General features: G+C 40.6%; 3 protein-coding genes and 1 non-coding gene across 20 annotated transcripts in view; 2 read left to right on the top strand and 2 right to left on the bottom strand.

Moving 5' to 3' along the window:
• The window catches only part of DPY19L4 (dpy-19 like 4), a 67,784-nt gene extending 61,244 nt beyond the window's left edge, over positions 1-6,540 (top strand). For 11 of the 12 annotated variants that reach the window (XM_078352671.1, XM_035276487.3, XM_078352670.1 and 8 more), the window contains 2 exons: positions 561-719; positions 2,639-6,540. In XM_078352671.1, the coding sequence (XP_078208797.1) occupies positions 561-719; positions 2,639-2,803 (324 nt within the window). In that variant the 3' untranslated portion in view covers positions 2,804-6,540. The remainder of the gene's footprint in view (positions 1-560; positions 720-2,638) is intronic. The other variant, XM_035276490.3, reaches the window with a different exon arrangement.
• A 28,725-nt stretch (positions 6,541-35,265) lies between these two features.
• INTS8 (integrator complex subunit 8) lies at positions 35,266-92,360 on the top strand. Of its 3 annotated transcripts, XM_035277156.3 has the most exons (27): positions 35,266-35,540; positions 36,839-37,013; positions 38,807-38,947; positions 39,266-39,337; positions 40,824-40,875; positions 43,479-43,661; positions 47,615-47,722; positions 49,556-49,711; positions 52,709-52,809; positions 53,574-53,715; positions 60,737-60,807; positions 61,185-61,360; positions 62,487-62,620; positions 64,792-64,902; positions 67,769-67,970; positions 73,571-73,692; positions 78,597-78,781; positions 79,225-79,258; positions 80,168-80,224; positions 80,308-80,369; positions 83,909-84,027; positions 85,119-85,222; positions 86,278-86,328; positions 87,802-87,875; positions 87,953-88,017; positions 88,169-88,212; positions 92,160-92,360. In XM_035277156.3, exons 1-27 carry the CDS (start codon positions 35,411-35,413, stop codon positions 92,274-92,276), a joined length of 2,988 nt encoding a protein of 995 aa, XP_035133047.1. In that variant the 5' UTR covers positions 35,266-35,410; the 3' UTR covers positions 92,277-92,360. The 3 variants fall into 3 exon arrangements, with proteins under 3 accessions (XP_035133047.1, XP_078208792.1, XP_078208793.1); XM_078352666.1 differs by lacking the exons at positions 47,615-47,722; positions 49,556-49,711 and having other exon boundaries at positions 35,266-36,185; XM_078352667.1 differs by lacking the exons at positions 36,839-37,013; positions 47,615-47,722; positions 49,556-49,711.
• CCNE2 (cyclin E2) lies at positions 92,266-108,229 on the bottom strand. 4 transcript variants are annotated; one of them, XM_035277159.3, is made up of 12 exons: positions 108,073-108,229; positions 106,187-106,226; positions 106,002-106,098; positions 105,870-105,923; positions 104,777-104,928; positions 101,931-102,066; positions 99,474-99,620; positions 97,062-97,157; positions 96,685-96,819; positions 94,787-94,898; positions 94,142-94,299; positions 92,266-93,742 (listed from the first exon to the last, which is right to left on the bottom strand). In XM_035277159.3, the coding sequence occupies exons 2-12, from the start codon at positions 106,198-106,200 to the stop codon at positions 93,629-93,631; spliced, it is 1,215 nt and encodes a 404-aa protein (XP_035133050.1). In that variant the 5' UTR covers positions 106,201-106,226; positions 108,073-108,229; the 3' UTR covers positions 92,266-93,628. The 4 variants fall into 4 exon arrangements, with proteins under 4 accessions (XP_035133050.1, XP_035133051.1, XP_035133049.1 ...); XM_035277160.3 differs by having other exon boundaries at positions 106,002-106,095; XM_035277158.3 differs by lacking the exon at positions 108,073-108,229 and adding an exon at positions 107,140-107,236.
• Positions 108,230-117,851: 9,622 nt separating this feature from the next.
• Positions 117,852-117,954, bottom strand: LOC118148713 (small nucleolar RNA U13). The gene has a single exon (XR_004735629.1). It is a non-coding gene; the product is annotated as a small nucleolar RNA U13 (small nucleolar RNA).
• Between the last annotated feature and the right edge of the window lie 15,700 nt (positions 117,955-133,654).

Below are 133,654 nucleotides of genomic sequence, written 5' to 3'. Positions count from 1 at the left end.
TGAAATGATGAAATGAGGGAGATACTTCCTCTTGGTGTATTAGCCTTCTGTGTGCCACAGAATGTTGAGGGTGGGTATTCCTAGCATGTCAGTGGACATGGGAACTGAAGGCACTAGATAGGCAGCAACGGTGACAGGTAGGAGGCAGCTACTGGGTGTTCTGCAAATAGATTGGAATCTTACTCATTCCAGATTTCAAATCTTAGTATTTTCAGGCCAAATTGTATATGATACTTGGGCCTAATATTTGAGATTTTATTATTTTTTTGAAGGATAACAAGAGTTGATCCAATATTAACATTTCAGAAAAACTGAGAAGCCTTATTATCTAATAAGATCCAGAGCTTATTATCTAAGAAGTTCAGCAGAATTATAGTAAAAAGCAACAAAGAATCAAGACATGAGTTTTGATAAATATATATGTGAATATTTATATTTATAAAATATCTTTATTCTTCATAATACTCAGTACTGAGAATATAGTATATGCTTGATGTATAGTTTCAATTTACAGAAGTTTTAAATGTCCTTTAAAATTTATTTTAATTATATTATTTCAGATCTACCAAATCTATTCAAAGCGATCTGCTGAGGATATTTATAAAATACTGACATCTTACAAAGCTAATTACCTAATTGTAGAGGATGCTATCTGCAATGAGGTGGGAACCATGAGAGGCTGTAGGGTTAAAGATTTATTAGACATTGCAAATGGCCATGTAAGTAACCATTTGGAAAAAATTTTTTTTAGAAAAATTAGTTTATTTAAACTTGTAATCTTTAAACTTTATTTTTGGAACTTAACTAAGAATATAATTGAATTATGTAATAATGGGGAGAGCTTATTAAAAGTAGTTTGAAGTATTTTTTCAACATACAAAAGAAAAGCTGGGCATTTTTGCAAAAAAAAAAATAATAATAATATCAATACCTGAATTCCTTATTCATTGCTTGTACTTATGCAGGTTTCAACATTCATAAAAGATGGCATCATTTGATTTGATGATGATTTTATTTTGTTATAATAATCTAAAGAGCAACTGGTTATCTTGTTATATTCTTATGTTTGGAATTTTTAAAAATTTGATTCATGTCTATCTAGAAAAATTGCATACTGAATTAACACAGATCCTATTATCCACAAAAAACATGGGTCTTAAGAGCCATGTTAGTTGTTAGGACTTGGCTGTATCTTAATTTCTGCATTGATTTCAGCTATTTTACCAAGCTGGTGTGTGTGCGTGTGTTCCCTCGCCCCTGGCCATGGCCTTCCAGTGAAGGCAGTTTGTATATCTGAGACTTAGTGTTGGCTGGAATGAATTCTTGACTCCTGAGAAAGCTGGGGGTGAGGGATCATAGGAAAAGTTTAGTAAGTCATTGTAAGTGGTAATGTATATACTATTCAGTTTGCAGCCAAGATTTTTTCTATCTTTTCCTAAATAATCATAGCTCTTTATCTTATCCAAGATCAGTTTGGAGGTAAGAAATTAGTTTTTGTGATTTCCACTTTTCTTTTCTTCATGACCCCTTAATCTTGTAATAAACTTACTCTGTTTTATGTTGCATGCATTTTGAATTTCACTGTTGGTTCTTAGTGGCTGTGATCTTTGGTTTGTTGTTGACAAAATGGAATTGTTTGAAGCCTTGGTACAGTTTCAGTAATTGCTACTGTATTACTATCTGCTGTCTGGAGCCTTTCTGTTCTGCTCTGGCTACCCACCTTTCTGCTCTGTTTTGAGGATCAGCTCACTTCTCCTTTTACGTCATGCTTGGCATGGATTTAAGCTAATCTATCCTTTTAAAGTTGGCTATTTGGCATCTTTCATAGGCGTTAAAATATTACCTTTTTTTTTGAGATGGAGTTTCGCGCTTGTTACCCAGGCTGGAGTGCAATGGCACAATCTCGGCTCACGGCAACCTCCGCCTCCTGGGTTCAGGCAGTTCTCCTGCCTTAGCCTCCTGAGTAGCTGGGATTACAGGCATGCACCACCATGCCTAGCTAATTTTTTGTATATTTTTTAGTAGAGACAGGGTTTCACCATGTTGACCAGGATGGTCTTGATCTCTTGACCTTGTGATGCACCCGCCTTGGCCTCCCAAAGTGCTGGGATTACGGGCTTGAGCCACCGCGCCCGGCCCTATTTTTTTTTTTTATAACAACTCCTTCAAGCTAACTAAGCTATCTTAGTGAACGTCATTTGGTAAAAGTGTAAAGGTCTGCAAAAAGTCGCAAAAGTTTCCTTGCTTACTCAATAATTTATGAGTCAATTCTACTACATAAGACAGGAGTTTGAATATATTTGGGCATATAATATGTCCATTTCTCAGCCTTGGTAGGTTTCATGATAAGGTTCTTCACAGCAGTGAAAATGGATTATGGAAACATTGTGTTCTAAATTTTAGGATTAAATCTTTTAAAAAAACATTTGATACTGATTTCTCAATGTCAATGGGAAGTTCAGGAGTATAGTGGGCATGGTGACTCACTTATGAAGAGGCTTCTATTTGCTAACAGTGAGATGTTGTATAGATCAATCTTTATAAATAATGTGTTTTCATATAAATACAGTCATTTCTACATTGCATTTCTGCTATGTTTGATAAACTTTTTAATATTATGTTTTATATCTTTTAATAGATGGTTTGTGAAGAAGGTGACAAGCTAACCTACTCAAAATATGGGCGATTTTGTCATGAAGTCAAAATTAACTATTCTCCATATGTGAATTATTTCACTAGAGTATACTGGAATAGATCCTACTTTGTATATAAAATCAACACTGTGATATCCTTCCAGTCTTGAAAAATAACAGAGCCTTTATTTCAAAGACTACCTGAAGTAAAATGCAGTTTTCTTCTACCTAGTCGGTGTCTTTGCAGATCAGAGTATGGACATTTGAAATATTGCTGCTGCTTTCCCCATTCTGCTGTTAACTGGATCCAGAGTTCTGTGGGAAACAGAAGATCAAGCATTACTGTCCTTTGATTAAATGTGGTGTCTACCACTCTGCGGTATTCCAGACAGGCGTCTTCCTTGCTGCTACATGCTCTTTAACACTTCTACTGATTGCAACATTTTCCCCATAAAATCTTCATTCTATGATAATACTGATCTTGAATTTGAATATATTCAAGGTTAGAATAGATTTCTCAAACATAACATTTAATAAATACTTAATGTGGTATCATTATTTAGTAGAAGGAAGGAATTATTCCTACCTTCAAGCAAGTTTTGAAGGTGTTTTATGATGTATAACAACTGAAGTTTTACAATAAAACTAATTTAAATGTTAGCTGAAGATATGTGGCATTTAAATTAAGATATAAATTATATAAAGGAAAGTGATTTTCAAGGATATACATAAAGATATATCTAGAATTTTCATGATACTGTTATCATCTGCTGCTTATATAAGTGAGCACTTTCTTAGTAATACATAATGCATGATGTTATTGCATTTTTAAATGATAGTAAGTGATTAGTTTTCTCACTTATGCCTATTAATTTGATATCAATTTTAATCATGATAAAACAATAACTGTTACCTATAATGTATTTTTTTAAATGGACATTTAAAAGAATGTTGTTCAGGTTTTTAAAAAAAAAAATACTGATAGGGGATATACAGTCTGTTCACATGTTTTCTACTGAAGTACTAAGTAAAACATTTAATCTTTATCAGAATAAAAATATGTGTTCTGAAATGAGCAACAATTTCTGGAGATACATGCAGTTGCTATTAAACATGCTTCTGCATACAGATATATTATAAAACACAAGCAGTGTTATTTATGAAACTGTAATGCAGTCTTCAACATCAAGAAAAAATTATTATAATAAAATTTACAACACAGTGTCACAGTCTAAATGCTATGTTCCTCTAAGTATTTTCATATTTTTAATCATTTATTAAGATAAACTTTTAAAAAGTTAATTTGTCCTTATGACGAGATTCAGGATAGATGTAACCTATAGATGTGTCATTTTAATAAGGTGGGATACATGTTTAGTTTTTCCTTTTACTCCTGTTCAGTGAACAGATTTTCATAATTCTCACTTATTAGAGTGCTGCAAAACTTGCATTTTCGGTACTCTAAATTACTACATTAGAAGGGAGCATTTCCCCATTGTCTTTATTTTCTGTTATGTTGTAAAAGTACACTACATTAGAAAAGAGCATTTTTCCATTGTCTTTATTTTCTGTTATACATATGTTGTAAAAGTACATGCATTCTTAGGCTCTCAGATGCTTTGCTCTTTTGGAGCTTAAGAATTGTTTGATGATGATATCATATATCTGATAGATTAGTTTCAGTGGTTCTCATTTCACTCTTATACCTAATTTTTTTTCTTTTTTTTTTTAACCTAAATTTTTAACTATATTAAGATAGTTGTAGGTAGTGTACTTCAGGTTGACTGTGTACATCTGAGTAGTGAGTCACCAGTATTTTGCTTCAAGACTTCTGAAAATATTACCATAGTTACCTAAGCACACAGTGAATAGTTACATGGTAGTACTCGTGATTAGAGCATGTAAAACAATGTACTTTAAAAGTCATCTTCCGTATTTTGAAGGGGAAATAGAACCCCCTACTTTTTATGTAGTGTGAAATATTTACTTGAATTTTTGTTGATTTATATCATGACCACCTGTGCTGAATTAGGTTAAGTGCTTGTGTTTTATTTGACATATTAGTAAGTTGCTTTTGCTTCTTTCTGTCAACTTATTTCTTAAATAAAATTGATCTGGAAAAATTGTTAATGGGATGTTTTAAATAATGAATTTTTCATCTAGCATCATTTGAAAAGAAAAAGTAAGCTTTATTATGGAAATGATAATATTGAATATGACAGATGAGTTTATTTGCTTCTGGGATTTTTTTTTTTTTTTTTGAGACGGAGTCTCTTTCTGTCACCAGGTTGGAGTGCAGTGGCGTGATCTCAGCTCACTGCAACCTCCACAACCTCCACCTCCCAGTTTCAAACCAATCTCCTGCCTCAGCCTCCCAAGTAGCTGGGACTATAGGTGCCCGCCACCATGCCTGGCTAATTTTTGCATTTTTAGTAGAGACAGGGTTTTACCATGTTGACCAGGATGGTCTCCATCTCCTGACCTTGTGATCCACTCGCATTGGCCTCCCAAAGTGCTAGGATTACAGGTGTGAGCCACCACGCCCGGCCTATTTGCTTCTGTTTTAACTGCAGTTACAACAGTAGTACTAGACAACTTTAAGTGGGAAGCATTTAATTTGTTTCTTCACTTATTTGTAGAGTGAACAAATGATTCACAATTCTACAAGTAATTCCACTTCGGTAACTTAACAGTTCTTAGGTTTGACAATTAAGATCTACTATGCGAGGAGAAGAGTTTTTGGATTTTGGGTGGAAGGAATTTCTTGAAGAAATAAAAACTGTTCTTGGTATTGCAAACCCACTGATATAAGTACCTGAACTTATTTCTAAGTTTACTTTTTATTTTCAAAAAATTATTATATGTTTCCTCATTTTCCATAAGAAAATTTTAGTAATGTTTTCTCATCAAAAAGCACAGAAAAGTAATAAGCAAATCTTTGATAAAAGTAGCAATGGGATTTCTAGCCTCCTAAATTAATTTAGCCTCCCAAATGCCATACAAACAATCTAACATAAAATTTACCTTGAATAAGATCTATGATATTGATTCTGAGCTGCTTTGTATTTTTTCTAACTTTGGCATCTGTACCTTGGTGTTTTCTGTTAGACTGGTAGATTTTAGAACCTAAGGAGTATGCATTGTACTTCCAATGCTAACTTTTTTCTTCATTACTTTCTGTGTATATAGACGGTATTTTTTTGGTAGAACATTAACCCAGATTGCTAATAGCTTCATGTTATGGCATTCTTCTACACAGTCCAGACTGATTTAAGGAAAAGCAGAAATGGAAGTCCAGATGTGTTATAAATTGAGACTGAAAAACATGCTTTAAAAAACAGATTTAATTCCTTGAAGAGCACTGTGAATAGGCATTGTATTGTTTTGTGTCTCAGAAATCAGTTGTTTTGAGCTCCTATTTTGAACTGTTAAAAAAATTTTGTGCTTTTTGTGGATAAAAGTAGTGCCTCTTTTTATACAACTGACAGGGTTTTTAAAAATATGTAAGTTCTTTTTTGGTAAATTTATTTTAAATGCTTTAATATTTATAGGGTATATGTTATTAATTAATCTGTATATTTTAAAACTTTTTGTAAAGCCAATAACTACTTCCTGATTTACATCTCAGTATATTCTCCTTTTATTTGCTCAATTAAAAAAAATATGTAGTCTCTATTGTTGCTATTTACTAATCATTTTAGATGCCAACATGTATCAAAATTATAGGTACAAAAAGTTGCAAGTAAAATTCAGCAATTTCCTATTTGTTTTTTAATGTGTAGGAATAACACTTTAAATAAACTTAGGTGTGAAAATTGTAAAGGAACATATATGACCACTGTTTTCTGTACATTAACGTCTAAACATTATACTTGTTTTTCATAATAAAAGACATTTTGGAACCAAATTTGCTGAGTTTAGCATAAAAGCATCTTTTAATTATTTCTAAGTTTCCTAAAACGTGCAGCATCTTAATCTTGGCATTTCTAATCCTATGTGTTGTTCTGTAAGAGGTACACTGGACTTCTAACCACTACCTGTATTTAGTAGAATAATGGTATCACAAAGGAACAAGAATTCCAGACTTATAGTTTGATGTCTCATAAACAACCCTTTCATATTTTGAGTGAGTGGCTTTGTATAGCTATTTAATAGAGATGAGTACAGTTGGTTGTATATATACTATCCTCCGAGTCTTATCTGTGACAGTGTGTGTTTAGATTAAATATGTTCCTCCTGTAACTAAAGTTGCATCTTTGCAAAGGATGAAAGTTCATTTCAGCAGAGACAAATTCTTTAAAAGATTTGGGTTATAAACTAACACTTCAAATTTTGTAATAATCAGTATACTTTTATCAAGAATGAAATTATTTCATGCTTAATTACCCTCTTTACTTTGTTTCCATAACAAATTATTTTCAGAATTTTAAGTTTTATTTTATTTATTCATGAGCTTTATTGGCAACACCTTTACTGAGATATAATTCATATACCACAGAGTTCCACTTAAAATGTGTAATTCAGCCAGGGGTGGTGGCTCAGGCCTGTAATCCCAACACTTTGGGAGGCTAAAGTGGACAGATTGCTTGAGCCCAGGAGTTTAAACCAGCCCCGGCAACAGGGAGAAACTCCCATTTCTACAAAAAAATTGGACATGGTGGCCCACACCTGTAGTCCCAGCTCTGTGGGAGGTTAAGGCAGGAGGATCATTTGAGTCAGGGAGGTGGAGGTTGCAGTGATCACATCACTACACTCCAGCTTGGATGACAGAGGGAGACCCTGACTCAAAAACTAAATAGAAATAAAATATACAATTCAAAAATGGTAAGACATTTTTATTACTCAAACCTCTGGCTGTCAACCCCAACCACTCTGTCCTCCCCAGCCCTAGGCAACCACTACTAATCTACTTTCTGTCTCTACATTTGGACATTTCATTTAAATTGAATCATACAATATGCTTCTTTCACCTGGCATCTTTTTAAGGTTTATCCATGTTGTTTCTTATATCATTCGTTCCCTTTTAATGCCAGATAATATTCCATTGTCTGTATATACCACATTTTATTTATCCATTCATTAGTTGATAGACATTTGTGTTCTACTTTGTAGTTATTATGAATAATCTGATAGGATTATCTGTATACAAGTTTTTGTGGGGGCATATGTTCATTTCTCTTGGGTATATATCTAGGAGTTAAATTGCTGGGTCATATGGTAACTGTGGTTAACTTTAACCACCAGACTGGTTTCCAAAGTGGCTGCACCATTTTACAGTTCCCCTCAACAAGGAATGAGGATTCTGATTTCTCCACATCCTTGCCAATAATTATTATTTTCTTGATTATAGCTATCCCAGTGAATGCAGCTGTTTCTCACTGTAGTTTTAATTTGCATTTCCATCATAGCTAATTATGTTGAGCACCTTTTCATGTACTTATTGGCCATCTGTATATCTTCTTTGGAGCAATGTCTCTTTATTTTCTTTGGCCATTTTTAAGTTGGGCTGTGTTTTTATTGAGCTGTTAAGTGTAAGGCCAAATATATGATATGGAAATACTTCCTTCCATTCAGTGGGTTCTCTTAACTTTTTCAATAGTGTCCTTAAAGCACAAATGCTTTTAGTCTTGGTTGCATTAATTCATTCACTTTTTTTTTTTTTTTGAGACAGGGTGTTGCTCTGTCACCAAGTGAGTGCAGTGGCACAATCACAGCTGACTGCAGTCTCCACCTCCCAGGCACTTCATTCACACTTAATGTTTTTGATGTAATTGGCTTTATACTTGCTTTTTTACTTTTTTTCTAATTTTTTTTTTTTAGTGGTTACTCTAAGGGCTTATCATATAATTTTTTTGTTTGTTTGCTTGTTTTGAGATAGGATATTGCTCTGTTGCCCAGGCTGGAGTGCAGTGGCGTGATCACGGCTCACTTGCAGCTCTTACTTCCCAGGCTTAATCCATCCTCCTCCCTCAGCCTCCCAAGTAGCTGGGATTACAGGAAGGCACCACCACACCCACCTAATTTTTGTATTTTTTGTAGAGATGGGGTTTCTCCATGCTGCCCAGGCTGGTCTCAAATTCCTGGGCTCCAGTGATCTGCCTGCCACTGCCTCCCAAAGTGCTGGAATTACCAGTGTGAGCCACTGTACCCAGCTATCATACTAAGCAGATTTATACTAACTTAATTCCAGTGACATAAAGAAGCATTAGTCCTAAAAAGCTCTTCCCTCTTCGATACTATTATTTTTATATGTATTACATGTATATGTGTTATAAACCCTACAATAAATATACTTATTACTTTAATTATGTCGAGAGAACAAAAGAAAAGTATATAGTATTTATATAGTCTATATAAACTATAAAAGTATATATAGTATTTACCATGTTTAGTTCTTTTTATTCCCATGGATTCAAGATACAATCTGGTGTCATTGTCTTACTCCAATACAGCTTTGCTTTCAACTTATCTCCTTTGTGCTGTTATGTCAAATATGTATTATATGTATCTATAAGTTCAACAATATAATTATATACAGATTATTTAGGTTATTTTTAAAAATCAGTTCAGAGAAGAAATATGTGTCTAAATTATCTTTTATAATTAAATAATTACTTTTACCAATACTGTTTGTTTTTTTAAATGAATTCTATTCATTGTCTGGGCTCACTTGTTTTCAGCCACAAGAACTTCTTTTAGTAATTTTTTTCTCTTTATTTATTTATTTATATTATTTTAGTAATTTTTAAAAGGTGAACTGTTAGCAATGAATTTCCTCCATGTTTGTTTATTTGGGAATGTCTTTATTTTGCCTTTTTAAAAAGATCTGTTTTCGGTTTACAGAAAAATTGAACAAAACATACAGAAAATTTCCATACACTCCTCCTCTCCTCCCCCTATACACACACAGTTTCCTCTAGCTCAACACCTTGCATTGGCGTGGCACATTTGTTACAATTCAGGCAAATTGATAAATGAAAGACCGTAGCTTACATACGGTTCACTCTTTGTGGTATACTGTTCTGTGGGTTTTGACAAATACATAATGGCACATGTCCACCATCACAGCATCAGAGACTAAGCAGTTTTACTGCCCTGCAAATCCTGTGTGTTCTCCTGATTCATCTCTCCCTGCCTTCCCCGGAATCCCTGGCAACTACTGACCTTCTTACTGTCTCTATGGTTTTGCCTTTTCAGAATGTCAGCTATTAGGAATCATGCAGTATGCAGCCTTTTCAGATTGGCTTCTTTCACTAGCAATATGCATTTCAGGCCCCTCCACGTCTTTTCCTGGCTTGCTGGCTCATTTCTTGTTACTGCTGAATAACATTCCATTATATGGGTATGTGGATGTTTATTTATTCAGGGACATCATGGTTGCTTCCAAGTTTAGCAACTGTGAATAAAGCTGCCATAAATACATGCAGGGTTTTTGTGGACATAAGTTTTCTACCCATTTGGGTAACTACCAAGCAGTGCAATTGCTGCATGGTATGGTAATTTAATAAGAAACTGCCAAGCTCTCCTCCAAAATGGCTGCACCATCTTGCATTCCCGCCAGCAATGACTGAAAGTTCTGTTGCTTCATATCCTTGTCCGCATTTGGTGATGTCAGTTTTGAATTTTAGACATTCTAATGTGTGTAGTGATATCTCATTGTGACTTTAATTGACAATTGCCTAATGACATGATGTTGAGCATATTTTTGTATGCTTATTTGCTCTGTATATCTTCCTTGGTGAGGTATCTGTTTTGTTATTTTCTTATTGTTGAGTTTCACAAGTTCTTTATATATTTTGGATATAAAGTCCTTTCTCAGATATGTGTTTTCTAAGTATTCTTTCCCAATTTGTTGCTGTTTTGTTTGTTTTTTAAAGAGACAGGGTCTCCCTTTCTTTAGGTCTCACTCAGAGGCACTGATATTTGCATACTTGTTTCTGATTTTATGGGGTTATGGGGGCAGATGCAAATGAATTTTGCAACAGAAAGTTTGGTTGCACACTACACATACAAGTGGAGCAAGGCATCCCTGTCCCAGTTCTGCTGGGCTCTGCCTCTGAGGGGTTGGGAACTCTCAGCTCTTGGGTGGGCCATCGTTGCGACCCTCTCCCAGCCTCTCTTGGTTGAGTGGTCTTCTTCAAGACCAACTCTATTGTACCTAAAACTGCAGGAGCGATGGGGTTTGCGGGAAGCAAATATATGATTACCTTAAATTAGCATTCTTAAAGTTTTATGAACCTTGGCCGTGCCCCTTACCATGGGTAAGGAAAATATATTACTTTTTCTCCCCTACATTTCTTGTCATTGATGCCTTGTCCATCTCTCTCCTGACCAGCCTGTGGGCTGAGTTGGCTTTCAGGTGGTGTAGGGGTCTCCACACAGCCCTGTAGCCACAGACTTCAGACCTGTCACCAAAGGAATGTTGAGGCCAGGTACAGGCTTGCGCCTGTAATCCCAGAACTTTGGGAGGCTAAGACAGGTGGATCATTTGAGGTCAGGAGTTGGAGAGCAGCCTGGGCAACATGTCAAAACCTCATCTCTACTAAAAATACAAAAATTAGCCAGGCATGGTGCCACACATGTGTAATCTCAGCTACTCGGAAGGCTGAGGCAGGAGAATCACTTGAACCCAGGAGGCGGGGGTTGCAATGAGCAAAGATCATGCCACCGCACTCCAGCCTGGACAACAGAGTAAGACTTCATCTCAAAAAAATAAATAGATAAATAAAAAAAGAAGAAGTGCCTTGCTACAAAACACAGCTCTTGAACAAAAACGTTCCACCCAGGGGCCCTCATTTTATCTGAAACCTAAGGTTACCCTCAAGGCTAATGCTTCTCAAGGATGGTGCAGGGAGGAAACTAGGGCACCAAGCTGGAGGGAGGGAGCCCAAGACATGGGTCCTTGGAGCTTCTTTGGCACTGAGAGTGGTGCAGAGGGTGGGCTCTGGCGACACTGGGCTGCGGGGCATCCAGGGGCTGCCTGCTGGCCATCTGAAGTGGGTCTTGGGTAGGTATGGGCACTTAAACTCTTCTGGAGCAAAGGTGCCAAGAAGTGGCAAATGTCGTGTCTTCCAAACACTTGGCCCTGCCTGTGGGTTTCAGCGTTGGAAAGCATGGAACATGAAGAAAGATGTTTTGGGAGCTGAGAACTGATTTATAAAAGGACTACTGCTGCTAGAGGAAAACAAAAAGTTCTGCTCTCCCATGAAAAATGACTCTGAAGACTGGAATCGAGAAATGTATAAATGCCAAGGCCACACCCATGGCCAGGCACATGCGTCAAAGGCTGGAAGGTCTTTTTCAGGACAACAGCAAAGTCAGAGGGGAAAGTGTGTTTTTCCTGTTCCTTATTGACTGTGCACCAGCTGTGTCCCTAGATGCCGGGACTCTGAGGAGTGAAAGACTGCAAGTAACTGGGTTTGGAGCTCATGATCTAAGGGGAGGTGACAGAGAAGAGGAATACAAAACCAATGATACAAATAAAAATGTGAGTAAAAACCATCATTAACCCATTTATGCTGGAGGTTGCAATTTTTTAAATTTTTGCAATCAGACCTTGGCAGTGACCTTGAGCAGTAGGATATAAATAACTCCCACGTGCTTAGCATTCCAGTAATGGAGCCCTAGGCATAAATGGGTTAATGTAATGGAGTAAATGCAGGATTCTATGTAAGTGTAATAAGGGGACGTGAATGGCCAGGTGCAATGGCTCATACCTGTAAACCCAGCACTTTGGGAGGCCAAGGTGGGTGGAACACCTGAGGTCAGGGGTCGAGAACAGCCTGGCTAACAAAGCGAAAGCGTCTCTACTAAAAATACAAAAATTAATCAGGCATGGTGGCAGGCGCCTGTAATAGCTACTCAGGAGGCTGAGGCAGGAGAATTGCTTGAACCAGGGGACAGTGAGCCAAGATCCCACCATTACACTCTAGCCTGGCTGACAGAGTGAGACTCCATCTCAAAAAAAAAAAAAAAAAAAAAAAGGTTGAGGGTGGGGGGGATATGACTTTGGACTTTGGGATAAGAAAGAGTCCCTGAGGAAGGAGCTCTGGGGCTGAGATCTGAAGGATGAGCAGGAGTTTCTGAGAAGGGAGCTTCCTCTATTTCTGGTGCATTTTTTGCTGCTCTGGCCTTTAAAATACAGTTGTCATCTGCAGCCAAACAGCACGTTGACTTACAGCTGATGCTGGTATTTGTAAATGATCATGACTTTTCTGGCGTGGGAAAGAGGGGTTGTAGTGCCACTGCACTCTCCCTGAATGCTCTGCAGCCAGAGTTGAGCCCTGACACAACTGTGGTCTGAGAATTTGCATGTTTTGTTCTGGGATGGGTGTACTGAAAAGAAGTGTTCCTTTTCAGGAGGTTGAGGCTGCAGTGAGCTGTCATCGCACCACTGCAAGTTAAAATAAGCTATTGATAGAGTTAAAACGTAAATACAAAGCAGAAGTTCAGTTTCTTCCTCTTCTCTGTTACTGGAGGTGATGGATCCTTATGCTAAGCCGCCGCCATAATGTTGGAATTAGACTACTGGGGCATGTGCTTATCAGAGGTAACCTGATCACCATTTTCAGATAAGGACTTGAAGGCTGGATTTTAATAGTTCTGTGAAGGGCAACAGGTGAATTAGCACAGGAATGGGAGTCACTACAGCTTCCAAAAAGTGATAGAAGAAAAGTACAGAGCTTTTTCTCCTCACCGCATGAGAGAACCTATTCTAAGAGCCATGTTTCTCCTGTGTATATTTCTACCTTCCCAGTGCTACATGATGTGTATGAACAGATTTATTAATCAGGACCTTTGGTTGCAAGTGACAAAAAATCGGCTCAAATTATCTTGAAAAGAAAAGGAATTTACCTGCTTTTGCAATGGGAATTCTGAATTGTTGATGGGTGCAGGAAGGGATAAATCCGGAGGTTCACTCTGTGAGTGCTACCATGACTCTTTCTGCCTCCCTCCACCTCTCAGTTCGCTACCTTCACCTAGCGTCATGGTTAGCAGGCATTCTGCACACCACAGCAAAGTGTCTGCTGGCAGCTCCAATTTCCAGAAAAGGGGAACATCTCTCATAATGGCCCCAGTAAAAGTACAGTGCTTTGCCAGGCCCAGGTTATGTGCCTTCCCCTACACCACTTGTCAGAAAAAAGAAGACTGAGTCTATAAACGGGAAGTCACTGGGTAGTTCTTTCCAGACTTCTGGATTTTGCAGATCCTTATATTTCTAAAATATATGTACTTGGGGGACTGACATTAGGTTACCAACTTTTTGTCTATTTTTTTAAGAGGTGGGATCTTTTTCCATCTCCCAGGCTGCAGTGGTACATTCAGCCACAAACGACTGGGCTTAAACAATCCTCCTGTCTCAATCTCTAGGGTAGCTGAGACTACAGGCATGCACCACTTTTTTAGAGATGGCGGCGGGGTGGGTGGGGGCGGGTCTCACTATGTCACCCAGCCTGTTCTCAAACTCCTGGCCCCAAGTGATCGCCCACTTCAGCCTCCCAGTTAGCCAGGATTACAGGCTCCAGCACTGTGCCCAGCCTTTTTCTTTTGGTACGTGAGGACACTAGAAAGGTAACCATCATTTATTAAAAACAACAGTATCTTTCTTTCTTTTTTGTGTTTTTTTGAGATTGATTTTCGCTCTTGTTGCCCAGGCTCGAGTGCAATGGCAAAATCTCGGCTCACCACAACCTCCACCTCCTGGGTTCATGCGCTTCTCCTGCCTCAGCTTCCTGAGTAGCTGGGATTACAGGCACTTGCAAGTACGCCTGGCTAATTTTGTGTTTTTAGTAGAGACAGGGTTTCATCATGTTGGTCAGGCTGGTTTCGAACTCCTGACCTCAGATGATGCACCCACCTCAGCCTCCCAAAGTGCTGGGATTGCAGCCGCGAGCCACCTCACCTGGCCCAAATGCCATTTTCTAAGAAAAAGACATTTTAACTCAGAAAACATAAAAATATATAAGTTCAGAATAAACAAATTGTATTTTGTCTGTATAGTGGAATACCACTCAATAAAAAAGAATAAACTATTGATAACTACATGAATGAATCTCAAAATAATTGTGCTATGTGACAAAAACCAAAGTGTACATACAGTATAATTTTATTTATACAAAGTTCTAGGAAGTGTAAACTCACCTATTGTGATATACAGCAGATCAGTGGTTGCCTGGAGATGAAGTGTGGAGGTTGAAGAGGGGCAGGATGGAGATGTCGCTGGGGGAGAGACAGGATGTGGGCATCCCTCCAACCAGAGCCTCTCAGTCACACCCCAAGCCCCAGTGCCATCTCCCTTGCTTCAGCTGGCAGGGTCCCAGCCAGGGCCTGCTTCATGGATATGAGACCCGTGCAGCCACACAGGGCCCCATGCTCAGAAGGGCCATTTTCTACAGCATATCCTAGAGTAATATGCCAGGATTACAGCGGTTGCTCACCACTGTAATTCCAGCATATATATATATAGTGCATATATATAAAGTACATTCACATTGCTGTGGAAGAAATATTTTTTTTTGAGATGGGGTCTTGATCCGTCACCCAGGCTAGAATGCAGTGGCATGATTAGAGCTCACTGTAACCCCTAACTCCTGGACTCCAGAAATCCTCCCACCTCAGCCTTGTGAGTAACTAGGACAACAGACACACAACACCATAACCAACTAAAGGAAATACAATTTTCAAAGTAGCAGAAACCTTTATTTTTTATTTTTTGAGACGGAGTTTCGCTCTTGTTACCCAGGATGGAGTGCAATGGCACAATCTCGGCTCACCGCCACCTCCGCCTCCTGGGTTCAGGCAATTCTCCTGCCTCAGCCTCCTGAGTAGCTGGGACTACAGGCACGCGCCACCATGCCCAGCTAATTTTTTGTATTTTTAGTAGAGATGGGGTTTCACCATGTTGACCAGGATGGTCTCATCTCTTGAGCTCGTTATCCACCCACCTCAGCCTCCCAAAGTGCTGGGATTACAGGCTTGAGCCACTGCGCCCGGCCCCAGAAGCCTTTATTTTATATGACCATAAACATTTGAACACCAGATTTAAGCAATAAACACATAATAAAAATATACTTCCGTTTTCATTTTTAGCCACTGTTAGTAATGAGGAGAGACAGTAGAAAAGAAATCTGAGTCAAAAAATAAAATGGGCCAGGCGTGATGACTCATGCCTATGATCCCAGCACTTTAGGAGACCGGGGAAGGCGGATCACTGAGACTCGCCTGGCCAACATGGTGAAACCCCGTCTCTACTAAAAATACAAACATTAGCCAGCGTGGTGGCAGGCACCTGTAATCCCAGATACTCTGACGGCTGAAGTAGGAGAATTGTTAGACCCAGGAGGTGGAGGTTGCAGTGAGCCAAGATTGCGCCACTTGCACAAGGTCAGTAGTTCAAGACCAGCCTGGCCAACATATCAAAACCCCATCTCTACTAAAAATACAAACATTAGCCAGCTGTGGTGGCACATGCTTGTAATCCCAGCTACTCACGAGGCTGAGGCTGGAGAACCACTTGAACCCAGGAGGCAGAGGTTGCAGTGAGCTGAGACTGAGCCATTGCACTCCAGCCTGGGTGACAAAGTGAGACTCTGTCTTAAAAACACAGAATTAGCTGGGCGTGGTGGCAGACACCTGTAGTCCCAGCTACTCCAGAGGCTGAGGTAGAAGAATTGCTTGAACCCGGGAGGTAGAGGTTTCAGTGAGCTAAGATCGCACCACTGCACACCAGCCTGGGCAACAGAACGAGACTCTGTCTCAAAATAAATTAATTAAAATAAAATAAAAAATAAAATTAGACTCAACACTGGCTCTGTACTTTGGCTGCACAATGGAATCCCGGGAAATTAAAACAAAAATACTGATAGCCACGTTCCACTTGTTGAGATTCTGACTTAATTGGTTTTGGGTGTGGCTGAGCCAGCTGAGCTGTAAAAGCTCCCCAGGTGATTCTAACGTGCACTAAACATGAGCATGCATCAGGAACCACCTGGAGGGCTTGATACACCTCAGCGGGTTGGACTTCGACCCCAGAATTTCTGATTCAGTTCAGCTGAGGTAGTATCTGAAAATGTGCATTTCTAGCAGGTTCTCCGATAACGCTGATGCTGCTGGTTCAGGAACAATACTTTGAGAACCAGTGGATTGGAGTGAGGCCAGTCAACTATTCTTTCTACCCACCAGCTCCTATCTTTCAAACCAACCTTCTGCCAAGTAACAGGTGTGAAGCAGGTTCGCCGTGGGCCAGTGTCAATCCCAGGGGAAAACTCTAACCATCTCACCCACTGCACAAGGTGTTACACCAGTTTCTATCACATGCAAGAGTCTGAGAAGACAGAACACATGCACACAGCTTCCATGCAGTAGGTCTATTTCTGACATAGCGCCCAGGATAACAGAAGTTCAGGAAGACTGCCAGGGTGGATAAAGTCTTGTCTGCACGTGCCTGACTTTGACAACAGCTGGGGGACCTGGGAAGCCGTCTGCCCTGGATTTTATGCCCCAGGCGCATGTGATCACTCGGCTAGCATATTGTAGGACATTCTGCTCTAAAGAACAGGAGCAGAGTCTGGGCTGTTTATCCAGTTCCTCCTTATCTCAAGTTGTTGTATGTCTCGAACACTATTTTTGGTTTTGTTTTCTTTTCACTCTGGCTTGTTTTAATCAAAGCATTTTTAGAAGCTGGGTGGGGGAGGAAGTGAACCTTGTAAACATTTCTCACACATTTGTTATTTTACAAGGGCAAATAAATATATGTTCCTTTAATTTAAAAAGTGAACTTAGTGAACAATTCCTAACTTTTCCTACACTTTCCCTCCCCAGTAAAAGCAAACAATTAAGGAACATGCATAATCAGTAGAGCTTTTAATTGCCATTGGTATGAGTATTTAAATTTCTTTTATGTCCAGCCTAGGTGAGCCCTGTTTTTGTCTTACTAACACACATTTGTAATGGTCTTCTCTCATTTGGATGTAGATTTAGAGGCCCTCTTAGCCGCTCTTACCAACCTTATTCAAATTCATCCATTGGAAACACTTGCAAGAAACACAATAAAGTAGAAAAGTCTCAGCTGTTACTCAGGAGGCTGAGACAGGAGAATTGCCTGAACCCAGGAGGCAGACGTTGCAGTGAGCCAAGATCGCATCACTGCACTCCAGCCTGGGCGATGAAGCGAGACACTCTCTCAATAAGAAAAGAAAAGTCTCAGCTGTACAAACCTACAATAAAGTGCAGTTACACAGAGAAACCCCGTGGCTCATTGATACCAAGAGCCAATACCAGTAGTCTCCATGGATGACCACCACTCCACAGATTTTTTTTTTGAGAGGCAGTCTTGCTCTGTTGCCCAGACTAGAGTGCAGTGGCATGATCTTGGCTCACTGCAACCTCCGCCTCCTGGATTCAGCAATTCTCCTGCCTCAGCCTCCTGAGTACCTGAGATTATAGGTGTGTGCCAGCATGTCCTGCTAATTTTTGTATTTTTAGTAGAGACGGGGTTTCACCATGTTGGCCAGGCTAGTCTCCATCTCCTAACCTTGTGATCTGCCTGCCTCAGCTTCCCAGTCTTGGGATTATAGGTGTGAGCCACTGTGTGCGACCTCTTTTTTTTTTTTAAGGGACAAGATCCTGCTCTGTCACCCAGGCTAGAGTGCAGTGGTGCATCAAGGCTCAGTGCAGCCTCAAACTCCTAGGCTTAAGCAACCTACTTGCCTCAGCCTCCCACATAGCTGAGACTGCAGGTGCACACCACTATGCCCAGCTAATTTTTTATTTTTTCTAGAGATAGGGGTCTCACAATATCACCCAGGCTGGTCTGAAACTCCGGGGCTCAAGTGATCCTCTTGCCTCAGCCTCCCAAAATTCTGGGATTACAGGCGTGTGAGCCACTGAGCCCAACCTGGTTATTACTGAGAAGTATAAGCAAGAAAGAAGAAAGAACTGGGTTAGTCCAAGGCCATCCAGAGAACTGTCCTGCAGCAGGTAATTCTCCTTTCATTTAGTTGTATAATATCTACCAAGGCAGAGTACATTCAGTTTGGAAAAGCTGTGTTGGCCAGGCAAGGTGGCTCATGCTTCGAATCCCAGTACTTTGGGAGGCCAAGGTGGGAGGATCACTTGAGGTCATGAGTTCGAGACCAGCCTGGCCAACATGGTGAAACCCCATCTCTACTAAAAATCTAAAATTTAGACGGGCGTGGTGCTGGGTGCCTGTAATCCCAGCTACTTGAGAGGCTGAGGCATGAGAATTGCTTGAATCCGGGAGATGGAGGTTTCAGTGAGCCGAGATTGTGCCATTACACTTCAACCTGGGCAACAAGGGCAAAACTTTGTCTCCAAAAAAAAAAAAAAAATCACCTCTTTAGGCATGGCAGTGGTGTGTGCCTGTAGTCCCAGCTACTCAGGTGGCTGAGTTACGAGAGTTGCTTGAACCCAAGAGGCAGAGTTTGCAGTGATCAGAGATCGTGCCACTGCACTCCAGCCTTGGTGACAGAGCAAGACTCTATCTCAAATAATAATAATAATAATAACCTCTTTAGAATAAGTTCCTAGAAATGGAATGATGAGGCAAAAAAGAGTATGTCTTTTAAGGTTTTAATTCATATTTTCAAATTGTGCATAAATAGATATACAGTATATCTGCAGTATTAAATTATCTTGGAGGAGGCCATTACAGAAAGAATGTCTAAAAAGTCGCCTTGAGGGGAAGAAGAAGAAGACAAGCTTGCAAGTCTGAATTCTGCACCCTTCCACGAACCAGTTTTCACCTCGTTGGGGATGATCTTGTTCCCTTTGAGAACAAGGGAATGGTCTAGACAACCAGGGTATCTCAGTCTTTTTCACTTTGTCGATTTAGGGAGAAGGTAGCACTGTTGGCATATTACAGAGACCCAAGCACACCCTGGGCAATGCTGCTGGATTACACTCCACTCTCTAGGTAACACAGCTTTAAATCCCTTCATTTCTTTTGAAAGGCTGTATATGAGACATAAACCACCCTTGGCCATGGTTGACTTTACCAACCACCAAGGAAATGTCTTTCTTTTTCTATGGTGAAATCATAAATTCTGTGATAAATTTTTCCTTGATCGAAGTTAAGCATTCTAATAAATTCTAGTACATATTAATGGGAATGTCATTGTTGTAATATTGACACCATTGAATTGAGTTTATTACATCAGCACTAAGATGCTGAAATCCTATGGCAGCAATACAATGAGCAAGGGAGAGTAAGAAAGCTGACCTCTTGAAAGCAGGGAAGCCTTCGTGGTCCTCAGGCAATGCCATTCTGTGGTTGAGAAGCCTTGCCCAGGGTGCACTGCGGGATGCAGCACTGTACTGCAAGTGCCTTGCAGACATGGACAACTGAGATACTACAGGGAAAAGCATCCTCATGGACGGGAGATGTACGTCCCACACCCAGAACGGGCAGCAATGAGGTGCGCTAAAGTTTTAGGGATTACAATGAATAGAACCATCATGGGCAGGAAAAGGAAATAAACCTCAAGGAATCTGAGGACGAGAAATACAGGGTAGGCACAGCACTGCTGAAAATCTCACTAATTCTGTGCCCAGAAATAGGCCTGAAATGGGCACGAAAAACATCTTCAGACAGCTAGCTCCTCTCCTCACTCTCATGGGAGCTAAATTGGTTTCTTCTCTTTGCTTCTCCACATGTGGGCTCCGTTTTCTCTGTAGAGCCACTTCCTCTGCTTATCATTGGCTACTTCCAGCCCCTAGTCCTTGTGATCTTCCGGGACCAGTGCCCCCCACAAGCTGGCCTTAGTCTCTGGGCCTTTACTTCATGTGATCAAGACTGCTGGCCAGCCAATGGGCTCCCTGCCTTTGGGTCAGGGGACGGTCCCCACCTCTCCCTTGGGAGTCAGCAACCTCTGAACTGCCGGAGTATGGCAGGGTAACCAGCTTCTATTCTCTGCACAGATGGAGACAGCAAAAGAGCAAGTCTTTCTTCCTAGTTAGAGCCAAGAGCTGAGCTCCTTACATATTGGCAGAAGGGGTGTGGCCTTTGGTTACAGTCGGTGCTGCAGGGTCCGAGTGATTCCAACAACTGGGCTTTTAGTTTCTCAGGATAGTCTGGAGACTCTTACCTTAATCCCTGCATTTTGCTCTCATAGTATAGGTTGCATGTGTAGCTAAATGGAAGAACTCTGCCCCTGAACAGTAAGAATTTGGAGTGTGCCATGGCTGGGGGCAGATGGGACACTGCAGCCAATTGCCACCCCTTGACCTGCCACATCATGCCCTGTGACAGTCCTTGTTGCTGCACAAACTTGTGGAGAAAGCAATGTGTGCAGGACATCCTCTTCCTTCTCTGCAGCCTTGCCTCCAGACCAGCTGGTATGGCTCCCAAAGAAGTATAAAAAGGACTTGTGTCAGTTTCTGGTAATTTCTAAATCAACACATTGGGTTACTGTTTTTCTTTCTTTTGTTTAAGATGGAGTCTTGCTCTGTCACCCAGGCTGGGGTGCAGTGGTGCAGTCTCGGCTCACTGCAACCTCTGCCTCCTGGGTTCAAGCAATTCTCCTGCCTTAGCCTCCTGAGTAGCTGGAATTACAGGCATTCGGCACCACACCTGGCTAATTTTTGTATTTTTAGTAGAGACAGGGTTTCACCATGTTGTCCAGGACTCCAACTCTTGACCTCAGTGATCCGCTCTCCTTGGCCTCCCAAAGTGCTGGAATTACAGGCATGAGCCAGTGTGCCTCAAGTACCACACACTTTTAAACAATCAGCTCTTGAGAGCACTCACTCAGTATTGCAAGGACGGCACCAAGAATGATGGCGCTAAACCATTCATGAGAAATCCACCCCCATAATCCAATCACCTCCCACCAGGCCCCATCTCCAACACTGGGGATTACAATCCAATGTGAGATTTAGAAGGGACAACTTCCAAAATACAGCAATCGCTGTACAGAAGGTTATAAAGGAAGGCGGCAGGCGGTTGCCAGATGAAAGCAGAATGACCTCTGCTCTGGCTATATCATGGCAATAAGGACACGCCTGTTCCTATCATTAGGTAAATAAGGCCTACATTCAGTTATCCATTCAGCGAGGTGTTGTAAGGACAGCACAAAGACAGATGTATAGACATGGACACCGCTTGGAAGAGCTTGTAGGGGTAAAGCAAAACTTCCGCTTCATCCTCTGAAGGTTCGCTGAAAATAAACTAACAGAAGGCAGGTAGATAGAAGAAAAGGCATATAAGTTTATTAGATCATAGCTTTTTGTGACATGAGAGCCTTCAGAATGAAGACCCAAAGAAACCGAGGAACCTGTCCATTGTATGCTTAGGTTCAACAAAGTATGAACAGCCATGTAGAGATGTAATTGAACAAAAAAGGTATGACTAACGGTAATAGACTGAGTGGGGACACTCAGAGGCCCAGCAAGGCCTCTCTGTCTAGATTCTTCTTGGCCTCTCAGTGCAGCATTCCTTCCTTCTGGGGATGGGGCAGGACCCTTTCTGAAATGGGGTCTTATGACCTGTAATCAAACAAAATAGATGGGCACTTTGGGAGGCTGAGGTGCACAGACCACCTGAGGTCAGGAGTGCAAGACAAGCCTGGCCAACATGGTGAAAACCCATCTTTACTAAAAATGCAAAAATTATCCAAGCATGGTGGTACATGCCTATAGTCTCAGCTACTAGGGAGACTGAGGCAGGAGAGTCACTTGAACCTGGAAGGTGGAGGTTGCAGTGAACTGAAATTGCACCACTGCACTCCAGCCTGGGTGACAGAGTGAGACCCTGTCTCAAAAAAACCACAAGCAAACAAATCAAACAAAAAACCCCCAAAACCAAGGTAGCTCAGAGAATTTTTGATGGCCAGTTTTTACACAGAAGAGTGGGTGGGGGTTGAAGTTAAAGTAACATTATTAGGTTTGATGACTGGCTCCAGGGAAAAGGCGATTCTGGTTTCTATGGAGAGCCTTAGGGGAGAATGACGGTCCAGAGTCAGGAAGGCAGAAGAGGGTCAGCAAGAAACTTGTGTCTCTGGGGCCTTCATTTTGGGTTCTCACTTTCTGAGCCCCAACAACTTTAAGTTCCTTGCTGGTTATAAAACCTAGAACATAGCAGTGAGTCATAAATCTCTTAAGAACAGGTTAACAATGCTTTAGGTTAGATAAAGCAAAGATTAAGTAAAGGTTTGTAGATCTGGTTCATACAGAAGCATTTGCATGCATGTGAAACGCAGGTGCTTTGTGCTCAATAAAATATTTATTCGTTTAGCAAATATTTACTGGATGCCTGCTATGTACTAGAGGCTGTGCTAGGTAAACGATATAACCACCATCCTGCTCTCCCCCACGCCCACCTCCAAGATCTTGGCGTCTACCAGGGAAGTGAGACTGTTCAATAGGTAGCTGCAAGGAGGTGAGATGACAGCTATGACAGGGATGCACAGCTCCGTGGCCACATACAACAGGGAGCCTACCTGCCCAGAGGGGTGGTGAAGACCGCAGAGAAAAGTCAAGGTTGATAGGACCTGACTTATTACCTACCTCTTGAAAGATCTGTTTTTGGAAGTCCCTAAGAAGATATAATTCAGTTAGGTGTCGCAGCATAGCTGGTACAAAGAATTAGTTACTTCCAATCACGGACCTCATGTCATATTCCTTCTTCCATACTGGAAAGTAGAAGGAAGAGGTGATTCCAGCTAGCCTGCACTACTTGTAGAGATGGACACTATCCCCAATGGCCACAAGATGGCTGCTGTAAAAAAGGGCTTGAAGCAGTGGTTCATTCTCCCTTGCTCTTCTGCCTTTCTGCTATGTGAGGACATAGCAGTCCTCCTCTCTGTAGGACGCAGCAACAAGCTGACAGCTTAGAACCAGAGGCCAAACTTTGATCTTGGACTTCACAGCCTCCAGAAATGTGAGAAGTAAATTGCTGTTCTTAGAAATTACCCAGTCTCAGGTATTTCATTATAGCAGCACAAAATGGACTAAGACAGTTGGCCCTACCCAGTATACAAGGAAGTGGGGAGCTGTCGTGGAGAGAGGGCAAGAGGAAGTATGGTAAAATATTAACAACTGAGACATTTAGGTGAAGGGGATATGAGAGTTCTTTACACCATTCTTAAATTTTTTTCATGTATTTACAACTATTTTTGAAAACAAACAAAAAACCCCAGCTGGGCACAGTGGCTCTCGCCTGTAATCCCAGCACTTTGGGAGGCCGAGGAGGGTGGATCACCTGAGGTCAGGAGTTTGATGATAGCCTAGCAAACATGGTGAAACCTCATCTCTACTGAAAATACAAAAAGTAGTCGGGCGTGGTGGTTAGTCCCAGCTACTTGAGAGGCTGAGGCAGGAGAATTGCTTGAACCTGGGGAGGCGGAGGTTGTACTGAGCTGAGATCATGCCACTGCACTCCAGCCTGGGCAACAGAGCAAGACTCTGTCTTAAAACAATAGTAAATAAATAAACAAACAGCACACAAATTTGATGGACTTTTATTATCATTGCACTGAATCTGTAGGTAAATTGGAGAATACAGTAATGAGACTCCCTCTCTAGGAGCAGAATTTTTCTCTCCATTTATTTAGATCCTTCATGTTTTTTAATGACACTTTTATTATTTTCTTTCTTTCTTTTTTTGAGATGGAGTCTTGCTCTGTCACCCAGGCTGCAGTGCAGTGGCATCACGGGTCTTCCACATGCGATCTTGCCCTCATGATCAAATCACTTCCTAAAGGCACCTCCTCCTAACCTTGGGGGTTAGTTTTCAACACATGAATTTGGGGGGAACACAAACATTCAGACCATAGCAGTGGTTCAATTTAATGAAGTTCAAATCAGGGACCAAAGCCTGCTTCTAACATTTATTCTCCGGGAGACTTTGAGGAAGCTACTTGTTCTGTTGTTAGATAAGGAGTCTCATTACTGTATTCTCCAATTTATCTACAGATAATAAAAGTCCCGTCAAATTTGTGTGCTGTTTGTTTATTGATTGATTTTTGTGTGTCTCTGTGACTGGCTTGTTTCACTTAATGTCATGTCATCAAAGTTCATCTCTGTTGTAAGATGACAGGATTTTCTTCTTTTTCAAGGCTGAAAAATATTTCATTGTAAATACAAGGGGTCTTCAAAAATTTCATGAAACATACATATTGTGAAAAAACCATGCATGGATTCCAATTTTTTTGTGTGTGCCAAAACCATTGTGCCCCTAGATCAGCTGCAAACAAGAGCAGAGCCTTCCTTTTTTTTTTTTTTTGCCCTGAGACAGGGTCTTGCTCTGTCACCCAGGCTATAGTATAGTGGCATAATCTCAGCTCACTGCAACTTTGGCATCCTGGGTTCAAGCGATTCTCCTGCCTCAGCCTCCTGAGTAGCTAGGATTACAGGTGCCCGCCACCACACCTTGCTAATTTTTTTGTATTTTTAGTAGAGGTGGGGGTTTCACCATGTTGGCCAGACTGATCTCAAATGCCTGACCACCTCTCCCTCCCAAATGCTGGGATTACAGGTGTGAGCCACCACACCTGGCCTATTTGTTTTTTAAATAGTTGTAAATCCACAGAAAAAACTTAAGAACAATAACTTCTCTGATCCTCAGCTTCATCAGCTGTAAGGTGGCCTCATAATGCCTACTTTCTAGGATGCTGAAAGATCAAATGAGGAAATGAGGATATAAAGGAACTAATTTGGTTTATGGTATATAACAAATGTTCCATAATAGTTTGTTTTTATAAGCTCATAGAATTTTTCATGGGTTTTGAGGAGGGACTTTAAAAACATCAATAGCCGGGTGCAGTGGCTCAAGCCTGTAATCCCAGCACTTTGGGAGGCCGAGACAGGTGGATCACGAGGTCAAGAGATCGAGACCATCCGGGTCAAAATGGTGAAACCCTGTCTTTACTAAAAATGCAAAAAATTAGCTGGGCATGGTGGCACGTGCCTGTAATCCCAGCTACTCAGGAGGCTGAGGCAGGAGAATTGCCTGAACCCAGGAGGCGGAGGTTGCTGTGAACCGAGATCGCGCCATTGTACTCCAGCCTGGGTAACAAGAGCGAAACTCCATCTCAAAAAAAAAAAAAAAAAAAAATCAATATATGGCTGGGCACAGTGCCTTATGCCTGTAATCCTGGCACTTTGGGAGGCCAAGGTGGGAGGATCACTTGAGCCCAGGAGCTCCAGAACAGCTTGGGCAACAAAGCAAGACCCTGTGTCTGCAAAAAATAAATACATTAACTGGGATGATGGTATTCATCTGTGTTCCCAGCTACTCAGGAGGCTGAGGCAGAATGATCACTTGAATCCAGGATGTCAAGGATGCAGTGAGCTAAATGCCACAGCACTCCAGCCTGGGCAACAGAGAGAGACCATCTCAAAAAACACAGGCCAGGCATGGTGGCTCACGCCTGTAATCCCAGCACTTTGGGAGGCCCAGGCGGGTGGATCACTTGAGGTCAGGAGTTCAAGATCAGTCTGGCCAACATAGTGAAACCCCATCTCTACTAAAAATACAAAAATTAGCCAGGCATGTGGTAGGCACCTGTAATCCCAGCTACTACAGAGGCTGAGGCAGGAGAATTGATTGAACTGGGGAGGCAGAGGTTACAGTGAGCAGAGATTGTACCACTGTACTGCAGCCTGGGTGACAGAGCAAGACTCCATCTCAAAAAAAAAAAAAAAAAACACAGATAAAGTTGAAGTACCTGTGACCCTCTCCTCACCTCTACTCCCTCCCCCATTCACCTCTTCCCTCCCCTTCCCTAACCCGCCCCTGTTCTATCCTCCTTCCTCCTCTCTCAGAGCCAAACACAGAGGATTTTGATGTGCATGCTTCAATAAAATAGTTTCTCAAACTTTTAAGTCTCAGGACCCCTTTACACTGAAACATTGTTAAGCACCCCAAAGAGTCTTTGTTTATAATATTTACCACATTAGTTTTTAAAATAATTTTTTTTTTTTGAGACAGAGTTTCACTGTTGTTACCCAGACTGGAGTGCAATGGCACGATCTTGGCTCACTGCAACCTCTGCCTTCTGGGTTCAAGCAATTCTCCTGCCTCAGCCTCCGGAGTAGCTGGGACTACAGGCGCACACCACCATGCCCAGCTAATTTTTGTATTTTTAGTAGAAACGGGGTTTCACCTCGTTGACCAGGATGGTCTCGATCTCTTGACCTCGTGATCCACTCCCCTTGGCTTCCCAAAGTGCTGGGATTATAGGCATGAGCCACTGCGCCCGGCCAGTTTTTAAAATAATTAAAACGACACAAAAATCATATAAAAATAAAAACAATTCTATTCCATATTGACAAATACAATTTTATACAAAACAATTACTTTCATTTTAAAAATTAGAAGAGTGGCATTGCTCACGTAGATTAGTTTAAAAAAGAAGTATTTTAAATCTTTTCAGATAATTGTGGATTTTCTTCTTTGATATTATACCACAACCTGAGAAAGTGGTGGTTTCTTAAAGATTAGTTTCAATTTGAAATCTGAAATCATCAGTTAACTTTTCAAATTCCATTCCATTACAATCTACCAATCGATCTTAAAAAATTTTTTTTTTGAGGCGGTGTCTTGCTCTGTCACCGAGGCTCAATCTCGGCTCACTGCAACTTTGCCTCCTGGGTTCAAGCAAGGAGGGTTCGTGCCTCAGCCTTCCTGAGTAGCTGAAATTACAGGCACCCACCATCACGCCTTGGCTAATTTTTGTACTTTTAGTAGAGATGGGGTTTCACCATATTGGCCAGGCTGGTCTCAAACTCCTGACCTCAGGTGATCTGCCTGCCTCGGCCTCCCAAAGTGCTGGGATTACAGGTGTGAGCCACCGCACCTGGCCAATTCAAATCCTTTACTCACTGTTATATTGTTGGGTTGCAAGAGTTCTTTCCATATTCTGGATGTAAGTCCCTTATCAGACATGATTTGCACATATTTTCTCCCAGTCTGTGGGTTGTCATTCCACTTTCCTGATGGTATCTTCCCAAGTGTATTACTTTTTAAATAGAAATTGTAAATATTTTATTTGTCTCTGTTGTTTCTGAAAGCCTAAGACATAGCAACTTGAAGAAGCCTTGGCTTTTGGACATTCTGGGACACCTTTCAAGAACACTCAGCCCACAGCAGGATTGCCACACACTGACAGGGAAAGGCGTGTCACTCCAGACCTGGGCAAGAAGCTTGGCCAGAGCTAGGATTCTAGACTTCACAGAATATATGTTTTGCATTAGAGCAGAAGAAGCTGGTAATTTTCAGGGTCTTCTGACAGACACCCTGCAGACATACTGCTCAGAGGTGAGGTAGGAGGTGAAACGCAACTCTGGAGGCAGGGTTTGGACACTGGACCAAATTGAGGACTCGCTAAAACAGGGATGGGGTGGCAGCAGCTTTCCATAAGACGTGCTTAACAGTGTGCTATGTCCACGAATGTTCATTGCAGCATGTTTACAATAGCAAAGACTTGGAACCAATCCAAATGCCCATCGATGATAGACTGGACAGGGAAAATGTGGCACATATACACCATGGAATACTATGCAGCCATAAAAAACGATGAGTTTGTGTCCTTTGTAGGGACATGGATGAACCTGGAAACCATCATTCTCAGCAAACTGACATAAGAACAGAAAATTAAACACCACATGTTCTCACTCATAGGCAGGTATTGAACAATGAGAACACATGGACACAGGGATGGGAGCACTACACACTCTGGTGTGTTGGGGGAAAATAGGGAAGGGACAGCGGGGGGTGGGGAGTTGGGAAGAGATAGCATGGGGAGAAATGCCAGATATAGGTGATGGGGAGGAAGGCAGCAAATCACACTGCCACATGTGTAGGTATGCAACAATCTTGCATGTTCTTCACATGTACCCCAAAACCTAAATGCAATTAAAAAAAAAAAAAGAAGAAAAAGAAAAAGAAGGCCGGGTGTGGTGGCTCACGCCTGTAATCCAAGCACTTTGGAGGCCAAGGTGGGTGGATCACCTGAGGTCAGGAGTTCAAGACCAGCCTGACCAACATGGTGAAACCCAGTCTTAAAAAAAAAAAAAAGAGTTAAGCAGCCTCTTCCAAGACCTGGATTTTCCCTGTTCTAGTCCTGGTCGCCTTCGAAGGCTACTTCTTTCAAGACAGAATTTCAACCTTTTCCTTTCTCTTTGCCTCTTAACTGTTAAGATTCTCAAATATATAATCTTTAAAAAAAAAAAAGCTGTGCCATGTCAGTCTATCATTGCCATGGCAACACCTGGGCATTGCCACCCCATCCCATGGTAATAAATGACCCGATGACCCAGAAGTTACTACCCTTTTCCTAGAAATTTCTGCCTAAACTTCCCCTTAGTCTTCATGCAATTACAAGTAGGTATAAATATGCCTGTAGAAGTGCCCTGCTCTGCAGGGGCAGTCACAGAGCTGGAACACTGCCACTTCAATAATGCTCTTCTCTTCTACCACTGGCTCACTCTTGAATTCTTTCCTGGACAAAGCAAATAACTCTCTGGGGCTAAGCTCCAATTTGGGGCTCACCTGCCCTGCATCAGAGGGACAAGAGTCCCTGGCTGGAAGCTTGAGGTCATGAGAGTCCTCCAATGTTGATGAAGTCTTACACTATGACTCCCTCTAAGAGAGGATCTCTAAGTTTGATTTAAAAACCTTCAGGATCTCTGTAAACCTTCACGTATTTAAGTGCGCACTGAGAAACGGGGAGTTCAGTGCTGTAACGCTTTGGTTTTTTTTTAACCTATAGCACTTTTATGGTAGGGCATTTTTTGAGTCTAAATAAAGCCCCTAGGGACTTACTGAAACTGTTTAACGTTGTTATTGTATTAGATGGTAGTAAAATAATGAACTCTTTCTCAATTAAAACACTTTCATTTTATATATGTAATATAAATATAAAAATGTCACGTTAATCTGCCATGATTTCTTTTTTCCCCCTATTTTTAATTTTTTTCTTTTTGTGAGACAGGGTCTTACTCTGTTGCCTAGGCTGGAATGCATGGCACAATCACAGCTCACTGCAACCTCAATCTCTCAGGCTTAGGTGATCCTCCCACCTCAGCCTCCTGAGTAGCTGGGACCATAGGTGTACGTCAACAAATCCAGCTAATTAAAAAAAAAAAAAATGTGGGCTGGACATAGTGGCACATGCCTGTAATCCCAGCACTTTGGGAGGCCAAGGCAGGTGAATCGCCTGAGGTCTGGAGTTCGAGATCAGCCTGACCAACATGGAGAAACCCTGTCTCTACTAAAAATACAAAATTAGCTGGGTGTGGTGGTGCATGTCTGTAATCCCAGCTACTCAGGAGGCTAAGGCAGAAGAATCACTTGAACCCGGGAGGCAGAGGTTGCCATGAGCTGAGATCGTGCCGTTGCACTCCAGCCTGTGCAACAAGAGCAAAACTCTGTCTCAAAACAAAATAAAACAAAAAAACGTTTAGTAGATATGAGGTCTCACTATGTTGCCTAGGGAGGCCCTGAAGTCCTGGGCTCCAGCAATCCTCCTACCTCGGCTCTCAAAGTGCTGGAATTACAGGCACGAGCCACCATGCCCAGCTTGTGCTGATTTCTTAAACCTTAGTGATATACAAAATTATTACAGTCTTTGGAACATATTTCTTTCATATGGATAGCTATGAATTTTACGTAACTTGACATTTGTTATTGACTCTGTAATTTCTCCTGCTTGTTACTAGTGGACAGATTTTTTAAAGTTTTTGTATTTAAACCACTTCATCATGATATTACATTAGCAGTTAAGCAAGATGATCGTTTGTTATTGGTTAATTAATATAACAAAGAAACTCCCCTAGCTGAGATTTGTCTGGCCACAGTTTGGTTTGCTCCAGTTTTAACTCTCATTTTGTTATTAAACCTCTATCTAAAGGCTTGGGGAGGAAGGCCTGCACAATTGTTGCATGTGGTCCTTCTTTCTCCTTCCTTCCCTCCCTCCCTCTTTTCTCTCTCTTTCTCTTCCTCCCTTCCTTCCTTCCCTCCCTCCCTCCTTTCTCTCTTTTCCCTCCCTCCCTCCTTTTCCTTCCTTCCCTCCTTCCTTTCCTTTTTTCTCTTTCTTTCTTTTTTTCTGGCAGAGTCTTACTCTGTCACTCAGCCTAGAGTACAGTGGTATGATCTCAGCTCATTGCAACCTCCACCTCCTGGGTTCAAGCGATTCTCCTCCCTCAGCCTCCCAGGTAGCTGAGATTACAGGTGCACACCACAACAACCAGCTAACTTTTTGTATTTTTAGTAGAGACAGGGTTTCACTATGTTGGCCAGGCTGGTCTCAAACTCCTGGCCTCAAGTGTTCTGCCTGCCTCAGCCTCCCAAAATGTCCTTCAGTGGAGGGAATTTGTAGAGACAAGTTGAAGACACTGTTCACTGGAAAAGAAGATTCATGGGCATAGGCAAAATGTCATAACCAAGGACACGAGGAAAGAGGACAATGGGTCCATAGAGAAGGAAGGCCTATCTCAGAGAAAATGCAAGCCAGAAGATGGGAACCTTTCACCAACCATTGGCTAAACTAAAATCCCTCCCAGGCCCAGGTGCTTCCTTTCTTCTTCTTCTGGTAAAAGACAGACCGCTTCAATCAATAGCCAGCATCCTGGCTTCATAGATGATCTCCTCACACTTCTGTGTCTTCAACTTTTTCCCTCTACTGATCTCTACCATCGATATCTGTACATGGTCAGACTGTTCCTACTAAACAAGAAAAATAAGAAAATGAAGGATAAGATCTCCTTGAACCCCACCTCCACTAACACACTGCAATCCATTCTCCATACAGGAGTCAGAGTGATGGATTTCAAAGGTCAGTCTCATCATGTCATTCCCTCCTGCAAGCCTTCCGGGGCTTCCTGTTCATAGAATAAAATTCCAAATCCTAACTATGATGTATAACTCCGCAGAATCAGTCCCTCTCCCTCATCCTCTCCTCTTTGTTCTCCCTGGCTCTCTGGACTTCAGTGCGCCTGCCCCCTATCTTTTTCTGGAACCTGCCAAAACCTTTTCATTTTTACTCTTTTCCAAACAGTTTGCCATGTGCCGTCATAAACTTGGGGAAAAAAAAAAAAAAAGACAAGGCCAAAATCTTAACCTTATCTAAGGCTTATTTTGTCTTAGATAACTTAGCCTTGGTGAGATATGGCAGCTCACATCTGTAATTCCAGCACTATGGGAGGCTAAGGTGGGATGACTGCTTGAGGCCAGGAATTTGAGACCAGCCTGGGCAACATAGCAAGACCCCATCTCTGCAAAAAATTAAAACATTTAGCCAACTCTTGTGGCACCTACCTATAATCTCCACTAATTGGGGGGCTGAGAAAGGAGGATTGATTGAGCCCAGGAGTTCAAGACTGCAAAAAAAACCCAAACCAAATCAAATCAAACCAAACCAATATAAAAACTTAGCCTCTACTGATCTGTCCATTCTTTTCCCATGACATTCTGTTCCTTCCTTTCCATGGCCTGGCTGTATCAGAATTATTTTGATTTCCCTAACATGCCAGGCTTTTTCCTTCCTCAGGCCTCTATATGAATGCTGCGAATTCTGCTTGAATGCTTTCCCTACACACAGTGCTGCCTCAGCGGCTTCTGTCCTGTTTACCCGAGGTAACGTCTATTTATTTTTCAGATTTCTGCTTAATAGTCTGAAACTCACCACTTACATTTTCCTTCACTCCCCAAACTAGGTTACTCCTCGGTAAATACAACATCCTACGCTTCCTCTTTGTTAGGATTTAGCAATTTCAAAAATTGAAAAAAAGAAAGAAAAAAAGATTTAGCAATTTCAGGATTCACTTTTTAAAAAATATACAGATGGCAGTCTCACTGTGTTGCCCAGGCTGGTCTTGAACTCCTGGGCTCCTTCCATTCCCCTGCCCCTCCTCAAGATTCCAAAGTGCTAAGATTATAGGCATGAGCCACTGCACCTGGCCAGGATTCACATTTAATGACTGGCTTTCCCAATTACATTGTGAGCTCTGTGTGAACACTGTGAGCAGACACAGAGGCCATATCTGCTGTCTTGTTTACCATTGCCTCCTTAGCATCTCGAATGCTGCCTGGTCCAAAGTAGTCACTTTAAACATTTGTTGATTAATGGGTTCTTCTGATACCCAGTATGTAAAACAGATAAGCTATGGCTGAATAGAGGGTGCTCAACCCAAAGCTCTGTATGCACAAGACCCTGCGCGCGCATGTGAGCGCCTACACACACACACACACACACACACACACACTCACACAGACACACACACACACACTCACACAGACACAGACACAGACACACACACACACACACACACACACACACAGCTTCCGTCCTCCCCCCCACCAAGAAACTCTTCTGGCTCTGAAGGACACAGTTTAGCAATCATGAGTTAGACGAATACAATCATGAGGGCCTACATTTAAAAATAACAAGAGGCAGATTCGATATTTTTTGTGGTAGATGTGGCATGTTTTATTCACCAATTAGGCATAAAAAGCAATGGGAGAATGGGCAGCTCCCATGTTTCTAACTCCAGAGACAGGGACCTCCACTCTTCTGAGTTCATTAGACCAGAATGAAAGAGATGGGAAGAGGTAGCTCAGAGCCAAGGAAAGGGATTGCACAGGAGGAGAACAAAGCAATTGTTGCCATTGAAGCATTCTGTTTACTTTTACTTGTGAAGGAACTATTTTCATTATTTTTCCTAAAACTATGTTCAAACTTTCCTCCTTCATTTTGGTCAAGATTATAAGGCATAGATCATATCTGTTCTATCCAATGTTGGCAGCAGCCTGAGTACAGTGGAATGATCACCAGAAGCCCTGGCTCACCTTAGGGAAATGACATTCTGGAATCCTTAGTTCTCATTGGTTAAAAGGTATATAAAGGACTGTGAGAGAATATCAGAATTATGAACAGTAGTCTCTTACCTAGGGGGAGACATTCCAATACTCCTAATGGATGCCTGAAACCAAGGATGGTACCTAGCTCTGTATATTTTTCCCCATATATATGTACCTATGATAACATTTAATTTATAAATTAGTCACAGTAAGAGATTAACAATAATAACCAATAATAAAACAGAACGATTATAACCCTATGTCAGCATCACTGCTCTTGTGTTTTGGGGCCATTATGAAGTAAAATAAGAGTTACTTGAACACAAGCACTATGATACCTTGATTATAAAGCTGATAACAGAGGATACTAAGTGACTAACAGCAGGTAGTACAGACAGCGTTGATACACTGGATACAAGGATGACTCATGATCCTCAACTGATGGAAGGGTGGGAGATTCCATCATACTATTGACAACAGCACACAATTTAAAACTCCTAAGTTGTTGATTTCTAGAATTTCCCATTTAATATTTTCCAATCTCGTTTGACTGTGGGTAGCTGAAACTCTGAGACGCAAAACTGTAGATAAGGGGGGACTACTGTGTATGAAAATGATTTGCACATCTAAAAGCACTATATGATATTAGCTAACATTTATCAATGTTTCAAGGCGTCAGGACCTGTTTAGGAAGCTTACCTGGCTGGTGGCTCATGCCTGTAATCCCAGCATTTTGGGAGGTCGAAGCAGGTGGATCAACTGAGGTCAGGAGTTTGAGAACAGCCTGACCAACATGGCGAAGACCCCTCTCTACTGAAAACACAAAAATTAGCCAGGCGTGGTGGTGCATGTCTGTAATCCCAGCTACTTGGGAGACTGAGGCAGGAGAATCGCTTGAACCCGAGAGGCAGAGGTTATGGTGAGCCGAGATCCGGTCATTGCACTTCAGCCTGGGTGACTTTTTTTTTTTTTTTTTTTTTTTTAACTTCGTCTGGAAGCAGCAGCAGTAGCTGCTTACCTGTATTATCTCGTTTACCTGCGTTATCCTTTAGCTCTGCTTCAATTCTTTGATGAACCCTAAAATTAGGCATTATTATCTCTGCTTTACAAATGTGGAAACTAAGATTCAGAGAGGTTAAATAGCCTATCCAAAGTATTAGAAGATGAACTCTAGGGCTTGCACTCTTAATCAGGTCACGATCTGTGAATGTCCCTTTTTTCAGTTTTAATGGTTTGTTAATGAAAAATACAAGAACATCACAGAACGGAGGTAAATGTAAGATGGGGTTAACAACGTCTTTGGGGAGGACACCAAAAGGATTAACTAGGTTCTATGTATCGGAAGCTAGCCCTGAGAAGCAGGAGCAAGGCTGGATCTCACTGCATGCAGCCATCGTCCTGGAAGCGGGCGGGACGCTCGTGCCCCCTGCAGGACAGCGGGAGCATCTGCGGAGAGGACCCAGGTGCTAGGAAATCTCAGAAATGGGAACCGGGAAATCGAAAGCACCGGAGATAAACTTTGCCTGGGTCACAACTAGAACCCATCGCATTCGCCTTTACGAAAATATTGAGGCCCGTTGCAACACTAGATGAGGTTGTCTCATTTTTTCTCTGGAGAACTATCAGGAAACAGGGAACGACCACCACCCGCGACCCGGCTTCACGCGTTGCCGTCTCCTATGGCAACCGGGAGGAGGCGTTGTTCGAAGGTTAGTCACGCCCCTTTCTTTTCCAACCCTAACAACGATTGGTCCGAAGGCGCGGCGGTGGCACGAGGAGGCAGATCCAGGTTAGCTGCTCCGGCTAGCCCGCGCCGCCATTTTGGGTTGTGTGAATTTCCGGGGCGTTCGGAGCGTGGCCTCTCTCCCTCCTGGTTCCGCTGACCGCAGGCCCCGGCCCACAACCAAGTGTCAGGTTGGAGCCGGGAAGCGGTCCTGGTGGTAGCGGCGGCGGGGGCAGGATGAGCGCGGAGGCGGCGGACCGGGAGGCGGCCACCTCCAGCCGGCCCTGCACCCCGCCGCAGACCTGCTGGTTTGAGTTCCTGCTGGAGGAGTCACTCTTGGAGAAACATCTGCGCAAGCCCTGCCCGGGTGAGCGCGGCGTCTGCACCTGGGGAGCGGGACGCCGCCACCGGCGCTGTCCGCCCGGCCTCCCTCCCTTACCCCGGCCTTCTCGGCCACCGAAGCTGCGGCCTGGGAGGCGCGCAAGGGAGCCCAGCTCCGGCGGGGCCCTTCGCTTGCCTAAAATATGCCCGGGTGGAGGGTCAAAGAAAAGCTGGAAACAAAGGCTCTCCCACGCCTGGAGGGGCGGGCTTGGCGTTGTCATCCCAAACCCTTCGGTCCTTTTTACGATTTACCTTTTTACTGTCGGGGTTTTGAGCCTGCGAGGCGGGTCCTGTGGTTGCTTGGGTCGGGGAGGCTGACCGGACCCCTCCTTCACTGAACCCCAAGCGGAATAAATTCAGGGAAATGGGGAGAATCAGCTGTTGGATGCTGTTTCTGACGCTAGTTATTAGGTTCTTAGACATTTTGTTTTTCAATGAAGGAATTTTATTGACTCTTAATTATTCCAAAGTTGGGTTGTAAATAAAAAAATATTTTAAAGCAGGAACTGCTGCTCTTTTGCAAGATGGTTTTTTTATACTGATGATAATGATTAATAGCCCAGTTAAATGGTTGTGATTAGGGAAGGAGGAAGACTCCAGGCATTCTCAAAAAAGGTATTGGCACGAAAAGGTAAGTTCCTCGGATAGCATTTTGCTAAATTCAAATCTATATATGGCTTATTCAGTCTCATAGACTGGCGTTAACTGATAGAGACCACTGTGTAAGTAGTTAGCGTACTTAGGCAGTTGTGCCAGCTGTATAATGCCCTAATTCATTCCTTTTGAAAGATACTTGTTGAGCGCTTACAGCGTGCTATGCACTGTGCTTAATTTTTCACATCTGTTACCTCCTTTAATTCAATCTTCATAATGATTGTGTGAAGTAGATAATATCCTCTCTTTTGCGTTGGAGGAAGCAGGTGCAGAGGTAACTTGTTGGAGGTCCCTCTAATTAAGTGTCAAAATAGTAGTTCTAATGCTTGTATCTCATTCTTCTAATTGGCAGTGGTTATTTGCAGAACCAGAAATCTGTAACTATCATGTGCTACCCTGTGAGGTGCTTTTGCTTGCTTCCACACTGATCTGTTACCCTTCCTCCTTACCACTCTTCCTGATCTTCCTCTTTAACTCCCAAGCACACTTTTTACATATGGTATTACTTAGTTATTATAACAGCACAGCTGTTTGTACTCCTTCTGGGGCAAAAAAAAAAAAAAAAAAAAAATCCTTTTGTATCTTCATAATTAAAACAAATTTAAGAATTTATATTCTTTTGAATCCTAGATCCTGCACCAGTTCAACTTATAGTTCAGTTTTTGGAACAGGCTTCCAAACCTTCAGTTAATGAACAAAACCAAGTTCAACCTCCGCCTGATAACAAGAGAAATCGTATTTTAAAACTACTTGCTCTTAAAGTTGCTGCATATTTGAAGTGGGACTTAGACATATTAGAGAAAAGGTACATAAGATTTCAGTGAAATTTCATTTGAAGTACTATTTAAATATCTTAGTTTAGGGCCGGGCGTGTTGGCTGTAATCCCAGCACTTTGGGAGGCCGAGGCGGGTGGATCACGAGGTCAAGAGATCGAGACCATCCTGGACAACAAGGTGAAACCCCGTCTCTACTAAAAATACAAAGAATTAGCTGGGAGGTGGCGCATGCTTGTAATCCCAGCTACTCAGGAGGCTGAGGTTGCGGTGAGCCGAGATCGTGCCATTGCACTCCAGCCTGGGTAACAAGAGTGAACACTCCGTCTCAAAAAAAAAAATTTCTCAATTGACTTACGTATCTGAAGACAATGAATAAAAATTAATGATAGATGTTGTGTAGTATTATGGATGATTTGTTATTGAATAATTGAATTAATTTTACTGTTCATAAATCACTATCTCCTGTTAAAGCAGCTGATCTAGAATCAGTGCTTATTTGCTTAAAAATACTTTCAACACTGTGGTTAGAAAATGATTTATTTTCATCCCCTTCTCATCACAATTAAATGCCCTATAGGAAGTTGGGAAAAATTCAGAAAATAGGAAGTAATTGGGGAGGGGAGAGGTTTGGTTTTTTAAAAACATTTTCATGTAATTTTTGTTCTTTCCATAGGCTTAAAATTGTGATCATACCCTATGAACATTTCCCCTTTTTAATTTTTTGGAGAAGATTCTGTTGTATGGATAATTTGTTAACTGTTCCTTAATTGACAGTAAATTAGTTGATTTCTAATTTTTCACTATTATAAATCACAGGGCCTTAAATATCTTTGCTCATAAAATTATCTGTATTTTGAGTTGTATCCTTAGGATACTTAAATTGCTGGATCATGTGGTATAAACATTTTTAAGACAGATACATATTGCCAGTTGCATTCCAAAAGAGTTTATACTCTAACCAGTAGTATTCAAAAACCCCTCTTTTTAACCACATTCTTCAGCATTAAATATTAGAATTTTTAAAATGTATTTTTAATTTGAGGGGGGAACCCATGTGTGATAGACTGAAGAGACATCAACAGATAGCAGTGAATACAAAGAAGTATGGCATGTGTGAGGCAGCTGGCAAATTGAACACCGTTAGGCTGTTTGACAGCAAGTCTAAATTTTTTAGATGTGAAAATATCGTGATTGTGTTAAGAGTGAATTTTGAGATATATTTTGAAATATTTATGGACAGAATGATTTGGGAAGTGGGTAAGAGCAGAGATGAAATAAGATTGGCCATCAGATGATAATTGCTAAATGATGATTACATAGGGGTTCATTATATTTTGTCTACTTTTTTTTTGAGACGGAGTTTTGATCTTGTTGCCCAGGCTGGAGTGCAATGGCACGATCCTTGCTCACCACAACCTTTGCCTCCCAGGTTCAAGCGATTCTCCTGCCTCAGCCTCCTGAGTAGCTGGGATTACAGGTGTGTGTCACCACACCCGGCTAAGTTTCGTATTTTTAGTAGAGATGGGGTTTCTCCATATTGGTCAGGTTGGTCTTGAACTCCCAACATCAGGTGATCCGCCCACCTTGGCCTCCCAAATTGCTGGGATTATAGGTGTGAGCCACCACACCTGGCAATATTCTGCCTACTTTGATAAGTTTTTTCATAATAAAAAGTTCTTAACATTTTTCCTATTTGATTGGTAAACCCAAAGATGTGGTTCCTTGACAATGTAGCTATTTTCAGTGAGCATTTGGAATTGTGTGTATTTTGTGTTTCTTTTGCAGTTAACATGCAAACATGTACGTTTTGCTTCTTTTAAGTTTGTCTGTTCCAGTGTTGAATATGCTACTAAATGAACTACTCTGTATCAGTAAAGTTCCTCCTGGGACGAAGCATGTAGACATGGATCTGGCCACTTTACCTCCAACCACTGCCATGGCTATACTTCTCTACAATAGATGGTAAATGTTTTCATAAACCCAGAAGGTGTTGGGCAACCTCTGTTTTATTGCACTGTGGCTTTTAGGGGTATGCTTTTAATGGACCCGTTCTGCTGCAGAGATTTCTCAGATCTTGGGAACTATGAGTCTGATGGTGGAGAAAATTTGTGAGTGCATAGATGAAAAGCAGTCTAATAAAAATGTGGATGACTTATGAAGGATTTACCACGTGCCGTTTAATGCTTCAGTTAATTTTTACAAACCCGAGGAGCACTTGAAGAAATAATTGAAATGACATTTATAATGTATTAAATTTTCTTTTTCCTATCTTTTCTTCAGGGCAATTAGGACTATTGTTCAAAGTAGTTTTCCAGTCAAACAGGCAAAACCTGGACCCCCTCAATTAAGTGTGTAAGTTGGCAGCTGTGACCCTTCCTGGCACTTTCTTCATTAGAGTTTTAAAAATGTTTGCAAGTTTTTAATAACCTGTTATAAGAAGTAGAATAAGAATAGGAGGGCAGAAGGCCTATGTGAAGGTTTGTTTGAAGGAGTTAGAGGGACTATAGGCTCAGGTAGTGTGCTAGATACAGAGCTCTGAGAAGGGAAGCACTTTGGGAATTGTGCCATTTATCCGAAAGCATTAAGTTTTTGTTTCATTTTGTTTTTTGAGATGGAGACTCGCTCTGTCGCCCAGGCTGGAGTTCATTGGTACGATCTCAGCTCACTGCAGTCTCTGCCTCCTGGGTTCAAGTGATTCTCCCATCTCAGGCTCCTGAGTAGCTGGGAGTGCAGGTGTTCGCCACCATGTCCAGCTCATTTTTGTATTTTTTTGTAGAGATGGGGTTTTGCCATGTAGGCCAGGCTCGTGTTGAACTCCTGATCTCAGGTGATGCACCTCCCTTGGCCTCCCAAGGTGCTGGGATTACAGGTGTGAGCCATGGCACCCAGCCTGATTTTTTTTTGTTTAATTAAATTGTCTTGAAGAAGATACATTTCTATGTGGGGAAATTAATATAGGTAAATATTAGAGCACAATTATAATAGCTGATTGGAGGTTTTCTTTTTAAAAATTAAAAATTAAATTTTTATTTTTGAGACGAAATCTCTTTTGCCTAAGCTGGAATGCAGTGGCATGATCTCAGCCCACTGCAGCCTCCACCTCCTGGGTTCAAGTGATTCTCCTGCCTCAGACTCCTGAGTAGCTGGGACTACAGGCACGCGCCACCATGCCTGGCTAATTTTTTTGTATTTTTTTTAGTAGAGATGGGGTTTCAACATGTTGGCCAGGCTGGTCTTGAACTCCTGACCTTGTGATCCTCCCTTCTCCGCCTCCCAAAGTGCTGGGATTACAGGTGTGAGCCACCATGTCCGGCCTAAATTTTTTATTTTTAAGGCTAGTCAAGTGAAGCTGTGGGAGTGGAGAAGGATGGAGTTTTAAATCTGATCTTAATTTCCTTGTGGCAGCTTACCCAAATTTGGAGCTTGAAAGCATAGTTTCTAACTTGATACAAATGAGCTTTTGTTAAGTTCTTAAATTGAGTAAATGAGCCTGGGTGCTGTGGCTCACACCTGTTATGGTAACACTTTGGGAGGTTGAGGTGGGAGGATTACTTGAGCCCAGGAGGTTAAGTTGCAGTGATAGTGCCATTGCACCCCAGCCTGGGTGACGGGAGACCCTGTCTGAAAAGCAAGCAGAAAACCCAAACAAAGTAAATGAGAAAATACTGCTAAGTTAATGAGCATCATAATAGTTGAGTTTTTTTTCTAACATGAAAATAAATAACATTAAAAAGTCTTAGTGAAACTGAACCTGACTTTCAAGAAGGATGCTCTTTAGAATTTTTTTTAGTCTTGAGAGTAACTTTTAATACTTTTGTTTTCAATTGTTTTTCTTTAGCATGAATCAAATGCAACAGGAAAAAGAGCTAACAGAAAACATTTTGAAAGTGGTAAGTACTGGTATCTGTTACACAGTAACATTTCAGGAGCAACTTTAGAGCAGCAGTCCCCAACCTTTTTGCATCAGGGACTGGTTTTGGGGAAGACAATTTCCAGGAAACTGAATGGGGGGCAGGGCGGGGGTGGTTTCAGGATGATTCAAACCCGTTACATTTATTGTGCACTTTATTTCCATTATCATTACATTGGAATATATAAGGAAATAATTATCCAGCTCACTTAGAATCAGTGGAAACCCTGAGCTTGTTTTCTGCAGCTAGGTGGTTCCATCTGGGGGTGGTGGGAAACAGTGACAGCTCATCAGGCATTCATTCTCATAAGTAGCATGCAACATGGATCCCTCACACTTGTAGTTCATGATAGGGTGTGCTCCGATGGGAATCTAATGACCCCATTGATCTGATAGGAGGTGTTGCTCAGGCCATAATGTGAGCGATGGGGAGCAGCTGTGAATACAGATGAAGCTTCTCTTGCTTACCTGCTCCTCACTTCCTGCTCTGCAGCCTGGTTCCTGGTACCAGTACATGGCCTAGGAGTTGGGGACCTCAGAGATGCATCTTCTAATCTGGGGGGTACACAAGTTGAGAAGGTCTAAGTGCAGTGACATTAAGGTTTTTACTATTAGGATATAGGTATTATTCTAAATCACACGTAGACTTTCAATTCTAATAGTAGAGTACTTTACTGCTATTTATTTTTATTTTTGACTATTTCATGATACATTAGTTGATATGAGAAACTGATTTTACAGGTGATGTCTTTATATTCTTTTGTACTTTCCAAAAACACTATGACAAACATGTATACTTTATATTTTAAAAATTACTTCTATAAGTTATAGCGGTTTTTAATTTTTTTTTTTTTTTTGAGACAGTCTCACTTTGTCACCTGGCGCCAGGCTGGAGTGCAGTGGCACAGTCTCGGCTCACTGCAACCTCTGCCTCCCGGGTTCAAGCAATTCTCCTGTCTCAGCCTCCCGAGTAGCTGGGACTACAGGTGCATGCCACCACGCCCAGCTAATTTTTGTATTTTTAGTAGAGATGGGGTTTCACCATGTTGGCCAGGATGGTCTCCATCTCTTGACCTCGTGATCCACCCGCCTTGGCCTCCCAAAGTGCTGGGATTACAGGTTTGAGCCACCATGTCCGGCTAATTTTAATTTTTTTTGAGACAGTGTATTGCTCTGTCGCCCAGGCTGGAGTGACAGTAGTGCGATCTTGGCTCACTGCAACCTCTGCCTCCTGGGTTCAAGCAATTCTCCAGCCTCAGCCTCCTGAGTAGCTGGGACTATAGGCCTGTGTCACCATACCCAGCTCATTTTTTGTATTTTTAGTAGAGACGGGGTTTTACCCTGTTGGCCCGGCTGGTCTCGAACACCTGACCTCAAGTGATCTGCTCACCTCAGCCTCCCAAAGTGTTGGAATTATAGGCGAGAGCCACTGCACTGGGCCTAGCAGTTATTTTTAAATTGATCTACATAATGGAAAATTAGAAACCTGAGAGTTTCTATAATTTAGAAATGATCTCTGTAATTAATATCTACAGTGTTCCAGATTACCATGTCAGGTATAGGGGCTGGGCAAGGAGAGAAAAAAGTAAGAAACTATCTGTATTTGCTTGTATAGCAAATATGCTCTATTATTTTGAATGTGGAGGTTTTGTTTTCTAGTTCCTAATAAAATGGCTGGCACGTTGAAGCACACAGACATTTCTTGAATAAATCAAGTGGAATAGTGCAAATCTTTTTAAATAGGGTCTGACTCTTGTTGCCCAGGCTGGAGTGCAGTGGCCTGATCTTGGCTCATTGCGGCCTCCACCTCCTGGCCTCAAGCGATCCTCCCACCTCAGTGTTCTCAGTATCTGGGACTACAGGTATGTGCCACCACATTCAGCTAATTTTTGTATTTTTTGTAGAGATGGGATTTTGCCATGTTGTTCAGTCAGGTCTCAAACTTCTGGACTCAAGCTATTCACCCACTTTAGACCCCCGAAGTGCTGGGATTACATACATGCGCCACTGTGTCCAGCTAAATCTTCAAAGCATTAGCTTTTCTTTCTCTTTTAGACAGAGTATCATTCTGTCACCCAGGCTGGAGTGCAGTGGCACAATCTTAGCTCACTGCAACCTCTGCCTTTTGGGTTCAAGCAATTCTCATGCCTCAGCCTCCCAAGTAGCTGGGATTACAAGTGTGCACTGCCACGCCCAGCTAATTTTTGTAGTTTTAGTTGAAATGGGATTTCTCCATGTTGGCTAGGCAGGTCTCGAACTCGACCTCAAATCATCCTCCTACCTCGCTTGGTCTCCCAAGGTATTGGGATTACAGGTATGAGCCACTGTGCCTAGCCTAAAGCATTAACTTTTCTACAGAAAAAATATTCCAGTCTTTCCTGTTGTTCATATTTTCTAATCTCACAATAGGAACTTATTTTCTTTGATTTAAGGTAACTTTGTTTCAACAAATTTAATTGTACTCTTGTGTTAAATTTGTTTTAATAGCTTAGTGCACTGAGCTACTAAATATACTGTACATATTTTTGGTTAGTATAATTGATTGCTATTTTTGTATTTTAATTTGTTCATTGATTTTTGTAGCTGAAAGAACAAGCTGCTGATTCTATTTTGGTACTAGAGGCAGCCCTAAAATTAAACAAGGATCTTTATGTCCATACAATGAGAACTCTAGATTTATTGGCCATGGAACCAGGCATGGTAAATGGAGAAACTGAGAGTTCTACTGCTGGATTGAAAGTCAGAACCGAAGAAATGCAGTGCCAGGTATTCGTTTGATATTTAATTAATGTATGACAGTATTTTGGAAAATCTTATATGAGGTTATCCTCCTATTTTTAATTAGAATTTATTTCTGCTTTTGTCTCAAGATGCTATTAAAGCTGCATTATATTTATACATTTATAAGATTTGACGTTTTTCTGAAAGAAATGGAAGGGAAATTTTATGTGATCTATTGTCTCTGAAATAGTTTCCTGATTGTATTTAGGAGACAGAGTTTAAGTACTGAGAATACAGTTACATATAATTGATTTGGAGTTCATTCATATTATGAGAAATGTAATCAGAACAAAAGAAAATAAAAACTAATAACGTGCTGGACTTTGACAAATCTAGAACTCAAGAGACACTGTCTAGCTTTTCAGGGATCTTATGTTTGCCCACTTTCTCTAACTCTGGGCCCCTAATTCATTTCACAGCTTTCAGTTGATGCTTATTGTCGGATATTACTTTATGCGTTTATGTCTTCTTTTTTCCCTACTGGATTATAAACTCTTTGACATCTCTCTCTCTCTTTTTTTTTAATGTTCTGTGTCTTACTTTCTGGAATAGAACCTTAAGTAAAATAGAGATATTAAAGCATTCAGCAGTTCCCTAGAGAGGGCTAGCTACTAGAATCATGCCTTCTAAATTGTATTCTCTTTCTTCAGCCGTATGAGTTGGCATGGCTTCTTTATCATGAATTCCTTTTCTGGAAAGGTGTTAAAATAGTTATGACAGTTTTGGGAAGGTGCCTGTATAGATGAGCTGTTTCCAGAGCTGAAGGTAATCATTGATTTAAGGCCTGATGAGCTGGAGTTTACAGCAAGAGTGGGAGTAATGAAGTATTGAGACTTGCTAACCTTTTTTTTCTTTAAACTTTTAATTATTTATAGAGGCAGAGTCTCCCTATGTTGATCAGGCTGGTCTCAAATTGCTGGGCTCAAGGGGTCCTCCCACCTCAGCCCCCCAAAGTACTGGGATTACAGGATACTTGGTGGTAACCTTTTAAAATCACTGATGAAACTTGCATATAGTAGTGTTTACTAGTACATAGTTTCTCATGATCTTTCAAAACTTGTTTAAAACTTGTTGATGACACCTCTGATTTTCACAATATGGTGGATGATACAACCTGAAAACAAAACTTCTGTAAAACATCTATACGTGCTAGGTAAACTATCAACTGTTCTTTTATTTACATAGTTGAGTGACAATTCCTGCTTTTGAAAGGCAAATTGGGCCAGGCGCGGTGGCTCACGCCTGTAATCCCAGCACTTTGGGAGGCCGAGGCGGGTGGATCACGAGGTCAAGAGATTGAGACCATCCTGGTCAACATGGTGAAACCCCGTCTCTACTAAAAATACAAAAATTAGCTGGGCATGATGGCGCGTGCCTGTAATCCCAGCTACTCAGGAGGCTGAGGCAGGAGAATTGCCTGAACCCAGGAGGCGGAGGTTGCGGTGAGCCAAGATCGCGCCATTGCACTCCAGCCTGGGGAACAAGAGCAAAACTCCGTCTCAAAAAAGCAAAAAAAAAAAAAAAAAAAAGAAAGGCAAATTGATGGTAACACTCATTTCCTGGCATGATAATATTTAAAGTAGGTTCTTTACATTATTAAAATTTACCTGAGACTTAAAAGAAAAATTATTTTTTTCCCCCAGTAAAACCAGGTCTTCTGCCTTTCAGGGCAGCTTCATTATCAGTTTTTTTTGTTTTTATAGTAAATCTACTGACCACCTCTTAACCTCTAAACTCATTGTAGTGGCTAGTCAGTTACTACAGTAATACTTGAAAATATCTTTTTGATATTTTGCAGTCCATCTTTGCCTGGAAAGCAGAATTATACATAACTATAATAAGTATGCGTGTGTGTGTGTGTGTGTGTGTGTGTGTGTGTGTGTGTGTATTTTGCTCTTTTAGCATCCTTTTACTCCAGATAGGATGAACTCTCTAGAATGAAAATCAGCCAAGGGAGGCCGAGGCGGGCGGATCACCTGAGGTTAGGAGTTTTGAGACCAGCCTTGCTTATGTGGTGAAATCCTGTCTCTACAAAAAATACAAAAATTACCTGTAATCCTAGCTAATTGGGATGCTGAGGCAGGAGAATTGCTTGAACCCAGGAGGAGGAGGTTGCAGTTAAAAAAAAAAAAAAAAAAAAGAAAAAATCAGCCAAACATGTAGTAGTGTGGTCTAAATAGTGTAAAGCAATGTTGTAGAGGCTAAAAAGAATTAACCTGGATTCGCTGAATTGTACAGAACCATATTTATAAAGCTGTCAGTAAAGAGTGGTTTCATGATGAACACCAGGCATGATTATGGCACAGGAGTTTGGAAGAGGAGTAAGTATCTGTTGCCAAGGTTGGTTTGGTGGTATAAAAGGAGTAAGGGATGTGGAATGAAGCTTATTTCTAGGATCTCATGTGAATGAGGAATTGAGAAGACCGGTATGATTAAAATAGAGTACAATAGAAAGGTTTAGAAAGAGAGATTAGGCCAGATTGTGAGATCCTTACATAGCAGGGGAAGGAGTTTGAACTTTCTTCTGTTTTGGGGAATAATTGAAGACAGACTTTTTTTTTTGGAGACAGAGTCTCACTCTGTTGCCAGGGTGGAGTGTAGTGTCGTAATCTCGGCTCACTGCAACCTTCGCCTTCTGAGTTCAAGCGATTCTTCTGCTTCAGCCTCCTGAGTAGCTGGGACTACAGATGTGCACCACCATGTGCAGTTAATTTTTGTATTTTTAGTAGAGCCAGGGCTTCACCATGTTGGCCAGGATGGTCTCCATCTCTTGACCTCGTGATCCACCCGCCTCAGCCTCCCAAAGTGCTGGGATTACAGGCATGAGCCACCTCACCGGGCAAAGACTTTTTAAGTCAGTCAGATTAAGAAGACTTGATCTGTCAGCCATGTGTAGAATAAATTTGAGGAGTTTAGGAATCTGAGTTCAAACATGGGCTCTGCCACTACTTGTGTGCTTTTCATGTCACTTTCTGGGCCTTTGTATTCTTACCCATAAAATGGCCAGGTTGAACTAAATAATCTGAGTCTTTTTTGAGTTTTGCATTCGGTAATTTCAGGTATCAATCTAAGAAAGCTTTTGGAAAAACATATAAATTCTTTTCTTTTTTGCCTATTGTCCACATCTTACATAAAACTTCTGTCATAGAAACATATGACTGCAAAAGTTTTCTAGTTTAAATTTCTTAATTTAACTAGTATGGGATGTTAGATGTGTACTACCTTCGCTTTTGAGGGGCTCCCCAGCTTTTTTTTCCCTCTCTCCTGTATTGGAAGAATTTCCAGTCTTTTCAGACTTCCAAGAGGCAGAGCCTGCTTCTTATAAAATAAACTGAAAGCTCCAGTACTAGCTTTCTCTAGCCTTATCTGGCTCAAGGGCAGGCATATCACGTAAGTTTTACAAAACAGATGGGTACGCTTCTTTTAGACTGAATCAGGAGCTAGTCCTAGTAAGTCATAGCATTGAGGGGGATGGAGAATCCATTGTGGTGGCACGTAGTGGCAACAGTGACAGTAAAATCTGGTTTCCAGGGGCAGCACTTGCGGGAATGGAGCTGCTGCTTTCAGGGTCTGGTCCTGGTGGCTACAGGTGACAGGAGCTGTGGGATATTGTGTTCAGATTGTCTGCAGTGTTGTAGACCACTGTTGGCTGTCATCTTGACTGCATGCCTCGCCCTTTTTTCTAGTCAGATTCTTTAGCCTTTCTAACAATTCTGTAGGCAACCTGAAATCTCAGTAAATCAGTTTTCTGCTTAAATTGACCAGAGTTGGTTTATGTTACTTGTGACTAAGAATATTGACAGTAGCACCGCTCCTTGGAATATGTGTTTTTCTATGTCTTTTTTTCTTTTTTTCCTGAGATAAAGAGAATTTTGGTTCTGTCAGCTCTTAAGTACCTGAGAAATTATTAAGCAAATTGGTGTTTATTATTATTTCAGGTGTGCTATGATTTGGGTGCAGCATACTTCCAGCAAGGCTCCACAAATTCAGCTGTCTATGAAAATGCCAGGGAAAAATTTTTTAGAACCAAAGAACTAATTGCAGAGGTAAATCCAGTCGTAATAGGCACTTAATGTGCAGTTCTTTAAAACATCTATACATTTTTTTGGCCTTGATTTTTCTGATGATAAAAATGTGTTCATTATTTGTAATGTTCAAGAAAGTGCTAAAACTGGTTTTAAAAAAATTTGTAGTAATATAACCTGAAAATAACCCCTTTTACAAATCTAATATATTTTCTTCCCATTTTTTTTCTGTTTATATGTTTTTGTACAGTTAAGCTCATTGTGAATACTCTGTATCTTGCTTAAGTCTTTGACTAGGCATTATAAATATATCATGTGGAAGAACTCTGACTTCATTTCTCTTATGCGTGGGCATTTAGGTTGTTTATTATAAAGCTGCAATATTTGTACCTCCAAGCCTAAATTTTTCTTCAGATTTCAGTTATGTTTAAGTTTCTACAAGCATTACCATGTCAGTGATTATTTATTTTTTTTCGAGGCTATAATTTATCAAACCAAATTACTTTCCAGGTACATTTCTCTCAGGGCACTTCAGTTAGCAGTGAGTGTTTAAAAAAAAATTTATTTTTTTCTAACTTGATGGGTAAAATATGGTATCTTTTATAAACTTGCCTTTCATTAATTCCTAATATGAGTAAACATTTTTACTGTGTTTATGATTTGTGTTTTTATGATTCAGGTGACTGAATTGTGAAGTATACAACTAGGTTTTTGTATGCCTGGTGCCTGGAAAAGTTCCCACTTCAATCTCTGCTGTCCTTAGTAGAGATATTGATTAAATGCCCTCGAGGTTTAAATGCTTTCCTTATTCTAGCTAGACCCACTAGAAATCCCCATTTTACTTTGCCTAGGAAATTCATCAGGTTTCTAATTTTGTGGCATTTCAGATACAATAATTTAAAACTTTCATTTTTTTCAAACTTTTTTTTTTTTTAATCCTCTGGGTAGAAGAAGCATTTCTGTTTTTTCCAACTGAGTGATGATTATGTTTTCTTTTGCTCTCTCCTTTTTTTTTTTTTTTTTTTTTGAGTCGGAGTCTCACTCTGTTGCCAGGATGGAATCTGGAATGCAGAGGCATGATCTCGGCTCACTGCAACCTCCAGCTCCCTGGTTCAAGCGATTATCCTGCCTCAGCCTCTTGAGTAGCTGGGATTACAGGGACATGCCACCACACCTAGCTAATTTTTGTATTTTTAGGAAAGACAGAGTTTCAACATGTTGGCTAGGATGGCCTCGATCTCCTGACTTTGTGATCTGTCCGCCTCAGCCTCCCAAAGTGCTGGGATTACAAGCATGAGCCACCTTGCCCAGCCTGCTCTCTCCTTTAAATCTCTGCCTGGTATATGTCTTTTAAAACCTTTAAGCTTGTCTTTAAGTTTAACACCAATTGTTCTTTGTTAATGTCTTGTCATACCTACTTGGTATGATAATGATATCCACTTTTGTATATTGGCCTGAAAATGTTAAACCAAGCTTCAGCAAACTTTCTTTGTAAAGGGCCAGCTACTAAATATTCCAGGCCTTCTGGGCCACATTCAGTCTCTATTGCATATTCTTAGTATTTTTTGTCCCCTTTGAGTAGTTTATAGCCCACAGAAATTGTTCTTAGCTCAAAGGACAATCAAAAACAGACCATAGGCTGGATTTGGCCTATAGCAACAGTTTTGTGACCCCTGTTCTAAACCTTTAATCTTTTTGTTTTTTGGTTCCTCCAATTTTGAATTTTTCATTAGCATTTCCTTTTCATTAGCAATTTATTAGCATTTTCGTGTGCTGTTAAAACATACTAAGGTGGTACTAGACTACTGTTTATATTACGTGAGTGGATAATGGTGTATACCTCTTACTTTACAGATAGGTTCATTATCTCTTCATTGTACCATAGATGAGAAGCGGTTAGCTGGCTATTGTCAAGCATGTGATGTTCTTGTACTTTCTTCTGATAGTACGTCTCAACAATTGACTCCATATAGTCAAGTCCATATTTGTTTGAGATCTGGCAGCTATCAGGTAAGATTTATAAGGGGGATGCACTAGTGTAGTTGAAAAGTTTTGGAAGCCAGATAAAACTAAGTTCAAATCCTGGCGCCACCAGTTTACCAGTTATGCGACTTGGGGCAAGTCATTTACACTGTCAGACTGGCCTGTAACATAATGGTAATAATTATCCCGTTTCCTGAGAGTCTTATGAAAATCTAGTGAGAAGTTATAGTTCATAATTCCTAAGGCAAAGCATTACACAGATGTTAGTTTTTCATTGTTATTATCTTTTCTTGAAGGTATAAAGTTTGCCTATTTTAAATACATTTTGTAAGAAATACTCGTAAGCAGAAATTTTAGCATTAAGAAATTGCAGGTAGACAGCCTTTAGTTGTGTGTGTTTGTTTAGCAGCTGGGATTGTAGGCTGCTAATATATTAATAGCTTTTAGTTTTACAAAACATTAAGTCTTGTTTCTTTTGGATGTATGGCTTGTAGCCCAGCTTTATTAGCCCTTCCAAATAATAAGACTGAAGGAGAAAGGGAGCACAGCGAACATGGCAGTTCTGGTGGATTTGGATGGTCTGTTAAAGACAGAACCCGCCTGCCCTTGAGCCTACTCACCATCTCCGTTTCGTTCATGAAAAGGCCTTTATAAGTCTGTTTGAGACTTTTGTTGCCTCCCTTCCCCCACCTCTTGCTGTTTATCTTCAGTTTTATTATGAAAATCACTGGGAATTAGAATTATGCTTTTAAAGTCTTTATTGGAAAGCATTCTAAAGAAGAAACAGTGCATTTGTTCATGTTGTTTAAATCAAAATAGGAACCATGAAACGACAAAGCCATAACTGACTTTTAGTTTTGTGTCTCCAATGGGGTATTATTCCAGCTTTATAGTTTTCTTGTCTAGGGGATTTTTTGTTTTTCACAGAAAATAGAGGAAGAGAGAAAACAAGATAGCACTTCTTTTCCCCATTTTTGGCCCTTTTTTTAAAGTATTGCTTTGTTCTAGGAAAGAAAATTAAACTTTCTTGAAGTTTAATTACATATACAAGTGAATTTAATAAAGACTAGAGAGTTTTCAGTTATATCTCTTTAGTGAAGGTTTATAAAGGGTGAGGTCAATTATCATAAAATACAGATTCTTTAACAAGTTGGCTGGGTGTGGTGGCTCACACCTGTAGTCCTAGCACTTGGGAGGCCAAGGCAGGAGGATCGCTTGAGCCCAGGAGTTCAAGGTTGCAGTGAGCTATGATAGTACCACTATACTCCAGCCTGGGTGACAGAGCAAGACTGCCTCAAATATGAAACGAAACAAAAACCCAAAAAAACCAAAAAAGCCTCACTGGAGTGGTAAGACCTGTGCCAGTAAGACCTTAGGAATATCACCCAGAGATAGGCACAGGTCACTGTGACTGTAATAAAGTTCCAAAATATGTAAATCAGAAAATAGTGTAATGGGTAGCTAAGAAGGGGGCAATAACAGTTTTGTGGCAACTCAGATTCATCCCTTACACGTGCAGGAGTATCTTAGAAATTGTATTTCTTCGAATGGGCTTGTGTTTTTATGAACGATGTGGATTTCGTTTAGTGCTGCTGAAGTTGTAGTTGAGCAGCTGTAACAGGTGTGTCTTCTCACATTTGGGAAGCTGCTGTGTTGCTCCTGTAGAGCTCTGCCTTGCTTGTGTTTTGTTATGGAGGTGAAGCTGGTGCTTGCTCTATAGTTTTGAAACCACTTTTGTCAGGACTTTCCTGGTAATGGCTGATTAGCTTCATTTTCAGAAATCTCCCTTCCCCCTTCTCTCACTAGCACCCCTTCTTTCTTTCCTGCTTTTCCATTGCTTGAGAAGGAGCTGAGAAAAAGTCTGTATGTAACAGTGGGTATTTTTTGTAGTCTACAGATAATATATTTTAAATCATTTAAATTTACTAGAATCACTTCTTAGCATATTTTTTCAGCTGAATTTTTAAATTATTATTATTTTTTTAAGAGATGGGGGCTGGGTGCGGTGGCTCATGCCTATAATCCCAGCACTTTGGGAGGCTGAGGCAGGTGGATCATGAGGTCAAAAGATCGTGACCATCCTGGTCAATATGGTGAAACTCCATCTCTACTAAAAAATACAAAAATTAGCTGGATGTGGTGGTGCACACCTGTCATCCCAGCTACTTGGGAGGCTGAGGCAGGAGAATTGCTTGAACCCAGGAGGCGGAGGTTGCGGTGAGCTGAGATTGTGCCATTGCACTCCAGCCTGGGTAACAAGAAGAGATGGAGTTTCACCATGTTGGTCAGGCTGGTCTTACTCCTGACCTCAGGTGATTCACCCGCCTGGGCCTCCCAAAGTGCTGGGATTACAGGCATGAGCTACCATGCCCAGTTAATTAGTATTTTTTAGTTTGTCTTATGAACTTGTGTTTAAAGTAGAGAGAATTTTTTTTTTCTTTTTTGAGATGGAGTCTTGATCTGTCGCCCAGGCTGGAGTACGGTGGCTTGATCTCGGCCCAATGCAACCTCTGCCTCCTGGGTTTGAGAGAATCACTTGAAAAAATTTTTCAAACCTCCTGAGTAGCTGGGATTATAGGCACACGCCACGACAACCAGCTAATTTTTGTATTTTCGTTAGGGACAGGGTTTCACCATGTTGGCCTGGCTGGTCTTGAATTCCTGACCTCATGATCCACCTGCCTTGGCCTCCCAAAGTGCCGGGATTACAGGTGTGACGCATCATGCCCAGCCTAAAATTTTTTCTAATAACATAGCTGAATTGCCCCTTACTGATTGATTCTTTTCTTACCTCTAATTTTTGGTTTGTGATCTTCAATTTTAAAAAAGGGGTAGCAGGACTGTTTTTGCCCTTAACCAAATTTTAGAATTTTAGGAAGAAAAGGTAAGAGATTTCTGTGATTTTTTTTTTTTTCAACTTGTATTTTCCATTATAGAAAGACTTGTTTAAAGTAAAAAACAAACCAAAAACAAAACTTTGCCATGATTTTTTGAAATGGGTGCAACTTTTTGTATATGTTCTAGGAGGTAATACAGATTTTCATTGAAGACAACTTGACCCTGAGTTTACCTGTCCAGTTCCGACAGTCAGTACTAAGAGAACTCTTTCAGAAAGCTCAACAGGGGTAAGTGAGTAAGTTGAAAAATTACTTTTTGGTTTTTGAATAAAATAGCAATGCATTCCGGTTTATCAAAACCATACCTTCGAATTATTTTTATGACTCTGACATTATTTTCATGTTGTTAATATATGGGAAATAAACATAGCCAGAGGAGCCACTCTGGTGTTCCTCTATCTAGTCCGTTTTAAAAGTGCTTGGAGAGGCCAGGCACCGTGGCTCATGCCTGTAATCCTAACACTTTGAGAGGCCGAGGTGGGTGGATCAGTTGAGGTCAGGAGTTCAAGACTAGCCTGGCCACCATGGTGAAACCCTGTCTCTACCAAAAAATATAAAAATTAGCTGGGCGTGGTGGTGCACACCTGTAGTCCCAGCTACTCAGGAGGCTGAGGCACAAGAATTGCTTGAACCCAAGAGGTGGAGGTTGCTATGAGCTAAGATGGCATTCCTGCACTCCAGCCTGGGTGACAAAGCAAGAGTCCGTCTCAAAAAAAAAAAAAAAAAATGCTTGGGGGAAAAATTATGTATAGCAGAATTTCATTCTGTTGCCTGATATGTAACTAAATTTTCCCTTGATAAATTCAAAACCTGTCTGCTTACTTTCTCCCTGTAATTTGGTATATATTTAGTAGTATGCTTGAATTGCTGGAATATCCTAAAATTTTACCTCTCAAAAACAAATGGCTCATTCCTGTGAATATAATTTTGTAATATACACTTTTCTTTAACGCTAAAAATAATGCTAGTTGATCTACTTTTGTGTTCTACAGAAATGAAGCTCTAGATGAAATCTGTTTTAAAGTTTGTGCCTGTAATACAGTCCGTGATATACTGGAAGGCAGAACAATTAGTGTTCAATTCAACCAGTTATTTCTTAGACCGAATAAAGAGAAAATAGACTTTCTTCTTGAGGTATGACATATTTTTCTTTCCCCTTTTGATTTCTAATTTGCTTTAAGCTTACCAGTAACCTCTTAATTGCCAAATTCAGTGCCTTTTTTTCTGTCCGCCTTGCCTTTCTGTGTTCGACAGTTGGCACTTTTGACAGATTATGCCCTTCCGCCTTGTCTTCTACTGTAACTCTTTTTCTAGTTCTCCCCCATGTTTCTTCAGAATCTTTATTGGATTCTCCTCAGTCCTTCATTGACTTCTCCTTTGCTCTTCCTTAAGTGTTTCTGTTTATAGAACTTTTATCTTTGGCTCACTCATTTTTTATTCATTTCCAAAGCTTCACTCATTTGTTTCATCAGCTGTTTACTAAGAACTTCCAAATCAAAGCTCTAGTCTCTCCTGTGTTCTGTGGGGTCTGTGTTTCTACTGCATCACTCTGCCTCTGTCTTAACAGTCTTAATATTGCAGACATTGAGAGAAATATATAAAGCACAGATAAGACCAATTCCAAAAATACAGTGTTGCCAGCACTCTAGAAGCGTTTGTTGTGGTCTTTACAACCTCCTCTGCCTTCCCTTGAGGCAGCCACTGCCCTGGACTTCTGTGATCATCATTTTTTTGCTTTCTTTTCAGTTGTATCCCCTCTGTATGCATCCTGAAAGAACAATCTTTAATTTGCCTGTTTTGAACTTCATATAAATGGAATCCTACAATATGTGCTCTTTATCTTCTTTCACTAAACATTTGTGAGATTTATTCAAGTTGTATATAAACACAATTTTTTTCATTGCTTTAAGATGTTACAATAGTATATGGTCCACGCCACAGTTTCTTCATTATTATGGGAGACATTTATGTTTTTTTTATAGTTTATGGCTGTATACACATACGATGATGAATATTTGTGTTTATAGTTTTTGCTGCTTGGAACATACTTGTACATGTATATAGGTGCACATATGTACCAGTTTACATTATATACCTAGGGAAAAATATATCTGCAACATTATTTTTTAATATCCAAGTGGTTTGTACCACAAGCATGCCTGAGTATTCTCATTGTTCAGCATCCTTGTTAACATTTGATATTGTCAGATCACTTGTGAGGTGGTTTTCTAACAGTACCTCATTGAGGTTTTCATTTCTACAACTCTTCATTTAGTTTTTACTCACAGATTTTGTTTTTTGAGGTGCCTTTTCCAAGTGTTATGCCTCTTTTTTTCTTTTTTTCTATTTTTTGAGACAGAGTTCTGCTCTTGTCGCCCAGGTTGGAGTACAATGGCCTGATCTTGGCTCACTACAACCTCTGCCTTCCAGGTTGAAGCAGTTCTCAGGCCTCAGCCTCCCAAGTAGCTGGGATTACAGGCATGCACCACCATGCCTGGCTAATTTTTGTATTTGTAGTAGAGACAGGTTTCGCCATGTTGGCCAGGCTGGTCTCGAACTCCTGACCTCAAGTGATCCTCCTGCCTCCGCCTCCGGTGCTGGAATTACAGGAATCAGCTGCTGCACCCAGCTGTGTTATGTCTCATTTTTCTATTAGATTGTCTGTCTTTTTTCCGGAAAGAGCTTTTTTTTTTGTAGGAGATCTTTATATATTCTGGTTTTTTTTTTTTAACCAATTTTAAATATTGCAGGTATCTTCTCTGAATTTGACTTTTAGTTCTCTCTTTCTTTTTCTGAGACAGGATCTCACTGTGTCACCCAGGTTGGAGTACAGTGATTTGATCTCAGCACACTGTAACCTCCAACTCCTGGGTTCAAGCCATCCTCCCCCCTCAGCCTCCTGAGTAGCTGGGACTGCAGGTGCGTGCAGCCACGCCTGACTAATATTTTTTATTTTTGGTAAAGATGGGGTTTCATCATGTTGCCCAGGCTGGTCTCAAACTCCTGAATGATCCACCCACCTAGGCATCCCAAAGTGTTGGGATTACAGGCATAAGCCATCACACCCAGCTTAATTTTCTTTATATTGTTCCAAAGTTTAATATCAAATTTACCATTTTTTTCCTTTATGACAGTGATTTCTGTGTCTTGTTTAAGAAAGCTGTTTTTCTATCATGTCATGAAGATTTTCTTCTGTGTTATATTTTCTAAAAGCTTTATAGCATAGCCTTCCTTTCACATTTAGGCCTTTAATCAATGTACAGTTGCTTTTGTGTGAAGTAGGGAGTGTTCAGCACCATTTATTGGAAGGTTAATCTTTTCCACCAATCTAGGGCCATCTCTATTGTATGCCGAGTGTCTATATATGTATGGGCCTGTTTCTGAGCCCTTTTGCACCACTTTGCTATTTGTCTGAACATGCCTCATTATGCCTGTGTCCTGATACCATTGAGAGCAAGTTCTTCTACCTTGTTTTCAAGGTCATATTGGTTGTTCTTGTCCTTTGCATTTTTATGTGTAAATATTAGACTCAGATTGTCAAGTTTCACAAATCTGTTGAATTTTTGTTTGCAATTGCGTTAAATTTAGAACCCAGTTTGGAAAGAAAGGATGTCTTTTTCGTTTTTAAGCTGCTTTTTTTTTTTTTTGAGACGGAGTTTCACGCTTGTTACCCAGGCTGGAGTGCAGTGGTGCGATCTCGGCTCACCGGGTTCAGGCAATTCTGCCTCAGCCTCCTGAGTAGCTGGGATTACAGGCACGCACCACCATGCCCAGCTAATTTTTTGTATTTTTAGTAGAGACAGGGTTTCACCATGTTGACCAGTATGGTTTTGATCTCTTGACCTCGTGATCCACCCGCCTCGGCCTCCCAAAGTGCTGGGATTACAGGCGTGAGCCACCGCGCCCGGCCTTTAAGCTTCTTTTTCTATAAAAAATTTAATGGGCAGCCTCCCAAGCCAAAGTATGCTCAGGGAGACCCCCCAAGAATTTACATCTTTACATTATTGGGTGTCCTAATCCATGAGTGGGTATGGCTCTTGATTTCTTTAGGTAGTCTTCAGTGTCCTTTAGAGCTTTCTAATTTTTACATAGAAGTCTTAAATTTTTTTTATACTTCTTTAAATGTAGACTTGAAAATAGCTTATGCAGCCAAGCTCGGTGGCTCACGCCTGTAATTCCAGCACTTTGGGAGGCCGAGGTGGGTCGATCACAAGGTCAGGAGTTCAAGTCCAGCCTGAACAACATGGTGAAATCCTGTCTCTACTAAAAATGCAAAAATTAGCTGGGCATGGTGGAGCGTGCCTGTAATCCCAGCTCTCAGGAGGCTGAGAAAGGAGAATCACTTGAACCTGGGAGGTGGAGGTTGCAGTCGGCTGAGATTGTGCCATGGCACTCCAGCCTGGATGACAGAGCCAGACTCCATCTCAAAAAAAAAAAAGAAAATGGTTTGTGCATTGATATAGAAGTGAACTTTCTAATAATTTTGTATCCAACAACTTTGCTTAGCTTTTAAAAATTCCATTAATTTATCCATAAATTATTTCATTTTTCTATGCATGCAGTCAGTCATCTGTTAAAAATGCATTTTGTTTATTCCTTTTCTAGCCTTTTAGTTTTGATGCCTTTTTACTTAATGTGCTGGCTGTTACCTACAGTGTCCAGTAGCAGTGTGAATAGTGAACTGCCTCATCTCACTCCCAGTCTCAGAAGGAAAGCTTACACTACTTCACCATTTAGAATGATGTTTATTATAGTTTTTTTTTGTAGCTATCCCTTATCTGATTAAGGAAGTTTCCTTCTTTCCTTAGTTCACTGAACGTCCTGTTTTTAAAATAATGAATTATTTTTAGATTCTATAAATGTTTTTTCTGTGTCTGTTGTAATGATCACATAATTTCTCTCTTCTTACCTGTTAATGTAATAAAGCATAATTGATCTTCAAGTGTTAAACCACCTTTGCATATCTGGAATTAACCCAACTAGGTCATAATCTTTTTTTAATAGAAATTTCCTGATTTGATTTGCTAATATTTGTGTTTTTCTATATTCATGTATGAGATTAATGTACATGTTTTAATTTTTTATTTTTCGAGGTAGAGTCTTACTCTGTCACCCAGACTGGATGTAGTGGTGCAATCTTGGCTTACTGCAACCTCCTTCTCCAGGTTCAAGTGATTCTCCTGCCTCAACCTCCAGAGTAGCTGAGATTACAAGCACCCGACACCATGCCTGGCTAATTTTTTTTTTGTATTTTTAGTAGAGATGGGGTTTCACCATGTTGGCCAGGCTGATTTCAAACTCCTGACCTCAAGTGATCCTCCCACTTCGGCCTCCCAAAGTGCTAGGATTATAGGTGTGAGCCACCACGCCTGGCCAGTGCACTTATTTTTTTCTTTCTTGTCTTGCCTTTGATGTTGGTGTCAGGGTCATACTTGTCCTGTAAATAAGTTGAGACGTCTGTCTTTTTTATTGTCTGGAAAAGTTTGTGTAAAATTGAAGTCATTGCTTCTTTCAGTTTTGGGTAGAATTACCAGTAAAGCCTGGGCCTGGGTGACTTTTTTGTGGGAAGGTTTTTGATCAGTGATTATAGAGCTATATTCTCATTTTTCTAGACTTAGTTTTTTTTTAAGAAGTTATTTTCAGCTGGGCATGGTGGCTCAAGCCTGTAATTCCAGCACTTTGGGAGGCTGAGGCGGGTGGATCATGAGGTCAAGAGATAGAGACCATCCTGGTCAACATGGTGAAACCCCGTCTCTACTAAAAATACAAAAAATTAGCTGGGCACGGTGGTGCGTGCCTGTAATCCCAGCTACTCAGGAGGCTGAGGCAGGAGAATTGCCTAAACCCAGGAGGCGGAGGTTGCGGTGAGCTGAGATCACGCCATTGCACTCCAGCCTGGGTAACAAGAGCGACACTCTGTCTCAAAAAAAAAAAGGTTATTTTCTACCTCACCAGAATCTAAGGTTAAAAAAAAAAAAAAAAAAAAGTTATTTTCTAAGGATCTGTTCACTTCATCAAAAGATTATTCGTATTAAACTTTATCTTTTTTTTTTTTTTTTTTTGAGACAGAGTCTTGCTCTGTCTCCAGGCACTGGGCTGGAGTGCAGTGGCACAGTCTCAGATCATTTCAACCTCTGCCTCCCGGATTCAAGCAGTTCTCCTGCTTCAGCCTCCCGAGTAGCTGGGACTACAGGCACACACTACCACACCTAGCTGATTTTTGTATTTTTTTGATAGAGACAGGGTTTCATCATGTTGGCCAAGATGGTCTTGATGTCTTGACCTCGTGATCCACCCGCGTCAGGCTCCCAAAGTGTTTGGATTACAGGCAGAATTTGTCTTTTTAATATTAAAGAATCTACAGAGATACTCACTAGTTTGAGTTTTTCTTTTTAAAAATTGAGGTGAGTGAAATTCACATGACATGATCTGTTTCTTAACGAAAGTTAACATATGTTCCCTATATTATTCCATGACATATGTACAATGCATCTTACTATGTGAATCAATAATATTTTGTAAAAGGAGACTCAAATATTTATTATTCACCATAATTTCTTACATGTGGCAGCAAATAAGCAAAATTATTAGAATGTAAGTATATTTCATATACTCCAAGATACTCAGATGTTATTTACTGATAGGTTAATTTGTTAATCAGAAAATGGTATTTGAACATAGTAATTTTTTTTTTAATATAGTAATTTTTAAATACTAGGCTTTTTTTTGTTTTTGTTTTTTTGAGATTGAGTATCCCTCTTTCACCCAGGCTGGAGTGCAGTGGTGTGGTCTCGGCTCACTGCAATGTTTGCCTTCTAGGTTCAAGTGATTCTTCTGCCTCAGCCTCCCCGAGTAGCTGGGACTACAGGCGCACACCACCACACCCAGCTAATTTTTTTTTTTTGTATTTTTATTAGAGACAAAGTTCACCCTGTTAGCCAGGCTAGTCTTGAACTGTTAACCTCAAGGGATCCACCCTCCTCGGCCTCCCAAAGTGCCCACCGAGCCCGGCCTGTTTTTTTTGTTTTTTTTTTTAACAGTTCCATTGAGATATAATTCACATACCATACAGTTCACACATTTTTAGTGTATAAGTCAGTGGTTTTTAGGGTATTCCTAGAGTTGGGCAACTATCACTTCACTTTTTTCACCCCCAAAAGATAATCTAATCTCTTAATCGTTACCTCTCCTCATTTTCCCTCAGCCCCCCACCACCTGAGGCAACTGCTAATCTACTTTCTATCTCTATAGTTTTGTTCGTTCTGGATATTTTATATAAATGGAACTATGAAATAGATGGTCTTTTATAACTGGCTTCCTTCACTTAGCATGTTTTCAGTATTGTAGCATGTATCAGTACTTCATTCCTTTTTATGGCTGAATAATACTTCATTGAATGAATATGCCATAGATTTTGTGTGTTCATTCATTAGTTGGTAGACTACTGTTATTTCTACTTTTTGGCAACTGTGAATAATACTCCTATGAACATTCTATTTTATGTGTGTGTATCAACGTAGAAAATATTTAATGATTTCTTGAGATTAGGGACTTTTATACTATTTTGGCTTATGAATAATACATGGGGAAGAATCCTAATCTAATGAATAAATTCAAAATAAAATTATGAAAATATTATTTGTAGATGACTAATATAACCATAACTAGTTTCTTTTCTTTATTTGCATTTACTTTTTAAACTTTTGTTACTTTTTTAACTATTCATGAGCTATTCATGAATATAGAACCATTAATTATATTTTCATGATAAATCAGTCATTCTTTTCAACTATTTTTTGTTTTAAAAAATTTTTTATTCAGCTCTTCTGACAGGAGCTACTGATTTCTGTGGTTTATCACTTAATATAATTTGGCAACATACTTGATAAATTCTGCGAGAACTGTACAGCATGGTAGCTAGGTTATTTGCTGCGTGTATACACCTGCAGTTATTAAAATGGTCAGATTCCATTCCCCCTTTTTAATGGATTCTTACTCCTTGGTCTCATCTGCTGTTAAGTTACTTAACCAAATCTGTCATTGGTATATGATTGAAAAAGGAAAATTCAGTTGTTTTAAAATCTAACCTTTTCAAATTATAATCTACATTTTTTTAAAGTACCCATATTCAAATGAAAATTACTCAAATTCCTAGGTATGTTCAAGATCAATAAATTTAGAAAAAGCTTCAGAGTCTTTGAAAGGAAACATGGCTGCTTTTCTGAAGTAAGTATCTTTCTTTTCTTTTCTTTTTCTAACTTTGAACTTAGTCCTGTGAAAAATGTATCTGTTACTACCTTTGTTTCTGTTTTGGGTGTCTTATAACCAGGCAGTAACTGGGATTTGAGAACCCATTAAGTTCAAATTTGTGTAGCCACGTAAGATGTTAGGATTTTATAGTTACCTTTTTTGTATAATGTGGCATTGACATCACAATTTTAAATAAGGACCAAAGGGAAATTTTAAAATCTATTTCAAAATATCATTATACAGTTTATGTAATGATGGCTTTTTTAATGACTTATAAAAGTTCATTGATATGATTGTTTTTCTCAAACTAAATTATACACTTTTTTGTTTTACAATATTTCTTACTGATCTAGGAATGTGTGTCTGGGGTTGGACGATCTGCAGTATGTTTTCATGATTTCTTCACATGAGCTTTTCATTACTCTGTTGAAAGATGAAGAACAAAAGCTACTTGTCGATCAGATGAGGAAGAGATCCCCTAGAGTAAATCTGTGCATTAAACCTGTAACTTCATTTTATGATATCCCAGGTTAGCTCTCCAGTCTGCCAGCTAAAATGTTGGCATGTTTTGTCCCTCTATTCAAATTACCATGGAAATATTTGAGGATTCTTTCTTATTTGTAATTAACACTTTTGTTGGTAATTAATAGAAATTCACCTGTCTTCCATATCAGATTTCTGTATAAGCAGTTATGTGAGAGCTCTGCCGAGCCAATGATTAGTGCAGAATCAGGCCTAGATATATGAAAGATTTTAGCTGGGGAAATAGACCGAGGTAACACTGCTGCCAATATGTTCATGCAGGTAACAACAAAAATGAGGAGAGGAGTGGTGAGAGATGCTGGGACCAAAAAGAGGACAGATGTTCATGCATGTCAGTCTGTATAACTGTGCTAGTATGTGCTGGCTTAACAGCTTTGGCAGTATTGCCATTTTGGGCTTATTTGTTTGATTTTTTTCCCCTATTTTTGCCTTTACAAATACAAGCAGAAAATACAACGCTATTTTAAAATAAGAAACATAAACTTCAAAATTGAGTATAGAGGAGAGAGAATTCAGTTGGTTTTACAAACTCACAATTTTAGCTTCTTTGACATTGACTAGATTTAAACTGGTTGAATGTCCAGTTGTAAAGGAAAAGGGTAAGGTTAACACAATCAGAACTGCTGGAAATGCATTACTGAAGACTGCATCTGATAGCTGAGCTGTAATTAGGGATTTTGGTAATTATTTTTGGGTCTCTGGGAAGAATATGCCCCCTTTTCTCTCAGAAAACATGCTTAATGTTTATTATTCAAAATTAACATTTTATAAATACTTTTGTTAGTATATTATGTTCAAAAGTAGGAATCTATATGTTAATTATTTTCATATATTCCACATGGTTCTTTGCATGAACTTAATATTTTTATCTTGTTTATATTTTCATTATCTTTAGTTTTAAAATGCATGCACTTACTAAATGTAGATATAATAAAATCCTGTTAGGTTGTCTCTGTGAGGATAAAGTTAGTAGGTAATATACACTATGCTGAATTAATCAGTTCTCAAGATGATAGCAGCTTTTAATTTATAGATATAATAATTTAAGTAAATTGTCATTCTCATAGCTGTATCTTTGAATTAAATTGTTGAAACATAAACCTTTGTTTCAGCCTCAGCAAGTGTCAACATTGGTCAGTTAGAGCATCAACTTATATTGTCAGTGGATCCTTGGAGGATTAGACAGATTTTAATTGAATTACATGGTATGACTTCAGACCGCCAATTCTGGACAGTGTCTAATAAGGTAAGAAACCCTTTGTCAAGACCAGATAAGAAAATTGCCTTTGTTTTTTGAGGTGATTTAATAGAAAAGCTGTTCCCTGACCTTTTTAATAAGGACCTCTTTTGCTGAACAGTTTTAAGACCTTCACATGACCATATGACAGAGAAAGGAGAAAATATCAGAAACAAAAAGATACCATTGAGTAACATCTAAAAATGAGTTTTTCCATTTGTTGACAAAATATCTACATGCATTTCATTTATGTTTTTGAGATGGTGTCTCTCTCTGTCACCCAGGCTGGAATACAGTGGTGCTGTCTTGGTTTATTGCAACCTCTGCCTTCCAGGTTCAAGTGATTCTCCTGCCTCAGCCTCCCAGGTAGCTAAGTAGCTGGGATTATAGGCACCTGCCACCATGCCTAGCTAATTTTTGTATTTTTAGTAGAGATGGGAGTTCCACCATGTTGGCCAGGATGGTCTTGAGCTCCTGACCGCAAGTGATCTGCCTGCCTTGGTCTCCCAAAGTGCTGGGATTACAGACATGAGCCACCATGTCCGGCTGCATTTTCAATATAATTGTAAATATATGTAAATGGTATATTGTTTATGCAGTCTGTAGCCAGAACATGCTGTGTGTTGTATAGGGTATTTTATTTTTGGTTTTTTTAATACTCTCTTGAAAGCTAAAGCCAATAGTTTGGAACGAGTTCATTATTACCTCATTATAGAATATTTTTGGTTTTAAATGTTCCTTTAAAAAAATCCCAGCTAATATATTTACCTGTTTCTGAGTTTATTTATTAGAAAGTTTTCCTGCATAGAAAGTGCAAATGGAAGTAGTTTTTAAGACACTATTTCAGTGGAATGTAGCTTAAAGATAGAAAGGAAGTAATCTACAGATACAGGAGAAATTAAAGCAATGTGGTAATGCTCCTAACTAACTATATACTTAACTCCTCCCCTGCTGAAGATGTAGTAAAAAGGCAGCCAGAAAGATGATTTTTTTTTCCCTGAGAGGGAGTTTTGCTCTTGTTGCCGAGGCTGGAGTGCAGTGGTGCAATCTCAGCTCACTGCAACCTCCACCTCTCGGGTTAAGTGATTCTCCTGCCTCAGCCTCCTGAGTAGCTGGGATCACAGGCATGTGCCACCATACCTGGCTAATTTTGTATTTTTAGTAGAGATGAGTTTCTCCAGGGAAGTCTCCAACTCCCACCCTCAGGTGATCCACTCGACTCAGCCTTCCAAAGTGCTGGGATTACAGGCATGAGCCACTGCGACCAGCCTGTATTTTTTTAAACAGGATTTAAACATACAAGTACAGAGAAATGAAAAAAATGGCTCTAAAAATTAGCTGGGCTTTTTTATAGCATTGACGCTATTTATTAGTGTGAATTTTTAAGATGAGGGCAGATGCAGTGGCTCCTTCGTGTAATCCCAGCACTCTGGGGAGCTGAGGTGGGTGGATCACTTGAGGCCGGGAGTTCAAGACCAGCCTAGCCAATGTGGTGAAACCATGTCTCTATTGAAAATAACAAAAATTAGCCGGGCATGATGATGTGCACCTGTATTTCCAGCTACTTGGGAGGCTGAGGCAGGAGAATCACTTGAATCTGGGAGGCAGAGGTTGAAGTGAGCAGAGAGCATGCCACTGCACTCCAGCCTGGGCAACAGAGTGAGACTCTGTCTCAGAAAGCAAAAACGAAAAATTTTAAAGATGTACAAATACAGCATAGTAGTTGTTATAGGACATTCTGGGATTAACTGCCTGCTCTAGTTTGAATGTCAGCTTCATACTTAAATGTATAATCTTGAATAAGTTATTTAATTTCTTTGTGTTGTAGTTTCCGCATTTGCAAAATGATAATAGTAGCATAATAGTACTTACCTTAGTATTGCTGTGAGGATTACCTGAATTAATATATATAAAACTCCTAGTCTTTGTGTGTCTTTTTTTCCTAACAGTAATCTTTCAGAAAGTCCCAATCCATTATTTATTACGCGTTGATTGTAATGAATATGTTCATTTTCATCAGCGTTATATTATGGCTCTCATTTTCCTTTCTCTTTAAGAGACCACCTATGAATTATTTTTTTAGTGTGATTAAAGATTATTGAAAGATACTTATCTAGATTTGGCTTTCTGTATGCGTGTCTGTGTGTGTGTGTATATATGTATTTTTTTGTTTCTTTTAGTGGGAAGTACCTTCTGTCTATAGTGGTGTTATCCTGGGAATTAAAGACAATTTAACGAGAGATTTGGTTTATATTCTTATGGCCAAAGGTTTGCACTGCAGTACTGTTAAGGTGAGTAAAAGTGTGTATCAGACACCTGTTAAGAATGTGCTTTATGGGGCCAGGTGTGGTGGCTCACATCTGTAATCCAAGCACTTTGAGAGGCCAAGGTGGGTAGAAGAATATGCTTTATGGCCAGGTGCCGTGGCTCACACCTGTAATCCTGGCACTTTGGGAGGCTGAGGCAGGCAGATCAACTGAGGTCGAGACCAGCCTGGGCAACATGGTGAAACCCTGTCTCTATTAAAAATACAAAAATTAGCTGGGTACCTGTAATCTCAGCTACTCTGCAGTCTGAAGTAGGAGAATATCTTGGGAGGTGGAGGTTAGAATGAGCTGAGATTACATCACTGCACTCCAACCTGGGTGGCAGAGCAATACTCCATCTCAAAAAAAAAAAAAAAAGTATATGCTTTACTAATTTTAGCAGGAAGTCAGGAACCAGAAATTCTTAACTTTTCCTAATCTCTAAAATTACAATCATGGCCTAAAAGGATATTTGAAAAGGCATCTGGTTTGTTCTTTTTCTTTACCCTTATAATTAAAATGGTCTTGATCAAATAAATGGGTACTGCTCTGTGCCTTTTAAAAGTTTAGAGAACATGCAAAGATATTACTTGTAGAATTCAGTTAGTAAAGGTTGTGTACCAAGATCAAAAAACAAAATTGTTTAAAGTTACTTTTGTAGTGTATTTTACATGAGTTTGCAGTCTGGGATGTTGAGTGCAGTTGCATGACTGATGATACACTAAGTTCTGTAGGAAGGTTAAAGACAGCATTTGGAAGGCAGAAATGAACTAAAATTGAGGGTTAAATAAGTTATCTATGTCCCCACACCAGCAGCATCTGTGATATTTGGTAACTTTTATTTTGAGACAGGGTGTTGCCCTGTCACCCAGACCGGGGTGTAGTGGCATGATTATGGCTCAATGCAGCCTCAACTTTCCTGGGCTCAAGCGATCTTCCCACCTCAGCCCCCTAAGTAGCTGGGACCACAGGCCTGTGCCACCATGCCCAGCTTATTTGAAATAAAATTGTTTTGTAGAGACATAGTCTTACTATATTGCCCAGGCTGGTCTTGAACTCCTGGACTCAAACAGCCTTTCCACATCAGCCTACCAAAGTGCTAGCATTACAGGCATGAGCCACTAAACATGGCCAGAACTTGCTGGAAATACAAATTCTGGGGCCCCATCCTAGACCTAATGAATCAAATTCTGGGATGGGGCACAACATCTTTTAAAATAAGCCCTCGAAGTAATTTTGTTGCATGCTAAAGTTTGAGAACTGCAGCTCTAGACCAGCATTGTCCAGTGGAAACATAATGTCGGCCATGTATGTAATCTATAATTTCATAAAGTGAGGTTGATTTAAATGATTTAACTCAATATGTCTATACTATCATTTCAACCTGTAATTGATAGAAAAAGTTGAGATGTTTTGCATTCTTTTAAAAATATATGTGCTAAGTCTTCCAAATCCAGTAAGTATTTTATACTTTATAGAATCTCTCAATTTGGACTGGGTCACATTTCACATGCTCAATAGCCACATCTAGCTAGTGGCTGCCATATTGGATAGTGCATCATGAGACAATTATAAGCCATTGAAAAGTTTTAATGGGGGAATGTAGTTAACAGCTTTTCTCTTTCCACACCTAACATAACATTATTGGGCACAGAGACTGTTCTGCAATTTCATATACATTTGTTATTTCATTTCAAGTTTGTGAAAGGTATGATCTCAGTTTTAAAGGTATTACATTCTCCAAGGACACACAGCCAGTAAGTGTCACAAGTGTTAGAAGGGATAGAAGAAAACATGTTAGCGAAATATTTAGGAGGTAAAATCTGGAAGCAATTGGTAAGTGATTTAATGTCGAAGGCAAGAGAGGGAGAAAGAGTTGAGCGTGATGCTCAGACTTCTGGTTTGGGAGTCAGAACAGGTGGCAGTGCCAGCGAGTGAATGTGCAGAAGCGCATTTTTGCAGAGCAGATAATGAGTCTATGTTTACAATTTTAATTTGAGGCTATGGTTGGAAACAGCCTGAAGCTTGGAGAATGGTCTGGACTGGAGTTACAGATTTGGGAGTTACCAAAGATCACCCAGAGAGAATATAAAGAGCATGAGACCCTAGGGAATGCAACACTAAGTCCAGGAAAGAGTGGTGGCAGACAGATGTAGAGGGTGTAATTGCTAGGGGAAAAGAAAATGTCAGGAAAAGGATGATACATAGCACCGAGTCGCAGCTCTTCATTCCTGTAAGATAACAGACAAGTGTTTAGTAGATTGGACAATTAAAAGATCTTTGGCTTATGAGAGCTATTTCTTTGTAAAGATGGGGGTAGAAGCCAGATGATTGGAGTGAAGTATGTGGAGAAATAGAATCTAGTCTTTGGAAACGTGAGTGAGATGAGTAGGAAAGGACTTAGATCATAGCTGATTGAATTTACTTGATTTGTTAGCCAATTTTTTAGGCTAGTATGGTGGTGTGCGAAGATTTTAGAATGTGCGACCCTTGAATGGTCTGTGATCTAATTCTGAATATGTTGGATGGAGAAGGGTGTTTGTAATAGAATTTTGCACCCACATAAACATGGAAGTCTTTGGTTATTTTATAAATTTTATAAAACATGTTTAACAATACAGCATGTATTTTATATTGTTTACTGGATTTTTTAATTACAAAGGTATTAAGTATTTATTGGAATAAATCAATAATACAGGGACGATGAAAAGAGAGTCTAGCATCACTACCTGAGATAAGCAACGTTAACCATTTGAATTAATCCTTCACCTCTTTGCTCTGTCATCATAAAGACACACATTTTTTGGCTCCAAAGGAAAGGTGACCCAGGCTGTTCCTTTTCTTTTCATAGGACTTCTCCCATGCTAAACAGCTCTTTGCTGCTTGTTTGGAGTTGGTAACAGAGTTCTCACCAAAGCTTCGTCAGGTCATGCTGAATGAGATGTTGCTTTTGGATATTCATACACACGAAGCTGGGACAGGGCAGGCAGGAGAGAGACCACCATCCGACCTTATTAGTAGGGTCCGAGGCTATCTGGAAATGAGGCTTCCTGGTAAGACTTTCACAAAGACAAATTTCTGAAACTCAGTACTCAAATAATTGTGGGGGAAAATTTAAAAGAACATTTACTTGAGTCTGACATCTTTAAAAAAAAGTTATTTTAGTCCTAAAACAGAATTTGGGTTTGGTGTTCACTTGAGAACATTGGGAAAAATGAAGGAAACCGTTCGTTCCCTGGGATTTCTGTAACAAGGTACCACAAACTGGGTGACTTAAAACAACAGAAATGTAGGCCGGGCGCGGTGGCTCAAGCCTGTAATCCCAGCACTTTGGGAGGCTGAGGTGGGTGGATCACGAGGTCAAGAGATCGAGACCATCCTGGTCAACATGGTGAAACCCCGTCTCTACTAAAAATACAAAAAATTAGCTGGGCATGGTGGCGCGCGCCTGTAATCCCAACTACTCGGGAGGCTGAGGCAGGAGAATTGCCTAAACCCAGGAGGCAGAGGTTGCGGTGAGCCGAGATTGCGCCATTGCACTCCAGCCTGGGTAACAAGAGGGAAACTCCGTCTCATAAAAAAAACAAAAACAAAAACAAATGTATTCTCTCCCAGTTCTGGAGGCCGCATGTCTGAAGTCGAAGTGTCTGCAGGGCTGTGCTGCCCCCAGAGGCTCCAAGAAAGACTCTTTGTTTTGTGTCTTCCTAGCTTCCAGTGGCCCAGCAATCTTTGGCTTGTGGCCGCATTGCTCCAGTCTCTGCGGCTGTCTTCATGTGGCCTTCTCATTGTGTATGTCTGTGTTCTCTCCTTGTAAGGACACCGGTCATTGGATCTAGGTTCCACCCTAATCCAGCTGACCTCCTCATATCTAATTACATCTGCAAAGACTTTCCAAATAAGGTCACATTCTCAGGTTCCAGGTACACATCAATTTTGGGGGATACTTCTACACACTAGAGAAACTATATTGCAATTTTCCAGTGTTTGAAAGAATCAGAATGTCCTTGAGTATACAGGTTGAAGTTTTATTTTCTCGTTACAACCACAAAATGCCCTCACACTGATTGCCAGTGGGCTAGAAATTCACCTGTGTCTACTTTAGGAAAAGATCTTGGGTGCTTAATTCTGATTGTAAATGTCTTACTATGAAAAGGGGCTTACTATATAAATGATCATCTATGACATATAAATCTTTCTTAAAGGAGCTTCTTTTCTATTTTAGGAGTATTTAGAGCAATTAAATCATACTGTACACATTTAATAGTATAAACAGTGAAATTGCATCGTAAAGGAAGATGCCAGTAATGTGTCGGAACAGAAACAAGTGCTACCGTCTTGAGTCTGGGTTAATTTCTAATTAAAGTCTGATTTCCAGCAGGGGCATGCAGTCATAGATCCCAACTTTTTAGTACTTTATAGAGAGAATGCCTTTGACCTTTAACACATCAGTGCTCTTAAATGTTGTAATGTGTTCATGAGAATTGATCTAACAATATGCTGGCACTAAAGCACACGTGCTGCTTATATACATGTTTCCTTTTTAAAAGCAGGAGGTAGGTTTTCCATACAGGGTTTTTCTAAAATCAGAAAGAATTTTTAAACCCTGTTTGTTGAGTGCTAACTACATGTTAGGCATTGTTGTAAGCTTTAGGTGCATAACTCATTTAGTCCTCGTAGCAGCTCCGTGAAGCAGCTATTTCCTTATCCCTGTTTCATAACTAAGAAACTGAGGTGCGGAGAGGTTGAGGAATTTGTCCACAGTCACACAGGAAGAGACAGAACTATGACTTTACTCCATGAGCCCAACTCTGAAGGCTGTGCTCTTACTCTTTGAAATGGGTGAAAATGCCTTTGAACAACTAGTCTTTGCACTACCGTTTCGGCTTAGCACTTTGTAGTTCACATCAGTTTTTTGGGCGTAGGGAGGGTAAAGGACTGATAGCACTGCATATAATTTTTGTAAACTCCTAACTTATTAAATGTTCAGCAACTTGTCCTGTAGCTTGTGCCTATAAACAGTATAAACAGTACTGAAAATTTAAAAAAAAAACAAAAATGAGGAGTCTGGGTGTGGTGGCTCGTGCCTGTAATTCCAGCACTTTGGGAGGGCGAGGTGGGCAGATCACTGGAGGCCAGGAGATCAAGACCAGCCTGGCTAACATGGAGAAACCCTGTCTCTACTAAAAATACAAAAAATAGCCGGGCATGGTGGTGCATGCCTGTAATTCCAGCTACTCGGGAGGCTGAGGCAGGAGAATCACTTGAACCTAGGAGGCAGAGGTTGTGATGAGCTGATGTCGCACCACTGCACTCCAGCCTGGACAAGAGTGAAACTCAGTCTCAAAAAAAAAAAGGAAAGGTGCTATTGTTTCAAATGGGAGGAACACTAAAACGATCTTTTTCCGCAGGTACAGTTCTTGTCTTTGACTTTGACCAGGCCTCAGTTACGGACTAAGCTATCTGAGTCTGGCATAGCCTCGTGGCTGTGATGTCTCACAGCTCTGTTCTCCAGTGCCGCCGAAAGCGTCAGGGTTGATAGGCATGGTCTCTCCATGGAGAGCATCATCTGCCACCTTTTCTGTTCTCCTTTAAGAAAAAAATTCCCTAGTGTTAGAAGGCCAGTTTTTGGATGAATTAGATGCATGCCCCTCTGTAGAACACAGAAAGGGAAGCACTCTTTTACGTGGGTCTACCTGGCTTTATTATCAGGAACAAGAAGTGATCTTAACTGACAAGAAATTCAACTTTTTAGTTTTTATAGAAATAAGGGGCCAGGCATGGTTGCTCACCCCTGTAATCATTCCAGCTCATCCCAGGCTGAGGCAGGAGCACAGCTTGAGGCCAGGAGTTTGAGACCACCCTGGCAACATAGGGAGACTTCCTCTCTACAAAAAAATACGGAAATTACCTGGGCATGGTAGTGCGTACCTAGAGTCCCAGCTATCATGGAGGCTCAGGGAGGCCGAGTTAGGAAGATTGTCTGAGCCAGGTAGATCGAGGCTGCAGCAAGCTGAGATAGCACCACTGCTCTCCAGCTGGGGTGACAAAGTGAGACCCTGTCTCAAAAAAAAGGTGGGATGCGGGGGCTACAAATTTATTCCAAGACCAATTATATGTCTGGAGAGAGACCTTGACTTTTAATACCTTTGTAGCTAAGTAGGATGCCTTTTTAAAAATTTTTTTAATTTTTATTTTTTGAGCCAGGGCTTCTTTCTATTCCTCCATCTCCTGGGCTCAAGCAAGGCTCCAATTCAGCCTCCCTTGGTAGCTGGGACTACAGGTGTTCACCACCACAACTGGCTAGTTGTCGTATTTTTCTGTAGTGACGGGGTTTCGCCATGTTGCCCAGACTGGTCTCGAACTCAGGGACCCGTTTCTAGATTCTAATTCTCCCTTAAGAATTATTCCTCTAGGCTGGGCACAGTAGCTCATTCCTATAATTCCAGCACTTTGGGAGGCTGAGGCGGGTGGATCACAAGGTCAGGAGTTCGAGACCAGCCTGGCCAATCAATATGGCGAAACCCCATCTCTACTAAAAATACAAAAATTAGCCAGGTGTGGTGGCACGTGCCTGTTGTCCCAGCTACTCGGGAGGTTGAGGCAGAAGAATCGCTTGAGCCCAGGAGGTGGAGGTTGCAGTGAGCCAAGATCGCACCACTGCAGTTTAGCCTGGGTGACAGAGCCAGACTCCACCTCAAAAAAAATTATTCTCTAGTCAGCTGGTATTACTAATCAGAGTGTCAGGTGATGAAGCCTTGAGTGAGAGTGCCTGATGATGAAAGGAATCCTTTTGGCAAAATGTTAGAACTCAATGATGTGCATGTATTTGGGGAACTAATCTCACTTCTGTCTTCATTTCTTCTTCTTCTTCTTTTTTTTTTTTTTGAGATGAAGTCTTACTCTGTCACCCAGGGTGGAGTACAGTGACACGATCTTGGCTCACTGCAGCCTCCACCTCCTAGGTTCACATGATTCTCCTGCCTCAGCCTCCTTAGTAGCTGGGATTACAGGCGTGAGCCACCGCACCTGGCCTGTTCCTTCTTTAGAAGATGATGCAAATAATGTATTTTTATTTTGTTGTGTTCTTATGCATCTTTTTTGTTATGTCAAATCTTTTTTCTTTTGGAGTAAGTTGAGAGTTAAAGTCATAGGCCCTATCTTTTTAGAAAAACTGAGAAATATAGTTACCCTAGAAAAGGAGACGTTTAATAAATCTCCCCATTTTCAGTCTTAACATTGTTATTCAGGATTCATTTTGGTTTCTTTGCCTTTTTCCTGAAGTACATTAAAACCTGATGTTACATACTTTGAGCCACAAAAAAATCACAATATATTAGGGTATATTTAACAATTATTTATTTCAAAGGAAAAATGTTAAAAATAAGCCTGGGTTGTTGTTTTCATATTACTTACCTAAAATTGTTTCTGATGGAGTAAATGTTTGTTGAATGACTATCTCTTATGAGTATTTTAATCAGAAAAAAAAATAGGATAAATATGTCAACTCAGATTTTATTACAGTTTGATTATATGGTTTACCTACTTTGCTATACATGTGCTGAAAGTTTATTCCATACTATTTTGGAAAAGAAGTCTTTTTTTTTTAAAGTTGGGGTTTCACCATGATGGCCAGGATGGTCTTGAACTCCTGATCTCAGGTGATCCACCCACCTCGGCCTCCCAAAGTGCTAGGATTACAGGCATGAGCCATCGTGCCCAGCCAATTCCATACTATTTTGTACTTGTTTTATTTGTGTGATTGTTGTCTGCTCACTTGAATGATAAACTTCTGGAAGATAAGTGTCTACTACTCTTAGATTTACACAAAGAAATGTTGACTCCTAACGATAGGTGATTTTGTTGATTAATGGGGGGAACATGCAAGCTATTGTTGGGAAATTTTGCAGAAATGTGTGAAATGTTAGTATTTTTTTATTTTTATTTTTTCTGTAGCTATTGGTTTTCAAATTTTATTGATTGATTGATTGAGACAGGGTCTTGCTCTGTCATCCAGGACGGCTGCATTGGCATGGTCATAGCTCATTGTAACCTGAAACTTTTGGGCTCCAGAGATCCTCCTGCCTCAGCCTCCCAAATACAGGCACATGTTACCACACTTGGTTAATTTTTAAAACATTTTTTGTAGCCAAGCATGGTGGCTCACACCTGAAATCTCAGCACTTTGGGAGGCTGAGGCATGTGGATCTCTTGAGCTTAGGAGTTCGAGACCAACCTGGACAACATAATGAGACCCCATCTCTACAAAAATGCAAAAATTAGCCAGGTGTGGTGGGACCTGTGCTCCTAGCTACTTGGGGAGGTTGAGATGGAAGGATCACTTGAGCCTGGGAGGTCAAGGCAGCAGTGAACCATGATCACACCACTGTACACCATACTGGGCTACAGAGCGAGACCCTGTCTCTTCAAAATTTTGTTGTTTTTGAGACAAGGTTTCACTCTTGCCCAGGCTGCTCTCAAACTCTTGGCCTCAAGTGAACCTCCTGCCTTGGCCTCCCAAAGTGTTGGGATTGCAGGTATGAGTCACAGTAGCCGGCCAGTTTTTTTATTCAGTTGAACTCTGGGAAAGTGTTTGCTTTGTTCTTACTTTAGTGTTGTGATAGTAATTCCAACCGTTTTCTTCTTTGCTTTTTAGATATTCCTCTTCGTCAAGTTATAGCTGAGGAGTGTGTTGCCTTTATGTTAAACTGGAGGGAAAATGAATACCTTACACTCCAAGTTCCTGCATTTTTGCTTCAGAGTAATCCATATGTGAAGGTAATTAATGTTTAAATAAAAGGATTATTAGGATAGTATTATTATACTTGTTTAACTTTACACTACTTTGGGAACGTGTCTAATTTCTATGATACAGATGATTGGACAAATGATAATTTTGATCGTTTTTGGTAATTGATGCATTTCATCGTGCTCTAATGTATTTTTTAACACCATCTAGTTCATGAGCATGTAGTCACAGATGATTTAGTTGACAGACAACACACTGGTGTAATCCTAAGGTAGTGAGAGCTTCACTTTCTTTGCTTTGGTTGCTATAGTCATGCTCTAGAACTGATGGATGCCATCAGGGATGCTCTTCTTGTTTCCGTTTGAACACTGTACCCTCCTTTAGAATTTTACCCTTCTAAGTTTGATATGTCTGAATCTCTAATGAGTTTGCTATTAGTAATTATTCCTCTAATGAAAGAATTAGTGGTAATTTGTTTATTTCATTGTCTTAATTATATCCTTTGCAACCTAAAGTGCTTCTGAGTACAGAAAATATCAAAACTAAAGAGAAACTGGAGGTATTTGCTAAGATTATATCTTTGATATGTTAATACTATACACACTCTGAATAAGTAGTGGACTTTCTCGCTTTCTGGTCTTACAATTAAAAAAATAAAACATGAGATCTCACATAGTAAGTCCCTCTCTCCCTTTTTGGGTATATTTGGTCCTTCATATCTTCTAATTGTTTCTAATTGTTGGTATTACTTTGTGTTCTTTGTCCTTATTTCACCAACTTGTCTTTAATGATACTTAATCCTTTAAATCTGTTTATCCAGGAACTCTTGTAAAACTGTACCACTTTGTAACATTTGTGTTTGGTTACTTTTTTCTTCCTTCATATTTCATGTTTGTCCTTTTAAAACCTGAGCTCATTTCATTTGTACCCTTTGAGGATTTATTGAGAGTTTGTAGATTTCTTCAGTTTTCCCCCCCTTTTTGTTGTCTTTACACTTGCTCAGGAAAATTGCTATACTTGAATTAGCCTTTTCTTTGAAGTTTCAGACATTGAATTATATCTATTTCTTTTTTTTTTTTTTTTTTTTGGAGATGGAGTCCTCTCTGTCGCTCAGGCTGGAGTGCAGTGGCACCATCTCGACTCACTGCAACCTACGCCTTCTAGGTTCAAGTGATTCTTGTGCCTCAGCCTCCCAAGTAGCTGAGTTTACAGGTGTTCACCACCACACCTGGCTAATTTTTTTTTTGTATTTTTCATAGAAATAGGGTTTTGCCGTGGCTGGTCTCTAACTCCTCACCTCAGGTGATCCACCCACCTGGGGCCTCCCAAAGTGCTGGGATTACAGGCATAGCCACTGTGCCTGGCCTGAATCATATCTATCTCTTTAGTGAACTTTCTGGCATATGAGTTCTTAATATCTTGGGCACTTGTCTTATTATGCCCAACGGTCTTTTCTTAGCCTTAAGAAAATCAGATGAGGGAACCATTTTGTTCCAGTGTTACTGTCATTTGCATGTAGAATTGTGTAGCTTGTTGCCTAGTGCTAAGACAGTGTAGTAACTTTTCTCTTTACCTCTGGCAGTGAATTCTGTGGAGCTGTGCAGCAGGAGAGATAGGCATATGATTGTGTAATGAATGCTTGAGGGTCTGCAATGTGTAAGGACACAGGAAATTGTTTTGTAGGTTGCCTAACTCTGGGAGAGGCTATCTCACTGCTTCCTGCAGTTCCCCTGTTCTGGTCCAGAAGAGGAAGGATGTGTGGTGACTTTGTTAAAGAAAAGTCACTTAGGTGTCTCCTCGTGTCATTTGGTGGTTAGGGTTTTGTGTGCCACCTTCCATACATAATTGGCCTCACTGCCTTGTTAATGTCAAGGAAAAAGGAATTAAGTTTAGAATGAGGGATCGTGTTTTGAAAAAAATACAATTTGGATCAGTTTCCATTCTTCCAATGTAGTGTGGAATACACACGACACACACACACATGTAGGAAAAAGTCTGAAAGGATATTAACCATTATCTCTGGTTAATGGGATATTAGGTGATTTTAGTGTTTTATAATTGTTACATATTTTCTTAAATATGTATTATATAATCACAAATAGGAACAGAAAATTTGTAAGCATATGACTAAAATACACCCTTTTGAAATAACATGAAACTGTCTAGTGTGTCCCTTAGATGAGAGTGGGAGGCAGTGCCACATAATGGGAAGGGCACAGGATTTATAGGCACTTTGCATGGTAAAAGTCTAGGTAGCAGTAGGAGGGGTTGGCAGTCACAGTGGTGCTAGTGTAGGCTAAAACCTTAGGTTGTTCATGTGGCCTGCCAGGCCTCTTAAAGTGTGCGTGCTGCTTCTCCAGGTGCAGCTCTGCTGCCCCTTGACCTTCCAACCCTGTGCTGGCAGCACTAGCATGCCCATGCCATGTTTCTCATTCTGCACCTGTGCACACGCTGTTTGTCGTCTTAGCCTGAATGTCCTTCCCAGCTTTGCCTGTTCGTGTGATTTCTCTGATGCTTTCTCATGTTCTTTTCTGTGTAAATAAGTGACTTGCTTCCTCTCCTTGCTGCCTTTGTACTGTTGTACTGATGCTGCTGCTGTTGTACCGTTGAGGTACTTCTTTTATGGTGTTTATGCTGAATAGTAAGTTATTTGTCCACTTGTCTTCTCTATAATGAGCCGCTTCAGGGCAGTTGATTTTTATGTTGTGCTTTCCATGATGCCTAGCACATATAGGTGCTCAAGAATGTTTGTGGAATTCAATTGGTTTGGGGCCTAAGACCTCTGAAAATTCTTTTTTTTTTTGAGATGGAGTTTCCGTCTTGTTGCCCAGGCTGGAGTGCAATGGTGTGATCTCAGCTCACTGCAACTCCTGCCTCCCATGTTCAAGTGATTCTCCTGCCTCAGCCTCCAGGGTAGCAGATTACAGGCGTGTGCCACCGTGTCTGGCTAATTTTGTATTTTTAGTAGAGATGGGGTTTTGCCGTGTTGGCCAGGCTGGTCTCGAACTCCCAACCTCAGGTGATCTGCCCGCCTTGGCCTCCCAAAGTGCTAGGATTACAGTTGTGAGCCACCGTGCCCAGCCCTGAAAATTCTTTTAAACTTACGTAATAAATTTAATTACCTAAAGTGCAATAAAATATATTAAAAAATAAATACATTTAGTGACCTAAAGCATGTGATCATTGACAACAGCAGATGAGTTTGAGCTAAGAGCTACCGTAGCCCTGGCATTACACTGTAGTAAATAGCTGTGTATTGTGATCCCAGTTGTCAGAGAAGAGTATGTTAGGGGAGCATGCTGGATGAAATGTCTGCTAGGCTATTGGTCCATGTCCATTCACCTAGTATAGGTAGGGTTTTTATGTTATTCTCACTAGCTTTGGAAAGCCACAGTACTCTTGTTAATTTTCATGATCACAGAGTTGCGGCTATGGAGAAGAATGTCCTTGTTCTTAGAAGATGTATATGGAAGCATTTAGGGCTGAAATGTGCCTAACTTAGTTTAATATGGTTTAACAAAACAGTTTATGTTGATATATAAAGCAAACATGGCAGAATAGTCACAATGTGTCAGGTATTTATTGAACTATTCTTTTGATTTTTCTGTTTAAAATTTTTCATAATAAAAAAATGTGGGAAGAACTGCCAGTTTTTGTCTTTATCACAATCTTGCCACCTCCGTAAAAAAGCGACTGTAAGCAGTAGGGATCCCTAGAAAACTTTATAGGTCCATTTTCAGTAGGAACCAGGGGTTCCTGATGAATTCAGAATTGCTCACTACTTCACCCTCTACAAGAGGCATGGGGTATAAAAGTTAATATGAACAGGGCTAAAGGGGCCCAATTCTGAATTTGGCTGGGTGCTGTGGCTCATCCCTGTAATCTCAGCACTTTGGGAACCTGAGGCGGATGAATCACTTGAGACCAGGAGCTTGAGACCAGCCTGGCTAACATGGTGTGAAACCCTGTGTCTACCAAAAATACAGAAATTAGCTGGGCATGGTGGCACATGCCTGTAATTCGAGCTACTCAGGAGGCTGAGGTACAAGAATTGTTTGAGCTTAGGAGGCAGAGGTTGCAGTGAGCCAAGATTGTGCCACTGCACTCCAGCCTGGGTGCAGAGCAAGATCCTGTCTCCAAAAAAAAAAAAATTCTGAATTTGATGTAAGTCAGTCTTTCTCTGCTTTTTGCTTTTAGCCTTTCTACTCTATTTCTGGGCGCTCCCTACATCTTAGGCGAGCTTGAGGCTGCTTTTATTCACATCAGTCACTTTGTGTAACCTGTCCTGCCTCACTTCTACCTCCTCAGATGAGCAGAAGCTTCATTCCCAATTGCTACCAATTTTCTTAGAGAAAAATTGCTTTAAATCTGTATCTCTTATTTCTGCCAACTTCGGTTTCCTTATTCCTTTCCTTATTTTTCTCATTAAAACAATTTTTTTCAGTGATTAAAAGCTGTGTGTGTGTGTGTGTGTGTGTGTGCGTGTGAGAGAGAGAAATCTAAGCATTATTTTAGTCTCACCCCCTGAGCTTTTACTATAGTTAAAATCTTGGTGTATGCCTTCCATTACACCTTTTCTTTTTTCTGTGTAACTAATGTGGGATCGTACTATGTGTATTTAGCAACTTGTGTTTTTTTCCGCGCTTGATAAATCATCTGTCTCTTTGCATTGTCTCATTTTCATTTTCACTAGACTATAATTGTTCAGAGACAAAGTTTGTCTGCTTGAACCAGAGGATCTTTCTCAGATTCAGATCTGTCAGTAGACAGCGAGCCCCGAATTCTTCAGTTGTACAGAATGCACAGCATAAAATAGCTGCGCTTAGTCTGTCTGGGCAGTTGTTGCATCTTTCCTCCAGTGTGCCTTGATAATAGAACTAATATGCATGACGTTATAGATTATCTTTTGTGTATTTTGTTTTCCATGTTATAGCTTGGACAGCTTTTAGCAGCTACATGCAAAGAACTTCCAGGCCCTAAAGAAAGTAGACGGACAGCCAAAGACCTTTGGGAAGTTGTTGTTCAAATTTGCAGTGTATCCAGTCAGCACAAGCGAGGAAACGATGGCAGAGTTAGTTTAATAAAGCAGAGGGAATCTACGCTGGGTATCATGTATCGGTATGTATTGGTATGTTTCTGTCAGTTGCATTTGAGTTCTTACTATTTATGCTATTTATTCTATTAACCTATTAAAGGTTGATTTCAAGAACGTCAGCTTTTATTCTGTGCATCATAAAGATGGACAGTCTTAGGAGTTCTGTAGTATTCGTCTGTGATGCACCTGTGTGCCATGGCCACCTTTGGAAATGTCTTTATATGTCATTTTAAGAAATCATTTAATCAACTGGAATTCAAAATCAGCAGTGTTTCAGGTTGGATAGTATTAAAGAGTTCACATGTGATTAAAACAGGGAAGAAATGTTACTAGGTTAGTATAACAATAGACTATTACATTCTTTTTCATACTTGCACAATTGGAGCATTAAGAATAAACCTTCACCTGTAATTTTCTTTCTTGATTTCTATTAATAAATGTGTATTCAAAAATTTTTGTTTTGTAGGAGTGAACTGCTTTCTTTTATCAAAAAATTACGAGTAAGTTTTATTAAAAATTGCTCTAATTACCGTTGCTGGTTTTTGTAGAATATGACTAAAAAATACTGGTTACTTCAAAAACTGATTGAATTATTATCTTTTTTAAGGGGGTTTTTGTCACCCGAGCTGGAGTGCTGAGGTGTTTCACTCCATCTTCTAACTCTTGAGCTTAAGCAATCCTCCCACCTCAGCTTTCTGAGTAGCTGGGTTTGCAGGCACGTGTCACTATGCCCAGCTAATTTTTGTTAGGGTTGAGGTCTCGCCTTTTTGCTCAGGTTAGTTTCCAGCTCCTGGCCTTTAATGATCCTTCCTTCTTGGTCCCTAAAAATGCTGGGATTACAGGTGTTAGTCACCTTGCCTGGCCTCTAGATAAATTATTAAAGTAACCTGTTAATGTGCTTTTCTTGAGTGATCATTATTGGTGGGTGGGGTAATCTGATTGGAAAGTTTGTTTTACATTTACTTTACCATGTTTTAGTGAACAGAGCAGGCATTTCTTTAAATTTTAAGGAAGTCTTCATGATAGGGGCTAGATGTGTGAAGCCTGGCTTTTTAATTTTTGCTTATTAGGATCAATACTATATTTACTTACTAGACATAACTTAGGTTTCATCCTTTGAACATTATTTTAAGGAATAAAAAGTCACTTAAGAGTCAGGTGAGGAGTTGAGCTTGGAGATAGCACCTTAAGACATACATTTAATATGCTAATTTTATGTAAATTACATACTGTGATTTCCCCACCCTATGCAATTAAAAATAAAATTGACTTTTAGTTTGCTCTAAAGCAGATGCTAAATTTAAAAAAGACAGGGGTCTTTTAAAATGCTTGATGTCTGTGAGGTTGACAGGAGAAATATTAAATAAATACACACACTATTTAAGGATACTGTGTATTCTTTCTCATAGGAACCACTGGTTTTGACTATTATTTTATCACTCTTTGTGAAACTTCACAATGTTCGGGTAAGTATTTAATAATTTCATTTAAAAAAGATTGGAAAGAAATTTCTTTGTAAATCATACCTTTTTTCTTTTTCTTTTTAAAGGAGGACATTGTGAATGATATTACAGCTGAACACATTTCTATCTGGCCATCTTCCATTCCCAAGTAAGTAGTGGTATCGCTTATATTTCATTGAATGAGTTATGTATTTGGAAACAATTCTGACTAGTATAGATACCCTTAGATAATTGTATTAAAGGGCCAGAAATCTAAGATTCTACAGTCTTTGTGTTTCTCTATTATGATAATTATCTTCCTATAAATTGTGGATAAGGCATAACTCTTTTTTTTTTTTTTTTGTGACTGAGTCTCACTCTGTTGCCCAGGCTGGAATGCAGTGGTGCAAGCTCCGCAACCTCTGCCTCCCAGGTTTAAGCAGTTCTCGTGCCTCAGCCTCCCAAACAGCTGGGATTACACGTGTCCACCACCACGCCTGGCTAATTTTTGTATTTTTATTGGAAACATGGTTTTGCCATGTTGGCCAGGCTGGTCTTGAACTCCTGACCCCAAGTGATCCACTCCCCTCAGCCTCCCAAAGTGCTGAGATTACAGGCAGGAGCCACCACACCTGCCCTAGCATAACTGTTAAGCAGGAGTTAAGATTTATTAGCCTTAGAACAGAAGATCTAAGTGGTCCTGATTAATTGTCAGTAGAATTGGAAAATTGGGGCCAATGAAAGAATGACTTTCTATGAGGTTTCCAGCATCTTATCTCTTTTACAGGTATCTGTTTGAAAGTGATTTGTTTTTTCATAATTTTTTGTATGTCTCATCTAATGCTATAATTATCAAAGGCTCCCAATCTCTTTTAACTTCTTTAGTTACTTTGAGAAATATTCCCTTTTGCATGCATTACCTGAGAATCACAGTAAGATGATGGGGGGACTTTTCTTAGGGGAGGAAAAAGTCTTCATTTACTTGAAGACATCATTTTCATTTTTCTTTTCCCACATGTAGCAACTTCTCATGTAGGGGAATCCACTTGTTTCCTCACAAATGTTTTTCCTCCCTGCCCTCCCTCTCAGTCTTTTTACTGTGTACATGTCCAAGCCTTCTGCGGCATCTTTGAAGAAAAGATTTTGGTGGGTAGGCGAGCCGATAATAGAGTAACAGTAAAGAATGTGCTTCCATCTCGGCCTTAGAGATTGGAAAAGCGCTCTGTCTCATCCAGGGATTTGGAGGGTCAGAGCAGGTGCCCCTGCCCTTCACTTACTGAGTCTTGTTTCCCAAGGGAGCGCCATGCTACATGAAGCATGCATGTGTGCTTCACAGCATTTGAACTGCAGAGTCTGTATGTTTCTGATTTTTATATAAAAATCTGTTGTTAGATAGCAATCAAATAATCAGGTGGAGACAGTTTTTCTTTTTTTTTTGAGATACAGTCTTGCTCTGTCGCCCATGCTGGAGTGCAGTGGCAAGATCTCAGCTCATCGCAACATCCATTTGCCAGATTTTAGCGATTCTCATGCCTCAGCCTCCCAAGTAGCTGGGATTACAGGTGTGCACCACCATGTCCAGCTATTAATTTGTATTTTTAATAGAGGTGGGGTTTCACCATGTTGGCCAGTCTGGTCTTGAACTCCTGGCCTCAAGAGATCCTCCCACCTTGGCTTCCCAGAACTCTGAGATTATAGGCATGAGCCACTGTACCTGCCAGTTTTGCAGTTTTAATTGTTGGTTTCAGTGATTTTTTTTTTTTTTTTTTTTTTTTTGAGACAGTCTTACTCTGTCATCCAAGCTGGAGTGCAGGGGCATGATCTGGGCTTACTGTGACCTCCACCTCCCAGATTTGAGCACTTCTCCAGCCTAGCCTCCTGAGTAGCTGGGACTACAGGCATGTGCCACCACATCTGGCTAATTTTTGTATTTTTAGGAGAGACAGGGTTTCACCATGTTGGTCAGGCTAGTCTTGAACTCCTGACTCAAGTGATCTGACACTGCCTTGGCCTTCCAAAGTGCTGAGATTGCAGGCATGAACCACTGTGCCCCGCCCAGTGGTTGTGTTTTTTAGCCTCTGTAGTATTACCTCAGTGGCCTAAGTTTAGACTGTAATGATTGTTTTCCAATGTGTTTATAAATGAGGCAAAAGAATCGTTTATCCTAGGGACTCTGGGCCAGGCTCATGGGGTTTGAGCCCCAGCCTTTCTGCTTAGAGGATCTGACTTTCAGTAAGTTGCTTTCAGTGCCGGGTTTTCCATCTCTAAAATAGTACCTGTCTCAGAATCGTGGGGATGAAATAGTATGTTTCCTAAGCTACACATTTAGAATAAAGCCTGGTACATAGTAGGCTTAACTATTATCATCATGAAAAAAATACTTTAATGTAAATTGACCCAAAGAAAACAAAATATGACTGAATGTTTGACCAGAGAAAGTATTTCTCCTGAGTGGGCATCTATGGATTTCAAGAATAGTGGGAATGGCACTGGATTGAAGATTACTTTTTAAAAACAAACTATTTGATGTATAGAATTCTTAGACTTAGAACATTTGTAAACATTACAAATGTGCAGTGGTGAGTTATGGTAAACTCTAACCCCTCAGGGCAGCAGGAGCGCCTTGTCTAAATTCACCTTGTAAATGATAGAGCCACGTGTCGGGATCCACAGTCTATATTCTCTGCCCCTGTGCTTTACTGCTTGTAGGAAGCAGGAGCAGTTAGCAGTTTCTTGGGTGCCAGCCTGGCTTTTCTCCTCATAGTTCCACCTTCTGACTCTGTACCTCAGGGTGTCCACATTTAGCCAGGCTCACAGTAACCTTTTTCTTGATTCTTGGGGGCCGCCAAATGCACTCACATGATATACTTGTCTGGTCCCTCACCCCATTAAGGCACCTGAAACATCTCCTCCAGGGGAGTCAGTAACTCTTATAAGAAGCCGTAAAGTGGCTGTAAAGCCACGTGGCAGCATTGTCAGTGTCTGAGTTGTTGATTTTTTTGTGGCTTCTCATAGTAGACAGAACTTAAAAATTATTTGCGGGCTAGGCGCAGTGGCTTATGCCCATAATCCCAGCACTTTGGGAGGCTGAAGTGGTCAGATTACCTGAGGTCAGAAGTTTGAGACCAGCCTGGCCAACATGGTGAAACCTTGTCTCTACTAAAAAAAAAAATTAGCTAGGTGTGGTGGCAGGCACCTATAATCCCATCCCAGTTCCTCGGGAAGCCAAAGCAGGACAATCTGTTGAACCTGGGAGGCAGAGGTTGCAGTGAGCTGAGATCTGCCACTCTAGTCTGGGCGATAGAGCAAGACTGTCTCAAAAAAAAAAAAAAAATCATTTTGGGGAACTTTTACGAGTCTCTCTTCTTTTGTTGCCTGTAAATTTTGCTAAAAACAGAGGTAACAATTTTTGTTTTATATGCTTTAAACATTTGTAAAAGATGCAAATTTACTTTCTTGGTGCAGTCTTGTCTACCTTTGACAGAACAAAAATCAGATTGTTTTCAACCCCTCATAAAATGTTAGCTCATCACACTTTCTTAGACTTAGTTGGATGATAGTTCTTATAATAGATTTCCTCCTAGTATTTAGCATTATATTTATGTTCACCTAAATTTTGACTGAATCTTTTTGTATTTAATAAATACATGCTTGGAATTTAAAGTTGACTTTTAAAATGTAGATTAATGTTATGTGTCTTTCCTTTAGCCTCCAGTCTGTGGACTTTGAAGCTGTGGCAATCACAGTGAAAGAACTAGTTCGATATACACTCAGTATAAATCCAAATAACCATTCCTGGTTAATTATCCAGGCAGATATTTATTTTGGTAAGTGAGATGTTTGGTTGCTTTGTGTTTTGTTTTTGTAGCACTTTTTGAAGTGAAAGTAAATATATGACACATTTTATTAAACTACCACTGCACTACTATTTTATTACTATTAAGTTTCCTTGAGATTTATTTGTCTTTAGTAAAATTAAAGCAGTAAAAGTATTTACACTTTTTTTAGTGTAGAATCTTTGGTCCAGATGCTTTTAATTTTATGTTGACTACGTTTATTCTTCTTTTAAAAAGTAGTGAATTTAAAAAATCTAATCAGTAAAACATCTTTAAGGAGAATGAGGTTTTCTTTGCAAAATTGCTGGTTAGAGATTCTAAAATCTCCAGGTACACTTGATCATTATTTGTATTCCTGAAGATACAGCCTAACTCTCCCCGTCACCCGCCTGCTGGGTTATATGTTATAGCGTTTTCTCACTTGATACGAAATTTTCAATGCTTTTGTAACTCTGCAGAGCAAATGAAATTTCTGACTAGTGTTATTTTAGAATCTGTGTTTTAGGAGTTGGTTTTTGATTTAAAAAATTTTTTTCTCTCATGCTCCTTAAGTGTTGAATTTTTTAAAGCCAAAGTTCAAGATGTGAAGATAAAAGGGATAGTGTGCTGAACACCCATGTGTCCACCACCCAGCTGCTAATTAACAGTCATTAGCTCATGGCCAGTCATGTTTCATGTGTCCCCTTTCTCACACCACTCCTCTCTTCTATGGATTATTTTGAAGCAAATACCGATTTAAATGCTCATTTCCACCCCAGCCCCCAAAAGAAGCTATCAAATTCTTGATATCTGTCAAATTCTAGATACCAACTTGATAGCTATCAAGTTCTTGATATACTTATTCTGTACTACTTTATAAAATTAGGATTTGTTTCTAGTTTGGACATTTGGGAAATAAAATCTCCAAATACTAAATTCTGTACTAGGACATTTGACAAGAAATCTGAACTAAAGTTTTATTTGTAGATCTATGGATTGAGTCTGCTTTTGTTAACTCATGAAGTTATACATGACTCTTCACAAAGGAAGCTCTGTGTTTCAACTGTTACCTCTAATGCTTTATGTCTGTTTTTCTGCTTCAGCAACAAATCAATATTCAGCAGCTCTTCACTATTACCTCCAGGCCGGAGCTGTGTGTTCTGACTTCTTTAATAAGGCGGTGCCCCCTGATGTTTATACAGACCAGGTAAATTGTTTTCATGGGCTGGCTGGCTTCTTGCCTACCTTTATATGTTCTTCCTGGGCCCCCTTTTGGCTGAACTTAGCATTTCCACATAATGTGATGGTAAATCCCAGGTTCATGGCTCTAGACCAGATTGCCCTCCATATTTTCATTGTCCCAGTTTCTAGCACCTGTTGCTGTTTTGATTTCCCCAAAACACCTCAAATTCAACCTGTCCAACCCCTGATTTGTGTCTTACTTTACCATAAAGTAATAAATTCCTAATATACCCTAATAAATTCACCTGCCCTTTCAAAAACAAAAAAACTGCAACATTTTTGTTTAACCATTTGAGTTGTTCAAGCCCAAACCCTGACCATCATTTTTGGCTTTTGTCTTACTGACCTTCCTGCCACCATCCAGTTAGCTCTCAAATCACATAGATTGTGTCTCCTAAATCCCTATTTTTTTCCCCTAATTTCTTTGGTATATATTTAAGGTGTACAGAATAATGTTTTAATATACATGTATACAGTGAAATGATTACTACAGTCAAAAAATATCCATTGCCGTTCTTAGTTACCTATTTTTTGATAAGAGCACCTAAAATCTATTCTCAGCAAATGTTTAGTATACAGTACAGTATAATGAATTCTAGTCCTCATACTGAATATCAGCTTGCTAGACTTCTTCTGTCTAATTGCAAATGTGTGCCTTTTGATCTACTTCTCCCCATTTCCTCCCCATTCCTGTACCTGGTACCAAATTTTGTCCATTTTTTAAATATGCATAGCTGTTTCCTCTGATTTAGGCTACCAGTATCATAACTTAACAAATGATAGTTTTAAAATACTTACAATGGCTTTTGAAATAAGATTGAATATTTATTACATTTTTAAAGTTTATTTTTTATAGCACTTATAGGTTTACAGCAAAATTAAGTGGTACAGAGTTCCCATATACCTCCTGTTCCTCCACGTCCAGCTTCCCTCTATGTTGACATTCCATACCAGAGTGACACATTTGTTATAATCCATGTTAGCTGGTTTTTGAAAATAATGAGAGTTTTGCTTTTGTAGGTGATAAAACGAATGATAAAATGTTGTTCTTTGCTGAATTGCCACACACAGGTTGGTTTATATTATTATGAAGTTTTATTTTCATGTATGTTAGAGTTTATAATAAATACAAAGCATTGAACTGGAAATTAGCTTTTATTTTCCATATCAAAATCACTTAGGGTTTGTAAGAGTTTGGCATATTCTTTAAATTTTTAAAAATAGTTTATTGAATGTATGAAAGTATGAATTAAAAACATTGACATTTAAACTTCCTAAGTGGGAAAAAATCATCAAGTTTTTAAAGATACTCTAGATTAGAAATGTGCATTAGTCATTAGGGAAATGCAAATGGAAACCATGAGATACCACTTCCTACCCACCGGGATGACTGTAATCTTAAGATATCTAATAAGCATTGTTGAGGATGTGGGGAAATTGGCACCCTCATATGTTGCTGGTAGGAATGTAAAATGGTATAGCATCAACATGGTATAGCCTCAGGAAGACAGTTTCCCAGTTCTTCAAAAAGCTAACCCTAAGCATTACTATATGACCCAGCAGTTCCACTCCTAGGTGTATGCCCAAGAAAACTAAAAACATAGGTCCAGAGAAAAAGTTGTACGCAAGTGTTCATGGCAGCTTTATTCAATAGCCAAAAAGTAGAAACAACCCTAATGTCCATCAAATGATCAATGACTAAACACAATGCGGCATATCCATGCAATGAAATATTATTCAGCCATAAAAAGGAATGAAATACTGTTACATGCTATAGTATGGCTGAACCTTGAAAGATTATGCTAAGTGAAAGAAGCTAGACACAAAGGGCTGCATAGTCTTTGGTTTCATTCATATGAAATGTTCAGAGTAGGCAAATCCATGGAGACAAAGTAAATTAGTGGTTATCAGAGACTTGAGGTGAGAGGGAATGGAGAGTGACTGCCCATGAACTTTTTTGGGGGAAGTAATGAAAATGTTTTGAAATCACATAGTGGTGATGGTTGCATAACTTGGTGAATATACTAAAAACCAGCAGATTGGGTTCTTTGAGAAGGTAACTTTTATGGTTTGTGAATTAAATCAATAAAAACTAGTTTTTATAGAGATGGACATTATGACCTGCATGAAATAGACATTTTCTATGTTAAGCAGACTGGCAGCCTAAATTTTGCCAAAACAAGCTTCTGTACTTGCCAGCTGTGAAAGGTTTAATTGCACACTCTGTATGTCCTTGAATGTCATGACACTTTTGCTTGGCAGTTTTCCACCCCTTCAGTTCAGTTTTCTGAACTGGCTTTTTGCCAGCTTCTCATTCAAACAAAGCTCTAAAAATTTGTGGTTTAGGTCACTGATGAAGAAAATATTGGTCAGACACACCCGTGTACAAAGGTTTTTGAAATTAAAATTGGATGGAATCCATAAATATGAGCTGATTCAATATGATCTCTGAGGCTTCTTAAAGATTATATTCTTCTTCTAAGATTACCCTGTAAAACCAAACTGTCATGACTTGAAACCATTTTCAAATCTTTGTTGATGTAGGTGGCCATTTTATGTCAGTTCCTCAGAGAAATCGACTACAAAACAGCGTTTAAATCTCTGCAAGAACAAAACAGGTATGAATACTTTTTTTAAAAAAATAATGAGGGTAAATATTTTTCTGCTTAAGAAGTAACTGAATTCTGTCTTTCAGTCATGATGCTATGGATTCCTACTATGACTACATATGGGATGTTACCATTTTGGAATACTTGACTTGTATCCTTTCATCAGTGTGTGATGTTGGAATGATCCATTTTTGTAAATTAAAGGAGTATTTAGTATTGTATGTTTTCCAAATCAAAACTGAAAACGAGTTGAGATTCTCTCATATTTAATACTGTCAGATTTTTCTTAACTGATTCATTAGATCTTCATCATAAAAGAGGAGAAACAGATAAAAGACAAATTGCAGTAAGTTACCTTATGCCTTTCTTCAGTGATACACTTAGTTTCCAGAATATTAAACAATTGTAAAGATATGAACCATAGTGTGCCTAGTTACTGCCAGAATTTGATTATCAGTGTTTACTTTATAAAAGGCCTTTTGATAATTTTAGCTGTTCCATCTCATTATACATCATTTTATGATGTTAGATCACGTCATTTTTCAGCTCCAAACCTTCCAACGGCTTAACTCACACAGTTAAAAGTCTTACAATACACAACTTGAGCTCTAGCTTACCTACCTAACTTTCCTCCTTGCTAATTTCTGCTACACCAGTACCCCTACTGTTTGATCAAGCCAAGAACATTCACTGCCTACAATGGGCCTTTGAAATTTTCTCTTCCAGGAACATCCAACTTCCCTCAGATCTCTTCTCAATTAATCATCCTTTCCTGATCATCTTATAAAGTAACAATTTCTGCTTCCTTTTTCCCTCCAGCACTCTTATTATTTTACATTTTTCTCTGGGACACTTATCAACATCTGACATACTGTATATTATTAGCTATTTCTTCATGAGGGTAAGGACTTGTTTTGTCATAGTTGGTACCTAGAATGGTGCTAGGCACACATTAGGTGCTCCAGAATCACTGATTAGATGCTTTTTTTTTTTTTTTGAGACAGAGTCTTGCTCTGTCACCAGGCGCCTGACTGGAGTGCAGTGGCACAATCTTAGCTCACTGCAACCTCTGCCTCCCGGGTTCAGGCAATTCTCCTGCCTCAGCCTCCCGGGTAGCTGGGACTACAGGCACACGCCACCACGCCCAGCTAATTTTTTTTGTATTTTTAGTAGAGATGGGGTTTCACCATGTTGGCCAGGGTGGTCTCGATCTCTTGACCTTGTGATCTGCCCACCTCGGCCTCCCAAAGTGCTGGGATTACAGGCTTGAGCCACCGCGCCCGGCCTAGATGAATTCTTTATCTAAATTTGATGTATGGGCCAAAGCATTTTAAATTGTATGGCCATATTTACTTGTCTAACATTTACTGCAGCAGTTATCACCACAGGTATTTTCTTTGCTCTTTCACTTATATTAATAAATGCTCCTTATTAAATCTTTTAAACTTTGTACTTGGACTACAGTGTATGCCCATTGTTTAGAAGAAACAAATAATAGCACTTAAAAGGAAAAAAAAACATGAATGCCAGTTCCACTTGATTGGAGGCTATTCATCTCCCTTTTCTAATTGACCCGGGGTTGGAAGGTCAATATTGAAAAATTTACCTAGCTCCCCTTTGCTATTTCCAAACCACTTCTACTTGCATCATTTTTGAGACCCTTATTCTTTGAAGCATATACCTTCCTTACTAGCTCATGTAAGCATCTGGTTGTTCCTCTACATGTGTCGAAAGATGGGATGAATTTACCTGTCACCCTGAGCTTTACAAGTCCTTGCCAGCCTCAGCTCTGTGGAGTGTCATCTTTACTCTGTACCAGCCACTCACACCCAAAGCCATGTCTTATTGTCAGGCACAACTGTTCTACGTATGATCTTATACTGCAACCCCACTCTCTGCCAATAACCTATCCTCCTCTTACTTCCTGGCTCTCAAGGCCTTCACGCTCTGAGATGTTCAGGTTTGTGACTTTGTTCCCCCAGTCATTCCCTTCCATCTTCCCTTCTCTACTCATCTTGAGTTCAGCAAATACCATTCTGCACACTGAGAGATACTGATTCAGTTAGCCCAAAGTGGACCCTGGAATCCAATTTTTAAGTTTCCCAGGTAGTGTGATGATAAACCAGGCTTGGGAGCCCCTGCTATGCTAGAACTACTCTTGATCAGTATTTTTAGCATCTTTACTTTATCCTTTACCTCACCTGGGAAAGCCCTAGCCCTGCATAAGTTCAGTAATTTGTTTTATTTTCTTGGGTCACTGAGACTATTGGAAAAAGTCCTACAACTAGGCCAGCAGTACATACTGATGCCATTGCCAATCCATTCTCCAACCTTAGTTGGCCCCTCAGCTTTTTGTTTTACCTGCCACTAGTTGGCCGTCCACATTCTCTTTGGGGACTCTTGGACTTTCCTATTAAGCCCCTGCCCTCTTTCTGCCTTTTCTATTCTCAATTAACTTCTTTACCTCTTCTGTGTTTGGGATACACCAGTGAAGACTGACCAGGCCCTGTCCTCATGGATGTTAAGACTTAGGAATGGTGACTTTGTGAGAGCTGGCTTCAGATTCCTATTTCATTCTCCGCTTTGTGCCTTTAAAATAACCTACAGCTGTATTCATTGTTAAGCCCACTATGCAGCCAGTAAAAGAGGTTGATGAAGGCAAATTTTTATGCTTTGAATTCTCTCCCCTCAGTAACCTTTTAATGAGTTATTTGATTTCCTATATTATCAGCCTCTCCCATGGCCTATAAAAGATTTCATCCTACTACAGGTTTGTGCTGTCTGTGCCTCCATCTCTAGCCCTCTCATCCCTCTCTGCCTAGCTTATGAAGCTCTTCAACCCAGCAATTTGACTTCGCCATCACTGCTCTTTTCTCTCAAGAGCCACCAAATGCCAGATCCAGTGGATACTTTTCAGTTATTTTCCTGATTACATCTCCTTCCTTCTTGAAATTTCTTTATTCTTCTGGCTTCTCTGATCCCTATTTTAATCCACTCTTGGTTTTGATTACTGTCTACATGGAGTGTATTACTTCTCTCAAATATCTGGCTCCTATTCCAACTTCTGTCTCACTTTGGATTTTTATAGCTAGTTGTCTTTGGGATACCTGGTTTGTTTGAAACAACTCTGGTTATACTCTACTACCAACTTTTGCCACATGGATTCCTTCATGTTGAAATGGCATCATCCAGCAATTTCTCCTATTCCCTGACTTCCCATACCTGATGATCATACCTGAATAGTCATTTCTCTTTTCAAGCCATGTATCAGAAGTCTTGTTGTTTAAGGAAATGCTAGGCTGGGCGCAATGGCTCACTCCTGTAATAACTTTGGAAGGCTGAGGTGGGTGGATCACCTGAGGTCAGGAGTTCGAGAACAGCCTGGCCCCCGTCTCTACTAAAAGTACAAAAATTAGCTGGGTGAGGTGTCAGGCATCTGTAATCCCAGCTACTCGGGAGGCTGAGGCAGGAGAATCACTGGAAGGTAGCGGTGAGCCAAGATTGCGCCAATGCACACAAGCCTGGGTGATTAAGAGTGAAATTCTGTCTCAAAAAATTTTTTTTTAATCTATAGATTTTAAGGTTCTAAACTATGTATATTTAAGTTGGTTGAGGCACTATATTCCGCTATAGAGCTGAGCAAGTTATTTTTGTACATTAAGAAGTAGAGCCCGGGCTAGATGCAGAGGCTCATGCCTGTAATCCTAGCATTTTGGGAGGCCAAGGCAGGCGGATCACCTGAGGTCGGGAGTTCGAGACCATCCTGATCAACATGGAGAAACCCTGTCTCTACTGAAAATACAAAATTAGCCAGGTGTGGTGGTGCATGCCTGTAATCCCAGCTACTCGGGAGGCTGAGGCAAGAGAATCACTTGAACCCAGGAGGTGCAGGTTGTGGTGAGCTGAGATTGTGCCACTGCACTCCAGCATGGGCAACAAGAGCAAAACTCCGTCTCAAAAAGACAAAAGAAAAAAAGTGGAGCCCTAGTTTAATTCTAAAAATTACCATGTAGAGCTTACTTATACTTTCAGTCAAATAAATTTACATGAATTAAGATTATTCCAGATACATGAATTAAGATCATTCCAGAAACTATGGCTGAGTCCGTTTTTCCTTCAGTGGCCCTAGTCAGTCTTTAATTTTTTCCAAGACTCTTGGGTTTTACAATTAGAGGTTCAGTTAATCATGAAAAACCTTAGCATTGTTAGCATGTAGGTAGCTTTATATTACTTGTACCAACAAAACTTAATTTTTGACAGACCTCTAATAACTTCACTTTTCTGTTTTGGAAGATAAAAGCCATCGGCCAGACAGAGTTGAATGCAAGCAATCCAGAAGAAGTGTTACAGCTGGCAGCGCAGAGAAGGAAAAAAAAGTTTCTCCAAGCAATGGCAAAACTTTACTTTTAAGCAGTTAAATTTTTTTAACTTTTATTTTTTAAACAAACAATGGGCTAAAAATAAACAGTATTAAAAGGTTAAGTTTATATAATACATATGTACACATTTAGTGGTGTTTTCTTTTCAGACACAATACTGAAACAAATTTGTTTAAAAACAAACTATACAGAAGACTTCATAACAATAGCTTAAATTTATAATTTTTTCAAATGGAGAAGAGATTCACATATCAGATAATAAACTGGCAATCTAGTTTTCTAATTTATGAGGCTGGATTTTGTAATAAAAAGCTAATTTAAAATATGTAGAAGTAGCTAGCCTATGTACAGCAAGTTTTTGTGTCTTAATAAATAGATTCTAGGAGTCAGTATATATTTAATACTCTTCTTCCTTAAGAAAATAGAAGTTTAGGTCAAGTGTTAGGCTTTTATCATTTTGACACTGTCCTTATCTCACAACGTAGGAATTTAGAAAGGACCTTAACAGTTTTACAAACATAAAGCCTTAGTCACACTAAATTTAAAAAAAAAATGATTTAGGGATATCTTAGAGTAATAAAGTGACTTCCTCATATAAATAGTTTGAAAGGGTACTTAAGTTTTTCACTCAAATTGTGATATACAAAAAGGTTATTATCAAGCAACCTACATGTCAATAAAGCCCCACATAGGAAGGAGCCACAGCATTTATCTTGTTGATAATTTCTTTGGTACTCCCACTGTTTAGAGCACAGGTTGAAGACCATGTTCAACTAAGCCTTATTAAAAAATGTGTTACGGCAAGGCAAATAAACTAGTTAAAAAACATTAAATTTCACCATTTGTAGAAATTCAAGTTTTAGAATAGCTTGCTATAGCAGCTATAAATTAGTCACCTTATTACAAAACTAAACCTTTGTAAACAAGTTTAATTTTCAAGAACCAAATTGCACTAGTCAAGAGTGTAGGAATTTTGAGAATCTTAAGAACTAGATTCAAAGTACTGTATCATTTAGTATACCCTTTAAGGTAGACCCAGTCCAAAACGCCAATGGTAAAATTTCTAGTTTATCATGATAAACATAGTAACACTGGATCAAAGGAAAAACATTGCTATGGTATAAAATGTGGCTGGCTTCTATCCAGTAAACCTTGGGAATGAAGTCACATTTTTGTAAACAAGTCCTGCTGTTTCTTTACAGCTGACATAGGAATGATATTCTTTAGTGCCAATTTTAAGTTTTAAAATCAAAGAATGGCAGTGTAACTTCTGAGTTGGCTAGGACAATCACAGCACTATTTTCCTGTAAAACTTGAGTAGTTCAGTGATACCAGTTTTACCCAATACGTGGTAAATTCCAACGTGTTTGCTTAGTATCTCCTTCAGTGTTTTCCTGGTGGTTTTTCGGTGCTCTTCGGTGGTGTCATAATGCCTCCATTGCACACTGGTGACAACTGTCCCCCTTTTCTGAAGGTGTTTATGTAATTTACTTCTTCCTATACATGGGAAGAAATCATGCACTGATTTCGTAAAACAAAGTCAAACCAGACTTCTGGGTACTTAGTTGAGATTATTTAGGCCTAATAGTCTTTTCATGTCTTTGCAAGTGTGAATGGTCATATTCTGAAAGTTTTTGTAATGCTATATACATTTTTTAACTTACGTAGACTGTTGGCATTGATCTTGAGACACTTCATAAATCTTGCTTTGATTTCAAAGTAATTCTATTAACTTTTCTACATTTTGAAATCATTTTGCCTTTGCCCATTAGAACTTTCCCCTGACCATCATATATAACTGCCTGAAGGAGTACTCTATTCCGACCATCAGTTTCAGTGACTTACTAGATTCAAATAGCAAAGCCAAAAAACTCCAAAAAAAGAAAAAAAACATACCAGCATAGCCAGGTAACTTGTATGTGTCTGGATATTATGTCTGTCTTCCATAGGAATCTTCTTAAAAGTCTTCAGCTTCACTGGACTAGTACTTTTTACTACATCGACAAAAGGTACCATCCAATCTACACATTCTGAAATACTGTCCCACTCCAAACCTAAATAGAAAAAAGTTAGAAAAGCATGAAGGGTGTATATCAGAAACTATCTTACATATGCCTAATCTACTTGCTGCTGTTTCTAAATTTTGAGATATTTACTTTAAAAAGAAACCAAAACAAATTATAACAAGTTTAACATGTCAAAACATTATCACTCTCAAACTACATGACTGTGTTGAAGGGAAAAAGGACTTCAGAACTTCTTAACCAATACCTTCTACATGAAACTGAAATGGTCAAATCCCAAACTCTTAAAGCAGAACTATAAATGTTGATTTGTTCCAAATGTATTTAAATCCCATTTGGTCTTCTCGTTTATAGATATATACTGCGTATTGGAAAGTACTTTCAACAGAAAGGAAAATAATCACTGAACAGCTAATTTTTTCTGCCAAAGTTTTAAATCCATGTTTAGCAGAATGTTAAAGTTCAGACTATAGTCCCATTAGAAGTTGTGAAAAAGTAAGACAACAAACAGTCTTACCTGAGGCTTTCTTAACCACTTCAATGGAGGTAAAATGGCATAAGGCAGCAGCAGTCAGTATTCTGTATTGGAACTCTAATGAATCAATGGCTAGAATACACAGATCTAAAAGCTAACAAAGGAAAAAAAAGCACAAGCAATTTAGGAGAAGGATGAGTACTAAATGTCTCTTGCTGAAACTTTAGGGATCTAGAGATAAATAAGCCACAAACCTGAAGGAAGTAGACAAGGAAGGATTGTTGCAATACAGTGTGACATGTACTAGCAGGAAGGGCACCTAATCCAGATTGGAAAAGATAGTGATGGCCTCAAGTTGCCATAAGAGAGTCTTATAAGGTAGCCAGGAATATTGGGAGGCAGAGAATGTTCTAGGTATAGGAACATCACTTGGAACTCAGTTCACAGTAGTTCAGAACTCCTAAGATGAAAAATATGAAATAAGCAAGGAGTACCTTTCCTTCATTTCTTATCAAGGATGAGGGGTGGCGGCTAGAGGCATGGTCTAGATTGGATCACAAAGGATCTTTAAGAAGTCAGAACTTCATAGGTTGATTCTTATAGTTATACTGGAAGATTTTTAAATCAAAGTTCCATTTTAAGAAAGATACCTTAGCATGGAATGAAGCAGTAGATTAGAAGGAAACATGTTTGTTAAGCAGTGAGATTAGTTAAAAGGCTGTATAATCCAGGCAATAAGAGAGCTGAAAAAGTAGCGATGGAATGGTATGGTATAAAAGGGCTAGATTTCATAGATTTGAGATGATACTTATGTAGTGGAATTAAACTTCAAATCTCTTTGTCCTCATTGGTCCAGAATGTAGGAGAAATGGGAGAAGAATTATGAATTTAAGTGAAATATTATGTACTCTAGAAACTCGACATTGTTTATCAGCTTATCAAAGATTTACCCTGTTAAAAGGATATAGCTGCCTAAGGCAATTTGGGATGTGAGGAATTCTGGATGAAAAAATTAAGCTTTTATAATAAGTTTTATAAAATAAACCAATTCTAATATATACTTAAAATTGGTTATCCAATTTGAGTATTCATAACATGCTAGATTTAAGCACCACTGCCCACAGTTTTAACCTAGGTGACTTAATACTCCTCCCCAAATGTCTTCCCTGTGTTAGATTTTCACATCCCACACAGAATAAGAATGTAGATTTTCTTCACTTGTTATATGGCAGATACAGCAGCCTTAAGATTACTTTCTTCCTATTTTTAAAAAGTTTTTTAAGATGGAGTCTTGCTGTTGCTCAGGCTGAAGTGCAGTGGTGCGATCTTGGCTCACTGCAACCTCCGCCTCCAGGGTTCAAGCAATTCTCCTGCCTCAGCCTCCCAGAAGTAACATGTTGGTCAGGCTGGTCTCAAAATCCTCACCTCAAGTAATCTATCTGCCTGCCTCAGCCTCCTAAGTACTGGCATTACAGACCTGAGCCATAGCACCCGGCCAAGTCCTCCTCCTCTAATTATTTACTTTGCTAAATATGCTAGCCTAGAAAAGTTTAATTTGAATTTATATTCTAAAAAAATTTATAACAAAGTAATTTCAATTCTAATATTTAACTTAAATAGGTACTCTATGTATCCAAATGTAAAGACATCATACAGAATAATTATGCCATTATAAAGCTTAAACACAACTGGCTAAAAAATACTTTCCCCCCATTTTATATCCAAAAGAGATACTTTAGTAAAGTGTAAGGACTTTGTTTTCTAGAAATATTAAGCAACATAAACATTGGGGACAGAACTTTATACATCAAAAGTTTTGGTTTAGAATTAAGGAGTTAATTCAGTGTGTCATTATTTTGTGGTATAGCCTATTTAAGACTATATATGCATTAAAACCTGTAATAACAACATTACCATTTAATCAATAAAAATGTCAGTACCTGAGCTATTTGAATGAATGTTTCCTGAGAATACTGAGGTAGAAGAACTTTAGGAGCATCTTTAAGAGCATCAACTTGGAGAAAAAGATTTAGCCAGGAGATGACTGTTACAGGACAAAGTTCCCACTTTAAAGCCTGTTAACAAAATGTTAAAATTCCTGTTAATGAATGTAAACACATATACCACGTTATATAGTAGAGTTTAGAGGTTAATTCCCCATCCAACCATTACCATTGTCAATATTTTGATGCATTAACCTCTTAGAATTGGATCCTAATACAAATCTGTTTTGACTTTTGACATTGTATTCGAGATTTGATCATAACTTACTTAGTAACATAGTTTTTTGCAACTAGGAAAACATAATTATTATTACCTTTAATATAATGAGTTCCATCTTTAAGATATCCTCTTCACTGCAGGCACCATCAGTGACATAAGCAAACTCTTGGAGTTTAGGAGCGTAGATTTCCTTTAAATTATAATTTTTTTATTGAGCACAATTGAGATAGAAATTAAAAGAACCACAAATGCTCCTCAGTTTACAATGGGGTTACATCCCAATAAACCAAACAATTGTTTAAGTAGAAAGTGCATTTTCTTTTTCTTAGAGAAATAACCAAAACAAAAAACTGCATTTTCTTTTTTTTTTTTTTGAGATGAAGTCTCGCTCTGTTGCCAGGTTGGAGTACAGTGGCACTATCTTGGCTAACTGCAACCTCCACCTCTCAGGTTCAAGCCATTCCCCTGCCTCAGCTTCCTGAGTAGCTGGGACTACAGGCACTCGCCACCATGCCTGGCTAATTTTTTTTGTATTTTAGTAGAGACGGGGTTTCACCATGTTGGCCAGGATGGTCTCGATCTCCTGACCTCATGATCTGCCTGTCCCAGCCTCCCAAAGTGCTGAGATTACAGGCGTGAGCCACCACACTCAACCTTTTTTTTCTTTTTGAGGTAGTCTCACTCTGTCGCTCAGGCTGGAGTGCAGTGGCACAATCTTGGCTCACTGCAACCTTTGCCTTCCAGGTTCAAGTGATTCTTGTGCCTCAGCCCCCTAAGTAGCTGGGTCCCGAGTAGCTGGGTTTACAGGCATGCACCACCACACCCAGCTATTTTTTGTATTTTCACTAGAGACAGGACTTCACCATGTAGGCCAGGCTGGTCTTGACTCCTGACCACAAATGATTCACCCGCCTCAGCCTCCCAAAGCACTGAGATTACAGGCGTGGGCCACTGCACCCGACCAGGAAGTGGATTTTCAACTTAGAATATTTTCAACCTATGCAGACATTGCCCTGTTGTATGTCAAGGAGCATAATGAATGCAGGTTATTTTTCAACCATCATAAAGTCAAACCATGGTAAGTAGGGGACCGTCTATACATACAAATCACATATAGGCTTCAGATTTAAGGACAGCCTCACTAAGTAATTGTAAATCTTAGTAAAACAATTCTTCTATAGTCAAAACCTTATTAAGATATTTTCATATCTAGGTATCTAAATTAGCAACTATGTTGATTATTGAAACTTAATAGAATTGACTTTGAATTTTCATTAATACAACTAGAATATCTTAAGTCATTAAAGTTAAAAAATAGCCAAACTTGTTTTAAAATTGCCTAATAGGTTGGTCAGATCAAAAGGAGACACCCTGCCTGGTGCAGTGCAGCAGCTCACACCTATAATCCCAGCACTTTGGGAGGCTGAGGTGGGAGGATCACCTGAGCCCAGGAGTTTTAAGACCAGTGTGAGCAACACAGAGAAACCTTGTCTCTACAAGAAAAAATAGGCATGGTAGTGCATCCCTGTAGTCTCAGCTATTCCAGAGGCTGAGGTGGGAGGTTCGCTGTAGCCGGGGAGATTGTGGCTGTAGTGAGCTGTGATATTGTCACTGCAACCAGCCTGGGTGACAGCAAGACCCTGTCTCAAAAACCAAAAACCAGAAGACACCCAACAAATAAGATCTAGAAACTAAAAATATTTCCTTTACCCTAGTACAAAAATATGGTTAATCAAAAAATATTTCATGCAGTTTGGCTAAGAGGTCTGTTTTAGCACTCCAGAGAAGCAGAATCATCGAAGGATTAGAAGACCAGGATTTCAGTCTAGAAAGTTGTCTAAAAGTGTAATTTCAAGTAAGGATAGACTGAATACAAATTTATCTGCCAAATTTGGCAGATTTGGGGATGGCTCTTAAAGCTCAAAAGACATTAAGAAAAATACACTTAAAAATTAATATATGATCACAGTCCCTCTCTTACTCTCAAAATGATACCATCGGTGGAAGTTTTAGATGAAAGTATTAATGCTATCCATCATGTATTAAGTAAATTGAGATTATGTGAAGGAAAATCTTAAGAAGAGTTGCCTTCTATCATGGCAGCACCATTGGATATAAAAATATTGGGTTGGATAAACCATTATTCTAATCCAACACAGTATTCATTTTATTAGCTGTTTAGTTTTCAAAGGTCATTCTATTGAATACAAATGCTATAATTATGTATATAAATTACAGCATCAATATGTTTCATTTGGCAGAATAAGCCATGGGACATTTCACCTGTATGTATACTAATCCCAGAATCTAAACCAGAGACTTGTAATAAGGCTCAGACATTACAGAGGGAACTATGATAACTTATCATTCATCCCTGTGATAACATTCAGAAAATGTACTTTCCTAAGGAGTTAATATAAAACATGGTATTCTCTGGGATTAATATGTTGATTAAAAAAAAAAAGTTTGGGATAAATATATCTAAGGATAAATTTTGAAAACTTACCTCAAGTTTGGAAGCAATGAATAATGAGGTAATTCCAATGAGTTGAAGCATATTTTTATTTATATCCTTTTGTGTCAACATAAATCTATCAAAAAAGTCTTGTGCAAGATAAAATGTTTCCCTATGCAGTGTGTATACTTCACATACCTAGAGAAGAATTCAAACATTTAAATATTATCCTCTGAATTTCTCCAAATTAGAAAGTCATTTCTTAGCATTTCAGACTTTACACTTAAGTCAAACTGATAGCAAAGCACTTTGGGAACTAAGGAAAGGAAAAAAGAAACTAACATGAACTATTAGGATAAACAAATCTATTACCACATTCACTTGTTTTATAGTTTTTTTTAAACATGATTTATTTTTCATATTTTTACTGCACTGGTTAAGAATTATCAAAAGATACTGAATGGTTAACATAGGTGATAAAATCTTATTATCCCTTGTTTCTGACTTTAATGGGAATTGCCCTGATGCTTTACTACTGTTACTATTGTTATTAATAATAATAAATAGTATCTGTCATTTCCACACTTATAGGGAAAGCTTTTAATTCTCACAGTAACTCTGTAAGTAGGTACCATTATCGACATTGTGGAGGTGAGGAAATAGAGATACATACCAGAGTTCTTTTTTTGGAGACAGGGTCTCACTTTGTCACCCAGGCTGGAGTATGCAGTAGTGGCACTGCAAACTCCTCTCCCTAGTTCAGGCAATTCTCCTGCCTTTGCCTCCTGAGAAGCTGAGATTACCAGTGTGTGTCACCATGTCAGACTACTTTTTTGTATTTTTAGTAGAGATGGGATTTTGCCATGTTGGCCAGCCTGGTCTTGAACTCCTGGCTTCAACTGATTTGCCCTCCTTGGCGTCCGAAAACCCGGCCACATGAGTTTCTAATAATGGATTAAAAAAAAAAAAAATCTGCTGGCTGAGTGTGGTGGCTCACACCTGTAATCCCAGCACTTTGGAAGGCCATGGTGGGCGGATCACTTGAGGTCAGGAGTTTGAGACCAGCCCAGCCAATATGGTGAAACCCCATCTCTATTAAAAATACAAAATTTAGCCAGGCATGGTGGCCTTTGCCTGTAATCCCAGCTATTCAGGAGGCTGAGGCAGAAGAGACACTCGAACCTGGCAGGCAGAGGTTGCAGTGAGCCAAAATCATGCCATTGTACTCTAGCCTGGGTGACAAAAGTGAAGCTCTGTCTCAAAAAAAAGAAAGTTGAATTTCAAAAAAAAGTCTTTCACATCTGTTGAGATCTCAGCATTTTTCTCATTTATTGTTAAGGTAATAAATTAATAGATTTTCAAATGTTGAATCAAGTTTGCATTCCTAGACTGAAGAATAAACTAAGACAAAGTAGAGTTCAACATTGCTGGATTTGATATACTCTGTATGCTGTTGCATATGTAATCATATTTAGGCAAAAACAGGAATAAATTGAATAGGGTAGCCATTGGATAAATATCAGTATAACAAAAAGGAAAAGATTAAAAATTAATGTAATTGCACTTAAATTGATTCCACGATCACTAGACACTCAGAACAAGTCAAAACCCAATGCCTCTTGTGCCCATGATTAAAATCCAAGCTTTCCTTCTAGTCAGAATAAGGAAAAAAATGACCTGATGTAAAAGGACAACATTTTACAGTCTTAAAAACTTGCCTAATAGCTTCTGAGAGCTATTCCTGCCATGTGTTACTCCTCCAAAAAGTCTATGGTCTTTTTTTCCTGAGAAGGCTTCATCTGTCTTAAAGACAGACTACAGAGCACATATCCAAGAGTTGGAGAGAAAATCAGTTTGTCATCAACATAAGTAATCATTTCCTCAATAATAATTTGAGACTTTTTTAGTTATTATCCAGAGAAAGGGAATAAGCCTAAACAAGAGAGAGAATTCTGGCATAAATATACAGAGGCTTCAGGATCACCATTCCTTTAAATTAGTGGTACAGTATATTTCTGAAAAGAACAGAAGAATATAATAAAGAGAAGGAACTTGAAGCATAGAGAGCTCAGGGCTTCCAGATATCCATAGTCTTATTATGATTTAGAATACAGAACCAGGATTCCTCATCATCATTTGATTTTAGTAATGCAGAAAAACTTCAGAGGGCCCTGAAGCCTAGTTCTAGTTCTTCACTTTGTATAGCAGAATTCAAAACCTAATCAACTATACATTCTATTCACCTTGAGTATCTGTGGCTCCTAGAACAGTGTGGCTGGTACATAGCAGTATCCACAGATAACAGGAATTCTGAATTGGGTTTAGTTATATGTAGTAGCTTTGTTATGATTTTACTCTTATAGAGTCACTTTCCACTTTGGGTGCCATCAACTACAAGTAGCTCAAAAAAGCTTCCTGGGGATGGACAATAAACTCAGAGAAAGCACATTTACAGCTAAATATTTTTCTATCATATAGAGAAAGGAAATTTGTATTGCTGGAACATACCTCTAAAAGCCAGTCTAGAAGTACGGACCTCATCTGTGGTTCCAAGTCCGAATGCAGAACTTCAAAATGTTTGTCATGAACGTATCTGCTCTCCTTTTTTAACATGTTTAGCCAGACTTCCTTTGAACATCCCCAGCTATGGAAAGAGAGAAAAACAAAACATATATATATGTATTTGAGACAGAGTCTTGCTCTGTTGCTCAGGCTAGAGTACAGTGGCATCTTGGCTAACTATAATATCCATCTCCTGGGTTCAAGCGATTCTTGTGCCTCAGCCTCCCAAGTAGCTGGGGGTTACAGGTGCCGGCCACGAAGCCAGGAGAAAAATTTTTATTAAAAAAAAATTATTTTTGTAAAAATGCAAAAAAATAATTTTTGTATTTTTAGTAGAGATGGGGTTTCACCATTTTGGCTGGGCTGGTCTCGAACTCCTGACCTCAGATGATCTGCCTGGTTCACTCTCAAAGTGCTGGGATTATAAGTGTGACCCGCCCTGACACGCCAAAAACCATAATTTAAATTGTGCAATCCATGTATATGAAAGCCCTGTTTCACATAGATAAAATTCAACTTTCAGACACTGAAATCCAATTTTTAATTAGAACTTAGAAGAAGCTCTTAAAGTAAATTAGAAAAAAAACTCCTAGCTTAATTTTTGGAAATGATTTCCTTTGTGTGAATAAACAGAAGCCTGAAATAACACACTGACAACCTGCACTATGATCATCCAACCTGCAGATTTCAAGAGTATGCTTTCTAGTCTCACTTATTTATACTTTATAAAGGTTGCTATTAAAAGATAATCATGTTGCTCTTCCCCTAAGTGGTCTGAGGTAATCTGTGAAAATAGTTGGCTATCCACTTGACCTGGAAAACCCCACAAAATCATACAAATCAAGAGGTTCAAATCTTTGTGTTCACTGTAAGAACACTTATGAAACTGCCTAGGCCATCAAGGATATGCATATACAAAAAAACCACGAAGTGGCTGGGCATGGTGGCTCATGCCTATAATCCCTGCACTTTGGGAGGTTGAGGCAGGTGGATCACTGAAGTCAGGAGTTCAAGACCAGCCTGACCAATATGGCGAAACCCCGTCTCTACTAAAAATACAACAACAAAAAAATTAGCTAGCCGTGGTGGCGCATGCCTGTAATCCCAGCTACTCAGGCAGTTGAGGCAGGAGGATTGCTTGAACCTGGGAGGTGGAGGTTGCAGTAAGCCAAGACTGTGCCACTGTACTCCAGCCTGGGCAAAAGAGGAAGACTCCATCTCAAAAAAAAAAAAATGCAGAGAGTAATGCTGAACTTAAGGGTTTAGATGTAGATTCTCTGGCCATTGAGCATCTCGAAGTGAACAAAGCACCTAGGATGTGCTGATGGACCTACAGAGCTCATGGCTGGATTAACTCATACATGATCTCTCCCTGCCACATTGAGATGATCTTTAGTGAAAAGGAACAAATTGTTTCTAAACCAGAAGAGGAGGTTGTCCAGAAGAAAAAGATATCCCAGAAGAAACTAAATAAACAAAAACTTATGGCACGGGAGTAAATTCAGCATTAAAATAAATGCAATTAAAAGTTAAAAAAAAAAAGGTGCACACCTGTAATCTCAGCACTTTGGGAGGCCAAGGTTGACCGATCACGTGGTCAAGAGATAGAAACCATCCCAAGAAACAAGAGGTGTCTGGCTAGCAAAAAGAAAAAAAAAAAGATAGAGACCATCCTGGCCAAAATGGTGAAACCCTGTCTCTACTAAACACACAAAAATTAGCTGGTCCTGGTGGCACATGCCTGTAGTCCCAGTTACTTGGGAGGCAGAGGTTGCAGTACGCTAAGATCGCACCACTGCACTCCAGCCTGGCGACAGAGCGAGACTCCGTCTCAAAAAAAAAAAAAAAAAGTTTTCTCAAGAGCAATAGGAAAAAGTTAAATATGTAAAGCATGTGATCACAGTCAAGAGAAGTCTCAATCACCTCTATAGCAGGGTCATCTGTGGGGTGGGTAAGGCAGGACAGAGTGCAGGGAAAGGGGGATTGGTGAGTTTAAATGTCTGATTCCATTAACTTGCTTATTAAGGCCAAGCATAAGTTAATACACTACATGTTTTGTATAAGCTGTACCTCTTAGTTATACTCATGAACTAGAAAAAAAAAAAGCACAGACCTTACTAAGAAATAAATAGGGTTGATAGATTAATTGAAAAAGCTTCCTTTGAGTTGAAACTGCAAGAAACAAGAATAAAAAATTTAAAGGAAAAAGCTGAACATGTAAAAATACTTCCAATCTTAACAAAAAATTCAGTCCTATTAAGTCTTTTTTTTTTTTTTTTTTTGAGACGGAGTTTCGCTCTTGCTACCCAGGCTGGAGTGCAATGGCGCGATCTTGGCTCACCGCAACCTCCGCCTCCTGGGCTCAGGCAATTCTCCTGCCTCAGCCTCCTGAGTAGCTGGGATTACAGGCACGCGCCACCGTGCCCAGCTAATTTTTTGTTTTAGTAGAGACGGGGTTTCACCATGTTGACCAGGATGGTCTCGATCTCTTGAGCTCGTGATCCACCCGCCTCGGCCTCCCAAAGTGCTGGGATTACAGGCGTGAGCCACCGCGCCCGGCCTTAAGTCTTTACAGTACTCAGCAAGCAAATGAAAATAACTTTATCGAATCGGTGTTTTAAATACCCCAATCATTTGCAAACAGCCCTACTATCAGATAAAATATACATGCTTAAATATTAGTAAACAATTTTTACTTTTTCTATTTATGACTGCAAAAGACAAAATAATGCCGTGTATTAAATCAGCACAATTTTGTATCTTTGAAATAAAATTACTGAAATTTTTCTTACCTTAAATCAGGCAAAGGTGAAGGATTAATAAAAAGATTTTTAAATCTGTAATTTGTAAATCTGGAGAAATCACTTGTTCCTATTTCTTTGTGAGGTGTTTCAATGATAATGCAAGGACTGATCCCCCCAGATAATACAGGTGGCCAACAATTCTGTCAAAAAAAAAAAAAAAGGAAGGAAAGAAAAATCAATTTGTGCAAGGGAAACCTTAGTTTTTGTCATGATCTTTATAAATGAAAGCTAATATGTCTAAAGAATCTGTAATTTTAGCTCACATAGATGGCAATATACTAATTTGACATTGATATTTTATAAACAACCCATATAGGTCATGTTAGGTCATGTTAATTTTTATAAAGAGTAACAGGATGTTTTAGACAACAAAATGCAATTCTGGTAATAGAAGATGCTAGGTGTTGAAGGAGGAGAGTAATAAAATACATCTGTGGTCTAAAATACTAATCACTTTCAACATCATTGAATTGCAGTTCTCTGTATCATTCAATAGTAGCAGAGACTTTTTAAAATAAAAGTCTCTTTTTTAAAAAAAAAGTTAAGTCTGCTCTGATACTTTTGAATATTTGAAGGCAAAACCTTAAAACTGGATCAAGTGGAAGCAATTGCTTAAAGGATCCTTTTCCCAATAATGCTGGTTTCAAAGGGAATCACTATCTCCAAAGTGCTTTCTGTACAAAAGCACATAGGAAGAAGATACCAAAGGGCTGCATGCCAGGCTGTCAGTGATCTCACATCCTATTTATGCCCAAGAAGCAGCTATTAGGACCGTCTACTAGAGTCTGCGAGGGAACAAAGAGCAGTATATTGGATAGATTAGGCGGGCCCGGGTGCACCAGGCAGCTCCAAGAGGGAGGGATTTACAAAAAGGAACCAGCTGCTTGAAGGCACTTACTCTGCAGCTGTAGTAGGATTCGGGCACATACAAACCCCCCAAAGATAAGCGCTTTCCTGCTGACCTCTAGGGGCATTAAAAGTGTCAGAGGAATCTGTTGAAAAGCAATAAACACATAATTCTATTCTTACTCGTCTATCCTCCATTTCCCCCCCAAAACCACCCAGCCCAGTTCTGCATTACCCTAATTTCATACTGATGTTTCTTGGTGGCCTCCTCTCTTCTTTTTTTGACATCCTGGAAAATAGAAAAGATCATTGGTAAACTAAAGTCCCAACATGGAATTTCGTTCCTCCCTCTTTCTCCTTAAATCACCTGGGTTGTTTTCCTCTTCTTGACCTGGATTATTTGGGCTTCTTGGGGGGATTCCGTCTGGCTGGGCTGGGGCTGCTGCTTGGCCTGTAAACGGCTACTGTGGTGAATTTTTAAAAAGAAAGTGTAATTAGTAAGTCAAAGGTAGCAACTAATTTGAAACATGTCTCTAAGACAGATAATGTTACCTTCGTCTTGACATTCTCTTCTTTCAGGTGTATAAAGCCTCTGAAGGGGGGAGAGGAAAAGCCGCAGTCAAGTACATTGTCATTCACATTCTCCAAGTGCCAGTAAGACACTGATTCGGAGGTTTTAGCTCAGTCCCTCGGAAGGGGGCCTGGGCCGTGTGACCCTGCCGTCTTCTGTGCTGTTAGCTAGCTTATGGTAATTCATTTTGGATACACGCCTGCATCTCCTCAACTAAATGTACAGCCGGGACGCGGGTGTCCAAAAATTTACCAAGTACTCCCGGCACCTTGAACGAGCAGGGAAGCACCTCTTCCCCAAACGGGTTTTTCTGGGTCTTCCACCCTCTCCCCCGTACACCGAGATTGGGGCTTGGGCAGCGCCCCCACGTCCTGCCTCCCGTCCTGGACGAGCGCGGAGAGGGGGTTGTGGAGGCGAAAGGCTGTGGAGAAGCCGGTTCCGCGCCAATTCGGAGAGCGGCGGTGGCGGGGAAGCAAGGGGCGGAGGAACTGACTGGTGTCACGGCCTCCAGTCTCCTTTCCCTCCTTCCCGGTCCCGACCCCCTACCGCCGCTCGGAGGGGCGCCGGGACCCCAACTCTGATGGGAGGCGGTGGGCAGGGAAAGGAGCTAAAGAAAGGGGAGACTGGCCTGATCGGGAACTTTTCTCCCCATGGAGGGGACCCGGCCTCCCATCCTCTCTCCCACGAGATAGGTCCCCAAATGAGGGTGAAATACAGAAGCCCCTAGAATGAGGGGCGGCTCTTCATGCCCCGCCGCTTCCCGGTCCCCTGCCAAGGGTCCTGACAGGGACGGAACGCGGGGACCCATGACCCTCAGTCGCCTAGTTCTCAGCCCTCCTGTATTTCCTCCCTGAGGCTCCCGCCTGTGGTAAGGGATCGGCCCAACTGGGCTTTCTTTCCTCCCGCATCCCCCTTACGCGCAGCAGCTCCTCACCGCCAAACCAGCTACCGCTCAGCTCAGCTGGCGCCGGCGCCAACCCAATATATAGGCCGGGCCGGGCCCGCCCCGCACGCATGCGCCTCAGACTGACACCTCCGGACAGCGCGCTCTGCTCTCCCGCCCGCCGGTCCGTCCGCGCGCTCGCGCGTCGCGCCCTGTCATCACTAAGCACCCGCCACTCGGAGCGGCCGTGGGGTCGACTCTCCCAGGCTTTCTGTCCCCGTCCAGCAAGCCCCACGGTGCGGCCGGCGGCGACTGGGAGACTCTCAGAGGCTCCTTTTCCGCTGCTGGCCTCATCGCCGCCCAGCTCCCGCATCTCCCGCCAGTTTGCTCTTGCCCTATCCCACTGCAACTCCTGGATTTCGGGGCTGTCAGGCTGCGGCTCTGCCTGAGCGCATGACAGGGGGACGCGACTCAGGTGAGCATAGGGTGGCTGGGAAGTGACAGTCCTGGGGCACACCCTGGCCGTCCCGCCAAGGCCTGAGAGAACCCGGTCTTTCCTGAGCTACAAGGGAACCCCCCCAGGGCCCGCCCCTGGGGGAGGAGCGAAGCGTTGACTGACGAGCTGGCCAATGGGAGGCGCGGGCGGCAGCACAACGTGGAGCTGCTGCAGAATGTAAACACCGCTCCACCGCGCGCCGGGCCACGTGCGGCTCTGCGAGCTTGGGTCCCGGCGCCGCGACCACCCGGAGCCTGCTCCGCCAGTCCTGCGCTGCAAGCCCAGGGAAGGCATCTCCAGTCCGCCCACCCAGGTACGTATCAACCCTGCTTTCCAGGTCCCGCGACCGGGTTTCCCTCGGCATGGATGGGTCGCTCCCCTAGCCCGCTGCCCTGCCCCTGCAATGGCCTCTAGCTACCTCCCCGCAGTCCCCGCGCTGGAAACCCTCGCCCCACGCCGCGCCCTCCTTTGCTCCTTCTCTTCCCTACCTCCAATTCCGGGGTCCCCGAGTGTAAACCCCTCTCCCTAGCGGGGCCCGGGAACGGCATTCCTCTTCCCTGTCAGCACGGTGGTCCCACGGGACCTGGCCGGGTGGGAAGAAAGGTCGCCACCACGTGCCTGCCCGGGCCTGCCTTGCCGCGCCCCGCCCCGCCGCAGCCGCCAGCGCGCCCTGCGGAGCCCGCGCGAGCCGCCTGCGCGGTAGGGCGCCGTCCGCGCCGGAGCGCTATTGGGAGGAGGCGGTCCTGACGCTCTTCATTTTCCTTTCCCCGGTGTTTAAGCTTAGGGGGTCCCTTCGCTGCCTCTGAACGCCCCCCGACCCAACCAGCGCACCCCAATACTGCCCATCGTCAAGTGAGACTTTAGGCTGGTACTTTAGGCAAACAAGTTTTGGGGCGGGAGCATCGGGACGAGGAACAGCTCCGGGAACAAAGACCCCCGAGGTGCAGGAGCCGTGCGAATGTCTCTCGGAACCCGCGGCAGCTCGTGCAGGCCGCGTCTGCCCTGGCAGTGGGCGAACAGGCAGGCGGGCAAGCGGGCCGCGCCAGGGAGACGCTGCCGCGCGGGCGGGAGCCCTTCCCGAGATGCACCGGGAGGCGGCGCCCGGCGCAACCGGTCCCGCCAGGCTTTTGTGCTGCGCGGCTCGAGCGCGCCTGAGGCCCGGGAAAAAGCCGCCGCGGTTGGGCGCTTTGGGGAGGGCGAAGTCCTTTTCCACACTTTTTCGATTGTTCGTCTCGTAACGCCGGCAAAGTAACTGTTTCTCTCCCTAATTTACCTGTAAGAGCCTTGCCCAAGGTGACAGCATCAGGAGAAGCCCATGCTTTGTCAGTCCCAAGAAACTTCCTGCCATTTCTAACGCGTAGGATGGCTCTCGTGGAGCAGAAGTTGCCTCCCTTTTGCAGTCACTCAAAACGCTGTTACCGGTATAGCTGAAAAGTCTAACAGCATGATGGCAAGAAGAGGGATCGGGGTCGCCCAACAAGCGTCACCTGATCTTAAGCAGAACTGGTGGCCCTCGTGGTTGAATTTGATAAAATATTACTGAAAACCAAGATGTCGAATAACGTTTGTGGGATTGATCTTTGAATTATGAATGTATACTCAGTCCTAACTAGTAAATTAATTTTTAAAAGACACTGCTCTTACAAATGTTCTTTGTCATCCCTTGACTGTTATGTGAACAGAATGCAATCGTAGAAAAGGAGAAATTAGAAAATTCCAAGACACCATTGTGTAGAAAGGAATAGGGCGAGTTCTCCCATATTACAGGGACCTGGTCAGCAGACAAGTGGGTCTCTTAAAAAAAAATAAAGTTGGAGGGCGGGGCAAGCATGTTTGCTTTTAGCTTGCTCTTTTCCTACTCATCCCAGTTTAAAATTCACCTATTTTCCCCCTATTGTACATGTAAAGTTAAAACACCACGGCAAAGAAACTATTGGCCTCTATAATGCTTCTTTGGGGTAACTATTTTGATTGCTCCGACATTCATTTTCAGGAGGAAAAAACTCCAGAAGATTCTTGGAGGCACGGTCTTAAACAAAACAAAAAAATTCAGGCTTAGCTTGCCCATTTCATAATTCGGTGACTTTTTTGGATGTATCTCCTCTGTTGAAGCTTCCCAGATCCTTTTCTCTGTGCTGCAGTTATGTTCATCTTACAGGTCAAAAATTAACTTATTTAGATGTATTTTATTTCGAACTAAGCCTCGGAAATTGTTTTGTTCTTTTTATAGCCAGTATTCAGCAGTTCAAAGGCATATATAGTAGGAGTTGGGTAAATGCTGATTTGAATTATGTGTAGGATATCCCATTATAGAACTTTAAGTCTCTAGGTTACAATGATGGATGATTGATCAATGGTGGAATTATTCCCAATAAGTACCGGGCTTTTGAAAACATTAATAGACTTTTTTTAAAGAACAGTTTTAGATTTAAAGAAAAAATGAACAGGTAGAACGGGACTTCCATATACCCACTCCCCCTTCCCACCTGCGACACATCCACAGTTTCCCTTGTTATTGACATCATATAGTATGGCACATTTATTACCCTGTGATATGTTTACCATAATGAATCAAGGTCGATGTGTTATTATTAACTAAAGTCCATAGTTTATTCCTGTGTCTTTAGTTTTTACCTAATACCTCCTTACTGATTTAGGATCTCATCTAGGATACCCATCACATTTAAATGTCATGTCTTAGGTTCCTCTTGGCCATGGCAGTTTCTCAGACTTTTCTTGTTTAGATGACCTTCACAGTTTTGAGGAGTGCTGGTCAAGTATTTTGTAGGCTAATCATGAGAAAAACATCAGATGAATTCTAGTAGAGGAGTTGGCTGGGGTTATGGGTTTGGGGAGGAAGATCATAGTGGTAAAGTACCATTTTCATCACATCATATTAAGAGCTCATACTAGCCAGGCATAGTGGCTCACACTTGTAATCCCAGCACTTTGGGAGGCTGAGGTGGGTGGATTACAAGGTCAGGAGTTCGAGACCAGCCTGGCCAACATAGTGAAATCCTGTTTCTACTTAAAACATAAAAATTAGCTGGGTATGGTGGCACATGCCTGTAGTCCCATCTACTCATGAGGCTGAAGCAGGAGAATCTGAACCTGGGAGGCGGCGGTTGCAGTGAGCCGAGACTGTGCCACTGCACTCCAGCCTGGATGACAGAGTGACTGTCTCAAAAAAAAAAAGTTCATACCGACATCATGATTTATTACTGTTGATGTTGATCTTGATAACCTGGCTGAGGTAATGTTTGTCAGGTTTCTCCATTGTAAAATTACTCTTTTTCCTTCCTTTCCATACTGTGCTCTTTGGAAGGAAGTCACTGTGCAGCCCACACCTAAGGAGTGAGGAGTGATCTTTTTTAGGATGAATTATCTGTATTATTTTAATTTCTTCTGCATTGGAGATTTGTCTCTTCTTCATTCATTAACTTAGTCATGTATTCCTATCAGTGTGTACTTATGGATACTTATTTTATAATTTGAATTATAACTCAATATTTTGTTGTCCAAATTGTTCAAAACTTTCACCAAGGTATTTTTCATACATTTGTATTGTCATGAGAGTCATTTGAAGCTAAGCCAAAATGGTCTTAATGATAAGCAGTATTTCTCACGTAACGAGAAAGGAATAAAAAATTTTCTTCCCATTTAATGAAATTTGCTTATCCTTCATCCTTATCTAAAACATGTAAAATTTAAAAAAAATCTTTGTATTTTAGTAGAGATGAGTATCACCATGTTGGTCAGGCTGGTCTCAAACTCCTGACCTCAAATCGTCCTTCTGCTTTGGCCTCCCAAAGTGCAGGGATTTCAGGCATGAGCCACTGCACCTGGCCAATTTTTAAAATTAGAATCAGGTGAGATGCAGTTTTAAAAACTATTTTATTAAATACATTTTTACTATAACATAGTTTTGACTTCACATTCTATGTGGAAGGGTCATTGGGACCTCTTGATGTCCACAGAACACACTTTGAGAATTGCACTGCATACATAGTTGCCCAAACCAGAATCCTGGGAGTGAACTTAGTCATTCCTTTCTTCTTTTTCTTCTGAGCTCCATAATCATAGTTAACATTTCCTGGGTAAGATGAGGTACTAGGCTGTACCCTAAGCCTTCACATACTATTAACTCTTTAGTCCTCCACCAACACTATGAGACAGGTGCAAATGACTGTCATTCCTGGTTTATAAATGAGGAAGCTGAGACACAAGTGCAGCTTGCCCAAGATCCACAGTAGAGTCTGACTCCAGCTCCCCTAGTGCTCTACTGCCTCCATTTATCACCAAAGTCCTTTCTCTTCAGTTTCCAAGTCATTTCCATATTATGCTTTTATTTCCCTCTGCCTCAGTTCAGGACACCATTCTGTCTTCAGTGCAGTACTCTTCTGTTTTTCCTGACATGCATTACCCCTTGCAATCTGCCTTCCAACCTATTGCCAAACTGCCCTTCCAAAGCACAGATGCCACCCATACAACCCCTGAAGACCTTTCTATGCCTCGCCTTGGGTTAACAGTCAAACCCCAAAACTTAAATACACAAGGCCTTTTGTGCCCAGGAGATCCACCCACATCGAGTTTTCCACACCCCCTGCACTTCTCACCTTGGGACCTCTGCACCTGCACCTCATTCTCCCCATCTCCATTGCCTTTCCCCAGGTAGTTCCCATTTATTCATTAATACTCAAACACTGCCTTTACTAGAAAGTTGTCTTGCCCTTTTCTGAAGTAGGACTTTCCTTTTTACCCCCTCTTCTCCAACTTATGCTTGCCTCTGCTTCTTCTTGCCTCTGCCAGGCTGTAGGGAGCCTCTGGGGGCAGGGGCTTTCTCTTTCAGGACTGGCCTGGGGCTTGGTAGACACCAGCCCCCTTTGTGGGATGAATGGAGGAGAGGGGGCAGAGGTGTGCTCTCAGGGGGTGGCCTTCAGAACCTAACTTCAGGAAACACTCCCTTGAAAGAACTTTGAAGTTGGCAACTTGGAGGGCTCAGCAGGGTGGCAGCAGAGCACTGCCATCTGCTCCTGAGCTCTGGGGACCAGGGAGGCACCTGGGAGTCTAGGCAGATGAGCCTCTGGCTCTGCCAGCATTGCCTTTGGCTGCCACCTCAGAGGGAGGGCCCTTAAGAAGGCAGGCATTATACAGTGTGAAACGTAGAGAGCACACCTCAGAGATGGTTGATCCAGTTCCTTCACGATTCCTGAAACTGCAATGAGGAGAGAGAACAGAAAAGTTGGGCAGCAGGGGAAATCCAGAAGCTCTGGGAGGCTGGAATAGGCAGGAGGGCACAGAGTGCTCTGGGCGGGGCCCTGCTCTCCTGAGGAGGATATGGCAGTTACCAAGAAACTCTGTTCTCTGTTCCCAGAGCTTGAGTTCTGTTGGATTGGGAAACAGAGGGTAAATGGAACAGATAACTATTGTTAGGCATGATGCAAAAGATAAGATGATATGGTAGAGGGGACTGCAGGGGCAGGGAGTTATCTGGGGAGGACTCACAGAGGAGATGACATTTAGTTCATTCATTAATTCAACCACACTAGGGCACAGTAAAACAATTTCTGCCCCTTAGAGCTTAAATCTAGTATAAGGGAGGGGGAATATCATAGAAAATAATAAACGTGTCAGATAGTAATAAGAACTAAGATGAAAAATAAGAGCAGGGTACGAGATAACAGGAGGTGCTATGTTAAATATTCAGGCAAGGCCTCCTGGTGAGACACTCGAGCAGAGAACTATGAAGAAAGAATAAACCATGCAGATAGGAAGGAAGAACTTCCTACACGGAGGGACAGAAAGTCCAGAGGACCTTGGCACATTCAGTGCACAAGGAGGTTCGTATGGCTGGAACATAGTGAGCAAGGGAGTGAGGGAAAGGAGATGCAGTGGGAGAGAATGTTTTAAAAGTATCCAGCTGGCTGCTACGTGAAGCATAGACTCCAGCAGGGGAAAAGAGTGGAAGCGGTGACTGGATAGGAGATGGGTGCAAGGCAGGGAAGGGAATGGTTTGCAGGAGCAGGCTGCGTGGTGGAGATGTGGAGCAGCACATTCAGGATATACACTGAAAGTAGAGTTGTGCTGATGGACAGACTGAGGCGACTGTGAGACAAGTAAAAGGCAAGCAACTAGACGAATGAATGGCTGTCACTCAGGGGAGCAGCTGTGGGTGGGACAAAATCAGGAGCTGGTTTTGGACAGGTTAAATGTTTTAAAATTTCCTGTACATTTTTTTATTATCCCTATTATTACTATTTGGCAGAGTCTTGCTGGAGTGCAGTGGTACACTGTCAGCTCACTGCAACCTCCACCTCCTGGGTTCAAGCAATTCTCATGCCTCAGCCTCCCAAGTAGCTGGTATTACAGGCATGCATCACCACCTGGCAAAGTTTTTTTGTATTTTTAGTAGAGTCAGAGTTTCACAATGTTGACCAGGCCGGTCTCCAACTCCTGGCCTCAAGTGATCTGCCCGCCTTGGCCTCCCAAAGTGCTAGAATTACAAGAGTAAGCCACTGTGCCCAGCCTATTATGAAAAATTTTAAATATTCAGCAAAGTTGAAAGGATTTTATAATGAACACTCATATGTCAAACCACCTAAATTCCACTATCAACATTTTGCTATTCTTCATCACACGTCTTTCCATCCATCCATCATTCCATCTTATTTTCTGGTACATCCCCCTGCCTCCAAAAAAAAAAAAAAAGAGATACCAGTACATGTCTCCCTAAGTACTTTAGCATGCATAGCATTGAAAGTTCAATATGAAACATATGGCCCAGGTATGGTGGCTCACATCTGTAATCCCAGCACTTTGAAAGGTTGAGGTGGGTAGATCACTTGAGGCCAGGAGTTCAAAACCAGCCTGACCAACATGGTGAAACTATCTGAAAAAAAAAATTAGCTTCACGTGGTAACCCATGCCTATAATTCCAGACATTCTAGAAGCTAAGGGCCAAGAGTTGCTTGAACCCAGGAGGTGGACATTGCAGTGAGCCCAGATCATGCCACTGAACTCCAGCCTGGGTAACAGAGTGAGACCTTGTCTCAGAAAAAGAAAAAGGTATGACTCTCAAGTATATAATCTTAATAAATAGACTTGTGTAACCGAAACTCTTGTCAAGTTGTGGAATGCTACCATCACGTTGTTTTTCATTTCATTCATGTTGCATCTATCAGTACTTTGCTCCTTTTTGTTGCTTAGTTATTCCATTGTATGGATATGCTACACTTTTTTATCTTTAAATTATTAGCTATTGTGAACAAAAGCACTGTAGACATTCTTGTATATCCGCAAGGAAGTCTTTTTGTGGACATACATATTATTTTTTAAATTTTTTTATTTTTATTTTTTGAGACAGAGTCTCACTCTCTGTCACCCAGGCTGGAGTGCAGGGGCACCATGTTGGACTACAACCTCCATCTCCTGGGTTCAAGCAATTCTCCTGCCTTAGCCTCCTGAGTAGCTGGGATTACAGGTACCCACCACCATGCCTAGCTAATTTTTATATGTTTAGTAGAGAGGGGTTTCATCATGTTGGCCAGGCTGGTCTTGAACTACTGACATCAGGTGATCTGCCCGCCTCGGCCTCCCAAAGTGCTGGGATTATAGGTGTGAGCCACTGTGCCCCGCCCACATTTATTTCTTTTGAACAGATACCTAAGAGTGGAATTGTGAAGTCATGGGGTAGGTGTATATTTTATTTTAAAAACTAATAGGGGCTGGATGCAATGGCTCAGACCTAAAAATCTCAGCAATTTGGGAGGTGGAGACAGGAGGATTTCTTGAGCCTATGAGTTCAAGACCAGCCTGGGCAACATAGGGAGACCCTGTCTACAAAAAATAAAGAAGTTAGCTGGGTGTGGTGGTGTGCTCCTATGGTCCTGGCTACTCAGGATGCTGAGGTGGGAGGATCACTTGAGCCCAGGAGGTCAAGGCTGCAGTGAGCTGAGATTGTGCCACTGTACTCTATGCACTCTAGCCTGGTAGACAGAGAGAGGGACCATGTCTCAAGAAAAAGAAAACAACAGCAACAAAAGTGCCAGTTACAATGAAGTACACCCGTGTATATCAACCAGGGTAAATCTCAGAAACAATGTTTGTCAAAAACAAAAGCAAATTATAGGTCACATTCCTTATGATACCATTTATATAAAATTTGAAAGCATGTGATACAAATTACATGTAGTTGTAGATACATATTTATGCAGTAATAGCATAAAAGCATACTTCACAAAAGTAATCATCAATTTCAGGACCCTGACATCTAGGGTAGGGGAGAGGTGAGGAATGGAATCAGAGAGGCTTATAATAGGCTTCAGCTATATCTGTAATATTGTTATTTCCTTAAAAGCATCTGAAACAAGTTGGGTAAAATGTTAATATTTAATAAACTGCCTGATGGATGCACAGAGATTAATCTCTGCTTTTTGATTCCCTAATTGGTAACTTGTTAGTTTTTAAGGCACTGTTTCTGAACTGTTTGCTCACTTCCTCACTACTTTTGTACAAAAGTACAAAAAAGCCTCTACTTCTGTAGGTAATTGACGCTGGGCTGAACCAGGATGTGGGAAGGGCAGCACTGTTCTTTCCGACTCCTCTGCCTCCCTCTTCTTAGAGACTCAGGGCAGAGGGTTCCTGTGGACAAAGAGCACCTCTGACCTGCCCCGGCTCCATAGCCTTGAGATAACTTGCAGGCTTCCCTTCTCCTTTTGTTTCCTAAATCTAGGTCTGAACTGGGCCAAGCTTTCCTTTTAATCCCAGTTCCAAACCCTACTTAAAATTGAACCATATTTTAAAATAATTTGTTCTGTTCCGTTTTTTTTCCTTCAGAAACTCTATGCAGTTTCATCTATCACTTCTTTAATGATTTTAAGTTTCTATGTTTTACTTTTCTTCTGTTCTTTATGTCTTCCACAGTATCTGTCACAGTAGTGTCTCTCCTCCCTTGTGTTCCTTGTAATTTTTGTTTCTGCAGTTTTTCTGTATTTCTTTCCCATTTCTTTGCTAAAGCAGTTTTTAATCTACCAGCTCCTTTTTCATGCCCTCCCATGGTTTGTAACCTGCTGCTGCCTGACCACCCCTTCCTTGAATTCTTTATTTCTGCTTTGTCATCTTCCTGCATAACTGTCATTGCCTCATTACATTTTTTTAAAAAATCATAATAGAATAGGGGTTAAAATTTTCTTCTTCTGGCCAGGTGTGGTGGCTCACGCCTGTAATCCCAGCACTTTGGGAGGCCAAGGCAGGTAGATTACCTGAGGTCAGGAGTTTGAGACCAGCATGGCCAACATGGTGAAGCTCTGTCTCTACTAAAATTACAAAAATTAGCTGGGCCTCGTGGCACATGCCTGTAATCCCAGCTACTTGGGAGGCTGAGGCAAGAGAATTGCTTGAGTCCAGGAGGCAGAGGTTGCAGTGAGCTGAGATCATACCATTGCACTCCAGCCCAACTGAGCGAGACTCCGTTTTTGTGGTAAGATATTTTGGATGGGTTTTCATTCCACAGGGAGGAAGTTCTGCCCCTCCTTTTCAGACTTTGTTTTTTCTGGCAGAACCTTTTGTGGATTTTTTTTATAATTTATTTTTTGATGGGTTGGATTTTTTGAACCAACAGTTAGTAAGAGAATTCTGTGATGTGAGAAGGGAGACAGCTTTCATTGATTCTCAGCTTGAGGGCTCCCTCCTCTGTTGTAGTGAGGTCTACTTTGTTTACTGGATGGCACCTCTGTGTAGCCAAATTTCCTCTGACTTTAGGATTCTAACCTCACTTGGTTGGGTTTCACCAACCCCAGAGTTTCCTTGGCCCTTCCCCAGCCACTGATTCAGAGGCATCCTGCCTCTTTCTGCCAAGGTGCTCCTCTCTCTGTTGGAAGCTGCACTTCCCAAAGCTGCCTGGGAATCCTCCAGGCACTCTGGTGATTTCCTTCTTCCTCTCCTAGTGTTCTTGCCCTCTTCCTTCTTGGTCATTCTCACAGTGGTTCCCATTTAGGGTGAGTCCTCTCCTCTTAGGGTTGAATTTCCCTGGGGATGGCTGGGATCTGCCACCAGCTGGATTCCTGTGCAGTTTCTGGTGTTCCCTATGGCACCTGCCCACACATTGTAGATTACTGTGCTGGTTTGGGGGTGACGCCACACATAATGTGAAATTAGTAAACTTTGTCACTTCCTCATTTCACGGAAGATGCAGTCTGTAGGTGTTTCACACCTTCATTCTTGTTGCCCTATAGATTTTTAAAAATTATTTTATTTATATTTTTTTCCACATCAGATAGGTAATGTACCAGTATCATAACAATATTTGAGGGTGGCACATCTCACACGTGCACATGAACACCCAGTTATCTTGTTTATGAACTACAAAGGATCGCCCTACAGATTCTGAGCAAAGCTGTCACCACACTCCCATCAGGCTGCTCTAGAGTCCTTAGCAGGTATTCAAGTCCCTCCACAGTCTGCCCTGCACCCTTTGGTTTTTCTCTGTGCTCTTAGGTATGACCACAGCTCCAGCCAAACTAATCTATTCACCATCCTAGGAACTCATCCCAACATCCCTTTTCCTGTGTCCCCGCTGTTCCCACGACTGCGCTGTCACTTCAGGGCTTCCATGTGGTAGCTGTTGTTTATGGTGACGCCATATGTATTTCTCCCCTCTCCCTTTCTGCTGGTATCAGAACCTAACCCACCAGCTGGGCTAGGTGTGTAAACCTGGTTTGTTGATTGCAGTGCCCCTTTCCTTGGCAACAGGGATTGCTTCAGGAAAAGATAAATGGTCCAAGCAGAGCCAAAGTCCTTCCCTCCACGAGAGCTAGCCAAGAAGCCTGCCTCTTGCCTCTAGGGTCACTGTGTCAAAGAATGTTCACCTGGAGACCTCCCATCTGCAGTATTAAGGGACACTGCTGACACAGAGCAGAGGGAGTGTCCTGGCTTAAGTCCTGGATCCACCTTAGTGGTTCCTAGTAACATAAGCTAGTTTATCACATTTTAGCTTAAGATATTTTGAGTCATTTTGTCATGTGCAACTAAGAGAATCATGACAAATACACCTGACCTTGTTCTGCCATTGCCCCTGTTCTTTATCTGTTATAATATACATTACACTATAGGGTAGTTGTAACTGCGTAGTGTCCCCACTAAAAGTCCTTAGTTGTACCATCACCGTCATGTGTCCAGTACCTAGCATTGTGCCTGGCCAGTGTTGAACAGTAAATGAAAATTCATTTGAAACTACATGTCTGACTTACCAGATTCTTCCTCAAGGTCTTAGACTACCAAGTCCTTCATGAAGCCTTCCTGGCAAGTAAGAGAATGTATGTAAAATGTCTCACACTGTGGCCAGCACAAAACAGTCTCACAAGAGCTGCATCCTTCTCTGCTGTAGTTACTCCAGCCAGAAGTGATGTCTTTCTCCTTGAAGCTCCTATATCTCATATAATCAAATGGCATCAGCTCATATCATCTAATACTAGAGTTATTTGTATTTCTGTTAAGTTTTCAATGTGATTATAAATGCCAGGAAGCAAGGGCCTTGCACAGTGCATCATGCTAAAGAATTTGCAGTTATTGGACACAATAATGAAGTCATATATGAGCAATAATTAGAGGTTAGATGGAGGCTAGTGATCCATTATTGGCTTCAGGAGTCCTTGCACTGTATGAGACACAGATAGATTCAAAGAACAGAGTTCATCAATTCTTCAGTTCTGATAAGGGGAACTGAGTACTAGCAAGAGAAGAGGCCAGAAGTGCTGGGTCCAGAACTGTGTCTCATAATCCTCACATCTGTCTCATACTTTTCTTTGCCTGTGTCTTCCATATGTAATTAGTAATAGTCTGGCTGATTCAAACTTACTTTTAAAATTTTGGTCCCATGACACATCCCTCAGGAGGTCCTGAGAACATGTGCCTGTGATTCAGCCTTTCTAATAGAATGTAAGCTCAAAAGGCCAGGGACTTAGTCTGCTTTGTTCATTGCTGAATCTCCAATATCTAAAACAGCAGCTGGCTCCTATGTATTGGGTCATAGTAGGTACTACATTCATCTCTCTACTATGTTGAATACAGTTCATTTCCCTTGTATGTGCCTTTGTAAAATATGTTTCGATTTCTGTATTTGATTCACACTATAAAAGGACATTTTCAAATCCAAGTCCCATGATGTCAGTTTGCCTGTGTCTCCCACAAGAGCTCTTTTTTTTTTTTTTTTTTTTTTTTTGAGACAGAGTCTCACTCTGTTGCCCAGGTTGGAATGCAATGGTGCAATCTCGGCTCACTGCAACCTCTGCCTCCAGATTCAAGTGATTCTCCTGCCTCAGTCTCCTGAGTAGCTGGGACTACAGGCATGTGCCACCACGCCCAGCTAATTTTTGTATTTTTAGTAGAGACGGGGTTTCACCATGTTGGCCAGACTGGTCTCAAACTCCTGACCTCCTGATCTGCCTGCCTCAGCCTCCCAAGTGCTGGGATTACAGGCGTGAGCCACCACGCCTGGCCAAGAGCTCTTAATTATACCATTGTGTACCCAGTACTTCACATTGTGTCTGGCCAGTGTTGGTTAGTAAATAAAAATTTAGTGTCTTATTCACTGAGGTATAGTCCCTAAAACAAGAGACATTCCATAAATATTTGTGGAATGAATGACTTAAATATTTGATTAGTGAAGTTTAAGTTGAGCAGAGAGATGAGAACTAATGGCTTAGATTTAGTAAGAATACTATGCCACATTTATTTATTTTTAGAGACAGTTTCACTCTGTCGCCCATGCTGGAGTATAATTGTACAATCATAACTCACTACAGACTCAACCTCCTGGGCTCAAGCGATCCTCCCACCTCAGCCTCCCAAGTAGGTGAGACTACAGGTGTGCACTCTCATCCTTGGCCAATTTTTAAATTTCCTGTAGAGATGGGGTCTTGCAGTGTTGCCCAGGCTGTCCTTGAACTCCTGGCCTCAAGTAATCCTCCCATTTAAGCTTCTCAAAGTGCTTGGAGTACAGATGTGAGCCACCACTCCCAGCCTGTGCTACATTTATTTTAATATCTTTATTGTTCACAAGTTATTTCACAAATATCCCCTCACTTGAGTCTTGCAACAAATCTATGAGATTTATTTTGCCAGATTTATAGCTGAGGAAGAAGACTCAGAGGAGTCAGAGGGCTTATTTAAGATTACTTAGCTTGCAGATTGGGTCTTTAACCCAAGCCTTGACTTCAAATTTTATATTTGTATGAATTCATATAAATGTTATAGGAAATTTATCCACATTTTATAACTAGAATTATAGAATCTGAGAATTGGAAGTAGCATCACACGTCACAAATTCTGAACCCCTCACTTATTTTCCAAAAGAGGAAAATAAAGATTGGAGAGTTTATATATGGATCCAAAGGTACATATCCAGTTTAAGAATTTCAAAAAAAAAAAAAGCTGGCCGGGCATGGTGGCTCAGGCCTGTAATCCCAGAACTTTAGGAGGCCGAGGTGGGTGGATCACCTGAGGTCAGGAGTTTGACACCAGCCTGACCAACATGGTGAAACCCCATCTCAACTAAAAATGGTCTCAAGCTCGTGACCTCAGGTGATTGACCCGCCTCAGCCTCCCAAAGTGCTGGGATTGTAGGTGTGAGCCACCGCACCTGGCTGGAACTGGTTTTGATAGAGGCCTTTGAGCTTGAAAGTTAATAAAATAATAACCTATTTCTTTCTCTGATACCTCCTGGTGTAGACCACACCCCTGCTGAGTTCACACTGCACAGAATCTTGTTTTCTGTCCAGTGGGAGTGACTTTACCAGGACTGTTAGGGAGGCATTCCATTGTTTGGCCTTCCATATCTCTATGAGTCCAAACCTAACAGTAGGAACAGCTCAGACCTAAAGATTACATTCAGTAATGTCACTTTTCATTTAGTTAATAGAAATCAGGGTTCCAATTTGTAAGACTATATGTTCAAGAAAGTTTACTAGAGCTTTATTTGTAATAGCAAAAACCTAAAGATAATTTGAATTTTATCAGGAACTGTTTTAAAAAGTATGGTTCATCTGTAACACAGAATATATCATGCAATTATTGTTTTAAAATGAGTTAAGATTACCTGTGTGGACTTGAAAAGCTGTCTGTGATACATTCATAAGTGATAAAAATTGCAGAGTAATGTTAATGGAAAAATCTTACTTTGGAGAAAAATAAGGAAATCTTCGTCTGTCTGTGTCCATGATTATGTGAGCCTGGAGAAAGAAGTGGCAAGATGCCACGTCAGCCATTAAAATTTGTTACTATGAGAGCAGGTTTGGGCTAGGGAGAAGACATTAACATGTCTGTATTTGACTTTTTCAGCAAGCATGTATTGATATTGTGATTTTTTTAATCAAGTGAAAAATTTGAGGAGCATGGGTTTGAGATAAATAGATGGATTATAAGCTAGTTTTTATCACTTAATATTCGTAAGAGGTTTGGAATTAAAAAATTACCTAACCTCACTCTTCATCTATAAAAGGGGAATACCCACCTCGCAATGTATAATTAAAGGAAGTATACGAAGTGTGTAACATAATCCTTTTTATAAATATTACTTTCTTTTATCTTCCACACAAGCAATTTGGAGTAGAAGAATAAAACCAATGCAGAATGTGTTGGGTCCACCACTGATGTGTGTTCTCTTCATGTTCTCAACTTGGCCTTGGCCTTTCAAAGAGGCAGATTAGTGTCTCCACAAAGATCCAGCAGATAATCACTACTTCTCTCCTTAGTCCTTTTAGAGACAAAGTATGAATAATATACAGTGGTGCCTTGGCCCTCCAGGGGTTATTTACCAAGTACCTTAGTTATTACTAACCCAGCTGAGAAGCCGGAAGGAAGGAAATGGGCCTCTGAACAGCCAAAACAGATGTCTAAAGTTCAAGCTCTCCTGGATCATTTATTCTTAATTTAGAAAACAAAATGAGATATTTCCAGCCTTGGCACGTTAGTAAGGATGCTACGGGCCAGCCGCAGTGGCTCAAACCTGTAATCCCAGCACTTTGGGAGGCCAAAGCAGTAGGATCTCTTGAGGCCAGGAGTTCAAGACTATCCTGGACAACAACGCAAGACCTTGTTTCTACAAAACAGTGTTAAAAATCCGCTGGACATGGTGGCATGTACCTATAGTCCCAGCTACTCAAGAGGCTAAGGTGGGACGATTGCTTGAGCCCAAGAATGTAAGGCTTCAGTGAGCTCTCATCACATCCTTGCACTCCAGTCATAGTGACAGAGCAAGACCTTCTCTCCTTTTTTTTTTTTTCCGAGACAGAGTTTCACTCTTGTTACCCAGGCTGGAGTGCAATGGTGTGATCTCAACTCACTGCAACCTCCACCTCCACCTCCCAGGCTTAAGTGATTCTCCTGCCTCAGCCTCCTGAGTAGCTGAGACTATAGGTATTCGCCACCACACCTGGCTAATTTTTGTATTTGTAATAGAGATAGGGTTTTACCATATTGACCAGGCTGGTCTTGAACTCCTGACCTCAAGTGATCCACCAGCTTCAGCCTCCCAAAGTGCTAGGATTACAGGCATGCTCCAGTGTGAGATCTTGTCTCTTAAAACAATTTTTTTTTTGCAGCAGTTTCTTCACTTAGGACAGGCACATCAGGAGCTTCGCTGTCAATGTGGAATATTTATTTGATGTCGGTTTTATAGTTTTAGTGGATAAACTGTGGGAATAAAGTAGTCTTCTTATTAGTGATATAAAATCCTTTCAAGTCTTCATCTGTAGATTTGGTTTCAAACATCTCTGTAAGCCAGCATACATGCCATTGCAGGGAACTCATGTAGCTGCTATGGAGTAGTTATTGACCGGCCGGAAAGTACTTATCTGGTTACTCATGTTTTGTTTGCATAGTAATGCCTGGGTAAGTTATGTTTACCTCTCAAACATTTTGGATATTGCTCTTTCCAGCCACTGCCTATTTTATCTCATGTGGCCAACAATAGTAGCACACCTCAGAATAGTCAGCCAGTTCCTCAAAGCCTGTGGATGCTCACAGGCTAACATTGTGAAATGTTTTTCCAGAATGTGCCACCAGAAAAAAGCTGTTTCTTCAGCACTGTCAATCTGCTCAAGACTAAGTTTCTTGACCAGGCTCTGTGGCTCAAGCCTGTAATCCCAGCACTTTGGGAGGCTGAGGTGGGTGGATCACCTGAGGTCAGGAGTTCGAGACCGGCCTGGCAACATGGTTAAAACTCTGAATCTATTAAAAATATAAAAATTAGCCAGGTGTGGTGGCAGGTGCCTGTAATTCTAGCTACTCGGGAGGCTCAGGCAGGAGAATCACTTGAATCTGGGAGGCAGAGGTTACAGCGAGCCAAGATTGTACCATTGCACTCCAGCCTGGGCAACAAGAGCAAAACTCCGTCTCAGAAGAAAAAAAAAAAAAAAGACTTAAGTTCTTATCAGATATGATTTTTATCAAATTTCTCAATATAATTTTCTAGTGATCAGAAGGTTTCTCCATTTTGGTTTTAGATTATTTTACACAATTATGCTCCATATATTATATATATTATGTATCATATATATAAAAAATATATATAAACAAATGGGATCTAATTAAACTTAGGCTCTGCACAGCAGAAGAAACTATCATTAGAGTGAACCAGCAACCAACAGAATAGGAAAAAAATTTTACAATCTACCCATCTGACAAAGGGCTGATAACCAAAATCTACAAGAAACTTAAATTTACAAGAAAAAACAACCCCATCAAAAAGTGGGTGAAGGATATGAACAGACACTTTTCAAAAGAAGACATTTATGTGCCAACAAACATGAAAAAAGGCTCATCATCACTGGTCATTAGAGAAATGCAAATCAAAACCACATTGAGATACCATCTCACACCAGTTAGAATGGCGATCATTAAAAAAAAAAAAAATCAGGAGACAACAGATGCTGGAGAGGATGTGGAGAAATAGGAACATTTTTACCCTGTTGGTGGGAATGTAAATTAGTTCAACCATTGTGGAAGACAGTATGGTGATTCCTCAAGAATCTAGAAATAGAAATACCATTTGACCCAGCAATCCTATTACTGGGTATATAACCAAAGCTTTATAAATCATTCTGTTATAAAGACACATGCACATGTATGTTTACTGCAACACCATTTACAATAGCACACTTGGAACCAGCCCAAATGCCCATCAATGATATAGACTGGATAAAGAAAATGTGGCACATACACACCATGGAATACTATACAGCCATCAAAAAGGATGAGTTCACATCCTTTGCAGGGACATGGATGCAGCTGGAAACCATAATTCTTAGCAACCTGACACAAAAACAGAAAACCAGACACTGCATGTTCTCACTTATGAATGTTGAACAATAACACATGGACACAGGGATGGGAACATCATCACACATCAGGGCCTGTCGGGAGATTGGGGGAATTGGAGAGTGCTAACCTTAGGAGGAATACCTAAGGTAGATGACGGGGGTATGGATGCAGTACACCACCATGGCACGTGTATACCTATGTAACAAACCTGCATGATCTACACATGTACCCCAGAACTTAAAGTATAATAATATATTAAAATATATGTATACATATATCTTGTATAACATGTATATGATATATACGTAATCATATATATATATTTTTTGAGACAGTGTTGCTCTGTTTCCCAGGCTGGAGTGCAGTGGTGCAATCTTGGCTCACTGAAACCTCCACCTTCTGTGTTCCAGCTCAGCCTCCCGAGTAACTGGAATTACAGGTGCACACCACCATGCCTGGCTAATTTTTGTGTTTTTAGTAGAGACAGGGTTTTACCATGTTGGCCAGGCTGGTCTCAAACTCCTGACCTCAGGTGATCTACCCGCCTCAGTATCCCAAAGTGTTGGCATTACAGGAGTGAGCCACCACACACAGTCCCTTGTATTTTTATAGCCAACCTAATGGATGTCACACATACCTTCAAGATCTAGTTCTTTCATAGTATTATTCTAATTCTAGTTATACATTCACTTGTTGAATCCACTCAAACATAGTGAAGGTCTAAAATTTTTGTCCTATGCATTTTTTTCTTATTTTTATTCTTGTTCATCATCACTGTAAAACTTCTGCTTTTTTGTGTCTTATGTGATAATGGCTCTACTCCATAATCTTTCATAAAATTCCTCAGAAGACACACCTGGATCAGGCTTCTATAATAACATTACCCTGCACTATTGTAATGAGATATTTTTTTTTCCTTTTATCTTCTCACTATTACCCACTGGGGTGTCTTTGACTCTATTTGACATTTTCTTGGTTACAAAAGAACAAAAAAAGCAACAAAATATTAGCACACAGTGGATATTTTGGGAAGAATGCCATGATACCATTAAATCTTAAATCAGTTTAAGCCAGGTTTTGCTGTGAGGTAAGTTTTGGTGCCAAACTTAGGGAACACTTTTTGGTTTAAAGAGCTTCTTAGACTTCAAAATTGTGAATAAGGAATTGTGAACTGAATGTTTTGGAATAAAGTTTTATGTGATGAAAGAAATAGCAATTCCCAGATACATTCATTTACTGTTAAGGACCTAGGACTGTGACTCTCAATTTTCTTTTCCCCAACCAGAGACCCCTTTAACCTTGGAATTATGTCTGTGCAACTATCAACAAAGGTTCTGATTGCTGTGAATAACCAGCTTAACCACACTGAAATGATGTCATTTATAGAAACATTTTGTTGTTTGTACCAACTGAGGTTACAAATAAAATTTATTTACATATATATGTAAAATAAAACAGATTCCTTTTACTTGTTTTACCAGAAAAGGTCTTAGGCTACCAATGCCCCAGCTCTGCACACAAAAATGAATGTATGGTCCTTAAACATAGAAAAGTGAAGGCTGGGTATGGTGGCTCACACCTGCAATCCCAGCACTTTGGGAGGCCGAGGCAGGTGGATCACTTGAGGTCTGGAGTTTGAGACCAGCCTGGCCAATATGGTGAAACCCCCTCTCTACTAAAAATACAAAAATTACCAGTTGGGTGTGGTGGCGTGTGCCTATAATTCCAGGTACAGGTGTGGTGGTGTGTGCCTATAATTTCAGGTACTTGGGAGGCTGAGGCAGGAGAATCACTTGAACCTGGGAGGCAGAGGTTGCAGTGACCCAAGATCGCACCACTGCACTCCAGCCTGGGTGACAGAGCAAGACTCCATGTCAGCAAAAAAAAAAAAAAAAGCTACAAATAATAAAATTGGGAGACAAATCATTAAACAGTGTATATCAACATAGAAGTTTCTGTAATAAAAAGTAACACTACTACAATAAGCGAAGGATTTTAGTCCTCTTGTTTTTACCTATTCCAGTGTGCCTTGTGAGAGCTGCAGAGGTATTTACAGATATCTTTGTGTTAACCTGAAATCTGCAAGATAGTCTAACATACTTAATGGAATTCATACTATAACACACGTATTGCTGTGGGATACAACCGGAATCCACATTTCTCAGACTAGTATATTTACCTCCTAATATAACAATTGCAAATAGAAATTAAGTTCTGCCCCAATATCCATGATGAACATAGATGCAAAAATCTTCAATAAAATATTGGCAAGCCGAATGCAACAGCAAATCAAAAAACTTATTCACCATGATCAAGTAGGATTCATCCCGGGGATGCAAGGCTGGTTCAACATACACAAGTCTATAAACGTAATTCACCACATAAACAGAACCAAAAACAAAAACCACATGATTATCTCAATTGACGCAGAAAAGGCATTTGACAAAATTCAACAGCCCTTTATGCTAAAAACCCTCAATAAACTCGGTATCGATGGAACGTATCTCAAAGTAATAAAAGCTATTTAAGACAAACCAACAGCCAATATCATACTGAATGGGCAAAAACTGGAAGCATTCCCTTTGAAATCTGGCACTAGACAAGGATGCCCTCTTTCACCACTCCTATTCAATATAGTTCTGGAAGTTCTAGCCAGAGCAATCAGGCAAGAAAAAGAAATAAAGGGTATTCAAATAGGAAAGGAGGAAGCCAAATTGTCTCTATTTGCAGACGACATGATAGTATACCTAGAAGACCCCATCACCTCAGCCCAAAAACTCCTGAAACTGATAAGCAACTTCAGCAAAGTCTCAGGATATAAAATCAATGTGCAAAAATCACAAGCATTCGTCTACACCAATAACAGACTTAAAGAAAGCCAAATCAAGAACGAACTGCCATTCACAATTGCTACAAAAAGAATAAAATACCTTGGAATACAACTCACAAGGAACGTAAGGGACCTCTTCAAGGACAACTACAAACCACTGCTCAACGAAATCAGAGAGGACACAAACAGATGGAGAAACATTCCATGTTCATGGTTAGGAAGAATTAATATCGTGAAAATGGCTATACTGCCCAAAGTAATTTACAGAATCAACGCTATCCCCATCAGCTACCATTGACTTTCTTCACAGAACTGGAAAAAACCACCATGAACTTCATATGGAACCAAAAGAGAGCCCGCATAGCCAAGTCAATTCTAAGCAAAAAGAACACAGCGGGGGGCATCACACTACCGGATTTTAAACTATATTACAAGGCTACAGTAATCAAAACAGCATGGTACTGGTACCAAAACAGAGATATAGACCAATGGAACAAAACAGAGGCACCGGAGGCAACACAACATATCTACAACTATACAATCTTTGATAAACCTGACAAAAACAAGCAAGGGGGAAAGGATTCCATGTTTAACAAATGGTGTTGGGAAAACTGGCTAGCCATGTGCAGAAAGCAGAAACTGGACCCCTTCCTGACACCTTACACTAAAATTAACTCCAGATGGATTAAAGACTTAAACATAAGACCTGGCACCATAAAAATCCTAGAAGGAAATCTAGGCAAAACTATCCAGGACATAGGAGTAGGCAAGGACTTCATGAACAAAACACCGAAAGCATTGGCAACAAAAGCCAAAATAGACAAATGGGACCTAATCAAACTCCACAGCTTCTGCACGGCAAAAGAAACAAGTCACTAGAGTGGATCGGCAACCAACAGAATGGGAAAAAATTTTTGCAGTTTACCCATCTGACAAAGGGCTGATATCCAGAATTTACAAAGAACTCAAACGGATTTACAGGAAAAAAACAAACAAGCCCATTCAAAAATGGGCAAAGGATATGAACAGACACTTTACGAAAGAAGACATATATGAGGCCAACAATCATATGAAAAAATGCTCATCGTCAGTGGTCATCAGAGAGATGCAAATCAAAACCACATTGAGATACCATCTCACGCCAGTTAGAATGGCGATCATTAAAAAATCTGGAGACAACAGATGCTGGAGAGGATGTGGAGAAAAAGGAACACTTCTACACTGTTGGTGGGAGTGTAAATTAGTTCAACCATTGTGGAAGACAGTGTGGCGATTCCTCAAGGCCTTAGAAATAGAAATTCCATTTGACCCAGCAATCCCATTACTGGGTATATATCCAAAAGACTATAAATCGTTCTACTATAAGGACACATGTACACGAATGTTCATTGCAGCACTGTTTACAATAGCAAAGACCTGGAATCAACCAAAATGCCCATTGATAATAGACTGGATTGGAAAAATGTGGCACATATACACCATGGAATATTATGCAGCAATCAGAAATGATGAGTTTGTGTCGTTTGTAGGGACATGGATGAATCTGGAGAACATCATTCTCAGCAAACTGACACAAGAACAGAAAATGAAACACCGCATATTCTCACTCATAGGCGGGTGATGAAAAATGAGAACACATGGACACAGGGAGGGGAGTACTAAACACTGGGGTCTATTGGGGGGAAAAGGGGAGGGCCAGTGGGAGGGGGAGGTGGGGAGGGATAGCCTGGGGAGAAATGCCAAATGTGGGTGAAGGGGAGAAGGAAAGAAAAGCACACTGCCATGTGTGTTCCTACGCAACTGTCTTGCATGCTCTGCTCATGTACCCCAAAACCTAAAATCCAATAAAAAATTAAAATAAATAAATAAATAAATAAACTACATAATAGAATAAAAGAAAAAAAAAAGGAATTAAGTTCTGCCAAAGTTGGCAGTAAGATATACAAAACTTTGGGTCCAAAGTGAATTATTTTTGTGTAACAATCAGGTGGTTGAATTACTAATGTGTATTGGCAATGGCATCCTCCAAAATTGGCTTTAAAATAGAAAATTCAACCACAAAAAAACTCTCTGTCTTAGAAAAAATTTAGTGCATCAACACTATAGAGTATATAGAAAATGTCAAAGAAATGTACAAATTCTATTATAAAAAGGGCAAACATTTTAGTTGGAACACAGAACTAATGTCATCTTGCTCTTTGTCAGATCCTCCCCTAAATGTTAGGACCATGCATTCATTTTTTACCAACCCCATTTTATGATGAGATATACAAGTGATAATTCTTAAGTTTAGTTTGCTTTAAGAATATAAAATACATCAGTCTCTTCACGTTTGCTTCTTACGCAAGAGAATATTAGTGAAAGCCTCTTTATGCTTATGGTTCCTCAGGTATTTCTACACATCCCGAGGGGCTGTGAATTGATATTCTGCAGCACATGTTGCCAAGTGTCTGTTTTGTCAAGTTTTTTTTTTATCAGCGAAACTTTTTAAGTTGTTTCTTAGTTCCAAGACTTTCTAACTTGTTCTGGATTTCTGAGTAAATATTTGTAATTTTTTTTTTTTTTTCCAGAATGAAATTCTGCCTGAATTTTAAAACAACTTCAAGTGTACCAACCTGACCAATCTGAGTCCCTTCCTGATAAGTGCCATGCATGCAGTCCGGGTGCACCGGAGACGCAAAGCCAGCCTTAAAGAATGATTCGAATCTAAACACAGAGGAGCATTTCCTGTCCCCTAGGACCCAGGCTTGGTTTGAAGCAGAGAACCCTGGCCTGCACTTCCCAGGGTTTCCAGACGTGATGGTACAGAGTAGGCCCTGGGAGACTGGCCAAGAAATAAGCTTCTGGGGAAGCCACCACTTCGGACTCTGTTAATGTTATTTCAGAGGCTGGGATGATCACAAATCCTGGTCAACACTTTAGTTACTAATCCAGTTTTCACCACTGCAGACTTCTAGAGGCTGTTTATAGCCTGTGCGATAGCTGTATCATTTCATTGAAGTTTTTTGTTATGACATACTCTTGAATACAGTTGTCAAACTTTTCTTTGGCAGGAATAATTTTATCCTTGTATTCCCACATTAGAGAGCACCTCATATGGGGATACATAAGCCAGAGTGTGTTCTATCTGTATCCCCAAGTTCCCCCAAACTGGAAAACTCCCATCCTTTGCTTCCTCCCTCTTTTGCCCTCATCCCTTGCACCTCAGTCACACTTGTCAATTCTGTATTCACAGTATCTCTAACGTCCTTCTCTTTCCAACCCATCCCTGTATTTTACCCTTGGGAAGTGTTTAGTAAATGCTGACCAACTGATACAATTCATTTCCCTTTTTATTCCTTGCATTTGGATATGACACTAGTCTTAATGTAGTTGAGTGTTAAGTTTCATTTAAAACTTACAGGCCAGGGTGTATTGAAGCAACTTTGGGACACATTCTTTTTAGCCAGATAATTCAGTAGCAAAAAAAAAAAAAAAAACTTGAAAAACTTAAGTTTTGGCTGGGCGTGGTGGCTCATGCCTGTAATCCCAGCACTTTGGGAGGCCGAGGCGGGTGGATCATGAGGTCAAGAGATCGAGACCATCCTGGTCAACAAGGTGAAACCCTGTCTCTACTAAAATTACAAAAATTAGCTGGGCATGGTGGTGCGTGCCTTTAGTCCCAGCTATTCGGGAGGCTGAGGCAGGAGAATTGCTTGAACCCAGGAGGCGGAGGTTGCAGTGAGCCGAGGTCGTGCCATTACACTCCAGTCTGGGTAACAACAGCGAAACTCCGTCTCAAAAAAGAAAAAAACTTAAGTTTTATTCTTGTTACAGAGGAAGCAAATCCCTCACTTCTTTTAGGACTATCTTTTGAAATACATGTATTTCCAGCTTAAAGAACTTAGAAATAAAATTTTACCCCAATAGATGACTAGATGAGCCAGTGTAATTATTTGAAAGTATTTTTAAGTGGCTATTCCCCCCCCCTTTTTTTTTTTTTTTTTTAAAGAAAGGATCTTGCTCTGTCACCCAGGTTGAAGTGGAGAGGCAGAATCACAGCTCACTTCAGCCTTGATCTCCCATGCTCAAGCAGTCCTCCCGCCTCAGCCTCCCAAGTAGCTGGGAGTACAGGTGTGAGCCCCTGTGCCTGTGATTACTTCACTTTTTAATTGAGTGTGCCCCATAATTATTGGTTCTTGTTTATTTATTTATTTATTTATTTTTCTTTTTATCGGGCAGCCATCTGAGCCAGAGGAGGCTCAGAGACACTCCTGATTCTTGTTTATTCTCAATTAAGAAGTCACACTCCAGCCTGGTGACAGAGCAAGACTCTGTCTCAAAAAAAAAAAAAACAGTTTAGAATGTCATATGTTTTGTGCAGTTCCCATGATTTGCTTGTCATTTTCAGAGCTACCAGGAATACATAGCGTTGAGTCTGCCCACTTGCTTTTGGCTACACTTACTCCATCCCCGGGACAGAGAGGATGCTCTAAGCCCTCCAGAATGATATCCACTCCTCCTAGGCCACACTGGAACCCCCTGGCGGCAGTGAGGGCACTGTTCTGTCTCCTGGAAACAGGCCAGCATCCTCATCTGCAGGATATGCTGAGTGCGTGCAGCAGGAGAGCCCTGATGTTCTCAGCACTGACCTGAAAGGGATTCCAGGTGCTCGGTATTGTCTGAATTGTCATCCACAATCAACATTGCAAACCAAGCAAGTTAGCAACAAGCTATAAAGCATTGCAGTGACAAATTAAGAAATCTACACTTGGACCTAAATGTTAGGTCACAAAATTTCTAAAGTGGAGCAGATTCAGGAAGGCTCTGTGGGATTTTTTTGTTTTTGTTTTTTTTTAACATAGAATTTCCTGTAGTGTGTTCACTTTGGCAGCTCACACTTCATGTTTAAAATACTCTTTCTTAGAGGATGGGACCTCCAAAAGAAAATGTTAAAAGGGGCTGGGCACAGTGGCTCACACCTGTAATCCTAGCACTTTGGGAGGCCAATGCAAGCGGATCATGAGGTCAGGAGATGGAGACCATCCTGGCCAACATGGTGAAACCCGATCACTACTAAAATACAAAAAAATCTAGCTGGGCGTGGTGGTGCACACCTGTAGTCCCAACTACTCAGGAGGCTGAGGCAGGGGAATCGCTTGAACCTGGAAGGCGGAGATTGCAGTGAGCCGAGATCGTGCCACTGCACTCCAGCCTGGGTGACAGTGAGACTGTCTCAAAAAAAAAAAAAAAAAAAGACAAAATAAAAGAACCATCTGGATAGAACTAAAGGTAATGTCTTGAATCATCAATTAAAAGATCCTAACCAGATGTCTTAGTTTATTCCTGCTCTATAACACAATACCCTAGACTGGTAATTTATAGATAGAAATATATTTCTCACAGTTCTGGAGGCTGTGAAGTCCGTGGTTAAGGCACAGGCAGATTTGGTGTCTGGCAAAGTCCCACTCCACCTTCAGGATGGCTCCTCTTCCAGTATCCTCACATGGCAGAAGGAAGGGAGGGCCAAGCAGTTCTGAAGCCTCTTTTATAAGGACACTAATCTCATTAGTAAGGGCAGAGCACTTAGGGCCTAATCACTGGAGCAGTGATTGTAGTCCCTACGTGTCCCTCACCCAGGGTGGTACAGCGCCCCCAGTATGTGGTCAAAGGAAACAAGGGGAAGGCTTGAGTCCCCACTGCCTGCCATCATGGCTGCTGTAGCCCGGTGTTGCTGCAGAATGTCGCCCAGGCATGGGCGCTCCAGGATGCCACTCCAGAGCCCCGCTATACTTGACCCTCCACCCCCAGCCCCAGCTTGCTCCTGGAAAGCTGCACGCTGCTCACAGGCTGTGTTGCCAACCAGCCTCTGTGAGCATCCCGCAGCTGTCCCTCATTTGGGGTTCTGCATTCAGCTGTAGCTGAGCCTCTGTAGAAATGAAAGC

This window comes from Callithrix jacchus, chromosome 16, assembly GCF_049354715.1.
Source record: "Callithrix jacchus isolate 240 chromosome 16, calJac240_pri, whole genome shotgun sequence".
NCBI classification, from domain to species: domain Eukaryota; kingdom Metazoa; phylum Chordata; class Mammalia; order Primates; family Cebidae; genus Callithrix; species Callithrix jacchus.
Note: the sequence above shows the minus strand (reverse complement) of the source record. Positions and strands in the feature narration are given on the sequence as shown.

Coding starts and splice junctions, on each gene's coding strand:
- INTS8 (XM_035277156.3), top strand. CDS start 35,411: ATGAGCGCGGAGGCGGCGGACCGGGAGGCGGCCACCTCCAGCCGGCCC. Junction 64,903..67,768: donor TGCACTGCAGTACTGTTAAG/GTGAGTAAAAGT, acceptor TTCTTTTCATAG/GACTTCTCCCATGCTAAACA. Junction 79,259..80,167: donor CTTTTATCAAAAAATTACGA/GTAAGTTTTATT, acceptor TCTTTCTCATAG/GAACCACTGGTTTTGACTAT.
- CCNE2 (XM_035277159.3), bottom strand. Junction 104,929..105,869: donor AACATCAGTATGAAATTAGG/GTAATGCAGAAC, acceptor TTTTTTTGACAG/AATTGTTGGCCACCTGTATT. Junction 94,300..94,786: donor AGTGGTTAAGAAAGCCTCAG/GTAAGACTGTTT, acceptor TTTTCTATTTAG/GTTTGGAGTGGGACAGTATT.